At 34.6% G+C, this 144,179-nt stretch overlaps 1 protein-coding gene across 1 annotated transcript; it reads right to left on the minus strand.

Annotated features, from left to right (window-relative positions):
* Window positions 1-4,665: 4,665 nt before the first annotated feature.
* Window positions 4,666-109,103, minus strand: LOC149795602 (transcription factor COE1-like). The gene is made up of 16 exons (XM_089963828.1): window positions 108,892-109,103; window positions 83,477-83,630; window positions 74,977-75,040; window positions 66,405-66,460; window positions 65,036-65,109; window positions 64,365-64,433; window positions 34,062-34,143; window positions 33,841-33,961; window positions 28,978-29,040; window positions 26,043-26,173; window positions 19,580-19,706; window positions 18,916-19,004; window positions 18,082-18,271; window positions 16,259-16,396; window positions 10,072-10,307; window positions 4,666-8,954 (listed from the first exon to the last, which is right to left on the minus strand). The coding sequence occupies exons 1-16, from the start codon at window positions 109,101-109,103 to the stop codon at window positions 8,949-8,951; spliced, it is 1,812 nt and encodes a 603-aa protein (XP_089819954.1). The 3' UTR covers window positions 4,666-8,948.
* Window positions 109,104-144,179: the final 35,076 nt, after the last annotated feature.

The raw sequence follows: 144,179 nt of genomic DNA on the forward strand, positions 1-144,179 counted from the left end.
GTGGTATTGCTACCCGACACATGGCTAAATATGTACGGAGAATACTAAAAACAAGAATTGAAAGGTAGTCCGTGGTATTGCTACCCGACACATGGCTAAATATGTACGGAGAATACTAAAAACAAGAATTGTAAGGTAGTCCGTGGTATTGCTACCCTACACATGGCTAAATATGTATGGAGAATACTAAAAACGAAAAATAAAGAGCATGAAGATGCTCTCCTTCGTCTTGAATAAAAAATATTACTCCACATGGAAATACAGCATTATGAAGACCTTTTAACCTAAGGTCTTAGGGGCCGACCACCTAAACATATCTAAATTTTAAAGAGCTTTTCTGAAGGTGATCATCAGGAGATGCGTGTACTTCATGACAGCATATTGTCAGTCATCCTGTAGAATGTCAGCATGAAGATTATAGTGTTATGTCTTAATCCTGGAACGGACCACACTTTGCTTTGACGCATGCTTTCCAACGTCAACTACAAATGAGCATAAACAACATTCAGAAATGGGCAGAAGGAAATAAAAAACGAATGGTATGCCTTTCTGCCTTATTCCTGTTGTGGAGGTGATCATATTTGTTGGGGTTGTCTCGCCACTTTCTTTGTCGGATTTTGGTCAAAGCCACGGATTGGATGCGCAGGTATGCAACGCATTGGGCTTTTCTCTTTCGATCGTAAACTTTCTTAACTTCTGCATACAAGATTCATCAAGGACAAATGTAAAACAAAATCCTTGGATTTAACGAGAATCGGGCTAAACAAATAAAACCCTTTCGGAAGTTCTTATATAGATAAATAGTAATATCGATACTTGACTATGGATCGATTGTGTACAGATTATCTTGTAAATCTTACCTTCAGAAACTTCATCCGGTATACACAATCAGGGACTAAGACTCCGTTTGGGTACATTTTGAAGTTCCAAATTAGAAAACATTAACGTTCAGACAACTGTAAATTAACTTTATCTCAGACAAAAGAAACTGGATCTTCAGTATACTAACAAATTATCTTCTAATCCCTCTAATCCCACATATAATGTTGACTTGAGATCAAACCTTATTCTTTCAGAAACCATACTTATTCCATCTTTTGGCATTTGAATTCATATTCCGTTAGAAACAGTAAAATCAATGTTGCAAATAAGGAGAAATTCTGTATCCCAAATCACCACCGTGGTTATCAGATTCTGCCAAAATAGTATTTGACCTTTGCAAATTCAAAATGATTTCCACAAATCCTTTCCTTCTTTAGAATAAATTTAATGCAATCAAAACCTCCTGTCGTAGCCAGACGGTGACATTTACAAGTTTTTCTTTGTTTCTTTATTTTTTCTTTCTTTTTTTTTTTTTTTTTTTTTTTTGGCAATTCAATTTGATATGTTTCCAAACTTCTCTAAATAAAACCTTGACTGTCATGAGCTACAAAAAAGCTTTGGTACAAGAAGCCAACTTTAAAGATTTCAACTGCATTCTTGCCTACTGATTCGTGATGAGTATTTTGCAACCCACATCAGACTGGTTGAAGATCAAGCTATTTTCTGGTTTCATTTTCAGGAGAGTACTTCCACTTTCCAGTCTTGAAAGGTTCTATTGGTTATATGAAACTAATCTCTCGTATTCTTTGTTTTGTCTGATTTAGTCGAAAAGTGTTCATTGTTTTTCTATTCCAGCAAATCCATACATTTATGTCGTAAAACTATGCTTCCTCGACTAGCCCCATCTTTTCAAGGTATCGATCTCTGAAGAGTTCTATAAAAACATCGTGTCTGCTTGATGATGGTCATCAATAACATAAACACTTGTGAAGGGAACTTTTTGTCTTGCTTGCTTTTCTAACGTGGAAATATACTCTTCATCTAACCAATATTTCAATTCAGTGTAATTTACTTTCGTTTTGTCATTTGTTAATTTCCTCACAATTGATTTACATTTCAGGATCAGTGAAAGGTGCCTTAAATACAGTCATTTAAAACACTGCACAAAATCTAGACAACGCATAAGTAATGCTTAAAAAACTGCAATTAGGCGTTGTTTTTTTTTTCAAATATGTGCTTCTTTTAAAGACTTTTAACATGTTTTCGATGCTTTCAAACTTATGACTAATTTTCAATTTATGTCAAATCTGGCCAATCCTTTGGTTCAGTATAAAACAACTACTTCATATACGGAATCAATATGTGTGCTTTTAAACGAGACTTCGCTTTACATAAATTATATCTGTTTTATCCAATAGTTGTAAACTGACGTTGTAAACTTTATACGAGATCTTCAAATTGTATTGTAACTTCAATCGAATGGGAATTTGTGCATTCACCTGCTGAAATATGTGATTTTTTTATCCATCATATGGGACAGTCTCAAACGTCTTGATATCAGCAAGATAGCTTTTGTGTTTGAAATCAATACCTTTATTCTCCTTATGTTGTTTTACAGCGCAACTACATTTGACCAGAGTATTAATCTGTCCAAATTGGGTGAATAAGACACGTCATTTTTTAAATAGGTGTCACGTTTCCTAAACACAATCTATAAAGTCATGTATAAGCTATAATCTACCTGTTTTGGTAACATTATCGCGGCCTTGTGTTTGACGAACTAGAGACCGGAAAACTGAGTTGGCGAAGGCGACCGATCGGCTGACTTAACAATGGCTTGCCTTTATCACACCTCTATGTTAATAGTTTGTTCAAGGATCAAAAGAAAGTCCACTGGGTAAACTGGGCGTGTTCTTATCCGTCGCCACGTTTACAGACAGCGAGAGGGACATTGTCCGCTATATTTGATTTGATCGGTCCACAGCGGTATCCAATCAAAATTGAGATAGATGGCGTGATTACAATTCCGACCCGAATGATACCATCTAACTTTTTAAGAGAAAAATAGTATTCGCCTAGACGGATTGCTGATCAATAGGGTTTACTCCGAGAAAAGAAGCCACTCGTAATTTGGCGGCAAAACGTAGAGGTAGATTCTAAGGAAAGACAAAGTTTCGAAAAGGTCAGCAAGTTATTTGCTCGATTTTGCAGAATATTACGGTATCATAGTTGTAATTAATTATAGTATGTACACTTAATTACTAGGATCGTTTAGTATGTAGAAGTACCTTTGTAGTGTTTCATTTACATGCGTATTTGGGAAATGGTCTTGAACCTTACGTAGAGAATTATTATATGCGAGGCGGAATTATGTAGATAGTTAGCTTGTGGTCAGAAATAATTTTGTGATTCGCTATTAGGTTACTTCTTAGAAAACCAGTGCATTTATTAATGCGTTATGTTAAAATTTACACATGCTTGAATTGTGAATTTGGAAAATGGTTGAAGTATGTAAGATTAGTTACTCTGGACGTATGCATGTACCAGTTGTACGGTAAATAAAAGCATCTGATTATTGTGTGATATTGTTTAGTATAAAGGGATTAGGAATATGAACTGATGTGATGGGATTTATTGATGTATGTATAAGAAGTAATTGATACCGTGCTGTATTATGACATTTGTTTTACCATACTAGAACATACTATGGGCATCTTGATGTGAATGGATGCGTGACTGAAGAAGTTTAATAGTCGTATTCTTATGATAGGCTGAGTGTGGTGTGAGACGAGAGGGTTAAGGAAAAGGTTGTACCGTCCTTGTGTTTTCGCATGAAGCTTTTTAGGGGACACTTAACTTCTGGCTCCACTGAGTCCCGAGTCTTCAAGAATTGGAGACGGAAGTGAGACTAGCCTAACTAGTCTTAGTCAACAGAAGTGCAGTCATGGGGGAGAAAGTCGAGGAGGAGGAGAATGAGTCTAGAGAAAATCGAGGAGGAGAAGGCATTCGGAGAGAGAAATGATACAACAGAAGGACAGGTGGAAATTAATCTCACACTACTAATCAAGTGATGCAATAGGCTATTAAAGGGTCGAACGGAAGGAGTGTAATTGGAAATTTTAATCATTTGATTATTGTATTGTTATGAAATCGTTATTCATTGAATTTCAGCCTTTTGTATATTTAACCATCTAACCATCGGCATTGCTGACTGGGGGCTCATAGCTTTACATCTACCTTTCACTAAATTTAACTTCCAACCAAAATAGAGCCTGGGTGGGACTTCTATAATAGCTTAAATAAAATATTGGGAGCACCACATCCAAACCTCGTGCATCGTCACAATCCGGGCATTGTTACTGTCATGCATGTGTCCTTAAAAGCTGTTGAATTTATCCTGGTGCATGTTGGTAACATTATTTATGCTGTTTGCAAAAATTTATAAATAGTCGTGTTTATAGAAGGTTGTGATATTTGCTAATTTTCGTCATAGTATTCTGGTCCAGTAATTATTTTCTGTATGCAATCAAGAAATTAGTATGTGGTACACTTATTTTTAATATGTGGAATGCACAAGTCTGAGTGGTCTACATTTTGGGGTGGGGTGAAACACTGATCTAATAATTGCTGTAGTAGTAAAGAAATGGACATAACAATTTTCAGTGTAATTCTTTTTTTCGTACATTTTGCATGGGCAAGCTTCACGTAAAAAATATTCACTATTTAAAACTTTCAGTCTTTCTCAGCTGTCTCCATTTTTATAATAAGATTGTCTTTATCAATCAATATTTCTAACAGGGGGTTGGATCATGTTAAATCCACAAAGGACTCAAAGATATGAAGAAAATGAAGATTTCTTTAATATAGTTTATTTTGATGAATTACAACTTCCATCAATGTAAAAAAATCGTAAACATTTGTGTAATAATCCTCATTAAACAGCTTCAGAATTCAAGATTGACAATAAACATATTAGATTTAATAATCCGAAGACAAAGTGTACGTATGACTTAAAAATACAGAAATAACTCATGACTAGAGTAAAGAAAAATGTTTATAAAGAATAAAATAAGCTTTGGCACATAGAAAAAGGTGCGATAATGCAATGTTCAAAGTGTTATAAATGAAGAGTCAGAATGACAACCCATAAAGAAAAATAAACAACTTGTAATTTTAAAAGGAAAAACATCATTGGGCGTTACTTCTTGTTGCTTTCATGGAACACTAGCTGACAGTCATATCAAGAAATATTATTCAGATTACAGCAACAGTTTATATCTAAACAGAAACTTTGTTCACAAAAGAATGGCCGTACGTGTTATTGTCGTGGATTTTCATGTAAAATCATTTCAAAGGTGGTTTTCAGTGCAACGAGTGTAATTCATTCACGTTTCAATAAGGAAACGGGCGGGGGGGGAGTTGTTGTTGTTGTTGTTATGAGGTTTAACGCCATTTTGTTTAGAACGAGACAGGCTATACATGGCGGCCAGTTAATTGGCCGAGCCCGAATCTCGAACCTACGCAGAGGTGAGATGGCAGTGATCCGTAGCGGTGAGCGCTTAAGACCAATTGGCTACTCGGGGCCCCACGGGTGGTTGATGTACTTCAAAATTAATTCGAAGTATTTTTTTTAAAAAATATTTTGGTGTGATTTTGCTACACAAATTAGCATGAAATACTTCGAGATTTTACGGAGTAATGTTGTTACGTGCAATGAATCAAAAAACAAATTACGTTCAAGTAGCTAAATGTTAGTTTAATAGTAGCACAATGTCAGAGATTAAACAAAGAAATTGCATTTTTAAAGATTTGCTGCAATCTGCTCCATCAATTTGATAAATTACTGAATGATATTCAACGCTGATATCTGACTAGATTTGTGTTGGTTTTAATGGCACTTAATACCGAGGAATGGGAGGTGCCTTTCCCAGTGACACAGAGGCAACCGACTCGGGTTGACATATAAAAGGTCAGAACTGTATTACATACATACATACAAACAACAGCATGTTTCCTACATGGATATACAATTTGTCGAAATGTAAAAAGACACACCTAAGGAACATACAGTAAACATCTTTAGTTTAAAAATTTTAAATATAAAGTTTATAAAAGATGGAAATAGTCATATATGTCTGGTATCTCTATACAATGTTAAATTGTATAGACTAACGCATGAAAAAGCTTTTTTCACAAAGAAATTTTCATTTATATTGAATAGCCATGTCCGCATTTTAATAGATAATTCCGCCTTTTAGAAGTATAGTTTTAGTATGATAGGACTGTAGTGTTTGATTCACAGATTGCTTGCGACGGTGGTCGTCTTTTAAGGGCGTGAAAAGTATTTATGTAAGTTTTGTAAAATATTGTAATATACTCCAATGTTGACAAGATGTGAATTTGACTGTTCTAAACAAGGTTCATTAGTGTTTCTTGACCTGATTGCGATTCCCAAATGTATTTTGAGCTTCTGAAATGATTGTATTTATTTGTAATTGATGCATTCGAAACCTATGTCATATTTTGTTTAAAAGTAACAAAAGTGAAATATTTCGCACAATTCTTTGAGATTCTTTTCTTCACATTTTCACTATCATCCGCAGCCGCTGAACTCAGTTCTTTATTCAAATAATATTAATAGAAGATAAACCTTTAAGAAACATTGCTATACTAACTTTAAAGTATAAAAAAAACAATATATAATATACTACAGTATCGTTATCTACGGTTCATGAATGTGACTGTATCCATATTTCAGTATCAATTTTCATATGCCAGTCATGACTGGGTAATTTATTTGAACTTATTCTTTTTCCAGAGTCGCATCTAAGCAAATGAGATTCACAACACCTCAGACCTTTCTTCCAATCAAAGAACAGTTCAACAATAATATTGAAACTACTATAATCACAAGTTTGCAATATGGCTGCTTTCTGAGTAAGACGTGATATGATTTGGTTGGAACGTCATGAGATGTTAGAATTGTTGTTATGGGAGTGAATGGCTGAACTTTCGAGGAATGGTCAATATTTTAACATATTTATCCACTGTGCTATATTAAAAGGGTTTTATCTACTTTTGAAAACATCTAGATGTTGCAAATTTAACAAGTCATTATACATCCCTCTGTTTCTTTGTATTAAATGAAGTCCGAAATCGTGGTACATTTTCAGATGCACAACAAGCGAGAAATTTAAGGAAACTCAAATAAGACATGTTCGTTTTGGAAGGGCATCTTTCTCACTAAAAGTGATACAAGCAAAATGAGAATTTCGTAAGTCTATTCCATAGTGACCTTTGTTTTTTCAGTTGTGTGTCAGAATAGGTTCAGAATATATGTAACTTCACCAAAGCATCTTTTACATAATTTTATTAGTGCTTTATTTTCGTAAGGAAATGCATCGAGTAAATCACGCCGACCCCAAAAATGAAAAATGAGTAAGTACATCAAATGGCAGCCTTCTCACTTTCACTCAGAAGCTTTAATTGTATATAAATATTTCAAATACTTTTACTATAATAGATTATATATGTTTTGTGTTTTGTTTCTATAACTAATTTTCTTAGCTTTGCTGACACCTATTGCCTTCATAGCGCGGACTTCTACGACTCCGTTCGGGACTTCTACGATCCCTTTCGGGATTCGGCAGATGCCTAAGCCAGGAAAAAATAAAAGACAAATGGTCCCTAGTTTATTCTATTTTCAACATACGTATACATTTTTGCATGAAAATACAGCCTTTACATGCAGTGGAAGTGAGTTATTCCTTTATAATATTCACACGCTGTTCTCCACAAAATTACGTAGTAAGACGACACATATACTCCCGTACAGGCCAAGTCCAATGGCATACGATATAGATCCTGATCTTCCAGCACGAAATGCGCCAGCAGATCCTGATTTGTTCTACTGATTATTTCTAATGAACTGTATATGTCCAGACCTGCCGGTGCATTGTGCGAGGGCAGATCTGGATCTATGCAGTTTGCAGTTGGACTCGACTTTAAGTGGGTGCGTATGGTATATCACACTTTCCAAGTGGAACAGAACCATGCAGTCACATGATATTTCAGTCAAACAATTCTTAATAAAAATGAAGGAAAAAACAATATGTACAGAGTTCATTCTATGTATGTACATTATGAAGTAAACAGTGATAACATGGTTATCACTTGAGCGGAATTAACCAGCCAGTGATGGGGGAAATAGCAAACTCTTCCATTACAGTAAGAGTTAACTCCCCTCCTCTGTACTCTTCAGAAAATAACTAAAATTTCAACAACTTCACTGTTTTTGAAGATATACATTTTTTTCTATTCATGTTTACATATCTCAGTAGTGTTTTTTTTTTAAATCGCTTTCTTATTAATTCTGCTATAATTGTATGATACACAGATCTTGTCATTTTTGCACATTGCATCTGCTCATGTCATCGAATCTGTCAATTCAAATCTTTGTGGATAATAGGCCTACTTCTTGGTACTCACATCTGTTCAATATGTACCTATCCAGCTCAATACATTAACATTAGGTACACATGATATTAGGTACACATTAAATTAGATATAGATGACATTAGGCACAGCAGCCATTGGAAATTCCATTATGAATTGACAGAAAAAGAAGAAATTTGAATGTAGAGTACACGTGGACAGATCACTTTAAAGTTACCAATTGGTATTGTACCTAATCCTCACACAATCGTATCATCTTTCTGAGCATGTCTTCAACAACCCCAGGCTCGCTCTTCGTGTGACAATGGTATGTGGTCCTAAAACGTTAGTATAAGGACAGGCTCCTTTTTCATGATAGGTCGTTAAATGTTAGGAAAGTAGTGTCATTGTCAATTTAGTCACACAAGCATCACATTCTTCTCTTTTTGTGTGTTTTTTCCCCAAAACATCGCATTGAAATAAACCTACGTGTTTGAAACATATCACTGACTGTTCAAACGAAGTCGGGTTCATAATTTTTTACTGATTATGTCATGTATTAAGAATCTATTTTGTGTGTAATGGAATGTGCTACTTTGCAGGCGAAACTATTGAGCTTCCGTACGTCTGTCCGTTACACGTAGGAAGAGCGAACGGGTTCATCGCCGTGAAAGGGGAACCAACTAGGCTACTCATTCCTGAAATGACAAAAATGAGCATGTTTAATTAATTACTTAATTCCAAGAGAGCTGCGGTGGGTTTTTATGTTGAAGTTGATGTTGTTATTTGGGGGTGGATCTTTCTTTAATTTACATAAGTGATATGAAAAATCGACTTTAGAGTCAATCTTGGACAGGACATACAAACTGTATCCGTTGAAACGAAATGTGTGATAAAAGCAACCAAACGGCAAAGAAAGATTTGAAACGCTCGAGATAGAAAATGAAACCCATAACAATCTATTTGCTTAAAATAATGGATTCATTGTTGATTTGTACAAAGACAATATGAGAGCGTTCCTGTCTGAATCAACTCCCCAATATAGGCACTGAATCAACTCGCAGACTAAAAGAGTACTTTTTGAAGTTGTATTAGGTCAATATTAAATGCAACATAAGTGTCTGGAATGATGAGATGAATTTAAGTCATCCGAAGACGAAGGACGACATAGTCAAATAAAGTCTTCCAATTACTAAATACGATTAAATAAGATCATAACTATGCTAGGAACAGAACTTAAGTTTCCTTAACAACAGCAAATTAAACGCAGAATCGATGCATTCTGTGATAAATTCACACACACACACACACACACACACTTCGACATTACAGAAGCTACGTTCGTATCATTGGCAATGCCCCATTAATAAATGATATTTGACAGAAGTCAAATTGAGGAGACAAAGATTTAATTTTTTTAAATTACAAAATGGTAAACAAGCAAACAACATATTCAAACACATTGAGCTCAAAAAGGCAGTAGCAACTAAAAGCTGGAAAACGGAAAGGAGGAAAGCAAAATGTAACAAACTGATACACAACAAAATTATTTGTTTTCTCCAACCAATATATCTCAGCAAATTTTATTCAGTTCATCTTAAATTAAAGTTATGTCCATCGTTTTACCAATGCATGTTTACTCGGTTAATATAAAATCCCCAATGTTGTTCTTGTCTTAAACAATGCTTTTTTATTTTGAACTATTCCTATCATTTTTTTAAATTTTAACTTTGAGTTTCTAATTCAAAACATTCCCAGATTACTCATTGATCTGAAATTAAATGATGATTTTAAAAAACAAAATTATATACTAACACAATAAATTTGGTGGGCCCATCCACTTTGCATTCCGTGAACGGTTATCGCCCCTGATGGGGGTGGGCTACTACCATATCCTGAAGCCCCTAGCCCGGGACGGAGTACGGGGGCGAAGGCGCTTTTCTGTTTGACCGCGCTGATCATATTGACTGGAGAGAATGAGAAAATCCCTGGGGCACTTCCAGCATTGGGTACAGAAGGGGGGTGAGAGGGCGACTGAGAAGGAAGACCAACTGTTAAAGAAACAAGAAACTAAAATGAACAGAAAGAAACAAAACGCAAAGGGGCAAATATGTATAACTACAAGGATAACTATCATAAGTTAACGGCGTAATTTAATGTCTCAGACACTAAGCAACACGCATTTTGTTTACAAAGAGGCGAAAATTGTGTTTGTACCACACATCGCTGTGTTTTATTGGAAGAAACCGAAGAAACTATGAGTATGTATACCAGGCATGTGAATGCACTTTCTGATTGATGTAGCATCAACATTTTGAGGTTGTAAAATCCAGGCATTTATGTCTGGAACGTTCACGTCTTTTCCATCATTCTGACGCAGTGCAAAGAAGAATTGCATTTTTGACAGCCTTTTGGAAATATGTTCTCAAATTTATGATACCATTTGGATAATTATCCTGTATTTCAGGGTTTGGGGATGTAATGCCACCATTCATTAGATCCATTCACCCAGCTTTGCTGACACATCGCCGATAAAACTTAACATTAAACCCCTCCCTTACGACTTAAAACCCTCGCATACGACTACCATCGCATAAATTGCGCGTATCAATGAACGATGCAACGTTTGAAGTTTGGATGAAGTTTATCGGTTTTTCTACTCTTCAATATTTCATTTTATCAGCAACAGGTTTTCCCCATTTGCACATCCTTTCGAAAACAATGTCATCATTTTCTAAAGGCTGAGTATATAATAAAACCAGATATAGAAGCATATCTAAGGGTTCCTGTTGTTTCTTTTATAATAGCTCTTACACTTACAACAAAATTAGGATAAAACAGTAGAGTTGTAGGGTCTTTTGGGCATCGTTATATCCGAAGTAGACTGTACTCCCGTACGACTCAGAGAAGATTTCAGCTGGAACGCCCTTGGCCTTTATGTCGCAAGAAAGAAAAATACATATGTGTGTGTGTGTGTGTGTGTGTGTGTTGATTTTTAAAGGAGACTAGAAATCAAAATTTTCCTTTTACGTATGTAATTCTCTACAGATTTTAATTCGACTGCAATGTTTATAAATTAAATATCGTAAGCGGGTAGTGATTATATTGCGTGGAAGATACCACGATTCCGTAAATTGCCGAGTTTTTCCGAGTTTTGATGAGACGACAGATCACGTGGTACTGTGACGCTAAACTAGCCAGTCCTCAAATACAAACAAAAACATTGGCGAGCGAGGCAGACAGGAGACCACATTTGGGTTGCACATTCAAAAGTTGAATCTGCAATCTGATATAATAGTTTATGTACTGTACTGGTAATTGCTAAAAGAAATTTGTTAGGCACAGGCCCCGGGCTGGCGACTTAAATAAACTAAAGTCCTGAATGAAATTCCACATGCCCGGACAGTTCATACCTGTCAACTCTCAAGCCGGGAGAAAAACCTGCCGATTTTGGGGGTATTTCCTCTTCTACCACCCGATCTCGTAATATCTCTCAATTTTGCGCAGCGAAGTCCCAATTATTACATTATGTCTGTCAATTTTCATTTGTCAGAAGAAAAAAACCCAACCCCAAACCATTTATAAATATAACGTATGCAATCCACAGTCTAAACTGCCACACTGCAGACATCGTAGCGATATGACTGAAAAACTGTTAAAGCTACGTTAAAAATTCAAATCACACGCACACACGTCTAAACCGGCACTGGACGAAATAATTAATATCATACAACAGTTTTTTCTTCTTCTTTTTTTCTTCTTCAGTAAATAGAACGTGAAGATTAAACATTATTCAAGTAAATTTCAGACTTTTTAAACAACTACAACAGTACTATAGTATTACAAAAAAAATTAAAAGAATAAAATTGTCACCAATTAGCTTAAATGAATGATGACTTTGAAATTTTCTCTGCAAACAAAATCGCATCTCCATTTCCGCCAAAGAAACTTGGCCAGTTAACACCTGATATTCCTCTACCGTATACGAAAAGTTTAATTATCATGATTAAATTACAAGGAATAAAACAAAATATACCATGCAGTATATGTGGCCCTAAAGCACTAATTCTGAATGAATATTTTATTCAGCAAACAGTGTTACATGCATTAAGACTTAAACCTAAGGAAATAAGGTGGGGCTTAAAACGTGAGAAAAACAGTTGCCACAAGTACGGTAACTTGTGACTGCAGATTTGAACTGTTAAAATTAAGTCATTGGCATCGTAAGTAACAACAAAATAGGCATCGTTTATTTGGTAATCAATTGCTGGTGCTTACACATATACACACTGTCGAACATGGTTTCTTTGAAGTATGTCCGAAGGGCAGTCTTTTTTCACAAGATCAATACAAGGATAAGGATTATGTTCATTAGTCACACCGGCTTTATCGTTCGCGTACTTAAATCAAAACTTTAGCTATTTTGCAATTTAGCCAGAACTGACCAGAATATGCAAAAGAGGCTTGTCATGGGGGAATAATAAGGCGTATCACAGGGAGAAAAGGCACGTCAAATGGGCGGTCGCACATTGGGGCAAGGGGGGGCAATAGTTCTCCCCCCCCCCCCGTTCTATTGTCAGACAGTTAATGTGAAACTTTGACCTCTTTTTTTTAATCGCTGCTTTTTAAACTGCCCAAGGAATAGTTTTATATCAGTTCCAATTATTACAGATTACCGTTTATGCATACTACATGTATACAATGCATTTTTTTTTTAAAAATTTTATTTTTTATAAGATTACTGAAAATTGTGTTTTCTCGAAACACGACAGGTTTAGAATCTTATTTTTAGAAAAGTTTCCATTTGATTAAAATCAAATCTAAATTTCACCTAGGACAGTGGTGATTTGATTTAGACTGTGCCGTTTTAAGGCATGTATGTCAACATCTTGAAAATACATTTACTCATTTCACCAGCGCGATCAAAGTTTCTTCAGGCAAACAATTTTTGTTTCGACAAGCCTGACGGGCACCTCACTTTGAATACAGGATGGGCCGGAACTAAAACCAGAAGGGGCCCAGGGTGTCGGGCTATCAGATTTGTTTTTAGCACTGCTGTTTTTAGATAAAAGATGTGTGGATTGATTGTTGCATTTTGTAGTCACTTACTCGTCCTTCTGCTTGTTTTCGTAACTCACACATTTAACACTTTTCCCAGGTTTTAAAATGTCCAAAGGTATATTTGGAACAGCGCCAACTTTTAGTCTAGGCCTAGCATTTGCGTATCTTTGAGCTGCTATTTTTTCATGATCCCTCTCGTAACATTCCTTTGAGAAATGTAACGAGCACATAGTGCTGTACGGTGTTGCTTTGAAATCGACTCGTTTGTAATAATGTACCCATTCTTTCATTATGCCTTTATCTTTCGGAAAAGAATTTTTTTTTTTTTGTGTCAACAGGCTTTTCTTAATGTTCTATTACACCCGTAAGCAACGCAAAACGGTATTGTCTTTTACTCTGGCAACTCCCACTTGAGCTGCTGGAGTCGCTACTATGACGTCACATCCCGAAAGTAACCGAATAGGCGCGGAAATTCAGCTCCTAGAAGATAGGCCAATATTTAAATATTGGCATTACGGTCGCAGATGATACTTCAGAATAAGGTTTTCTGCTATAGTACTTTTATTATTATTCTATATTTCCATTGGTTTCTGGTCTCCTTTAAGGTAGCTTTAACAATTTTCAGTCATATCGGCAAAATGTCTGCAGTGTGGCAGTTTATAGTGATGACTAGCACTGGAGCATCATGTCGCAGACATGCAGCATGATTTCCCACCCAGTAACATTATTCTGACACCCGGCCGACCAGTCCTAACACTAACCTCTTAATGCTGAGCGCCAAGCGAGGCAGCTGCTAGTGCCATTTTTACAAATCTTTGGTATGACTCGGCAGGGGTTCGAACCCGCTACATCCCGCATTCGAGACGGACGCTCTACCCACTTAGGCCACCGGAGTGATTGACCTTGGATGTAATTGGTGGCCTAATAAATTTCCCTTATGCCTGCAGTGTTTTTGAATCATATTAGCGTAATTAACTTAGAGGCGATTGTAACTGAATTATTTCTTCATTTTTCCTATCACGTTTTACAAGACTAACGTCACAAATGAAAAAATGCTGGTATTTTATGGATTAGTGAACCGTCGTGAAAGTTATTTTCAAAATCTATCTTTCACTGGAAAGGTCGATGAATAGTTTTTTTTGTTTCTTCCGACGCATTCTTGTCTCTTTTCAATTAGAGTTAAATGTTCGAATGTCAGTAAGAGACTTTGGCTGGTACCCGGCTTCAGTTAACGGGCCAATATTACATCAACCATTAAGACAATTCACGTTGTTGTGACAAATGCAGTCACGAAGGCAGTTCACAAACCAGTTACATTAATTTTGTTTAACCAGACTCTCGAGTGACTTTGTGAGATCTTCGCTAAATGAGGGTCTCCACTGATATTTGTCCACTAAACGAGGGTCTCCACTGATATTTGTCCACTAAATGAGGGTCTCCACTGATATTTGTCTACTAAATGAGGGTCTCCACTGATATTTGTTCGCTAAATGAGCTAAATGAGGGTTTCCACTGATCTTTGTCCGCTAAATGAGGGTCTCCACTGATAGTTGTTCCTACAAAACTAGCTTAGGTCGAACTTCATAAAATAGAAACCACAAAGACATTTCTCGTCATCTCAGATTTTATTTAGACACACTTTCTGCAATCATTCAAGCTAAATTATATTACAAACGTAAATGGATATCAGTAAAGGTCATTTTAACACACACCGAGACAATGTGCATCTCTGAATAATACATATCTCGTTCTTGCAGGGAACGAGACTATTTCAGCAATCACACCACTCCTGTGGCTTAAATGGTTAGAGCGTCTGCCTCGGATGCGGGAGGTAGCGGATTCGAACACTGGCCGAGATCAAACTAAAGACTTATAAAATGGTCCTAGTAGCTGGCTCGCTTGGAGCTCAACGTTAAGAGGTTGGTGTTAAGACTACTCGGCCTTGTGTGCGAATAATATGACTGGAGGAACGTGTTGCTTCATGTATGCGGCATGATGCCCCAGTGCTAGACATCATTATAAATTGCCACACTGCAAACATCGAAGCGATTGACTAACAGTATTAAAGCTACGTTAAAATTATATATCACGCGCACTCTCTCTCTCTCTCTCTCTCTCTCTCTCATTTTTAAAGACGTACTGATAACTGTATTCCAATAAGATTTATCTCCCTTAAATTTTCTTGCAAAAGTGACACGGAGTTCTTTTTTTAAAATATATTAACTCTAATCGTTTCGTTTTACTGTTAAAACGTAACATTGAATTCGTTACTGTTTCATTTGGGAAATTTTCAATCTTTCATTTTCTTTGTTTAAAATAAAATCACATATTCTACTTTTAGTATGTTGTAGCCTGTTGCCATGCTTTTCCCGCACCGGTGTATAGCTAGATGGTTAATGTGCTGTGTCTGTGTACGCATATAAACATATACATACAGACAGACACACATACTATTTCGCCGACCATTGTACAAAATGGACGTGCTGATGGACCTGTATGGCTGCAGAGTAGGATTTTACCGCTGTGAAGTTTGACAATGGACCAATCAGAAAGCTCGTTACATTCTCAAATGATTGAGAATTCAACATTATGTCCAATATGTGCATATAATTCATTATGCTTTCCATGAGGTTGATTGTGAAACGACAAACATTGATGATTTCTAAATGAGGTCCTAGTTTATGATAAATTGTTAATTGTTACAGATATGACTTCTTTGGCGATAGTTGAAATATCATCGCTTCAGACATTTTCCCGGGGGGAGGGGTTGTTTTTGTTTCTGTTTTTATTGGGGTTTTTTAATTTATTTTTTTTGTTCTGTTTAAGGTTTGGCTTTTTAAGTATTGAATAGTAATCCTAAGAAAGGAAGAAAGGTTTATTAGGTTATTAACGAGCATGCCACAAAATATTCAGACTTTAACACGGTGTAAAGCTTTCTTACCCATATTCCCTAGGCTACCAGCGCTGCCGTGGTAACCGTTCATAGTTGAACTGTATGAGCTGCCGTTACTGTGTGGTGTGGACCCCGTAGATCCGTAACCTCTAGGCGAGGCACTTGAACTCTGACCCCTGTTGTAACCTACTTGAAGCATAAAAATAGTGTACATGTGAACTTCATTTCAAAATAGGTGTTTAGCATTTTTAAGATAGAAGTCTACCGACCAGTTAAAAAACGAAACTTTACGTTCATGTTTTAGTGGCAAGACACAATGATAGAACGTTTAATTTTATATTCTTTCGAACGCTGCAACCAATTATACGCATATTTTCATCAGGTGACCCATTGGTAAAGGTGACAGGTTAGTTGCAAATCTATACTATCTGGGTTCCTTGACATACATACATACATACATACATACATACATACATACATACATACATACACACACATATACATACATACATACACACACACATACATACATACATACATACATACATACATACATACATACATACATACATACATACATACATACATATCACTTCTAATTGTCTGAATAACTCCAGATAGCAGTAGCTATAAAACATTTGATCCACTGAAAAGTTCAGAAAGGATGAAGAACTATCACAACATTCGTGTACGGTGGGTCGTATTAAACATAGTCGAATATGGACAAAATATCGTACCCCACTTTACTCGACCTTGTACATTTGATCCACTGAAAAGTTCAGAAAGGACGAAGAACTATCACGACATATGGAAATTCGTTTACGAAGGGTCGTATTAAACATAGTCGAATATGGACAAAATTAATACTGTACCCCACTTTACTCGACCTTGTAAATTTCGTACAATTTTATAGCAAACTGATAGACGCTAATCTAGTGGAATTGTATTCATAATTGTAGCAAATATAGACCTTCACATTCACGTTTATTCAAAAAATTTCCTTTCGGGAAATGCATTTGCAGCCCGCTACTAAAGTGATCAGGCCTAAATACCATACAACTCTAGAGACTGTGTATTTGCTATCATTCAACAAGAACTTTCAAAGGTAACTTCATTTGCGATTGGGAGAAACAAAATATCAACTTCAGACTCAAAGCCTGATAGTTAATGACTTCCAGACTTGGTCCGGTTTCACTCAAATTATCAGTTCTTTCCCCTGGCTCAGAAAAATACATTAATGGGTCGTGCACTGAAAACATGCCCTGTTTTTTTTTTTTTTTCCTTTTTCGATATATTTTGAGATATACAGTATGAATGGAATTCAAAGCATATTCGGGTTTATGAGATTTTATTGGGAATTTTAATAGTTCGAATCAGTGCATTTAAAAATACAGAAACGCAGACTTCAGTGAAAGCAGCTAAATGTTTCCAGTCTGGATGTTCGATACGGAAAAACGGATTGAACATCATTATTGAGCCCCATATGAATAATATGTTATTAAATGTGTATATAGTAAAAGACAGAACCCATATAAATAATGTGTTATTTAAATGTATATATTGTACAAGACTGAACCCATACGAACAATGTTATTAAATGCGTATATAGTAAAAGACAGAACCCATATAAACAATGTGTTATTTAAATGTGTATATTGTAAAAGACTGAACCCATACGAGCAAATCCCATATGAATAATCTTTTATTAAATGTATATATTCTAAATTATCAATGTCCATACGAATACTGTGTTATTAAATGGGTATATACTAAATGACCAAACCCGTGTGAATAATGTGTTACTAAATCTGTGTATGCTAACAGCTGTTACTATAACGCAAAATGATGAATAGAAAACCGTTGGTGCAAACCTTCTTCCCATTGGCCATTCGCTTCTGGGACGCTAACCGCCAGCTGACCGCTATAGGTATTGAAGCTGGACATAGGGGACCCGTTATTAAGGGCGGGGGAGCGAGGTGCTGGAAGGGGGAGCTGGTTGGGGTTCCTGGGCATACTATACAGAGCTTCGGCCAGATCAGCCGCCCTCTTTAAAATAATCTCCTGAAAAATACATATGAAAATATCATGTAAGAAAAATTCTTAACTTGTATCAATCGTCTATCTATCGATCTATATATATATCTATCTATCTATCTATCTATCGATGTATCTATCTATCGATGTATCTATCAATCAATGTCTCTATCTATCTATGTATATATCTATCGATGTATCTATCGATCGATTGATGTATATATCGATGTATCTATCTATCGATCTATCGATGTATCTATCTATCGATGTATCGATGTATCTATCTATCGATATATCGATGTATCTATATATATATATATATATATATATATATATATATATATATATATATATATATATATATATATATATATATATATATATATCGATGTATCTATCTATATATCTATCGATGTATCTATCTATCTATTTATTTATATATTATTTTATTATAAAGCAGAAGTGGAGATTGCATGTGCATGTCTGTATATGTATTTAGGAAATTATACAGTTTGGTATGTGAATAGTTCGTTTCAAAAGTATGAAAAAATGTGTTGGAGAGAATCCATATATCGGAAATTAAAGTGTGAGTGTACATGCGAAGAAAAGTGTGAAATCGTCACCCTTGTTTTTTATTTCAACAAGAGCCCTCATACAGACAATTTACTCACTTTTGGTAATCTCTCTGGATCGCCTGGATGTCTTGGTATTAATTTCATCAGTCGTTGAAACCCGTAATCTATCGTAGGTTCTGTGATTGCTACAACATTAAGCGTATTTACCGTTTAATTATATGTGAAGATACAAGAAACTGTTCTTTCTCCTAACGAAATATGAACTATTTTTGTCTGTTGAGCTTAATTTACGAACAAATTATAGAATTTAATATTTTATCAACTCGGGTTAATGTTTTAAAGTTATCTCCCCTCTCTTTGCTGTTGAACAAAGTGAATTTTAATTTCTTTTGACATCAAAAGATTCATTAAATAATGCTTATGAACATAAACAAAATATTTAAAAGTAAAATTAATTAAAAAGTAAATATTTTGCCCTTAAAGAACATGGAATTGATAGTATACTATCTGACACGGTTTTTAAGAAAAAAAATTATTTCTTTTCTGGGCAAGATAAGGAAAAAGAGACCACAAATGTCATCCCATTGTTTGTGATAAAGCAATGAAATGTTATTTCAACTATTTAATTATAGTGTTTCCACTACTTTTATGAATGATGTGTTCTGTGTGTGTGTGTGTGTGTGTGTGTGTGTGTGAGAGAGAGAGAGAGAGAGAGAGAGAGAGAGTGGCAGAGGGAGAGATAGAAGAAGAGAGATATTACCTGAGTATACAAAACGACCGGGTGCTCCTTTACAAAACTGTTTTGATTTATAGGAAAGTGTGACTTCCACCACCCCCGGGATATGGCGAGGTGGAGTCTGAACTCTGATCGCATGCGAGGTGATCAGCTGAAATAAGAAAGGAGAAACAAACTACTTTATACATCGATAAACATAAAAGTTCACCATTCAGACTTTATCATCTATATATGTCAACTAGTCCTAATTTCGCCAATTTGATTTTCGGCTTATTTTTTAAAATCCAAATCCGAATTTCACAGCTGTAGGTATGATCCAGACCAGATAATGTAGAAAAGGTAGTAGTCTTTTCCCTGTGTTATTCTGATGATCGTAGAGCTTATTTCACTCACAGGTAAATCTGATTTAGATTTCATTCTGGCTCCTTTTGCTTCATATTTTAGGTTGTACTGACCCATCGAAAGAACGGCGTGGCGCTTCAGGATATCATTCAAAAGTGAAATATTTTTGCAAAGTGAGGCTATCACAATTAACCTGAAGGTTACACATGCAATGACAAGTTCGTGTACACTGGAAGATATGTTATGCCCGAATCTCTTACGTTAACTTTGCCAATGACGTCCTACCTTAACCGCAAGGTCAGAGCCCCCTCCCCACCCCTTCCTGTCTTGGTTTATTTAATAATGCAACAACTAACGGTTTGACTGAACAATGTAGGTAAGAAATTAAAATCCAAAAAGCCGATAAGCACATTAAAATGTTATATCAGCTGTGTTTTTGTAAATGTGACGCTTCGAATTTATTATTGCGTCAATGATATAGAGATTGCACGCTTTATATTATATGGTTAATGTTTTTTTTTGTTTTTGTTTTTTTTTTATTTTATTTTGTTTTGTTTTGTTTTGTCTTTCTTTTTTTATTCCATAATTTTAATCGGAGGAGGAAAACAGGGCAGAAAATGGGGATGGGTGGGAAGCTGATGAAAAAATTTTTTAAAAAACTATAAAGAATGGATGTGTTGTTGTACTCCAGATTTCTAGCTTCATTCTAACTTATAACAGATTTCTAGCTTCATTCTAACTTATAACAGATTTCTAGCTTCATTCTAACTTATAACAGATTTCTAGCTTCATTCTAACTTATAAGCTACATCACTAGAAAAATCCTATACCTTGTAATGCTGGGTAGACTCATACTCTGCAGCATTTGTCACAGATTCAGTATTCCAAATTTATCTCGCAAAATCTTGTTAACAACTGTTCTGTACTTGATGTTAAAAAACAAAAATGTTAAAGTTTTCACGTTAAATATCGAATAGCAACATTTTCAGGTGGTTTGGTTCTTACGATTCGAGTATATTAAGCGCATTGATCACATACAATTAATAGCTCATTATAAACCACGGACTGGGATTCAGCTTTCTTTAGCATTATCCATTATCTAACTCTATAAACCACGGACCGGGATTCATCTTTCTTTAGCATTATCTATTATCTAACTCTATATGAATAAAAATTATGATCGCATTGAATGTTTTCATTGTTTCTGTATCGACTATGCATGCACATCATGTCGCGATGTACGTATATTCGAGGATGACAAACGATATAATTCAATAATTAATCTTGCTGTAATGAAAGTCCTATACGCAATGTTGAACATTAAAGCATATCATATAGCTAAGAACCACATGATGATGTTGGACACTATTCAGGAGTGCCTATCCTATTTATCTGCAACAGTATTTCATGATATAAACTCCACGCGCTAAATTAACTCAGGGAAAAATGAAAAAGAAGCAATTCCATTTAGCTTCTAAGGTAACGCTGGCTGTTTCTATTCCATCGCTTTCGAAACCATTAACGTAAAATTAATTACTTTGGTATTCGAATAACGATCCCTTCATTCCGTGAAATCATTAATGATTAATCATGCCACCGTTAGGAACTCAAGATGTGCCACCTAATCAGGGGCTAATCCGCAAGCACTGAAGTGTCCTTACCGTAAAACACACTGCTTTGTCGCCATGTGGCGTAGTATCAGTAAAAATATACATAACAAACTCACGTTTTATACATCTGATAGGTTCAATGTACCAACATACGTTACACAATTTATGTTTTATGTAAAGAATGAACATTTTAAAATGACACATTTTTATGTACATGGCAAAACTAAAAGTCTCTTTCACACACACACTGTGTGTGTGTGTGTGTGTGTGTGTGTGTGTGTGTGTGTGTGTGTGTGTGTGTGTGTGTGTGCTATTTTGCTACTCTGGGAAGGAGACAAAATAGCGTGCAACACGTACAGCCTTAACATTACTAAGTCACTAAGTGCATCCATTTCATAATAATAATATGAAGTAATGTATCTAAGATTTTACCATAACAAAACATAAAGCTAAAACGTAACGAAACAAAAGAAGTATCGCATAAAACAAAACTTAAGGGTTTACGAAACCGCAACTCATTTTCTTTTGTAATAACATGAAAACCCGCATCAGAATAGAAGCGCATTCAGCCAATCTCAACAGAATCACAACACGATTGGTGTAGCACAAAACTGGTCCATAAACGACAAAAATTACAAAAAGTAAAAAAATCAATGACTGAAAGGTGATTTATTTATTAATGTGAAATACTAGGAACAATGTATAAGCTTACAACTTGTCCCAGTGGTACCGTTAACGAGAAAACTAATGAGTAACCCGCTAACATTGTGTTTTCAATTTAGCGTCATGGAAAGTTGAATTAACTGTTTGATAATATCCATATCGTTTTTCGCATAATCATTCGTATTTACAGTCGCCATGTTAGTTTCAGTGAGGTTAAATGTCTTGCCTATATACAGATGCTTGCTGACCTTCTTAAGAATCGGTATCTCCAAATTAAAATAAATTAAATACACGGACGCGTTTTTTATATATTGTAACTCAAGGCCAGTTGTACCAGTTCCAAGTCTTGTGGCCAGTGAAAAAGTTTTAGTTACCGGTGTTATAATTCATCTAAAGATGACAAATTCATGTTAATAAATACATATATGCTTGAGTACTACTTGTTTATTAGTGAGATCATCTGTGGACATAAAATATAATTATATCTCTAATCCCTAAAATTGTTATTAGTCTGTCTCTTACTATAAAATGTTTGCTGTCTATTTACCGTAAACGGATTAATTTAAGCTCCAATATGGAATCTTCAAAATGAAAAAGCCTCGTTTCAATTACCACTTAGTCGCATTTGCCAGGTGAGTGCCAGACGTTGAAGTTTTAGCATAAAAAAGAATTCGGTCTAAGAATTTTCATCTTAGGTACAATGTGTTCCGTTCTCATTGCCAACATGCGAAAGCAGATAATGGTGGCCAATGGATTATGTTCTCGGGGAAGGTCTGTTTAATATATCCCTTTTTCTTTCTTTTTTTTTTTTTTTCTTCTTTTTTTATCGGGGGGAAGTGGGGATCAAGCCATCTAGTGCACTTTTTGAGCGGGTGTTTCATTTTCATTTTGTCTTGGTCTTATTAAGAGTAATCCAAATGCGGGGGCAAGAGTACTCCAACTGGGGTGTCTACTAAGTCTCTCTTTCTCTCTCTCTCTCTCTCTCTCTCTCTCTCTCTCTCTCTCTCTCTCTCTCTCTCTATATATATATATATATATATATATATATATATGTGTGTGTGTGTGTGTGTGTGTGTGTGTGTGTGTGTGTGTTCGCCTCAAGATTCTCACAGGAAACTAAACTTTATTTTAGTTGTACTAAGTGTTGTGTAAGGTCATTATAACTTTGAGTTCTTGAGACTGACTAAAAAAATAATTTCAACAAATGACGTTTATCCCCACTGTCTGGTACGAAGGTGAACCATATATAATGTTTAACGGACAGTCATCGCAATCGAAATTGTATTAACAGAAGGGGGGAGGGGGGTTAAAAAAAGATATAATTGATTACTAACCACGTTAGAAAGAACTCATACGCATGTACATTTATATCCAAATGACTGCCATAAATAGGAAGATATTTCGTTTGAACTCTGTACACGATATATCTGGCCAGAGAAGAGGCTCTACTTTTACATAAAACATCCTCGGTGAAACTGGTCTTTCATAATTATCAAAAACGATAATCACATGGAACTTTGGCACCAAACGGACTTGTGAACCATTACTATCGATAAAGTCAAAAAGCTATATGAATATATCACCACTCAAGCACTCCTCAAATAAAGCGCAAAGAAGCGTGACGTGGACATCAGAATATACATGTTAAATATTTCCGCAAATCAATTACAGCTTCCTGATCCCTTTCAGCGGGATAATAGGATCTATCGATCACTTTGAATGCATGGCATCAGAGAATATGCTTTAAATGAAGAGATTGAATACTGGTAGTGCTCTTTGATGAACATGACGCGTCGCACCTGATGCTGGATTCAAACAAATTAATTCTCTCCTTGCCATGTTTAACATTGATTGGAGCCTAGTGGCGTTATTTTCTAACTCTTTATGATCTTGATGTTGAAGTTAAATGTATGTAGAAACCACTTGTACATCAGTGCAGTTTAAAAAATTATATTTATTTGTAAACTTTCATATTTGTACTGATTAATTCGTGTATTTAATATTTGGTTGTGGTAAAGTTGTGTTTGTTTTGTGTGTTTTACTGCACTGCAACACTTCGAAGGTTATATGGTGCTGAAACAAGGAGAGTAGGACACGGACACACTACGGTAGACGATCAAGACTTATCGGATGATGGGAATCGAACCAGCTCCCCTATCATCACAAGTCCAAATTCTTTACCCTAAGCAACTGCCGCTCCAGTAAAAACTCTGACATATATCAAAATGTATCTGTCTACACCTGTATTCAAGTTTTGCAAGCGAAACCATTTAGCTAGATTTAATAAGAAGCATTAATGTAAACAAACGATTCTAACAGAAAGCTTTTGTAGATGGGTCTTTATAAAATAAAACAGTCAGTTCCTATTCAAAAGTCAACTATGCAAAAGTACAAATCGGTCGTGGAAAATTTATGAAACCATAATAAATGCTTGCATAGATTGACTTTATGCACGGAGGGCACGTTAGAAAGCTGCCAGCGGCTTCTCGTGGGTCGGTAGTTCTTAACGGGGTTTTCCGTGGTTCTTCCTCCACCAGTTATACTGGCCGCCATTTACAACCTAACATTGCGTAATGGCGTTAAACCCCGAAGCAACAATAACAACTGTGCGCACGTATCTGTCTGAAAAATCATAACACTTATGATGCCTTCACAGCATTATTGTTTGATAGATTGCCAGTGTGAGATGTTCTGTTTATTTTACTTGTTATTTCTGCTTCTGTCTTAGAATCCACAACCACCCCCAATCAAACTTCCAGATAATGAATGATGATGGCTTTTAATTTCCAAAGGATCTTTACACATTTGAACTAAGCTGTGAGCTTTCTGGCACCCAAACGGTTCAGATCGCAAGGCCGTCCCGGAAACATCCACATATTTTCACAGGAAAATAAGATTTGTGCAGAAAGTTAAGTCAATAAATGTGTTGTTTAGCGGCTTTTTATATATAATGCATGAATTATCGGCGTGGTAATTGACGTATTAGAGCCACTGAATTTGAAGCCATGCAAACATACTCTTCTCTGTTAAATAATAATAAGGATGAATCGAAGTCAATAACTGGAAATCGTAGGCATACAACTAAAGAGTGAAATATTTTTAACATGAGTAACAGTAACTGATTGAAGATCTCGAACCCATGTTATCGAACCAAATATCGCAACCAAAAGTTCAGGATAGTTTTAGTTCTTTATTTATTCCTTAAATCTAATCAAATTCAGGTGTTTCGACTGGTCGGTTATACACGTGCAGGTCTGAGGCCAGGCATGGCTATTGGAAATAATAACGCAAGTAAATGATAATTAGATGATCAGAAAGACAATCACATAACTCGGTTTATCATCATTTTATATCTTAAACCTGTTTTTAATCAGAGGCCTTGATCCAAGGTCACGCTAAACATCGAATAAACTATATAAATTGGTGCGATATTATTCTCCAAACGAAGTTGAAAAGCTTTGGACAGAGAATTCTCGTATCTGTCTTGCCGTTCGGTCGTCAATCCGCCCGTCATTTTCATATTTCTTTTCACAATTTAATTCACGGCTGCTTGAGAAAAATGGATGAAACTTAGTAATATACATATATATATATATATATATATATATATATATATATATATATATATATATATATATATATATATATATATATATATATATATATATATATATATAGTCTGCCCTGTAATTCAATAGGGCTTTTTCAAATGTCACAGTTCATTTTCGTACAATCTGGTGATCTCACAACGTTAGACAAAAACTAAAAGTCACTGAATTCATTTGTTTAGAATTTAGCTTGGGGATTAGTAAAAACTATGTAACTATGAGTATCATATGAAGCAGTAAATGACTATACAACAAAGTTCTTACCTCACTCCACACGAGCATCGTCCCAAACACAACTTGCAGACCGTCGAAAAAGTTGTCCCCAATTATAATGACTGTGGTGCCCCCTGTTGTCCATCCTTCGCTAGGACAAATTGCTTTTATGCATGGAGTTGCTGTCAAAACAAAACCGACGTTAAAGCAATTATACTGTATTACAGTTACACACTCGTGCATGCTATACATTGACTTTTACATGCAGAAAGAATGCGTGAGTTAATTCATTAGCTGTCAAAATATGCAATTAATTACTTCTGTTGCTTTTGGAATTTAGCATGACACTCGATTACATAGCCTTTTCGAGCTCCACCCCTCTCCCATGCATAGCTATTCCTGTAAAAAAAAAAATTAAAAGAAAATACTAAAAGCTGCATGATGCAAATTATGTCCCGTAACTCTTGTACGTGATGGGTATCATACGTTGGCACATGATAATGTCTGACAATATTTGACAATCTTCTCATTTTTATTGCTGGCCGCCTTTCCAGCCAATACCTACCATTCAAGTCCTATACGCGCGATGCATTTTAATCAAGTGTGTATCCCATGCATCCATGCGCGAGAAAATCTTGTGCAAACAGCTAAATCAACAGCCGCAGTTGCAGTACAACAATAGTTTCAAAGAAAGAAATCAAACTTAAGTTACACAGAAGGGACACACACAAACACACACACACACACACATGCATATGCATATACACAGAGAGCTTAAAAACAGATGGTCTTTGTATGCAAGCTGAAATGTTATACGTTATCAATGAATTGGTAAAATTAAGCTGACCCTTACATTATGGTGGTTGCCACATTTAGGTGACCACTTTAGTGGGTTTTACAATACTAAGCAGGTAGATTATATGGTTTTACAGGTCAGGATATTCAACAGCTCTTCGGAATATGTTTATTGGGTGATTTACGGTGGCATAATTCATTATTAATCATCCTCCATGGCCAACATTGAAAATACCATCTGGCTATACTGTGAAGATCTTGGAAGAGTGTGAGAGAAAACATTTCCAACACTAACAACACTGAAAACACAACAATGGAACTGAGCAATTTCCAGGAAATTATCGCAGATTATTGTCATGCTTCATGAGGGCGATTTTTTCCCCTCAAACCAAGTCAATAATTCGCACCTGACTAATAGATAAAATGTCATTAATCTTTAATACTTTCATTAATTGCTTTTCTTAATTGGTAGCTTCAATTATTAAATCCCGCATAATTACAAATATTTTATTTCAAAAAGCAAAAATAAGAAAAATCACAATAATTCATATCATTAATAAAGATTTGCCGTTGAACACGTTTGCATTATTTTTAAGGACCAATCAATATTTTCTTCCGACATTAATTGTTTAAAGGCTCATAATAACAGTTTATTGGATTTTTAATCCAAATAGTTAATAAATCAGTTTTGTTCAGTAATTACAAGGTCCTCCACATCACATGGGACTTATTTCCAGTAATGGGAAGTATGTTGTTGTTGTTGTTGTTGTTGATGATGATGATGTATTGTTTAACGCCATTTCTCAGCACAACATAGGCTATTCATGGCGGCCAGTATAAATGGTGAGGAAGAACCCTGGAAAACCCCAAAAAGAACCACCGACCACGAGAAGCTACTTGAAAGCTTTCTCACGTACCCACATTGGCCGAGAACCCACGCAAACAGAGGTGAGACGGCAGTGATCCGTAACGGTGAGCGCTTTAGACCATTCGGCCACTCACGGCCCCCTCTACTGAGTAATTTTTTAACAGATTAGCATGACAGATAGTGTTACCTATGTCATAGGAGTAGTTATTATATCCCATCTGTAACTGAATTATCAACGGTTACTAACCGACCTTCTTCCTTCTAATCCAGTGATATATAGAAAGATACATGCATGCATAGATACCTAAAATGATAGGACGAGCCAGACAGTATGTCATTTAATGTGCTATAATTGACCATCATTATTCATGAGAATCAACCTTCGTCCCCTATCTACGTCGACATGAATTCGCCTACGTTATATATCCGTAGACCATATGTTGCGGCTGACTGTACATGCATACTGTGTGTGCTTTTACAAATACTGATATTTACTGAATGTGCTGTAATTAATTGTGTGTTTATTATTCAGGTACCTAAGTGAAAGTACTGTTGCAGATATATGTAAATATTAGGCAATAACTATCATCGTGTGACAAAATAATTTTTTACAAACATATTAACTCTTTTCTGTACACTTCACATATATAATCTACGGCACATCTAAAGGTATTGGTTAAAAATGTATTTAAATGTGGAACGAATAGAAGCCATGAATATAACGATAGCTAATTCACGAGCGCGTGCGTCTTCTAAGATATCACAAATCTGACTTGGTTTACTTGTTTGTTTACTTGTTTGTTTATTTGTTGTATTTTGTTTGTTCCGATCTGATTATGCTATTAAGTTCGTAACAAAATATTTAAATACAACATTTTTTTTTAATGAGGTCAAAATCTCACTTAAAACTTAACTAATATTAAGTCCAAGTATTGATTCTTTGTATTATTCTTTCTAATTTGTCCGCATGTATCGGAAATTTAATAAAACAGTCTTTCAAGAGTGCGGGTTCGAATTTTGTTGTAGGACAAGCACAGATCATATATATATATATATATATATATATATATATATATATATATATATATATATATATATATATATATATATATATATATATATATATGATTGAGCTATTCAGAAAATATCAACATGGGGCACATATGAATGCATTTATAGGTCTGAGATATATCAGATTACGGGAAGATTTGTTACTACAGATTTAGGCCTGCTAATTATGTTGCTGGGAATACTGTGTAATATTTCTTCTAATCTAAACCAAACATCATGCATTGAATAGGGTTATAAATCAAATTTACTTACAAAATAAAAATTGTCCCCTCGGGTACCGCCCTGTAACCCCCATGAGTGGATCTGCCAGGTAATCTGATAAAGATTGGGGAAAAAATTAAAGTCAAACATTTCAAATTTATCTGCATAATCTAAATAATCATTAGAATGACTTTCAGTTTTCTTTTTACACGAAATTTTGCCTATTTACAGCCACAATACCTACGTAGCATGTTTATGTGCGAATTGATTTTTCATTGAATTTCATGTTTTATTCAGTAATGGAAGTGCTTTCGTTTTTGTTTTCTATCTAGTCATATCACATTTCTTCATCATCAAAATAAGGCGGGCTTATTTAAATAAAGAAAAGGTTGTCACAAGAGATAAAAGTTAAAATACAATGTGAAATGCACAGTCCAGACTTAATGTAACAGGTGAATGCCGTCTAAAACAAGGGCAAGAAAGACTAGACAAGACACAAAGGGAATAAAAAGAATTGATGTGTTTGACCGACGTATTGTTTCAACAGTTTTATTTAAATTAATATTTTGATTGTGTTCTTACGTATTTCTGTAACGTACTTTTTATGAGAGAAGAACTTTTATAGAAATATCGCTTTAATTGTTATTCGTCATACCGTTCTAAAGAGGAAGATGTGTTAGGGTCAACGTTATGTACAGTATAACTTGGTGAAATGCTCGCTGCTATGTCAATACTAGTCTATATGTTTGACAGCATATTTAGTCAGTATGCTGTATCAGTACTGCTCTATATGTATGACAACATATAAAGTCTATGCTATGTCAGTACTACTCTATGACAACATATAATGTATATGCTGTGTCAGTACTACTCTATATGTATGGCATCAGACAAAGTCTGTGCTATGTCAGTACTACTCTACATGTATGACATCATACAAAGTCTATGTTATGTCAGTACTATTCTATATGTATGGCATCATATAAAGTCTATGCTATGTCAGTACTACTCTATGACAACATATAATGTATATGCTGTGTCTGTACTACTCTATATGTATGGCATCAGACAAAGTCTATGCTATGTCAGTACTACTCTATATGAATGGCATCATATAAAGTTTATGCTATGTCACTACTACTCTACATGTATGACATCATATAAAGTCTATGCTATGTCAGTACTACTCTACATGTATGACATCATACAAAGTCTATGTTATGTCTGTACTACTCTACATGTATGGCATCAGACAAAGTCTATGCTATGTCAGTACTACTCTATATGAATGGCATCATATAAAGTCTATACTATGTCACTACTACTCTACATGTATGACAACATATAAAGTCTACACTATGTCAGTACTACTCTATATGTATGACATCATACAAAGTCTATGCTATGTCAGTACTACTCTATATGTATGGCATAATATAAAGTCTGTGCTATGTCAGTACTAATCTATATGTATGGCATCATATAAAGTCTATGTTACGTCAGTACTACTCTATATGTATGACAATATATAATGTCTACGCTATGTCAGTACTACTCTACATGTATGACATCATACAAAGTCTATGTTATGTCAGTACTATTCTATATGTATGGCATCATATAAAGTCTATGCTATGTCAGTACTACTCTATATGTATGGCATAATATAAAGTCTGTGCTATGTCAGTACTAATCTATATGTATGGCATCATATAAAGTCTATGTTACGTCAGTACTACTCTATATGTATGACAATATATAAAATCTACGCTATGTCAGTATTACTCTATATGTATGACAATATAAAAGTCTATGCTATGTCATTACTGCTCTATATGTATGACATCATACAAAGTCTATGCTATGTCTGTACTACTCTATATGTATGGCATCATATAAAGTCTATGCTACGTCAGTACTACTCTATATGTATGACAACATATAAAGTCTATACTATGTCAGAACTACTCCACATGTATGACAACATATAAAGTCTATGCTGTGTTAGTACTATTCTATATGTATGACAATATATAAAGTCTATGCTATGTCACTACTACTCTATATGTATGACAACATACAAAGTCTATGCTGTGTTAGTACTACTCTATATGTGTGACATCATATAAAGTCTATGCTGTATCAGTACTACTCTATATGTATGAAGGCGTACAGCAGTCTCTAAATTTATTCTTGGCATTGATGATATAACCATTTTTAAACGCGAAATACGTGAGGTAAAATGAAATTAGCTTCTAAAAATAGTACGTCCTTTAATAATGAAGAAAACATTACCTCTTCTTATTTGAAGTTTTGATTGCATTTATTTCATATCTTGGCAATAATTTTAACTGCTTCGTTCGGTGGATGAATATTTGTGAAAGCTTGCTAATGGATTTTGGCAAGAAATGTAATTGTTCAGAACACCATTTTTAAATCAAAGTATCTGTAAATAAAGTTTCGGTTTTGCGTTCATTTTGAGTTAGATTTAAAATTCAATCGTTTGCTTTCTAATTTATCTAGTAACAAACCCTTGTATGAAGATATTTAGGAAAAATATAGTATGAGATAGATTGATTTCACATTTGCAATGTGAAACGTTTAATCCATTTAACTTTACATAATATAATACATGTGAAAGAATGTGTGCCACTGCTTAAGTATTTTTCTCTATAAAATTGTACACAATCTGGTTAACGTTGTAATCAATCATATATGCCTCAGTCTAAAGAGATTTCTTTATCGACGAAAATGAAGACCTTTATGTCTGTGTGAAGGACATATATGATTTGTAACATAGCATCTCCCTCCCTCCCCCCCCCCCCTCTCTGTCTCTCTCAAACACATTTGTAAATTAATGTATCAGGCCATTCTTTACAGGAATTTGTTGACTGTAAAGCCCAAACTAGTACCATTGTCAGGACAGCTGTGACTCGTTTATAGTGCCTGGGTTTTCTACTGCTTCGAATATTCACTATTAGGCTGTCTATGAGACGATTCAACTGTTAATAGCAAAACACTCGGCAAAATTCTTTTTAGTGAAACTCCTTCTAAACCTTTCTAACATGCATATAATAGGTATGACCGACACATCAGTCATGAGATCTGGAGTTTTTCACTAATCTAGAAATACCATTCAAAGACTTTTCATATTGTACATTATACGACCCTTGTATGTGCATAGAACTTTAGTAGTTATGAAATTAAAATAATTCAGTCTGTTTTATCCAGGAACCGTTGACAACCACGTACCCAAGCATCATACAGAAACAAGACGAGGAAAAAGATGAGCAAATGTTTTCTATCAAGAGCAAATGTTTTCTATGACGCCAAGTGTTTTTCTATTTACACAAATCATATATGTCCTTCACACAGACATAAAGTCTTCATTTTCGTCGATAAAGAGATCTCTTTAGATAATATGAACAGTGCTTTAAACTCACAGGAGATCCCCAAAATGACGCAGAAAAATGAACAACAGCGCACACATCATATGTGTATACCAAGTGAAAAGAGATAAATATGAAAACGCTGCGAAAAGGATCGTGGCGAGCGTCCAGATGGAAAACTAACACAGCAGATGGTAAGATGAAATCAACTCTCGGGCCAGATTGTCCCGGAGTGAATATGCCCCCAATAAAGGCTTTGTCATTCAAATTCATCTCCATTCTATAGACGGTGTAATTGTCTCTGTTCGAAATGAATAAGACGAGATGAAAATGAGTCTGTTCTGTTGAATGGAAACGGATATTTTTTCAAAGGGAAAATTTAGCACGGAAAGTCAAACGTAAAGGATCACTTGCTGAAAATTGTTTTAATCATGCAATATTGACTCCGGGTAGATTAAGCAAACACAAAACGAGGTAACATGTGCCCTAACATGTGTATTCTACCTCTGTTTTTACATCTTTGAATCATTTATAGTTGGCTATAATTACGGTTATTTTCTCAATTATTAAACAAAGACCGATGCAGGTCGCCAAACCGTTACCAGGCAACATTATCAGCGCAACAGATATGAAAATGTGATCTTGTTATTTCATGTTTTGGCTAGGGGTGGGGGTCGAACGTTTTTAATTTTATTTTGAATAAAAACTGGGCTTTTATTAACCTAAAACATTGAACGATAACAAGACATTCAAACTCTTACAATATTACAATAAAGGGACCCAAAAAATTATGATATTTTAAAATTGTTTCAAAACCAATTTGATTTCCCCTTTTTTTTGAACAGTGTTTAATAGCTCCTTTTGAGCATTCATTGCATAGCACACACGTGTCCTACAATTGCATGATAGATCTTGACATCTGATGTAGAGTTTTATTATCTTCTACGTTAATGTACATTAATCGTCTAAATATTTGCACAAAGGGTGGCAGAGTGGTCTAAAGTCTCACCGTTACCGATCACTGCCATCTCCCCTCTATCTGCGTGGGTCTGAGTCTCGTGTGGGTATGTGAGAAAGCTTGTCAATTGCTTCCAGTGGGTTGGTGGTTCTTACAGGGGTTTTCCGTGGGTATGTGAGAAAGCTTGTCAATTGCTTCCAGTGGGTTGGTGGTTCTTACAGGGGTTTTCCGGATAGTCTTATGCTCTGAGGTCATTGTCTTTAATTAATGTAGTTTATTTTTCCATCATTGAAGCTACTCCTATTCTTTGTTATACATATATAGACAATTTATATATTATAACTGTTTCTACAGGGAGGGGATAGGGCGGACACAATTCGGAAACTTCGTCCCCTGTCTATTTAAAACCTTTGATCAAATAAACGTTACACAAGTGCGAGTCTATCAGTGTACGTGGCGTGCAAAACTTATTGTAAGCTGATGAACGAAACTTTTAAAAAGAGAAAATATAAAAAAAATACATCAGCACACAAATGTAAACGAATAGACATTCGAACAAATTCTCACCTCCCTCTGTCGGATCTAGACGTCGGGCTCGCCTGCCATGTTTTGAATTGTTATGTACGAACATATTATCCGAAACGGCCAACAACGCACCGTCTACATGGACCGTCGTAGTTATTGCAACCTGCAATAATAATAATAATAATAATAATAATAATAATAATAATGATAATTTGGTAATAGTGATGGTATTATTAGTAATAATAAAGACAGGATGTATCTACCTGGAACCGACGCATATCCCGTGGATTTCCTGCATTCTTAAGACAGTTTTGATTGCACTTCATGAAGAATTTCAGGAAAAATCTGCAAAGAGTAAATAACAATTTTTAAACTTAATGTCTTCTCTTATTTTGTTTACCTTTTCAGTTTTCTCGTTCAATCAATTTTTCGAGCTTTTTAACAGTCCATCAAATTAATTACATATGTTGATGGACATGTATGAAAAATTAAAGGTGAGCTCATTTATGAGTAAGTTTGCGCATATGTATAATAGACTAAAGAATCCCATCGATTTCTCAAAATAGCTATATAACTAGTTTCCTTTTCTTCAAAAGAAAATTTTTTTAGAAAGCGGCGATTCGTGTCATAATTTCACCCAGTTGTCAACCCTTTGTTTTTTTTTTTTTTTGGTCTTGTATGCATTGAGAAAAAACAATAAAATTCGGGAACTTTGGTAAGTATAAGAAAACATGGAAAGTCTAATTCTGATTCTGTTTGCACACAGTTTGTTTATTTCTGATTTTGCTTTGGTATAATTCTTCTATTTACATTTTACTTTTCTTTTCATTCTTTGTGGATACACCATTTTATTAATCAGGCAGCTTTAGTGCATTGATTGTACCACATATAAACACACACACACACACACACACACACACATATATATATATATATATATATATATATATATATATATATATATATATATATATATATATATATATATATATATATATATATATATATATATATATATATATATATATAAGTTGACACAGAATGACACCAATATAATCAATTTAACGTGTTTTTTTTTATTCCATGCAGACTTTGAACCTCCATATATATATATATATATATATATATATATATATATATATATATATATATATATATATATAATCAATTACTTCTTTAATTACTTCTTTTCGGTTTTGTTAATTTTCGACTTTAAATATACGTCACTTGCCGATATCAGTCTTCATTTTTTTTTCTAAACCAGTGTAGTAGGTGTTAGATTGTTGATTGGCTGCTATTTAATAAGTTGAAAAGCACATTAGAAACAACAATAACAAAATAAGATTAATAGCTTTGTCACTCTGTAACTCCTAGTCTCTACTCCATTCGCGTAGACAGTTCCAGTGGGAAAGGAAATTTATACAAATTAATATCATTTCCGAAGCTTCTCAAGGGCCTTAAGGGTGGAATTCTCGAGATCAATTGTCGTGCTCAATTGCTCACAAAGATAGGATGCACTTGACGATGTCATTGGAATAATTGAAATCAAGATTAACTCTGACCGACAATAGCTACCTCGGCCACAGCGATCACGGTCGCGGATTCGGAAACAAATTAAGACAGGAACTGTTTGATAATCGCCTATCTATCGTCAGTGGCCATCCATTTTAATTGCTCTTCAAGATTGGCAATGATAATATTCTCGCCTACTGGGTGGAAGCCGTATGCAGGTTTTCTTCTCCACAAAAAGCTCTCTGTTCCTTGACGATCCCCAAGGAGAACGTGTAAATAAGTGATAAAATAAACCTTAAATTCTCGCCAACCCCCTGGGTTTTGTTATGAAATCCCTTATTGGAGCTTGAGTAACTCTTTCTGAGAGTACCATTGCTCCTTTCAACCTGTTTTATTATCTCGATAATTTGAAAAGCCAAACAAGCCAATACAAAGGTCCCTCGTGACCCGGGTTTGTTTAATTTCCACGGTCTTGCGTACAATTTGTAACCAAAATCAACAAAATAATGATAAAGTATTTGATTCGAACGTTCGTACTGTTTACACTTCAGCCATAATCCCTCCTGTGGGACCTTTATTAGTGTTGTGTCATTAGCAATCACAGCAAATATACCAAACTAAGTCGCTCCGATAAACAGGTCCCATGTGAGGTTTCAACTCTCTCTTAACAATGTGACCTTATCTGATAACAAACAAATAAAATGAATTTTTCATCCAATATGGTAAATACACACGGGAAAGAACCGGCAACTTTCGTAGCATGCACAATGTCAGTTGATCAGGAGTATTAACACATTGGAGACCTTTTTTCGTAAAACCGTTGACAATAACAAGAAACAAATTAGGCGCCAAACCTTTTCAATATTGCATAAGTTCTGTCTCGTAGGGCCTACTACAGTTGTAATCGTAGGCTTCACAAATGGATACAGTCGGATAATATCTTATTTCAAAATCAAAGATATGATTTAGAACCCTATTGCAAAGTCACACCCTTTCTTTTGATTCTTTGGGGAGTATTTAATAATCCTGCAAATTACATACTTAGTGTTGCATAATACAGACTTGTTAGGATAAAATTGTGCTCGATTAAATTCGACGTGTGACCGATCCTAGCTTATGCAAGTTGTAGAATCGATACAATTGATTCTACAATGTATTGAGTTTTTTGTGTCTTATTTCTATTATTACAGTCTATATTTCATCCTTATTTATGTCCATCATGTACCGAATGGCTAAACTATTATGTGTACAAGTCAATTATTCGGCATACAAATATAGACATTCACTATCGTACATACTTTATTTATTTATTTTTATATTTTTTCATATAGCGACAACTTCAAATTATATATGATCATATGTTGAGTTTCTGGCGATGAAAAAGTACATTATTGAGCACTGCATTGTAAGAATCTGGATAACATTGACAGCAACAATAACAACAATAACAACAATAACAACAACAACAACAACAACAACATCGCTGTCAAGAAAAGGTGTAAAATCCATTTGTGTTTCGAAATCTCATATTTTATTTAAGCAAAAACGGCCCCGCTCGCCATTAGCCGACAGAAACTGAAAAACTCGGCAAGTCTGCGATCAAGAGAAAATGCTGTCATCTGCATCAATCGATCCATTCATTGGCCTATCGATCGGTTTTACCCATTACATAAAAGAAAAATGACTGCATTTTCATCAAGTAAAACCATAATAATACACAAAGAAAAATTTATACTGTTCGAGTTTACCACTTTTCAGGCGCTTTAATTTCTGTTTAAACGCAGCAAATGCATGAAAATGCACAGACCTTTAACTTTGCACAATTCGGTCATTATGTCACGATGGTCTTTATTTAACTGAATATTTGCACAAGTTACTTTCCACGTCTTTCTTATTTTGGACCATAATACTATGTTTCCTGAGATAGTCCAAGCCTCCCTCTACTATCAGTAGATTGCATTTATTTATTTATTTATTTATTTATTTATTTATTTATTTATTTATTTATTCTTTCAAATTATCCAACGATATATCAATTGTTTCAGTTGTTTGTATTATATGTTTAAGTAGAATCATAACAACGATATTAGAATCGTCAAAGTGTTATTCATCGAATATTAATAGGTTGGACGTTAGAATTTCAAGATAACATGGTTGCAACAATTGATAAAATCTAAAGTTTAAGAAAATAATCAACAGAAGACCTTGATTTTCGGCTGGAGCGTGGGTAGAGAAAGTATAATACAGTAAAACCTGTCTTAAAAAAATACTTTTATAATATGCTACTTGCTTTGAGAGAACAGATTCTCAGGGCAACGATTTGTGAATTACATAGTGTTATGACCTGTCAGGAGTGACCATGGGCATGGTGGACCATGATTATTTGGCGGAATGTTTAGGTTCTATCAAGACGGTTCTACTGTAGCACTTTGAAAAAATAATTACACTTTACAGCATCCACAAATCAAATGCAAAAATAAACGCATCACCCGAAAAAGAGGAGCGAATGACTATCAATATTAATGATATGAGAGCCTGACCATGTTTATTGAGAACTGGCTACTCTGCATTAATGCCAACAACAAAAATCTGCTGAAAATCTATACAGAAATTTAATCCGAGCTGAGTGTATGGGCAATGCACTTCATTTTTTCTGAGCACAATTTAACCTTCCAACTAATGTGTCGTAAACATGACGTGCACTGCAAGTCTGGGTCTATACATGGTCCAGAATAGATCCGTTATATTTTGATTACGTGCATTAGTTTCGATATTAATTTTTCCCTACTATATCAATTCAAATTATTCGATTAAAAGTCAAGACCGATACATAATCATGTGTAGAAGTCGAGGATTTAATAAATTACTTCTAAGTCTACGAAGCGTTAATGATTCACGTTGCTACTAAATGGCCTTCAATAAGACAGCAATATTTCATTAGAATAGCAACATCAGGTTGTGCTTTAGCGAAAGGTCCCTGGTGGATATAACATGAATTGCTGAAACACCGACACCGTCCCTACGGACTCGGCAATTAGTGGACTATTTGTTAGCTTCCTTTACGGCCCTAAGTTCTGCCTTGCCGAGAACTGGTTTGCTTGACGAATGACTGTAAAACATAAAGACCGTAAAACTAGAAGTAAATAAAACTCCTAGTGCTTGCATTATTGTATGGGACGGGGCGTTTTCAGAATAACGATGATTCCTTTTGAAGCAAATTTGATTATCAGATGAATGTTCTTGCAAGGGAAAGCGGGAGAAACCGGAACTTGGAGTGCCAAAATCATAGCTACCTCGGACAAAATGATACTCGGAATATTCCCAAATATTTTACATTTTATATGCTAAAAGTGTGTTTGAGATAAATATTCGAAAAACATTTTTTTCTCAGTTGTTAGGAAGGAATAATTCCCTTCAGAATTGTACAAAACATATACACGATAAATGGACATAAAACCGAAGCAACATGTCACACATCAAGATCACATAAAAAGTCATGTTTTCATTGTTATATAGCGTATAATACCATTGTTTCATTTTTTTTATATATTCGTTCTAGGCCGCTGAAACCATATTGGCATCGTAGGGATCGCAAGAGAGAGAGAAAAATTGTGGCACGGTCAATGACTAACGTTTCTGCAGATTGAGCCGCTCCTTCCGGTATCGGCATCAAATCTCGAATCCGGTTCCCAAGATCGAAGCGAATTGGTTCAAAATAGAAGGGGAAATGCTTAAATTAAAGCAGTGAAACTTAGATACCCAATTTATCAAATTAACAGAAATACTCTAATAATTTGAATACTTGTGCAAATACATGCAAAAGATATTTACAATAAAAGTGTAAGAACACGTTTTCTCTAATATCGAGCGCTGACCAACAATGAGTTACGTAATGCCGAAATGTCACGTGATACGAATATGGCCGCGACCTTTGAAAAGCATGATGGACAGGTCTGTAAGTAGGTCCGAAAAGAATATCCATTATCAGCTTAAAATGTTGCTTAGCGCTTTTTTACACTGGGAAAAAAAAATCAAATCCTTCAGCAAGGAAATTTTCAATCCTGTCTAAGAATCAGAGACCATATTTGTGCTGAGAGAAAACTTGAAAATTATCATAGGGTAAATTAGTCGTAAAATTAATTTCTTTGTCATGACTAACAACAAATCCTTTTGAACGTGTACTATTTATACTAGGCATTATGTAAACAACATATTGTTATGTGATACCTAGTGCTGCCATTTCTAATGTTGCAGTGACGGAGACTGTTCAAACTCAATTGCGAACTGCTTTTTTATTATAAATATATATATATATATATATATATATATATATATATATATATATATATATATATATATATATATATATATATATATATATATATATATATTCTAGTGACGACATTTACAACATCCAGTATTGGGTAATTTAGGGTATTTTATGAAAATAATGAAGTCATACTATATGGTGTATAAATGTTTAAATGGCTTGGAAGCACTGAAATATGTTGGCAACTATATTTTGTATTCATCCTTGTATGTATAAAGACTGGGTTTTCATTATCTGGAGTGATGTATCGCCTAACATTAGCAATGCAATTGTCATTTGCATCGGGAGGAACATTAACATATACATGTATCATCATCTTTAATATTGTAATCATCTACAGCAGCAGCAGTAACCGTAGTGTAGAGGCGACGATGCCACAGCGCAAATGAGTAGGGAAGTGTGATTTATAACTAGAGAAAGGGAAGCCATTAATGGCATTACGGAAGCAACTCACGCTTTCCAGTCCCAATCACCACCTTATCGGGTCTTCCGTCCCTCGAGTTAATTCATTACGTATTCAGATTAAAACGCTCGGTCTCGGGCACTATTACTATATGAGCTACCTATTTATAACAAAAAGAATGTTGTGGTGATACAAATGCAATTCGGAGAGAGATATAGATTTGTAAAAATAAACAAGCTGTTATCAGTTTCAACGGGCAAAACTTTGTAAATCCTGAATTCAAAAATTAAAAAAATTAGTATGTGATAAGAGTATTCAATCACATGTCAAATATAATAGCGGTACAAAGTCAGCTAAGGAAAAAATATTGTTTAACTTGAAAAGCCTCTTTATCTTTTCCACATTGAGAATAATAAAAAATTTAAATTATGAAAATATTTGGTCAGCATAGGCAATAGCAAAATGATCTAACTGGTATTTCATTATATGTTTTACACTGACCAATGTGTCACGTCGTTTCATTGACAGTGACCATCGCAACGCAGATGTCTGAGATAGTCGCATTTTCGATAAATGATTTTTAAAATAAAATAAAAACATTTTATTTTTCTGACCAAATAATATATTCTCGTTTCCTTCGATAATAGTTCCTTAAAACAAAAAATAAAATCATAGTTACATCTTTTTTTTGTTTTCATTTATTGCACGTTTTTTATTTGAAGTTAAAATGCAGTTTATTTTCTGATTCCCTCAAAACATAACTCTATCAGTGAAGAGCCGAACTTAATAAAACGGGCTTGTCTATTCGAGCTGTCAGAGGCAACAATGATGCACAAATTTGCAAGTCACTTATCATTTGAAAGTGGCTTTTAGGTAAATGAAATCCCCTTAAATATTGGTCATGTGACCCCGGGATTAATAGAATGGTAAACATTTCGATCGAGAACGACAAACGAAGCACCATCCTTCAATATGCTCTACGCTGATGAAGCTAAGAGGGAGGGGTCGATACTGAGAACCGTCATTAAACGAGAATGGCAAAAATAACACTACATTCACCGAGCTCAGTTCGCCAGACGCTATGGAAGGAGACTTTAATAAAGAAAATATCACTGTAGAATTGGAATGTCGGGAATTATAACAGGCAACGTCTGTCAGTTTCCAAACCAAAAATGCATACATGACATGTACCAATAAATCCTACCGACATCTTAACCTGCAACTTTCCAATATAATTCCATATAAAAGAGATAACGGAAAAACATTTTGGACACAATACATAAAAAACATCAAAAAGGTTTAGCTGGTCACAGGGAAACCATAAAGTCCACCCACAAAAAGAATCATGTTAAAACAGGAACTAAATTAAGGTTTGAAAGACGTCAAATATGCTTGTCAAACAACCCAACTAGTAATTTATATCTAGATTGCCACCGAATCAGCTATAAATAAAATATATTATATCAGCTGCATAAATAACAGTATCACATCATGCGAACTTGTTCAAAAAAATGATGTGCCGTCTATAAACATTTATATCAAAGGTTCTCTTCGTGCAAAAACCAACACAAACAATTTAGACGCAGTTGTTTTAGAAGAGTCTTAACATTTTCAATATCAGCGCATACATTTACCGAATTTACAAATATACTCCGTACACATTTAAAGAACTCTTCAGAAGTACGACCACATAGGTACAAATTTAGTGCATACTTAAAAGTATTAAATTAGTACTATACGCAGGTAAAATACCGATCAAGTGGATTATATGTAGTCATGGGAATAAAACGACTGGATGTTGCTGTATTGTTTTGACCTCCAAGATCAGAAAAACGTCACTGATTAACATTCACAGCCTTATTGATGTCTTTCATCATCCATGAGAGTCTTTACATTAAAATCTGTTGTCACGACAGCCAATTGTTCAAAATTCTCTTTGTTCAGTCTGTTTACTGCTGCTTCAGGCTGTACTTTCCGTGGACCTGTCCATTCTCAATATTAATCCAATACACGAGTGAACCTGTCTACAGTATATGCTACAATTGCCTGTCTCATACCTTTCACGCAGTTTACCTTGAACAGGAATTGACACGTTACGATCAATTCTCGCGCAAATCACGTAATCGAAATCTCATTAATCCAGGGGTATAATTTTCCAAACAAAAGCTTAATTGTTCGTTCGGTAACAGCGACTCTGCCTTCATCATGTATCACATTTAGCACGTATTAGAACGAAATTGCCTGGTTTGAAACTAAAAATACGCATGGGAATAGTTTTCCGAAGAAGAACCAAAATGCCTACTTAGGAAAGAAAAATACCAGGGGAATTCGGGTTAACAGATGAAGACAGATTTCAAATAGAATTCTTCTACTGAAAAACAAATAAGCCCGTTGGGACGAGGCGGCTATACTGGTAATCAATAGTAGCTGAGAAGAAGTGCCAAGAAGACGCAGTCGGTAGAAGAACGAGACGATACAAAGAATGAGAAGCAAAACCCAGATAGGCTCAGATATCGTGACAGGGTAGTATACTAATTAAATCATCAAATGTTTTATTTTCTGATCAATGCATGAAATGTGTATGTAAAATAAAAAAAGTCGTTTCAACGTTAATAAATTAATAAAGGAACAGCAAGAAGAATGGATCACAAGAATGATAAAATGAACTTTTATACATATTGCGAGTTTCTGGGGTTTTTTTTATTACAGTGAACTGGGCTTAAATTAAATAAATCTCGTCCATATTATACTAATCAGCTGATTAAGTGTTGAAATTAAACTAAGCCGTGAAATCCACAGTAACAGGAAATAATGAACGTTCAAAAATGTATAGACACTGCTTTTTATGCAAATCTATCCATCAAGATCATGTGTTTGGGTACAAATTAACGTTCTGTCAGAATATTAGCGTCTAGTCGTGCATTTGAAATTGAATTAAAGGTTTTCTTTCCCGTACTTGCTGTCATCGAGTTTAATGTCAAAGATAAACGTTAGCTGGGTACTAATATTAATCGATAAAACTTAACATGCACTTCACAAATATAGGTTTTAAAGGAATATAAGATCCAATACCATGAGGCAAAACTGAAAAGTAACAATTTTTGTACGAACTAATAAAATAAAGAAAATTGAAGAGTAATTAAAGATTTTAAATGGGGGTGGGGTGTTCGCAGCTGATAATTTAGCTCGACAACTAATCGTAAATTGACGTATGGATTCAACCAGTCGCAAAAATACTGTCTTAAGGCAAATATGAGCTGCTCTGAAAGATCCGTCCGCTTGATTTTTCAATAAAATATAAGTAGGGGCCTAAAATGCTTATAGTCTACATATTGACGTATACGAGTCTTGTTTCTATGGTATTGACGTGCATGAGTCTTGTTTCTATGATACTGACGTGCATGGGTATTGTTTCTATGGTATTGACATTCATGAGTCTTGTTTCTATGGTATTGACATTCATGAGTCTTGTTTCTATGGTACTGACGTGCACGAGTCTTGTTTCTAAGATATAGACGTGCATGGGTATTGTTTCTATGGTATTGACGTGCACGAGTCTTCTTTTTATAGTATTAACGTGCATGAGTTTTGCTTGTAAGGTATGGACGTGCACGAGTCTTGTTTCTATGGCATTGACGTGCATGAGTCTTGTTTCTAAGACACTGACGTGCATGGGTATTGTTTATATCGTATTGACGTGCACGAGTCTTCTTTATATGGTGTTGACGTGCATGAGTCTTACTTCTAAGGTATGGACGTGCATCAGTCTTGTTTCTATGGTATTGACGTGCATGAGTCTTGTTTCTATGGTACTGACGTGCGTGAGTCTTGTTTCTAAGGTATGGACGTGCATGAGTCTTGTTTCTATGGTATTGACGTGTACGAGTCTTGTTTCTATGGTATTGACATGCATGAGTCTTGTTTCTATGATATTGACATGCATGAGTCTTGTTTCTATGGTATTGACGTGCACGAGTCTTGTTTCTATGGTACTGACGTGCATGAGTCTTGTTTCTATGGCATTGACGTGTACCAGTCTTGTTTCTATGATATTGACATGCATGAGTTTTGTTTCTATGGTATTGACGTTCATGAGTCTTGTTTCTATGGCATTGACGTGCACGAGTCTTGTTTCTATGGTCTTTACAAATGATCTCGTGCTAATCGCATGTGCACAGTGCATAATGCCACCAAACCTTTTTCTCTCAGAGACTTGATCGCACCACTCTATATACTCACTTTTAAGCAGAGTCAAACGGCAAACAACAAAGATCTAGATATGCCGTAGCATAATGCGCCTTCAGATTATGGTCTTGTGTTGTTTGCTCTGATATTTACTCCTAATCAACTTCAAAGACCCAAATATGCCGGTGCATCATGCGCCGACAGATCTGAGTCTGTAAAGTTTGCAGTTGGACTTTACTTATAAGCGAGTATATACGGTATATAATTAAAGATCAAAACAAAAAGTTCATGTTGTCTAGACGTGCCTTATAGTAGAAGTAGATTGGTGATATTTTAAAGTAAAGATACTGAAATGCATAAATTGTCTTATTTTGTGTGTATTCGGAATAGTTTGACTAACAACTGATAATTTGAATTTTCATATAAATTTAACGTTGTTCTCCTGGTTGGGTTGACGCACCATGTGATATTGTGAAAGATCTAAGGGAAAATGTAAAATGAAAAGCATTTGAAGATAACAATTTATTTCCAAGGACTCATACATTTTTCAGGATGCAATATCAAAAAGCAAAACAGCCTTCTTTGCGAATTCTAAAGGCAATGTTTGTGCAGTCCGGCAAGTTAATGGATTGTAAATAACTTAGAGCATTTTCAGTGTCGAAGAGTGCGGTCACGTGCGCGAAATAGGCAACAATATATGCCAGAACGTCGCCAAAACGCGATAACAGAATGACGTTTCCTTTTACGACTACCTATTGATTTTGGCTGATAAATAAATTATCATCTACAGCATGAATAATTTGTACCGTACGATTTAAAAGCAAACCATTCGGTACGAAATTCCCCCGAGACTAGTCATTAGGGAAAAGTGCTGGTGTCTCTTGAGTCAAGTATTATAAGATATGACAGTCCTTTTTCAAAATGAAATTATAAACGATATTCTTTCTGCTTTTCCCGTAAGTAGAAATGATTTTGGTTCTTTAAAAATAATGAAAATATGAAGGAAGTCTGGGAATCCAACCAGAGGCGTAGCTATGATATTTTGCGCCCGGGGACGAACTATAAAATTGGCGCCCCAGCCCCCTTCCCGTTTAATCACATTTTTGTAAGCCTCATTTTGGCGCCCCTGTACCTTGGCGCCGGGGACATATGTACCCACCTGCCCCCCCCCCCCCAGCAACGCCTCTGAATCCAACCCCTCTGGAGTTGCAAGTGGCGACGCCTCTAATCAGGGAATCCAAGGGTCTGAAGGTAACAAGCAAAACCAAATGCATTTTAGACTCTGAGAGCATACAAAACTGTTTTTGGTTACCCTTAAGATCATAATAGTTTGCAAAGTTGTTACTTCTTTTCCATATATAAAAAAATTCATTTAAAAACTACAGCTTACCCAGCTTAAAACAACAATTGAAGAATTGCACAATGTTCATCGTCATAACACTAATCTTCAATAATAGTAGTGCTGAAGTTGTTAAATGTGCATGTGTTCACACAATAATTCAGTCACAATAATGTTAATTTTTGCAGCACATATTACATGTATATCAGACATATCTCTTTTCATAACAAATCACATTCTTGTTTTGCTTTCACGTCAAGTTTTAATTAAATACAACTATATAAAAAATATTCAAATAAAATTTACTAGTCATTTCCCCCATTTTACACCACCTGTTGTGTTGCTTTTTGCAGACCTGGCAAAGATTTCTTTTTCTCACCAGTGCGACAGAGAAATATAGCTGTTTTGCTAACATTACTTTTCTTATATCAGTCTAGTCATCTCAGACCAGTCGTCTCAGTCAAGCTGTCCACGTGTTCAGAACTACTTTTAAAAAAAGGAAAGAAACCTTTGTTGTCTTCTGCTGTGCCTGACGTAGTTGTTCTAAAATCAAACAACAACAACAACAACAAATATATAACAAAAACATAGTAACTTAAGGTAAATCCATCTTTGAGAACACACCATACAAAAACATTTCCAGAGAGTGAGAAAGACACTCACGGATACGATGTCGAACATTTTGGTATTATGCTAGTTCGTTCCACACAACATGGTCAATTTTATCCTATAGGCAGGCCTAGCTCAATAAATTTCAGGTCATGGTCATTAAATGTAGCTAAAGCTACGTAACTAGTTTTAAACACTTCGTGTGAAACAAATTATATACTGTTAGCTACATTTAATGACGCTGACCTGAAAAATGACCGCTACATGTAGGATAAAATTCTCAATGCTGTGTGAAATGAACTATGACAGAAAACACTGATCCATGCACATAGACTATAGACCTATACACTTCATAGCCTCCCAACTCTCTTAACAACTACAGAAAACTTAGTAACAGCCAGAAAATGTGTTATGTCAAACATGCTTTTTTCTAATTTTGTTCAGCATCTCCATTGTGCCCCAGTTGAATAAAAAAATATACCTATAATATTTAATGACAAATAATGCACTTACCAGCAAGAAGGAATCATTTATCCGTCAACACATTAATCCATAAGCAAATTTCACGGTAGCACTTGCCATATTTCCAAGACAGAAAAATAAATTTTCAAAGAATCCGTGAACTTGAAAGTTTAACACACGGTTATCCGCAATTGTCCGTATTTGGAGGGGCTTTTATACACGGGGGTAGTTTTACAATCAATATTATGGACAACGCAAGTATGTCACAAACAGTTTCACCTCCTCCAAAGAATAGGAGTTATAAACGATAGTGACACAGATCACTAATTACCCGTGAATAACCCAAGCACGGACAATCATGCTAGATGTAACTTTTCGTTATTATAATAGCCTCTATACAACAACGTAGGGGTGGGCCCAGTATCATTTCATTAGTTACAATATAATTTTTTTTAAAGTAGAACTGATGAAAATTAAACATTTTCTTGTAATAAATATGAACTACTTATTGTTAATTTCATATAACATCTATATATTAAATTTGATAATACCTCAATACTGTGCAACGTTTTATGTTGTTATTTTGTTTGGCTCGCGCATAAAAACTGTGTACTTCGGATGACACGGTCACGCCACAGTCCTCATTAACTTATTTGTATTAATGAACCACATGTAAACATTGGCGCTTGAACTATATTGCACAAGTGAGAAGTTCTTTTTTACTTTAAAGGAAATTATTGGGTGAGCGAAAAAATATACGTTGAGGTTTGGACCGAGATAAGGAAATCCCAAATCCCAGTCGCGGGGTTAATTATATGTCCTCCCTCCCCCTAGGCAAACCTCGTGGGGAGACAAATAATGTAGCCCCGCGACTGGGATTTCCTCGTCTCGGTCCAAACCCCAACATAGATTCTATATTACTTTCCTTTAAGTAATCATTGATTTCGTGGGCTAAGTGTTCAATTTTGTTTCTACTCATGCTCAACAATAGCTTTTCACCTTTTTAAGTTCCTTCTTGTATTGTCATTCATTCAGCTTGAATATTACGACACAGGATTGCATACGCACACACATGTAAGGAATCTTGCATAAAGTACGGTATCACACTTTTATGATGCCTTCAGATCAAATTTGATGTTCTGTATCGAGTTGATAGGTTTCAGGGTTTATTCTCCCTGATTTGGAATCAATATCATTCATGACACTCAAGGATGACTCTACCTGTGAGCCATGAAAACAACTTCGCAAAGATATGGCCATCTAGCAACAATACCATCGCTTCCACACCAGCAAAAAAAAAATCTTCTTCCTCCTTAAATTCTGAAAGTGAATCAGTTTGGAATCATCTAACTTCCAAATCATATTAGTCCAACTCCTTCTCGTTTAACGTGTTAGTCCCTCATATAGAGTTTGCAACTGATAATTTCTACATCCGGACTACAACAGGTTTGACACCCGGTTCCGGTAGGTGAAAACATTTGGTTTAGTCAGGTTTATTTCCTTCATGTTGCCTTACAAGTGTCCAATTTCGTCACACAATATTTCTCAAAACGAATCTTGTAGAATCTTGGGAATATATTTAAACATGTGAATGGTTATACATATTTAGTTTTAAAACAAAATTTGCATTGCAGAGGGATTTTCTTCGCTATCAAAGACAAAGAATGGGTCAGATAGCGGTGTTTGATTGGTTGAATGTCAGCGATGACGTCAGCGTGAAATTATCAATAGCAGTTAAAACGTTTCTGGCAAAAGTTGTAAGATGCTTGTCGTCTGGTATTCTTACAAATTGACCAACTACTCTCCCATCGACTTTGCGCTCAAGCCATTCCCATTCCCATACATTTTAAAACCTATTTGTGTCAGTGTCACTATCGATAATTTGAGACGCGCAAATATACTTATTTTCACCACTTTCTATCACCTGATGATTCATTGGAGGAACAGAAATTTTGGACCAAACATAATGCACGTTACAACGATCGCCTAGTAGATAATACAAGAAACGAACACTATTACTAGACTTGTCCTTTTACAGTTCAATTTTTGCGGAGTTGCGTTGGATAGACCATTATTAAAAATCCGATTGGAGACATATCGAGGAAAGTCGGTTTGAGGCCAGGCAAACAGCAACATCACTATGTAAGATGCAACATAACTTATTGAAATCGTCTGATTCACCCAAATATGGTAGTAAATACCATATTGCAACCATTTCCGGAGAAAAATCTATCGATCCACAGTACAAAAAATAAAATAATTTTAAAAAATGGTCCAAATCACACGTAGAATTCCGACTATGTACATTCAACGATTTTTAGTATCCTTTTTTTTCGTGCTCTAAGCCCGTGAACGATTTAACGCTCTTAAAACATTTATTAATATAAATCTAGTTTTTGTCAATAAATACACGGTTGCCAAATTGTAAACGTCTTCCTTAATGTCATTGCCCATTGCGTGATTCAACCACAAGAGCCACATGATACGGAAACGGAAACACTGTCGGTCTGAAAAGTCAGCCCGGGAAAGGGTGTTCTTACCATTGTAAGGATAGCAGCTCAGTGTATTACACTGCAGATTAAATACCAATATAACAACCACAATGTGCCGCAACGCCGGTAAATGTCAAAAGGTAGTTTTTACCGACATTTGTCACATTGAATTGGACATAGTTTCCGGTTTATCGTTATAATGCTGAGTTATGCGGCGATGCGCACACTACGATATTAAGTGATACCATTGCAACTGGAAACAAAAATATTGATTTGACAGTACGTCATATTATTTCACAGAATAATCTTGGCCTAAAGATAAAATAAATACAACCCTCGCCTATTTTCGCTTCTGAAGCAGTTAGAGATGCCATGGATTCAAGCGAGCGAAGCAACGCGTCCTTCTGATGTAATTGTTTTGTAAGTGTAGAAAGGAAAGAAATCGTCATTTCACATTAAGTAGTTCTTGACAAATGGATTTGGTACACACAAACATACACAAATAATATCAACCAAATAAAAGAATATATAGGCCACAATAACCTCGCAAAAGCAGAGTTTTTAATATGCTTACTTTTTGTTTGAAATACAATTGTGAAAAAGCGTTTCCAAAAGAGAGCATGTTGCCACTAGAACTAACTAGTGTCACCGCCTGCAAGAGGCTGCTGTCTAACTTTGGGTGTACTATACAAATGAAGTGTCAGTACATACATTGTTCCAATCACACTTGGAAGAAGGGAGATGGATTTCAGATTTAAACTAAACGAGAAGAAAACAAATGAATCATACTAATGATATAGACGATAGGAATGCAAACTCTAAAAGTCAGTAAAATGTCATAAAACCTCAAGATAATGGGTCAAAGTCTGTCCTTCTTTGTTATCATCCATCCAGGATCGTTCCCGGATTAAGTTAGTCAGCGACTTTGGTTAAAATTCAAATATACTATTTGAAACAAGTAATTTATTTTCAAAAACAAAACATGTAAGGATGTAGGGTATATCAAAGATAAAAACTAAACGCACTGAAAACAAATTCTACTCACGATCCGTACCATTTGATGTATGTATTCCTTGCTCCTTTTGCATAAATGTAACATTTACACAAAGTCCTCTAAGCAACAGCACGAACTAATTTGACTAAATTCGGCGTAAAGGATTCGTGTTTAATGAGTTTTCGGCTTTGTACAAATATGGCCGCCGTTACTAAAAGTTGTTTCGAAAAAATGTGATTGAAATTAAATCTTCTCAAAACTACTAAAACGAATTTGAACAAATTTCACAAAATGCAGTCTGGCATGAATGACTTACAGATTTGTACAAATGATACCAATTTATTATTAAATATAATTTTGATACAGCCTCCCTTACTACAAATAGAAAACATTTAAATGACTTATTTCGAACAACAGCAGAAGAATTTTACCAATTTTATCAGAAAGTGTCTAGGGTCAACGCCATTTCCAATTGATATAAGTTATCCCGATTTGCCATTAAATATGACCGTCGTGACTAAAGGTACAAAAACCTTTCTGCAAAACCGTCATATACACAGAGTTAAAAGAATCTAACCAAACTTACCAGAAAGCACTACGGTTAAATGTCACTCTAAGTTTGTTGAAATTAGGTCGATTCGCCCTAACATATGGCTGTGTTGCTACAATAATTGTAACAATCTTTCCAAACAATATATTCTTAAATATATGCTAATCAGAACTGGACAAAATCTGGTGCAACGGATTTAAAGATTTGTGCCAAGAATGGCCACCCTTGCTAAAAATAGAAACCACAAAACAGAATTAAACCAAAAGTTGACAGAACGTATCATGAAAAGGCTGACGTTCAAATTTATTTTTTTTTAAAGAGAAAATAGCACCAATGTGCCAACAAATACGACCACTGCCACTAAACACGCTCACGTATACTTCTCCACAAGGCGCTGAATAGAATTTGGCTAAACTTGACATAAGCGGCTAAGGATTGGACACTTTGAAATGCGTAGAAATGAAGCTGATCTGACATCAACGCTGCCCGTACAAAAATATACAATTATCTAAAGAACTTAAAGTCAAATATTACAAATCAGTATTTGATTAAATGGATAGAAACATCCTGCTACACTAACAATCAGTATTGGACGTATGATGTAAATGTGTCATCAAACATAGATGAAGATACCCAAAGAAACATTGGAGTAATTGTTTTAATAACACATGACATCAAGAACAATGAAATAAGTTTCCACAGACAGAATCCTACAGACAGAATTCTTGGTAAACCGTTCTTGCAGTGAGGTATTAGGAGAGATGTCAAGATACCAGACAGGATAGTACTCCCATAAACATTTGCTCTTCTTCCGTTTATTTGTAGTCACAAATGGTAGTCTAGCTCTTCGTCTTTCATTCAACCAAATAAAAATATCAAGTGATACCTAATTATCACTTTCACGTGCATTTAACTCAGGATCTATCGCAAGCGATCTTTGGAAACGCGGTTTAAAAACAGGGACAAATTCAACTTCTCGAGGCTGGAAGATTTCCTGAGTGAGTTGTGTTAATGAAGTCAAATATTTTTTTTCTATTCACTTTCAATATCCCATCTGACTGTTCTTTAATTTCCAGACCAATAGGTGACGAAACATCCTATTCCTGGTTTTTATCTGTATCGTTGCTTGCGACCTCGACAGCGGAAAATTTGAAAAACCAAGCGAGACATTTGGTTAATTTGACAACAAATGGCTATTTGCTGCCCCGTCTTCTGTGATGGAATTTCATTCGCAAGTTGTCTTGAGTCGATGGCTCCATTATCATTGTTGATGAATTATCTCTCCAAGTCAATATTTTCCTATCAAGTGTTCAAACGCTGTTTGATCATACTTGACATTCTATCTACACTGACGAAATGTTGATTTTATATGAGGCCCTTTTTCACTAATGTAAGTTTTCAAGTTACGTCTGAGCAGACGTTTTTTAGCACAACGGACATAAAACAAAATTTAAAAAGTATCGTCTCAGAACATTTGACTGTTCAGTTTTAAACTAGACTTGAATTTCACCAGATTAGATTGCTAAGACTTGTTTCAGCCTAGACTGGTGAAATCCAGACTACTTTTTTTTGTGTGTTCCATTTAAGGTTTTTAGCCTTCAATGTAAAAGATTTTGTCTTTAGTTTTTTATAATTGTTTCTTGGATAAAGGAGTAAAAGCTTTATAAAATATCTTATCAGCGTCATAACCATATCTTAACAACGTCATGACCATATCATATCAACGTCATAACCATATCATATCAATATATCATAATATCGTGTCAGTGTCATAATTGTATCTTATCAGTGTCATAACCATATAATATCAATGTCATAACCATATCATATCAAAATGTCATAATATCGTGTCAGTGTCATAACCATATCTTATCAATGTCATAACCATATCTTATCAATGTCATAACCTTACCTTATCAGTGTCATAACCATATCATATCAAACTATCATAATATCGTATCAGTGTCATAACCATATTTTATCAGTGTCATAACCATATCTTATTAGTGTCATAACCGTATCATATCAGCGTTTTATCCCTATTATATCAGCGGCATAATCATATCAAATCAGTTTCATAACCATATCATATCAGAGTCTTGACAATATCATCGATGTGAAAGGTTCTGCCCTTTGTTTGCAATTGTTTATGGGATAAAGGAGTACAGATATGAGTTTCCATAAATATATATTATCAGTGTCATAACCATATCATATCAACGTCATAACCATATCATATACAAATGTCATAATATCGTGTCAGTGTCATAACTATATCTTATCAGTGTCATAACCATATCATATTAAACTAGCATAATATCATATCAGTGTCATAACCATATCTTATCAGTGTCATAACCATATCTTATCGTGTCATAACCGCATCTTGTCAAGTGTCATAACCGTATTATATTAGCATTTTATCTCTATTATATCAGCGTCATAGTCATATCAAATCAGTGTCATAACCATATCTTATTATATGCTCATTTTTTCCCCGTTAACTTTACATTGTCAGAATCGTTCAATATTCCCCGACCCTGAACGCGCGCGACGAATAAAACAAATTTTTAAAAAATTGTTTATATCTAAAAGACAAAGTCCCATCATGACCTTGGAAACAACCAATCATTTTAAAATAAAATAGAACTTGTTAACAAAGGTTGCTACAAATTCTGAAACAAGGTCAGGAATTAGATCAACGCCTGGTGTTTATAAACTAACAGTCAAGGTCAAACTATTTTCTAACAAAATGTAGCATCTCTAGTGAATCAATTTACATTACAATATCATGTAATGAAAAATTAAAAAAATATTAAAACTGAAAAACAATTAAATTGAAATAAATATATTTTAAATCAGATATAATTTAATCAAATATAAATAATACTATTATAGGTATAGCAATCGATTTAATATCGTGAAAGCGTTAGAGAAACATAGAAATTTTGTTACGTTAGAATTTATTCAAAACCACAATGCCAAAGGCAGTTGCATCGTCCCTGATCCATTGTTTGGTGTGTGTGTGTGTGTGTGTTTTAGTACTGTCTTTTATTATATATTTCATAGTGAGATTATGAAATATATCAGTGCGAGACAAATTATACTGCCATAGTAGTGATACCATTTTTATCGCCAAAAATATGTCCGATAGATATTACAGGACTCAACAGAAGACGGTGTCTCAGTTCATAGAAACTCAAACCAAATGACCAAATAATTCCTTGTACAATACATATACTTAAAGTGAAATATTTCCCAGCATGTGCATTGCTAATATTGTAATTAATTTATCTAAAATTTTGATAACTCTCATTTTAGAAATAATTTATAGGGGTTCATAAGTAATGTATTCACTATTCTGTATTGCATTAAATTTCTTTAATCAATATTAAAATCTTCAGAAAATGATGTAATACAAAAATATCTCTCTCTCTCTCTCTCTCTCTCTCTCTCTCTCTCTCTCTCTCTCTCTCTCTCTCAACATTAGGATGTGCAGATCTGGTGTACATTTATGTAATCAAGGTGGTGCCATCAAGAAGTGCCTAAAAACGAACTGCATGAATCATGGAATCTGTCAGTAACCAGCAACTTATTACCTGTTGATATGTGTCAGCCGTACAGTATGTTGATATGTGTCAGCCGTACAGTATGTTGATATGTGTCAGCCGTACAGTAATGTACATGTGTCATACTCTAAGAAAACAGTACCGATTCTTTGGGGGAAAAAGAGAACTCGTGATTAAATCGAGAATTACCAGATGTTAAGTATCCGTTTTAACTCATATTACAATCGTGTTTGGAAATGTTTGGTAAATCAGGCGTTTATTAGTGTTGATTGCAAACGAAATTAAGTAGCAATTGAAAATTGGATAGCCATTGCTACCGAGCTAGACTGCCTGCTTGTCGATGCCACAAACAAAGTTTTGTTTGACTGTAAAATAAAAATAAAATAAAGAACGAATCCTTGACAAGTAAACTCAAAGTCATTAAAAGCGTTGGTTTAAAGAAGTTCGCTATGAAGTTTGTCAGATACATCCTCTCTGTAATGTTTCGAGTTATTCCACCCCAACAGTATCAATTCAAGCATGAAATGTGTTCATAAAATTACAAAATGTCTTCAATTTCGTTCCAGTACTGTCATTATTTTGACAAAATACACAACTTGTGTGTGGGTGGGTGTCATTTGGATCTTTAACGTAGCTTTAACAATTTTTCAGTCATCTCGCTACGATGTCTGCAGTGTGGCAGTTTATAGTGATGTCTTGCAATGAGGCATCATGTCACAGATATGTAGCATGATGTCCCACACAGTCACATTATCCTGACACCAGGCCAACTAGTCCTAACACTAACCTCTTAATGCTGAGCGCCAAGCTAGGCAGCTGTTAGTACCATTTTTGTTAGTCTTTGGTATGACTCGGCCGGGGATCGAACCCACGATCTTCTGCACCCGAGGCGGACGCTCAAACCACTAGGTCACCGGAGCGGTTACACAACTTAAAATATGATGTGTATAAGCTAAATTTGTAAAACGTCGATCTCCCAAAATTGTTGTAAAACTTGGGAAATTCTTTTTATCGATGAAGAAATGCAACTCTTGACCGCATTGTCAAATAATGGATAAAATCTGTGCAAATCAACAGCTTTTACCTTTAAAAGCATATAATATAAAAAAATGAAGTGGAAATATTTTGCTACTCGTGACAATGCAGTATTTTCACCTCACTCGGGAAAGACTTCCGTATATCTGCTCATGAAACATAGATAACCTCCATATCTCAGCAACATGTTTATCTCAATCCAAAAAATTGGAAAATTTTATATGAAATGCCAGGTCTACCTGTATTTTTACGACATTTTATATTACAATTTTAGTAACAGACCCTCTAATTATAACTTAGATTGTCTTGTAAACCCTGGGAACCTTCCAGAATGAAATTTTCCATAAGGTAATACATTTATTTTGCAGAAAATGTTAATTGTGACCTGAGGTAAAGTAGAGGATAATATAATCTTGTTTATCTAGAAATGAAATTCGTGATGTAAAATATGAGCAGAATCAGTTATATTATTGTTGTGTCCAGTATTTCATTTAGGCCGGAAATTATTAAATCAAATTATTTAATTCGAGTTGTTCTTCTCTGGAAGTACAAAGTGCTTCCAAATAGCATTCTTGGAAATAGAGACTTTGATATTTCGTGAAATCCAAATTATTCTTTAAATGTATTATTGTGATTCAACGAAAGACTGTTGGCACATCACTACAACACAAGTCATCACAGGCATATCAACACTTTCAGTGTTGGATTTATTTCGGAATATCCCTGAAGTGTATATTCATAACTTTAATTATTAGTGCGTGTGTTAGTACTTCTAGGATTAAATGGAATTTAATTCGCAATTACCGTAAGTTCTTTTTATATTTTTCACTTTTGCTGAATTTTACAAAACTTGTTGGTTTACGCTCTTTTCTGTTAATTAGTTTAAGACAATAGAGTCTTAATACTATAGAAAATGTATATAGGGGACAACATTTTAATATGAGTACATACTTGAGCAGAAACGTTTTATGAAAGCGAAGTCAGACTGATCCAATGGTCACACGGTGTGTTGAACTTGTGGAGTTGAATAAACACGTTATCTAGAAGTAGTTTTGAGAAAAGGCATGATGTTCAAGGCATATAAATATCCTTCTAAATCGCTTCACTGTACTTTTTTGCGGTTTTGTTCAATAAAATCATTTTCGCGGAATGTGATACATGAATTATAACATGTGTACTCGTTTCAAACAAAATTTATGAAACTCGTTGAATGAGTTACATTCTTTACTTGCCAAGTATCGGAAAAATAGAAGTTATTGAAATTGTTTCGCAAATTTCATTTGAAAGTGGCACTAATGGAAGGTCCTGTGTTTCCTTGTTTAACTAAAATTGCATTTTAAGAGTGACAGCCAGAGAGGAAGGGACGGACGCAGAGAAACTCTAAGTTGTGTCTTTGAATGTAGTTTTCTCCATACTGAAACAATTTTCGGACAATTTCATTGATAATTATAAGGTAAGAAACGTAAAAATATAAATTGAAAGATCATCGATTTGAAAATATTCTTTCTGCAATGTATTGCTAACCATGGGTCAAATTTTCATTTCATTCAAACGTCCATTGGAATTAATGCAAACCAAGACACGATTGTGTCTTATACTATGATACAAACTGAATACAAAAGAGAAACGGAATGAGATGAAGTCTTTTCTTCGTTAGACAGAGTAAGCTGATCTAAGCCGTCCTTCAATGTTTCGATATCAGACCTGTGTATGGTAGTTCATATTATTATCGGTTTATTAATGGAAAATGGGAATGGCGTTTTTAAACAAGCTTAGCTAATGCACTGTCTTAAATAACAGCATAAGTACGTTAATGCTCCGATCAAAGAGAATTTTGTCAGCACAATTAATAAAGCAGCTTATTGAAATTTTCTAATGAATGAAATTAGTTGAAGATGGTCTAATAGGTGAGATAACGAAATTTCAGGGAAACGCACTTGAATCGGGTTGAGTGCCTGGTATATAACGACATAGACACCAAGGCAGAGAAACATAACAACACAGTGGATACCACGTGAAATTTTTGAAATTTATTAAATTTGCGACACCAGCTGGACGAAAGCTTTTTAGGAAACTATTTTTTTTAAAATAGGTTTTAAAAAATGAGTGTCCTGGAAGGGCAAAGAACCCATCGTCATTTTAAACTAAACTGAAGAAAATAAATTGCAAGGGCTTAGTAAGTGACCAATAGTTAAACCAATTCGAGCACTGTCTACCTCCCTTGCATGGTAAATGTAGCCCCACTTTTGAACAGCCTTGGTACATTTGTATGATTTATTTGATTCATATGTTGTGTTGATTTTCCGTGCATCACTAGGTTAATCGAGCATCGCTTATAGCATTGCAACTTTATGTGAGAAGATAACACGTGACTATTACGTCCTTATTCGTTGGGAACTTTAATATTTCATGATATACATTCTACAGTCTACACAGATAAATAGCCTTCAATAAAAAAGCATACATGATCTAGTCAAATATAAGGCATACGACATCGAGCACGAGCTTCATACAAGCTTCACGGAGGACCGACGTCATCATGTTTGCCTGCGGTACACCGTCTAAAACTAGAACAAGGAAAGATATATAACCTTTGAGAAGCGGTAAATCAACGAAAGTGTCGACACTTATCGGTGGAAAAACATAATTGAAGATGGTTTTGGCCTGATAGCAAGTGATCTATCATATTAACAGCAGATTGCACTGTACGTGACTTGTTTAGGCTTTCTCAGGGGTGAAATGGTTGCTGATTCCTTCTCGTAAATTATCCACTAAAATAGAAGTTTTTATTTCTGACCATCAGTTGATGTTGTCCAATCAGATTTTATCATCCAGAAACTAGAAAGCTAGCTATGATAGACTGTAACATAGAAAATGTAAGATTCCATTTTTATATTCTTCTGCTTTTCTTATTAGGTGTATAGGGATACGCAGATATTAACGTGACAATTGTCATTCTGTACAAGATGGCGGCTTTTGATGAAAACAACGGAGTGATTTTTCATTTACAAAATGGTAATGCCATGATTAGTAGTCTAATGGACAGGTATGTGTATCAAGTTAGAAAACAATACATTTCACGTCTCTATGAAGCTGTTTGAATGACGAAGACGCTTTCTGTGCTCGAAATGAATCACTACATTCCTCTCATAGACTTCTAAATTTTAAAAGCCACTGGGTCAATCGGTGCATATTTCGTGATGTGCTTTGATAAGTATTACGTCGTGCATAGGAACACTTACAAAACGAACAGGCCCCATGAGGCTTGCAAATGTTTACATCAATAGTGGGCATAAACCTTCACGATATCGTTAATTATTTATTTATCTCAGGAAAGATGATACATGTATTCATTTCCTGGCTCTAGAAAAGGAGAATGATGTGTCAGTACTGTTTCAAACAAAGCCTCGGTAGATATGCAATCAAACTCTCAGCTTAAAACACGCAGTGCTAAAATATCGTGCCATCTGTGCCCCTGTGGATATACGTTTTCTACTCTAATCGGAATGCAGATTAATTGAATGATTCAAACTGTTTAGAAAACTCTTCAATCAACTAATGTAGCACAAACCCATACATATAACACATTCTAACGATGGTGCGATCAGTTCAAGGTTATACAGTAGAAACGTCTCTATCAATTGATTTCATTTTGAAAAATATATTAATAATACAGCAGGGTAAATCTACCTGCACAGTGTCACTATAAAAAAAAAAAATGTTTCCGTCTTGTCATGCTAGAGACTAGTGCATCTTTCATATAGTCATTTGCTTACAGAGATAATGTTTAAAACCTGCAAGTAACACAGATGGTTTTAAAAAGTAATATTGGGCATTTAATCGTTCAGACTCCATACTACGTACAGGTTGTGAACAATTAAAACGTCCCTGACACCTAGTAATGTGACTTATTTTATTGTCTTTAATCGATAGAAATGATTTTTTACATTGGCCGATGAACTACTTTTCCAAAACCATGATCTTCTTTTTTTCCTTCTTTTATTCTCCATTTATTTCTGTTTAATGAGTCGTATACTATATTTCTAAATAGTCGTCGTGCATTATCAATGTTCAAGCTATCAAATCCATCATTCAGAGTAGTCCCAAGCAGACCCATTCTACTCTTCGAATGTCTTTTCAATCAACAAATGTTTCTTTAGCATCCCTGTGTATTTTATTTATTTATATATTTATATATTTACTTATTTATTATTCTGTTGTTTTTATGCTCAAACGATTGCTGACATATTTTACTTAGAAATAATGTTTTTTGTTAGTTTATTAACAAAATGTATATAACGAAACCTATATTTAATAGGTCCTGCTAATAAACATCTACTTCCTTCCTACGACTTACTGGAATACAAGTACGTATCAGAAGAGTTAATTTCAATCTTTTTTCCATGACCAGGACTATTATTATGGTTGTCCCTTAAAACCCACTTGGAATTAAGTAATAAGGCAATAGAACCATTCTACAGACGCGTATAGATCTGGAAGCCTAATAAATCCAAGTTCTGTCGATGGCATGCAATCGGAATAGGTCACATTCAATCAGGACATTTGTTATTCTGAATTCACAATTGCAATATGGCGACGTGTTAATGAGGTATTTGATTTGACTGGCTCTATGATTTCTCGCCTGGTGTGAAAATGAATGGATGGAGACAATTTAGATCAATTTCCTCATGCAATATTGAATGAAATCGAACTAGAGTAGCACACAAAAAGGATCCCGTGTGTAGAATATGGAGTTAAACTTTTCAGCATTGTGACCCAAACCATAACTATTCTTCCATCACGTGACACAATATGACCATGCGCATTAACAATTACTTTGAATAGTAGACAGATGGTTCTTTAGGGAAATAGTAACTTGTAATAGAATAAATTTAGTTGCTTCTAAAACATGTGTTTATAAAGGCGCTTTGTTCCCAGATAGCGAGACAAAAAGAGAAGACGTATTAAGCTGATACAAAATAAATGCCTTTTCAATCTGATTTTTATGTATTGCTTATTGATTAGTCCAAAACATCTTCGGAAACTGAAATGTTCTGCTCTCTATCCGAGTGTAAACAGGAAATTTGACATGTTACTGTATATAGTTGCTTATAGGCCGAGTCCAACTGCAAGCAACATAGACCGTGATCTGCCGTCGCATAACGCGCTGGATGATCAGAGTCTGTCATGTTTGTTCTGCTGATTAATCCCAACAAAACAGCAGAGATCCAGATCTGACGGCGCACTATGCAACGGCATATACGGGTTTATGCAGTTTAAAGTTGGGATCGACTTGCAAGCGCGTAGAAGATGGTAGGTCTTATATTTCTGTGAATAAGTTCAACAACGACCGCTCCGGTGCCCTAGTGGTTGGAGCGTCCGCCTTGGATGCGGGAGGTCGCGGGTTTGAACCCGGGCCGAGTCATACCAAAGATTTATAAAAATGGTACTAGCAGCTGCCTCGCTTGGCGCTCAGCATTAAGAGGTTACTGTTAGGACTTGTCGGACTGGTGTCAGAATAATGTGACTGGATGGGACATGATGCTGCATGTCTGCGGCATGATGCTCCAGTGCAAGGCATCACTATAAACTGCCACACTGCAGACATCGTAGCGATATGACTGAAAAATTTTTAAACGCTACGTTTAAACTCCAAATCACACACACACCGCAAATTGTAAGTGAACAATCGGCACTGATATTAGAAGAGGAAGAAAATAATCACAAACTTCTGCTATATTCACGTTTGCTCTCATCACATGTTTGACAGGCGTCAAGAAGGTAAGATTTTGTATGTTCAGGACTCACGGTACTAATTCAATTCCCATTGTAAACCTATGCAAACACCATGATATTAAAAATGCAATAACTTAAAGTTTCTGAACGCTCGTGATCAAACCTATATTTATCAGTATAGATGAAACCTGGATGTCAGCTTCTGTGTAGAGGAAAGGATATGAACCGCGACATTTTCTGCACCTGCGTGTGTTTGAAACATGTGGTCAATTCCGCACCAAAGAGTCAGGTGCTAGTTTTAGTAATGAGTGTTCCAAACTCAAGACTGTTAAAGGACTGAAATTCCATCAATAAAACAATGTGTCTATTTTTTGTTCACTTACAACTAGGATAAGCTCTCAAAAGATTCTTTGTCCTAAAACATAACTTACATTATTAACCAATCCTGGTCAGCCAAACCCACATACACTCTATTTTAGGTTCACCCATTTCCATGCTGGTTCCCATTTTTCCAAATCATTAGTACCATGTGTCCTGGCAACTTTGATTTTTTGGAGGGGGGGGGGGGCATCTGGTGCCCTCCCCCCCCCTTTTTTTAATTTTTTTTTATATCAAAGTTGATGAAAGATCATAGACTGTTGGCATAACGTATGCAACTTTTTCGAAATGGTGTTCAAGTCGCCTGGGGTCTAGATATATTTTACTTCTTTTTAGTTCTGAAATTTAATTTTGCAACCCATTTTCAACCTCTATGCGACAATACATCTCCTGTAGAACTAACTCGACGAGTGTTTGTTTAAAAATACGAAAAGCTTTGCGTGTGCTAATAAGTTGTCGCTGGCACTGAAAATAAGACGAGCCCACTTAAACGTCTTGTGCTATATACCTTATTCAAAATTTACATGAATATCTCTTTTTACCGGGCAATTTGTTTTTCTCGATATGTTGCACGTTGTAATGTACTTAACATTTTATTTTATTTTTTATATTACTTTTTTTTTGGGGGGGGGGATGTGATGCTAAGATTGTTATAAAAATAAATATCTAACTTGAAAGAGTGCTTCTGATTTTTAGAAGACTTATTACATTGAGTATATGATTTGAAAACAAAAAATTATCTTGAGAAAAACAAAAGGAAAATAGCCCGGCCTGAAATAAGATAACATTATGCGCCCCTCCCCCCTCCTCTTACCGAACCATCTCCTCCCCGAATAAAGAACTGATCAGTCCCTAACCATCGCACGTTGTCCCATTATCTTCAGCAGCTTTACCTTTCTGTTTCATTTATAATTTACAAGATACTATATTTCAACTTGTCAACTGAGCTTAACTTGTGGTAGCGTTCTTGTTCGACTAATGTGATCTACCTTTTCCCAAACGTGCTTGTAATCATGCAAAGACGTGTCTCTTTGTGTGTATATGTGTGTGTATGCGTGCGTGTGTGTGTGTGTGTGTATGCGTGTGTGTGTGTGTGTGTGTGTGTGTGTGTGTGTGTGTGAGAGAGAGAGAGAGAGAGAGAGAGAGAGAGAGAGAGAGAGATGAAACTGTACAGCTGCATGCACTTGATCTACAGTTTAAAATCGTGGAAATAATATTATAATATTACAAACTTTTCTAGTATGTGTAAGCCTATTACTAAAAGGCCCAAACACAAAAAGGGGAGGGGAGCAAGGAGGTCAGGGTCTCAACCCTTCAGGGGATTCAAAAAGAATTTATTAAATAAACGATTCTGAAAATGATAAATATACTTAGTTATCTTTTTAATCGTTATATAATAAATTATATGAGGTTGTTTTTACATTCCTCTCATTTCAAATTTCAATATAGCCAGGGCCTAGGGGAAGCAACTCTCGAAGTGGCCCGCAACTCTCTCAGTCTCTGAAGGGCCCGCAACTCTCTCAGTCTCTGAAGGGGCCTCATTATCAACTGATAATATTACTATATTGTATGAAAATAGAAAAAAGAAGGCTGCTCCCGTTGCCTAGTGGTTAGAGCTTCCGCCTCGGATGCAGGAGGTCGTGGGTTCGATCCCCGGCCGAGTCATACCAAAGACTTATAAAAAGGTATTAACAGCTGCCTCGCTTGACGCTCAGCATTAAGAGGTTAGTGTTAGGACTGGTTGACCTGGTGTCAGGATTATGTGACTGGGTGGGACATCATGCTACATGTCTGCAGCATGATGCTCCAGTGCTAGACATCACTATAAACTTCCACACTGCAGACATCGTAGCGATATGACTGAAAAATTGTTAAGGCTACGTTAAAAATCCAACACACACACACACACACACACAGACAGAAGAGTGACACTCTAAGATGCAGTGGTTGTAGCATGTTGCTGCAATGCTGCAATGCACAATTCTTCAGTGTTTGCCACTGGCGAGTTTTGCTGTTCCACGTGTGTAATATCTTACACTGAACTCAAACTAAATTTAGGTAATTGTATATCTAACCAAATGTGCAGAAAATACACTAACTGTTAGGTGTTTGCATTTGCCTGGTTTGTTGTTCAATAATAAATAGAGGCTATGAGTGGCCGAGTGGTCTGAAGTGCTCGCATTAACCGATCACTGCCATCGCACGATTGTCCGCGTGGGTTTGAGTGTCGGACTTGGCTAGTGTGGGTATGTTAGAAAGCTTGCCAGTAGCTTCCCGTGGGTCGCTGATCTTTACCGGGGTTTTCGAGGGATCTTCCTCCGCCAGTTACACAGGCCGTCATGCATAACTTAACATGCGCTGAAAAACGGCGTTTACCCGAAACAACAAAAACATTAATAAATGAATGTCGAATGCCCAGATGTATTGCTGTACTAAAAGTGAAGCATTACGTAAGCTCAGTCAAAATGTCAATAACTTAACTTAGAGCCAATCAATGCTGTAGCATTAGGTATTTAACAATATCGATCCGCGCTCGGGACAAGCTTTCCATGACGAATTTATCTCCCACAATCAATCCCACAGTAAAATCATTGAAATGTGAATGTCCCGACGTCTTTTTCAGTTCCTCTCTTTTATCTCATCAATCCCCACCCCGCACCAAGTATAGAAAATCAGTCGTCTTCGTTAGGCATGGATACAACAGAAATTGAAAGAAAAGATGAGTATAATCTTGCACAGGTCCCGGTGGAAAACATTACATGTTTTTTTTAAATAAACTTTATGTCTAAATACCTATCCTAAAATAGCTATAATAATGATACACATATAAAGGCCAGAAAGGACTGTTTTCAGAGTATATCTGTAGATCTCTAAGGGACCCTATCTTAACTGCCTAGGACCCCCCCCCCCCCAAGCCTTTATCCTGCCCATGCCCTGCACTTAAAATGTTAAAAATATATCACAGTACCTACCTGTCAATGATGACAGGATCAGATGGGGTTTCATTGCGATTCCCGCAGCTCTTTTTATCACAGCACCGACTGAAAAAAAAAAAAAAAAAAAAAAAATAATAATAATAATAATAATAATAATAATAATAATAATATTTTTTCCACATGAACAACACGGTAAGTTGTAAATATTATGTTGGCTACATTCCTGCAGAATTAGGTTATTGATTCTGTGGATTTTAACTCTCCTAAGAATGCTTTTTAAAATATGTTAAACAAAAGTAATAAGTATGTGTTGTGTGTGTTTTTGATTTTTAACGAAGCTTTAACAATTTTTCAGTCAGATCGCTACGATGTCTGCAGTGGCCTATGCTACTTGAGCTCTGTGTGTGTGTGTGTGTGTGTGTGTGTGTGTGTGTTTGTGTGTGTGTGTGTGTGTGTTCTGTGCTGAAAAAGCTGTCCCAACATATGCTGAATCATCGAATTTAACACGCATTGGTGTCGCTCATAATCAAACTCTCATTTTAGTTTCTTGTGACGTAAGCATATAGAAGTGTGCTCACAAGTATATGTGGAAGGAAATGTCAAAAGTGTAGTCAACATTTACAGAATTGTACAAAAGATACAATGCAATATCGTACATTTACGTAGATGAGCCAAGCAAGAAGAAAAAACATAAAATATTTTTTTACCTGCACATGATTTCGTGTGTAAGTAGAACCCGACACATTTCTGGGTTTTTATCTTGACCTTCGTAAACGATGGCCTGAAAGAGACAAATCAGTCTTTTAGGATTATTTGCTTGAATAAATTATATAAACAAAGCGGCACCTTATTATATTTAATAATAAGTTTCTGATTGGTCTGTTTGGCCCCTGCATTTTAGGATCATTTAAGTGTAAGGACCTATTTCCATTAATCCCACTTTTGATACACAAACGAATTTTCCCTGAATATAAAGACGAATTGCTCTCAAGGACCACTTTCATTATGGTCCCCTGAGCAACCGACACTTATAAGCTTGACTGCATATAAAACTCTCTCTCTCTCTCTCTCTCTCTCTCTCTCTCTCTCTCTCTCTCTGGATAGACATAAATATTAATTTAGCATGGAGTACTAAATTTTCATTCAAACTGCGACTCTGGGACTGTTGATGAACGGTGGGAAGAAGACTTATAACCTCTGTGTCGCGCAACAATTGATTTTCAATGATTGGAATTATCTTCTGCGAGAATCGGGTCAGTTACTCTCAATAAAATGGCCAAATATTAAATCATATTGGCCTTCAAATGGTCCAAAATAGATTAATATAGACTGATATTCACTGATAAAATTTCGACAAGAAAATTTCTCAACCAAATTGCGTGCAACGCTGGTTATTGTTGGGATTCCGTTCTGGTGCACGCTGCGCTTTGGCTATTTGCATTTTTAACGATCCAGTTTTCCAGTACGCCATATGCCAACGAATACAGACAAAATTCGTTAGACTGCTCAAAGAGTTTTCGTCTTTCAATTAACGGTTAATGAATGCGGAACTAAAGCGTGTTTGGCACAGAATATGGCTCATCATCTGTCGCAGAATTTCCGCTGTCTCAATCTTCGACGTCCGACACTGCTTTCTGATTATTCCGGATAAAAATAAAAAGTTGTTAATTAAAAGGTATGATCCTAAAAGTGAGAGGTTCACATAAGCGCGTATGTTATTTACTGTTCAGTCGCGGATAATAGAGGTCTTGAGGCTAATTCCCAAGAGATTACATATACTCAAACATTGTGAACATCATCTTGAGTGACGAGAGGGGGAATCAAAGAACGGCTTACGTTAAGCCAATAATCAAATATTTTAGGAAACTAACTGAACCTCTCTCTCTTTAACAGACACACACATGCAAGCAGACACACGAACGAAGATACCCAAACACGCACGGAGATCAAATGCTCCAGTAATGATATAGATTCAGATTTTATCCTTCACTGTTAGTATAGTTCATACTGGACCGGCAAGACAATTAAAATGTATCATTCACAATAAATAAAAATAAATAAAAATATTTCTCTTACCTGTTTTGTGACGGAGTCTATGAGGCGAACATACAAGTCTTGTTCTTGCCGAACACCTGGAGAACAAAGACAAACTATTATATTTTCAAATTTCAAATCTCCTCAAAAAGAACAAGAAGGAAAGTTACATACTAGTAAACGTTTTATCTAACACCTCTCTTAATGGAATTTCATATGCAAAGTATCTTTTCTTGTTTGTTTTGCGGTTTTAAAGGCACGTCAACACATTATATTGCAATCTACTCTCCTGGCAACTGACAAACAACGTTCTGTACAGTTATCTGTCCTAAAAGTCATCACACATTTTATCAGGTTATTGCTACCTAAAGTTATCATTCATTTTATCCAGTTATCTGTACCTCAAGTAATCACATATTTTATCTGGGTATTTGTACCTAAAGTAATCACTTCTTTTATCCGATTATATGTACCTAAAGTAATCACTTCTTTTATCCGATTGTATGTACCTAAAGTAATCACTTCTTTTATCCAATTGTATGTACCTAAAGTAATCACTTCTTTTATCCGATTGTATGTACCTAAAGTAATCACTTCTTTTATCCGATTGTATGTATCTAAAGTAATCACTTCTTTTATCCGATTGTATGTACCTAAAAGATTTACAATTTGCTGATTAAATTTCCGACGAACTCCACAAAAAATAATCTTGTATAAAAACCAATATTTGGACAAAGCCTCTCTGACGATATTGAACTTTTATGAAACTATTTCAGTTTTAAGTCATTAAATGTGTGTGGGTGGGAGTGTGTGTGTGTGTGTGTGTGTGTGTGATCTACTAGTTAGCCAGTACGCTTTATTTTCTCTATGTTGTAATTTATACAATTCACGTGTCATTTTCCCCAAGATCTCGTAATATCATAACATTTTGAGTCATTCCTCTTAACAGATTTTAAATTGAAACTTATCAGTAATAACCTTAAAAAATTAATCGGTCTCAAGTTTTATAGTGTTAGCGGAATTAACACTGACCAAGATGACAAGTTATTGAGAGTGACAAATACAAAACTGAAGGAAGATCAATGCATATTTAAAATATAAGTTTTGTGAAGAATTGCCTCCGTTAGACTAAAGTGAAGGTGAAATACCATGACATTTTCTGCTGCCCTCCCCCCCCCCAAAAAAAAATTCCGATGACGCTTCCTGTTTTCTGGCGCTCAGATGTAATTGCCCCCCTCTCATGCCCCACCCCCATTGCGCCGCCACTGATTCTATCTGCATTTCTACAAAGAAAGACCGTAGAAAGAAAGACTAAAGAAGAAAAAAGAAAGAAAGAATGTTTTCGTGATAATCCTACAGCTCATATTAAAAAGTAAAATAAATATATAGAGACTATTACGTATTGTTTCTAGAGATCGGCATGCCCATCTTCATAGTTTGTCCATGCCCTAATATTTATTATATCTGTTCGATCGCTGTCAGTTCACCAATTACCCGTGTCTTTCATCGCCTTGGCTGTATGAATTACGCAATGTGATAGTGTTTGTTTTAGGTCTATCGTTCTACACGGTGGCTAAACAAGTAATCAAAGTGAAACTGATGCTGATTTTCGCTGCTGCCAGCTATGAATTACAAATTAGCCACCTGTCCGACCAAGTCAGGGGTTAGAGTTAAAGAGACGGCTGAAACAGCTGTCCGACCAGTTTCTCGGCGGTATCTATATCTAGATCTTTGATGCTTGACCACAATGACCGACCTTTAAAGGAAATGCTGTGAAAATTGATATGAAATTAATCGTGAAATCTATTAAACTATGTTTCCAGTGTTTAGGTGTCAGTTTTATTGTAGACGTGTTGGGAAAGTTCACAGTTTGTTGGTTTGTGATGCGGTAGTAGAGACGTGACGGGCAAGTGGGTGGGATGGGGATAAAGAAGCTCATAACAATATACAAAAAGAAACTGTGGCAAAAGAGTATGTATGAAAATATTCTTTTTACACATAAGTGTGTGTGTGTGTGTGTGTGTGTGTGTGTGTCTGTCTGTGTGTGTGTGTGTGACTTGGATTTTTAACGTAACTTGAACAATTTTTCAGTCAAATCGCTACGATGTCTGCAGTGTGGCAGTTTAAAATGATGTCTAGCACTTGGGCATCATGCCGCAGACACGTAGCATGATGTACCGACTCCATGACATTATCCTAACACCAGGCCGACAAGTCCTAACAAACACTAACATCTTAATGATGAGCGCCTAGCGAGGCTGCTGTTAGTATCATTTTTTAAAAGTCTACGGTATTAGCCAGCCGGAGTTCGAACCCGCGATCTCCCGCATCACCGCTGCGGTGACCTAGTGGTTAGAGCGTCCGCCTTGGATGCGGTAGGTCGAGGTTCGATCCCCGGCCGAGTCATACCAAAGACTTACAAAAATGGTATCTACAGCTGCCTCGCTTGGCGCTCAGCATTAAGAGGTTAGAGTTAGGATTGGTCGGCCTGGTGTCAGGATAATGTGACTGGGTGGGACATCGTGCTACATGTCTACAGCATAATGCCCCAATGATATACATCACTATAAACTGCCACACTGCAGACATCGTAGCGATATGACTGAAAAATTGTTAAACGCTATGTTAAAACTCCAAATCACAAACACACACACACACATACAGATCTCCCGCATCAGAGGCGGACGCTCTAAACGCTTGGCTACAGGTGCGGTCTTTTACATATAAGTAACAAATTATAAGGTACAACTCTAGGATAATGTATCACAAGAAATTTTTCATCCTTTCAATTTCTAAGTTAGAGCGCTGTCAAGTGTAAAAGTTCATTAAGGAAAACTGCACACAAATAAACGTAATGCGGAATCGGATTTTTTTTCTTCTTTGAAATTAGCTAAAATATACATGAGCCTATTTTTAGTTGTGCCTTGCATTTCACGTAACCGCAGAGAATATTATTTCAAGGTTTCTGACGTTTTTATGACTCGATATATGGGACAGATATCTTATATGATATAGCTGTATTTACCTGAGACTGACATATCGGATATTTCTGTTTTTACCAGGAAATAATATCTTATCCAATACTGCTTTATTTACATGGGACTGATATCTTATCCAACATTGCTGTATTTACATGGGACCGATATCTTATCCAATATTGCTGTATTTACATGGGACCGATATCTTATCCAATATTGCTGTATTTACATGGGACTGATATCTTATCCAACATTGCTGTATTTACATGGGACCGATATCTTATCCAATATTGCTGTATTTACATGGGACTGATATCTTATACAACATTGCTGTATTTACATGGGACCGATATCTTATCCAATATTGCTGTATTTACATGGGACTGATATCTTATACAACATTGCTGTATTTACATGGGTCTGGTGTCTTATACAACATTTCTGTATTTACATGGGACTGGTGTCTTATCCAATATTGCTGTATTTGCATGGGTCTGGTGTCTTATCCAATATTCCTGTATTTACATGAGACTGATATCTTATCCAACATTGCTGTGTTTACATGGGACTGATATCTTATACAACATTTCTGTATTTACATGGGACTGGTGTCTTATCCAATACTGCTGTATTTACATGAGACTGATATCTTATCCAATAGTGCAGTATTTACATGAGACTGATATCTTATCCAACATTGCTGTATTTACATGGGACTGATATCTTATACAACATTGCTGTATTTACATGGGTCTGGTGTCTTATACAACATTTCTGTATTTACATGGGTCTGGTGTCTTATCCAATAGTGCCGTATTTACATGAGACTGGTATATTATCCAATAGTGTTGTATTTACATGGGACTGTATTATATCCAATATTGCTGTATTTACATGAGACATATCTTATCCAACATTGCTATATTTACATGGGACTGATATCTTATCCATTAGTGCAGTATTTACGTGACTGATATCTTATCCAATATTGCCGTATATACATGAGACTGATATCTTATCCAACATTGCTGTATTTACATGAGACTGATATCTTATGCAATATTGTTGTATTTACATGGGACTGATATCTTATCCAGTATTGCTGTATTTACATGGGACTGGGGTCTTATCCAATAGTGCCGTATTTACATGAGACTGATATCTTATCCAATAGTGCAGTATTTACGTGGGACTGATATCTTATCCAATATTGCCGTATATACATGGATCTGATATCTTATCCAATATTGCCGTATATACATGAATCTGATATCTTATCCAATATTGCCGTATATACATGAGACTGATATCTTATCCAATATTGCTGTATTTACATATGTCTGATATCTTATACAACATTGCTGTATTTACATGGGACTGAAATCTTATACAACATTGCTGTATTTACATGCGACTGACATCTTATCCAATATTGCTGTATTTACATGCGACTGATATCTTATACAACATTGCTGTATATACACGAGACTGATATCTTATACAACATTGCTGTATTTACATGGGTCTGATGTCATATACAACATTGCTGTATTTACATGCGACTGACATCTTATCCAATATTGCTGTATTTACATGCGACTGATATCTTATACAACATTGCTGTATATACACGAGACTGATATCTTATACAACATTGCTGTATTTACATGGGTCTGATGTCATATATAACATTGCTGTATTTACGTGCGACTGATATCTTATACATCATTTCAGTATTTACACGAGACTTATATCTTATCCAACATTGCTCTCTCCATCACTCTCCCTTTCTCTCTCTCTCTCTCTCTCGATATATATATATATATATATATATATATATATATAGAGAGAGAGAGAGAGAGAGAGAGAGAGAGAGAGAGAGAGATTAAGCATCTAGCAAATTAGTTCCAAACACTTGCCCCAGTTATATCATTTGTTGTGAAGACTTGCTAAAATCAATCTAATATGGCTTGAGTATGATTTCGAACTGAGTAAATTTCTTCGTAAAAATGTATTAACATGTGTTTTTGCAAACATACAATTGCCCATGTCACTTGGAGGACTTCCATTGTCAAGTCTTCATTTTCGGACGTGCTTACTTTTTGCATGCTGTAAAACTGACCAGTTTCGGAGATCAGTGAGTCTGTCAAATAGTCCGCGATTCCTTTATGCCATATTAGGCCTGTTTAATTTTGGACAAAAACCTGAACTTTTGTTGTTTGATGGTTTAAGTGTCGTATTAGGATTGAGCGTTCATGACATAATTTGCAAAAATTTGCCTAAAATCTCGCGAGATTTAAACCGATCTGAAAACTAGGAAGAAGGCATCGGCAGCTGACAAAAAAGATAAAAAGCCGATTTGGTAAACAATTCACTATGGACCGGAATTTGAATTGTCTTTGGGAGGAAATATGGGTGATTTCACTTACTGATCAATTTCCGTGCGTATGTAAAATTTGGCTTCCTAAATGGACTCAAGCCCTTGAACATTCTGACATAAAAACTTGATGGTAAAGTTTTTTCTTCGCTCATTCTGTCTTGGAAATTGATAGCAATAGTCAAATAGCATATGGACTTCTAAGATGGATGAAAATTGTTCTATCAAAACAACTTGCGACAGATAGAAAAATTATTAATTTTAATGAAATAAGAGAATAATCACTCATCCACGTTTATATAAAACGGCACTTATTTTACCAGCATAGCAAGATGGTTCGTCGTTGACACGTCAGCAATAATGCCAAACTAAATTCATAAAATACACAATTGCATACCGCGTCTCCCTTTTAGTGTTGTTCTGTTTCTAAATATAGCTGATATGTTGAACTGGCTTAGACGAAATAGGGTCTCGGATCATTACAATGGCCTCCATCTGTTTAGCTTTTCAAAATTTAATGAATCATCTAACTCACAAAAGAACCTTTAAATCGATTGTATTTGCGATGAAATCAATAGATTACGGGGCTAATATTTATTAGCACAAGTCCTTGTTGATTCTAATAGTAATTTCACTTTCGATCTCTTGATGTATTTCATAAGTAAAATAATGTCATCATTTAACGAGCCATTTATCCCCTTATAAGCAGTTACATTTTCCAAACATTAAGCTCGACTCCTGTCAATTAAACTAATAGGTGTTTGAATACTGAGGTCGAATCCGCAAGCTGTTTTTTTTTTCTTTTTCATTATGGGGACAAAAGCTAAAAGGACGTCATGCATTACGACAACGGCTGAGTCCCAAGCTTAATTCAAAACAGATAATTTAGTAATGCGATAGCTGATTCCCAAATGTTTACCCACCAGTTATTAAGTCGTCGCCGCGGTTAATTTCTACAGCAATTTAAAATATTTAAAGATGGGGCAATGAGCTGAAATGAACGAATGACTATCGTAATCGTGTATTAGCACACGATTTGCCATGGCGGGTATAATTACGGAGGTAAACATGACTACACGTGTAGAATAGAAAAGCATGGCAAGTGCCATCAAACGCGCGCACTAAGCAAACAAATTAGCATTATTTACATTCCATGAATAGAAACATTGACACGGATAATTTGAAACGTCACCGGTTATCTTGTCATTATCAACTATCTGAATTTGCTAGTTGATTTACATGGGAACCTGTGCGTCTAACACAGCTAACACATTTCACGTGCACCGACAGCAGGTGTTTAGATATTTTGGAACATTTTAACAACTATATTATTATTATTATTATTATTATTATTATTATTATTATTATTATTTGTGTACTTCAGATAAATCATTTACTTTTAGAGGCACTTGGGCCGTCACCCCCATTCCTTTTCTTCCAAATCAAAACATGTTTTGGCCTACTAGCGTAAAACTTGATAGCTGATCACTACACGTCGGAATTATGTCATGTATAGATCGCAAGAAAACACGTATCATTTGCAATTTATACGCATAAAATTACGATTGTCGATATCAACATCTACAACCTCAGATTTTTTTCATAATAATTCGTCACAACAGTTACTTTTGACGTAAAACTGCGTGTAGTGCCACGTAAATGTTTAATTGCATATATCAAATAAGACCTTTCATTTGAATGATAATTTTTATAATTTTATAATCCAAAAACACATCACAAATATGAATTTTTAATTTTCCGTGTGCAAGAAATATTTTTGCGAGGTGGTTGAGGGGCAACGTCATTTTTTGGGAGGGGAGGGACAAAATAAAAGGTGACATACACATGCTAGTGTACTATCTACTCATTTGTTATGCCAACATTATATAATCTTCTGATCTGCATGCAGCTCTATGGTTTGTAAAGAAAATTAATAAATGCCAGACTATACATTTGATAACATATCTCAGAGGAAGGTTCTCACTGGTTGTCTACGTCTATGTCCCCATCAACCTAAGGTCACCAAGTAACCAAACCTATGTCCCCATCTACTTAGGTACCCTAATGTCTCCATCTACTTAGGTACCCTAATGTCCCCATCTGCTTAGGTACCCTAAATGCACTAGTAATAGAGCAAGTCTTTTTTTTAATAAGAAAATTAATAATTGAGATGAACTGTATTCCATATATACAGACACTGATGTTCCTTTACTATCCAACTACTCCAAGAGATAAAAAAACAAAGAGAGGGGAAAGAAAGCAAATTAAGCACACTAACACAAACCAATCCAACCATTAAATAGGTAAACGACCTTGTACCCCACCCCCACTTCCCCCATGGGGTACATTTAGATAAAAATATAGCAAATTGGCTTGACAGTTACGAGGCACTGTTTTACATTCACGTTTTATGAATATTGGTCTCCGATGTAAATTTACGGTAGACATTCAATCGATGCCTTAGTAAGGGGACAGATGTCGCTAGTTGACGGATTGGCTACCAAATTGTCATTGACTCTCATGTTCAATATCTACTTCATTATTTATGAGCAGTATACTAAACCTAAATTCATCATCCTAGTCAAATTTCAGCTCGTCACTTCTATCACCCTCCAATGAAAGTAATTTTCTGCTTGAATTTTTAACAGATATGGTGCGAAACAAATTTAAATCCGACTTTTTTATGTCTCGGTTCTTCTTACATTTGCTCATTTATACTTTTCCATATACTCAGGGATATTTTACGTGAAAACCACCGATTTATCCGTTCATTTCTTTATCTAAGAATCTAATAATCCAGCTATCCGTCAAATACATCCATCTTTTTATATATTTATCTATGTCTAAAATCCCGTACGACTGTCTGTCTCGATGCAAAATGTATGTTCGTAAAATATCAACATTTTCAAAATATTCCGTATTTGACACCTTACATGTGTTTGAAAAATGGACTAACGAAAAGCCTTCAAAAGTTTGTGATTACAGTTAATTTTTCACTCAAAAAAATTTAAACCATTAAATCACAAGTACTCACTACTGTTGTTGTTATTATTATTATTATTAGTAGTAGTAGTAGTAGTAGTAGTAGTAGTAGTAGTAGTAGGATATTATTGCTTATGACCAAAATAATGGCTTATTGTTGTTATTATTATTATTATTACTTAGTTGATATAAAATTGGAAAGGCTGTGTCGAAGGGTGAGCCATCTTTGTTTCAGTGTGCAAAATGGTTAATTTGTAACAATCAAAGGAAAACCTACCATTTGCGTACAGTAACTGGATTCTGTAATGGATCCCATTGTTTGTCTTCGCCGTTTCGCCTTCCTGTGGAATAGAAACATACAGGTGTTACCAACAAATCCAACTAAGGTTTCAAGCAACTCTTCGCAAGACGTCATAAATATTTAATGATTTTTAATCCAGCAAAATAAATTACTGTGCACCTTTCTTCACAAATGTGTTGATTTCGTACCATAGCGAGAGCAAATGGAATTTATGATTGCGGATTTCTGAATATGCTACGGAAAGAAAATTAGCATATGCTACATTTTCAATGAGCGTCTAATTGGAACTTTGAATTACAAATGAAACTCTATCCACTATTTAGCATATGTCTAAGTTTACATTTCTTTCTACCATAACCTAAAACAATACTGACCGAAACCACGCTTTAACTAATCTTGCAACTAACGTTTTCTGTGATAACAATTCATGTTACATTCTGGTGCCAACTTAATCTTTGGAACGTAGCTTAATTTAACAGATCTTGTTCGAACGACATGTCGTTAGGCGAGTGAAATAAAATAATGAATACAGGGTATAGTCCCATCTGATATTGGTCAAATTAATTTCCTCTGCAGGTTTCACACGCCGAAATCTTTTGTCTTAACGACTGGATTTAGCGATTTCACTGCAGATGCGAAGGAGTAGGTGTTCCATTTCTTACCGTAAAAGTGGACATATTTTTCTTACGTTAATTTTCCTAATAAAATCCAACTTAGCTAACCACAGCTATAATGATCACACTGATGCTTTACAGACAAAAACAGCCCTCTATACAAAATCACGAAAATTAAACCTTCAAAATGCCCCAAGTATGTACTTTTGGCAGCGTAGAAATGTCCCCATCTTGGGTACGTGGCAGATGGGGGAGGGGGTAAATATTCACTTTACAGGATTAAATGTCTTAGTATCTTCAATGATGCTAACACCTCATAGTCTCCTATTAATCTACTTATTACCAAAGGAACTAGGATCAATGTATATGGCCGAAGTATTGATATATTGTACGCAAAATACAGCCCCCTGCCTGTTGTCATAGTTGTCCACTCTTTTTAATCTTTCTTAACAAAACAATATCGAAAAATAAATGCCAGCGAAGCATTAAATCAAACAAATTGGTCTAAATCCACACCCTGTCCTACCCAACCAGTATCCCTATCATGAATACTTTGCCAAAAAAATGGTCATCAAGAATACTTTTGTTATTTTTCTGTTATGTGTTCTGTTATGTCTCCCGTGTGTCCCAATCATGAACAACACGTTATGTAAATCCCAATATAAAAGGAAAGATAACGACCGAGTGTGACTATTTTACCCACTTTTTCACCTATATGTGACGCAGGGCACCCTAAAGATGCATATCTTAAAATATTCACCGTCACATGTTTTACCAAACATATAAAAACTGGAGATTTATACTGGTTATATTCAAGGCGACATCTATGTGATAATTCATATACATGGGTGAGCATTAAAAGAAAATGAAACGACGGTGATCATATATATATATATATATATATATATATATATATATATATATATATATATATATATATATATATACAGCATTTAACGTACTTTAGTGAGTTGTCTTGTGATACTACATGTCGAATTATACGTATATCAGTGAGTTATTTTTTCATACTATATTGCAAATTAGACGTATTCTGGTGAGCTATCTTGTAATACTATATCGCGATTAGACGTATTTCAGTGAGGTATCTTTTCATATTATATAGCGAATTATACGTATTTCAGTGAATTATCTTTTCATACCATATTGCGAATTATACGTATATCAGTGAGTTATCTTTTCATACCATATTGCGAATTAGACGTATTTTGGTGAGCTATCTTGTGATACTATATCGCGAATAATACGTATTTCACTGAGTTATGTTTTCATACCTTATTGCGAATTTTAAGTATATCAGTGAGTTATCTTTTCATACCATATTGCGAATTATACATATTTCAGTGAGTTATCTTTTCATACCATATTGCGAATTATACATATTTTAGTGAGTTATCTTTTCATACCATATTGCGAATTATACATATTTCAGTGAGTTATCTTTTCATACCATATTGCGAATTTATTACTCCTCTTGCTTTCATAGGCTTTGCACGAATCACATTTTATATCATACAAAATGCAGAGGCACAAACTTCTGGCAATATATTTTATTCACATTTTAACCACACAAAAATAAAACAGAAAGAAAGGAAAATCGATTTTAATTAATAAAATCATTTCAACAGAAAGTGGTATGTAGGAGCAGAAAGTTTGACACTCCACGCAATAATCACACTTAATTACAACAATAATCACACTTCATTACAACATCGAGATTTGCCTGATTACTGCTTATATCTTCACTTTAAGCTGTTTTATCCCCAGTGCGGTTGTGTTTATTATAAATGTATACCCCCTAGAGAGTATTACAAGTCATTAAGTCCTTTAAAGTCCTTTATCTGACCCCTTCTCCAGTCCATTAGTCCCAGCGTATTTGTACTTCATTCTTGTTTTTTCTTCTTTCACATCTGTTGATGTGTACAGTAAAATGTTTCTGACGTAAATACTTATTAGAGGCTGTCGGATATTATGACAATATTGTATGTATTATTTTCTTTTAACATCTCAATATCGTGTTTCAATATGGGCAATATTATGCCTTCAGTAATTACATCAGTGACATTATATAAATAAATATTACTGTTGACTAAGAGAGGGTTTGAAAGAAGCCGATATTTAGTCATCTATATATCTTTATGGATTTTATGCCGATTTTAGCGATGACTTTTGTAGATAAATGACGTTTAAAGCATTACTCACTCTCACAGAAACATTTAAGAGTCAAATTTACCTAAAACCAAAAAGGCCTTCGCAAAAACATAAGGTTTCCTAAAACGACCATTGACTAATTTGATATATAAATCTCTACAGCTTTTCCAGCGTAGATAAAAGTAACGCTAATTTTAAAGATTATTTTCTTTTAGAAAACTATTTTGGGTTTAATAAGGAATTAATCGTTTGCTGAACCAGCAGTAAGTTTATGTTTCTCTGTCTGTCTGTCTGTCTGTTATCTGTTTCTGGACGCTAATTAATTGGTTGTTATTGTTTTATGTACCTATGTGGTGTTCCCCTCTCTCTCAATTCGGGTGACCCAGGTGGTTGAGTGATTTAAGTCGCCTTTACAAATCACTTGGGTTCTTCGTCCACCAAATATATTGGCCGTCATCTATATCCTATCATGTGCTCAAAATGGCATTAAATCCAACCATCTCTCTCTCTCTCTCTCTCTCTCTCTCTCTCTCTCTCTCTCTCTCTCTCTCTCTCTCTCTCTCTCTCTGCCTGTATGTCTCTTTTTCCTATAATTTTAGAAGTTTAGTTAGATATCGCTTGTTGCTGATTTTAGCAATTGCCTGGATGTTTTGTATGCATTTCATTCGCAGTACATATGCTGCAGTAAATTTAAATTCTTTTAAAATTGTATATATAAGGAGGATACTTTTCTTTTTAAAAATCTATCAGAAGTTATGAACGCGTTTCAAAGGACTATTTTAGTTTCATTTTAAATACTAGGTCGGTGTCAATTTAACCATTTGTATAACTCACCTTAATCAAATTCTAACGAGGTGTTAGTAATTTACTTGAGTTAAATGTATACTGGCCTTTGTCGTGTAATTTAAAGAGTCAATGTTATGGTCTAACTCGTTTCTACTTTGAAATGCAACAGATCGGCAAGAGTACGTAGTAAAACCATGGACGAGTCATTGTAGTAGTCGCACAAAATGTTAATGTATAACCATTACATACGCACATTAAGGAAACTCTCTTATGAAATGATTGAGTACTTAATTTTCTACAATCTTCTAGTTTTACATAGCTAAGGGTCCAAGCAATCCAAAATCAAAAGAGATTAATCAGCAGCTATGCTTTTTATTACGTTTCTCATAGTTGAATACATAGACAATTCATTGTTGAATATATATATATATATATATATATATATATATATATATATATATATATATATATATATCTCAGCTACCTGTCTTTACAAAGAAACTCATAGTTGAATATATATTCCAGATAAATATCTTTACATAAAAAGTTATAGTTGAATATATATATATATATATATATATATATATATATATATATACCAGATACCTGTCTTTACAAAGAAATTCATAGTTGGATATATATATATATATATATATATATATATATATATATATATATATATATATATATATATATATATATATATATATATATATATATATATATATATATATATATAGTTTGTGTTAATTATATCTCACAGTTCAACTCACTGGAAAACAATTAGGCAAAAGTGACGTCATCTCGATGACATCATAATGTAATAAACATGTCATTTCGAGCTGACCATTAAGTGTTGATTTTACAAAAGCATTCTACCTTAACTATGACTTAAATCACCACCCTACCCCTAACGCTTATGTCTTCCTCAAATATATACATTAAATATTAGTTTGGTAAAATGTTATTCGGTTTATCCACAAAATACGGGAAGAGATAACAAGTACGAAAGTATAAAACTTTTTGTTGCACCCGTACCTCTACACTTTGAAGAACGTAAAGTTGTCAGTTTTATATGCTTGGTATTACATACATAGTTAATTTATCAATAAATATTCTTTGGGACATAAAACAAAGAACCCATAAAAGGAAAATCCGATCATATTTTCATAATACTCTGCAATTTGAGTTGCCATTTCATCGTAACTTCTGATATTTCCAGAACATTTTAATAAGGTAGAACTAACACACAAATGTTCACTGTTGACAATAAAACTAGTAGTGTTGCCCACCACAGATGAGTTCAATGCGATGTCTTTCTAGTTCCTTGAAAATGGAAAACAAAAATGAACCCATATGCTGAGTATGTTCGTACGTACATGTATTACAAACTGGGCCTGGCCAATCCATGAACTTTGTTTATATGCGGAAGTGATTGCTGTGTTATCTTATCATGTGTCGAAATTAATGGTTATTTATCGTCACGTGGCTTTGAAGTAACGACAGATGTGTTGTTCATTTCAATTAAGTCGTCTTCTTTATATTCAATTAATTGTGTAGTAGCCTTAATAGATTTTCACAGAGACTGTTTGGTCTAGCCCAATTTTGATGGGGATCGGATATCACGCAATCTGAAACGGGTCCACAGTAATTTAAAGTCACAGTTACATCATGAAATTTTAAATAAAATAGTCTCACTTGACATGACAAATATATACATGCCATGTATTGTTTAAAATTTAAAACTATTTAATTTTTATAGTAACATGCATAAGATCATAAATAAATCGTTCGTCTCAAACAATTATGATTGTGAAATTAGATTTACAATCAATTTTATTGACGTTATCTTGTTGTAATATATTTGTGACTGGTTATCGTGTTTTCTATATACTTTTACTGTTCTTCAAAAGGAAAAAAAAAAAGAGACGAAGCCAGTGCTTAATACCATTAGATGAAGTGGAAGGGAATATAAGAAAATATGTAGCCCCATTACAGAAATAATCTGCACGTATCAAAAGCCCGTATATACGTGTGGTTCTACACTAAAGTCTTTCTTTCCTTTATCTATGCTTAACTGTAATATTCATCAAATTAGTCATATTTATGTTACGAAGGAAATAATTTTGTTTTATATTCCCATATATTTTTGTTCATCTTCTTTATTAATACGAATAAAGTATTAGATTGTATTTTGACTAAAGATGGATGTTACCTTTATTTGATTAACGATAGTATACAGTACCAGATGACGATCTTCAATGCAACTCAAAGTAATTCCGCTCACTCGAGCGATTATCTTTCTAAATTATGCATTGTACAAAATTAAAATGATTAATGGCTTCGTTTTGCTACTAAATATTTAATTCCCTGGTGTTATGAAATAACGGGAAAAAATGTCGCACACTAATACGGACACCTCTGCGTTGCGATGAGATATCCTTTAACTAAAACATTTTTTCTTCCTCAGCATTTCTAATGTGAAGCTTAAAGAATGTTTTCCCCAACTACTTCAACGCTGGTTGCTAACTGTCCTGCCAATAAATTATTTATACGTTTTGTGAAAGCGTAAAACATGTTTTTGCGTTTTACTGAGGTCTTATTACCGAATGCACTCGCTTATAAAAACATGTCCAACTGCAAGCTGGACAGACCCATATCTCTGCCGTCCCACAATGCGCCTGAAAATCTGGGTCTGTGCAGTTTATTTGTAGTAATCAGTGGAACAAACAACACAGACTCTACGTGTGCATTATGCTACGGCTGATCAGGATTTATGTTACTTGTAGTTGGACTCCACTATTAACGAATAAAGATGGTATGTGCCTTAAAGTGAATAAGAATGGATCATTAGCGTCATCAAGTGAGTCTTTCAGGATATGGAAAAAATAAAGGGGCACAGTAAGTGGAAGATACAGAAGACATTTCATCGATTCCGATTTTTCATTGACAGTTTCCGATTACAATTGACGCTATGTGCAATCTTATTTTTTGTTAGGATCATTTATATGACAGCGCTTTCTAAGGTTATGGTCATTCACACAGTTTACTTAACTAAAATATTCCTGATATATTTTCTTTTTTTTTTTTGTTATTTATTTTTTATTTCTAAGACTATGCGCTAAATATTGCTAATACAAGTTTCTGTTCCGGGTAGAGTTTCTGATAAAATATCGGTAACTATGTTTTCTAAACACCCCAAAGAAAACTAAATAATATCCACATATGGAAGATATGAATAATTCAGACGGGTATACAATTTAATTATGTTCCTACCTAGGGGTATAAAATATATTACTATCGCACCACTATGGATGGTTGCACTCGTGTTAGAATATCAGAATACGACCCTTGTCTCCGGTGCGAATTGGTGAACCAGCCCATCTGTTGTCTTGAATAACTAATTAGGCAACAGAAACGGGTTAAACCAAAAGTGGTGATTTCTGATGTGACAATATGAAACTACAATTTTATTTACAGAGAGAGAAAAAGAGAGAGAGAGAGAGAGATGGAGAGAAGAGAGAGGAGAGAGAAAGAGAGAGGAGAGAGAAAGACAGATGGCATGTCAGTCTCGGAAAACACAAAAAGTAAAATAACTGGCACAGAAAAGCAGAGTATGATTGATTTCTCTCAATATTATAACTACAGAATGCTAACAGACACGTTATTTGAGATTTTATTTTGTTGTAGACAAATGAATGCTTTTGATCATCTGAGTGGATGATAGACATTTAGAATAGGATAAGCAAATGGTGTATATATACATCTGGGTTGAGTCCCACATGGCGTGTCCAGTAGCATTATATATATATATATATATATATATATATATATATATATATATATATATATATATATATATATATATATATATATATATATATATATATATATATATATATATATATATATATATATATATATATATATATATATATATATATATGTGTGTGTGTGTGTGTGTGTGTGTGTGTGTGTGTGTGTTACAAAATAACACCAAATTATGTATTGCATATGAATTATAGTGTTTTTACGTTACGTCAGAATTTTCATGATAAACATGTAGGTTGTTCGAATCTCAAACCTGAGACTTACTTGGGAAATCTTACCATGGAAATATTAGATTTCAGGACAGAAATATAAAGAATGCACAGAAGAACTAATATTTCTAATGAGATATGTTAACAACCGCAATTTGCAATAGCTCAACAGTTTCTAATTTATAAACTGTTATTTGTCAATTTGAGGTTCCTATTTATAAACAGTTATAATGATTTTGTGGTTTTAATTTATAAACTGATATAATGAATTTGAGGTTCTAGTCTATAAACTGTTATAATGAATTTGAGGTTCCTATTTATAAACTGTTATAATGAATTTGAGGTTCCTATTTATAAACTGTTATAATGAATTTGAGGTTCCTATTTATAAACTGTTATAATGAATTTGTAGTCTTAATTTATAAACTGTTATAATGAATTTGAGGTTCTAGTTTATAAACTGTTATAATGAATTTGAGGTTCTAGTTTATAAACTGTTATAATGAATTTGAGGTTCCTATTTATAAACTGTTATAATGAATTTGTAGTCTTAATTTATAAACTGTTATAATGAATTTGAGGTTCTAGTCTATAAACTGTTATAATGAATTTGAGGTTCTAGTTTATAAACTGTTATAATAAATTTGAGGTTCCTATCTATAAACTGTTATAATGAATTAGTGGTCTTAATTTATAAACTGTTATTATGAATTTGAGGTTCTAGTTTATAAACTGTTATAATGAATTTGAGGGTAATAACAATTATGCATATGTTCATATGTAATAGAATAAAATCTAAAATTAAAAATTCTGTTTCTATTTGATTACTTTAAGAAATGAAAAGTGATCAATAAAAAAAATATTTACCTCTTCTTTCTCCACGAAGCCGATGAAAGCTGTTCTCTCAATCTCAATGGGTTGACCTTGTCTGTCATACAGAGCAAGAACAAAGTGAAAAAAATTACTTTTCCTCAAGTTAGTAGGGGGCTGTTTCTCGAAGTGAGCCCTGCCCACCCCGACACTGAAAAACATTAAACAAATTTATATACAACTTATGTACGAGTATATGTTTAGAGTCACAGTTGATAATATTTGTTGCGTCAATTAGATGTACGAAAAGATTGCAAAGTAATAACTGATAAACCTAATTAATTATCAAATATACATTATTTGAATGCGAGTTCCTGCTTTAATTTACGAATAATCGGTTATACATTTTTTGCATGACTTCCAAAAGAAAAACTAAAAGTATAAAAACTACAAAAATAATGGTATCATTCAATTTGAAAATATGGTAATGAAAATGTAGACTCAGTATGTTTTAATATTACTTATACAACATCTGTTTCTATCTATATCAAATTCAGTAGAATTTGAACAGTTCACAAAAGAGACATTTACCTTATATGTCTCATGCTTGGTCGAATTAAAGATTATTATTAATAAACCAATTTATTCAATTTGACAAAATTAAAATGTTTTGGGAAGGCACGGGTAAATTCGATGCTTTTATTTCTCTTTCAGAGTTTGCTGGCGACGTTATACATGCTAAAAATAAATTTTGCACATTCCCCTTTTGAGATTACAGAAACTGTACAATAGAAATTTCATCACCAAACTTATTTTTGTTATGATAGTCCGAACAGAAACAATGGCAACTGAGATGAAAATAAAAATATAAAGACCAAACAATGCATGTGGAAAGATTTATCAGATGAAAGTAAAAATGACTTGAGTAAAAACTAATATTGATGCATAAAACAAAAACCATCCATTTATTTACTGATAAATAGAACTGGTAGTATCTCTAACAGAAACAAAAACGTTGATACGGAAGAAATAAAATATGATTAAAAAAAATATTAAAGAATTTTTCAGGGGATAATTTAGATGAATAGAGACGTCAATAAAATATTTCCAATCAGGGCATGTTTTCTTGTATATGCCTTCAAAACCAACTAAAAATCCCATTATCTTTAAAGAGTCCATTTTCTTCTGGCTGTTGTCTCTTGAAAAGCATTGAGAAAAATAAATACACTCTGTAAATTATCAATACAATCAAACTAATTTTGCAGAGCTATGGGAGTACTTTTTTGCATTCGAATTAACCTTTCTCAAGAACTTATCCCAAAAGATATGACGTTTTATGCTACCGATGTCAAGTAAATTCTTTCGGACAAACCATGTGGGACTACAGCTCAGGGTTCTAGCCCGGATAAAGTTAAGAAATGTTGATTGTATGATGAAACACGTCCGCCGCAGTTGTTAGTTTATTAGAATGCACTACCCTTTACATTGACTATGATATACGGGCCTTTAGAGATCTCTAGAACACAATATGCTACTGGGAGTTGGTTCTTTCCCCATCATCATTCAGAGGCATTCATTTTGCAAGAGAACAATTTACCCCGATTTTTTTGTTTTGGTTTTATTCTCTGTACCGATTATTAAAATGCATTGGCTTTAAAGAAGAGTACATTTTAGGGTCATTAAGAGAGATTAATTTGTTTTGCGACAGAACAATAATAAATATCAATATTCGGAGGATACTCGCCTCTGATCGACCGCTGTGGGCTGCATCCAATTTCTCACTGAACCAACCTGGGCAGAAACCGGCTCTGCTTTCATGGGCGTTAGTTCCAAGCACTTCCCTTGGTCTGACGTTAAACCAAACATCAACGTAACTCCTTCTGTATCATCTACGTATTTATGTCATCAAAATCACAACTTAGAATTTTGACTGTCGGAAGTGTTTTCAAAATTATTTTTAAGACAGGGTTTCTAAACATTGAATTTCCCTGTTTCCTAGCTCGTGCCGTTGTGTAAATTCCCCAAACCTTTATGAATCCAACACACTTTTAGCTAGAAGATGCGGTTTTCGAATTTTCCTGGAGACAAGTTTGAAGCCACGTAAGGTCACACAGAAAGACTATGTATTGATAGCATATTACTCTCACCGCGATCTCACCCGGGTTCTGAACTTTGGTCCCGGCGGAACGCCTTTTGTTGCAATTCCGATCAACTCGTAAGTAAGATGTCCCATTAGACTTCCGCCATCCGCCGGGATATCCAGCCTCCGAGAGGCGTAACTTCAGTCCACCAATCAAATTCTAACAATTTAGGAAGATGTTAAAATTCTCCGCCCATTGGCCATCACAGCCAACCTTCCGAATCAACTTATCCAATTATAAAGCACTTGCGTTTTCTGTTGGTATAAGCACGCACATGTTATTTTCATAGCATTTAGAATTTCGCACCATCTGGACATTTTGTTGGTATCGCAATAACACACAAAATGACGATAGGGCGCTGGTATATAATGCTGTTGCAGAATATCATAAAATGATGGCAGACACGATAGTATGCCGATGTGGATGGAATTTCACCGTTTTAAAGCCTAAACAAATGTTCAAACACTTACTGCAGTGGTTCGTTTGCAAGAGATTAAATATTTATTTTAAATACACATGAAACGGTTTATTGAAGGATACGTTTTAAGTATTATACTATGTAAAATCAATGATTCATACAATTCAAAAGGTATGTTTCAATGTTCTTTTAAGTCTACATTTGTATGTGGGTCAGTTCCTACCCAATGTATTTCATCTTTGGGCAATATAATTCAGTGAAGATAACAATATAAAAGAAAATCTGTGTTTTTACACATAAGTCTATTTTCTTATCTATTTTGCGCTGTAATTTGTCTATATGTTCACTTTTATTTTCTTTCCACTACATTAACTGCAACAACAAAAATCAGAAAAACCCAAAATGATTGGACATGTGTGTAATTGCTTGTGTATTTATCTGTTCACGCTTTCTAAAAATGTCGGAAAGATAAGCAGGTAGAGTACCGTTTTAACGTAATTTTTATGTACATTTTTTTTAGCCGGTGATTTTTCTTATTGTTATTATTATAGCTATGACGATATATATATATATATATATATATATATATATATATATATATATATATATATATATATATATATATATATATATATATATATATATATATATACATACATACATACATACATACATACATGAATATATGTCTTACACACGTACAAAAGAGGGAGAAGATTTAATGTCTCATAGTTATATTTTATTTTATTTCTCATTTCTCTTTTCTGTTTCTTGGGTAATTTTATAGTTCTCGTTGTACACTTACATATGGATAGAAAAATGGTCTACATACATTTTGTACAAAGTTTCGTTTATTTTAACATTCATCCATATATGTGGCTGATAGATACGTTTGCCTGCAATCGGATTTTCTGTCTGTCTGTTTCAAGCACAAAATCGCCAAAATTATTTCCACTCAAAACTATTCTTATATTTAAAAGAAAATGCACGTATTGTTGATTGTAAATGTCTTCTATGAAGTAAACAATACAAACAGTGATTCGTTATCTATACATGGAGATCTAATTCAGTTTTACATTCATCAGTATGATTGTTAATCTACCTTTAATCAATTTTTAAAAAAATCAATTCCCCAAATGAATTCAATAAATAAGTCATGTTTACTTTTGTAAAGATAAATACGAAAAAGTCAAATTATGAATAATTATATCATAAATGCAAGCATCTGCATTAACTACGAAAGCAACAAATATTGTACTAACATTATTTTCGGCGGTCCAAAATAACAGTTTTCTACTCTCTTTAATGCAAAATCATCATATTTTTTGGGAAAATATGTTTATGCCCTTAGATATCCAACACAAGCGCCTCTAACCAAGAAGGTACCACGCTGTCCAGTCAAATATAAAGTCATATATTCAACTTTTTCTCACCGATACCGATGCGGAAGAGGAAGAAAACGCAGTCCATAAGTTATTTGCAAACTGTTTCGGTATTGTTGCTTTCTTTGTAACACGGTATAGTTTTTGACTTTATATAAACTGCTTAAATGATCCTTTTTATGTGCTTCAGGAAAATTAAACGTATTATATTCAGATATTTCAGGGAATAAAATTCGTTACTGCCAGGAATTCATGATTTAGAAAAACAAGTAATGCTAGTTAAATTCAAATATCGTAAAAGGATATGAAAAGGAATTGGCAATATAAAAATAAAACTTTTTAAAAGGTTCATAAATAGAAAAATAATGCTTAATTAAGGGATAAAGGAATATTTTGAGGTTGACAATTTTCCAGCTTTTTGTCGATTCTCTGTTACATTTATCAGGTACTTAAATTTTGACATTCTGGTTCACCATTATGTTAGTTGTATGAAATTGTTGTGGTCCTAACAATTAAAACATTAAAAACATTATTAAAGCTAGATAAAAGGCCTATTATGCAGTAAGATTTTATAATCAATATTTTAATCCTCTTGTGTATGCTTTTTGGAAGGGTGTATCTTTCTAAAGTTTTACACAATGTTTCCTTTGTATTTTTAGAACATAGCTTATTTTAAAGCCTGAATTGCGCTGACGTGCCGTTAAGCAACATCCATCCATCCATCCTTACCTTCATGCATACCTACCTATGTGTGTGCGTGCGTGCGTGTGTACGTTCATACATACATGCATGTATGCATACACACATACATACATACATACATACATACATACATACATGCATGTATGCATACACACATACATACATACATACATACATACATACATACATACATACATACATACTTCAATCATCAATGGAAAATGTTCAAAGTTTTCATTATTCTTTTTTCTTCCTAACAAAGTATATCTGACAATTCTTTCCACATTTGTATACAACAAAAAAATAGATGTCAAACGTTGAAACAAACCAAACAAGAAACTGTCTTTCTAATGTTTCGTTTTTATGACAGTACAACTCCAAAGAGGGGAAGAGAAGTTAAAGAACATGGACAAAATGCAATCAGTCAATCAGAATGTTTCAATTCATAGTATATTTATAGTCCTTCTTACTGAATATAGTCAACAATAAAGGCTCTAAAAAAACAAAAAACAACAACAACGAACACTCCCCCCCCCCTCAGAAACAGCTAAGATTTCTGTAACTTGCCTATCGGGTCATGTGATATTTGTTTTTTCTGATTTATATAACTTGCTTATTGGGTCATGTGGTATTTCATCAGATTTTTAAAACTTGCCTATCGGATCACCTGATTTTTTCATCGGATGAAAAATCAGCTTTTGTTTTAAGATATATCGAACTCGACTATTTTGAATCTTATATCGAAATTAACTATATTGATCTTATATCGAAATCTACTACACTGATCTTATATCGAAATCTATTATATTGATCTTATATCGAACTGGACAAAATTGACTGTTATGAGTGTTTGATTCAACTTTGATCTTATATCGAAAATCAACTATATTTAATCTTATATCGAAATATAGTATATTGATCTTATATCGAAATATACTATATTGATCTTATATCAAAATCTACTATATTGATCTTATATCCAACTGGACAAAATTGACTGTTATGAGTGTTTGATTCTTTCATGATATTGTACTCCTTGAAATTCCAAAATGTCTTTTCTTCGGTTTGCAAAGTTTGGTCAAATATTTATATCTCAGATGAGGTGGAGAGTTAATTCACCATTAGACCGCTTTCAACGTTTAATGTCGTATGTTGGTATACTGCTATATAAAATTTACCAATTTAAACATGAAATTGGAACTCCACGTCAACTGATTGAAATATAAATATTTTGAGTGTGTAGTTATGATTTTACCTCATGTTTGAAGAGACCTCAAAATGCAGTAGACGGACGCCGGTACGTACGCACACAAAACACGCACGTGTTTGTGTGATTGAGTACGCTTACTTTGACATTGTTTTTACTCGTGCAAATCGATTATAAAAAAAACAAACTGATTTTGTAAATATTGTCCTCGTTTGCCTCGATAAACATTGAACTGGCGCTGGCAGAAGTGTCTAAGACGTCTTCATCAAAGCACGATATAACAAATGAGTCAACTATTGTCTGTATTAACTTACGATTAAAAAATTGACATGTAATAAACGATCAGTCAAGAATGTGTTCCAAAATAAGTCATTGAATAAGTTTTTTCGTGAGCAATATATATATATATATATATATATATATATATATATATATATATATATATATATATATATATATATATATATATATATATATATATATATATATATATATATATATATATATATATGCGCATGCAGTTGCATGATATCATAAATAGGTAGGCAGGTGGTCCGATATCGACTGAAAGATATCAGACTGACTGGTAGGTAGTCAGCTGCATAGATAGAAAAAGATACAGAATTATAATTATTTTTCGAATTGGGCAGAAAAGGTATGTACGCTTGTCACGTGCAAATCGCCTTTCACCTTTGCAAAAAAAAATGTAACGACTTATTTCCATACATCAAAATTGGAGTTCAGTTTTCAAATTAGTATTTATTTTTGGTTATATGTTATGGCAACGTTTATTTTCACTTACAAATTTATATTCTGGTGTCTTTTTGAATTGCATATAACTAAAGGTCACATATAGCAAGCATGTGCATCCAACGTCCCACGACCTGGTTTTATCCGCTTATTTACATCATAGGGTGTGGTTTTAAAATTCGTTTCTCCAGCCCTGGATGAAGTTGTACTTTCCTGACTTGTAGTATATTGCTTGTGTACAAATAAATGAAAGTACGAAAAAGAAGGTTGAATTATCGAAGAGTTGAGACAAGTAATATAATCTGCTCTTTTTTTCTTTTCTTTTCGAATGACAGAGTGATAATAATAACAATAATAATAATAATAATAATAATAATAATAATAATAATAATGATAATTCCGTTATTTATCTATAAGCAGAGTTAATGTATTCCGATTTTATGACAATAAAATGATTCAACAGGTAAAATGCCCATCCTCTGCCAAAAAAATAAAAACTATTGAATGTTGTTTAGAGTGTCATTAATACGAGTGATGGGGATCGTGTCTATTGTCATAATTATGCTTACCATCGTTGTTGACGGAGAACCAATCAATTTAAACAGACAAGATGCAATTAGTGATATTTTGATTTGGTCAAATAACTATTTATCGGGCGCATGCTGACATATCGAATGCAGAGATGATTGCCGGAAGGCAAACATTCAATATTGGTTGTGCCCTTACTTACACGTGCCTCTGAATGGTATCACGCGCAATTTCAAATTAACCCCATTTGGATCATGCCATTTTAAATATCGAAAATAATGTTCAGTAAAGGCAATATGTTCTGTGTCCAAGAAGCGGGTTGAATCGAAAAACTGCCAATTACACAGAAGTGAAATTTTATGTGTTAAACAATTCCAAATCATTTTAGTTTGAGACCTAATTTCAAAAACGATAATCGAAGAGCTTTAAGTTTTAGAATCGTGCTGTGTATGATCATGTGTGTAGTTTATATCGACACTTGTAGTGACAAATTTTTTAGCTCAGATTCACCCCTTTTCAAAGAGCTATAAACTTGCTTTGGTATTCAACGATATCTTATCAAATATAAGCTTGCTTTGTTATTCAACGATATCTTATGAAATTTTAAAATTACTTTGTTATTCCACGCTATCTCTTTAAAGCTTATCTCTTCCAACTTACTGGAGCTACTGTATTTAAACAGATGAAGTCAGATATGTGTAGGGAGATGGTCCATGATTAAATATTTGTCAGTTTCTTAGGAATACACGTTGATACAGGAGATTTGGAAATTTATCTGTAAAAACAAATCTTTATGAACGAGTATTATGTAATGTAGACAGAGATAGCAGTTTGGGGCTTTTTTGTACGGGACAGAAAAATCAAGCTGGAATCATATATAATTTGTTATGATCCGTTCCACGCTATAATCGTATATAATTCGTTATGATCCGTTCCACGCTGGAATCGTATCTAATTCGTTATGATCCGTTCCACGCTGGAATCGTATCTAATTCGCTATGATCCGTACCACGCTGGAATGGTATATACTTTGTTATGATCCGTTCCACGCTGGAATCGTATATAGTTTGTTATGATCCGTTCCACGCTGGAATCGTATATAGTTTGTTATGATCCGTTCCACGCTGGAATGGTATATACTTTGTTATGATCCGTTCCACGCTGAAATCGTATATAGTTTGTTATGATCCGTTCCACGCTGGAATCGTATATAGTTTGTTATGATCCGTTCCACGCTGAAATCGTATATAGTTTGTTATGATCCGTTCCACGCTGGAATCGTATATAGTTTGTTATGATCCGTTCCACGCTGAAATCGTATATAGTTTGTTATGATCCGTTCCACGCTGGAATCGTATATAGTTTGTTATGATCCGTTCCACGCTGAAATCGGACTTAATTCATTTCAAGCTGGAAATGTATATAATTCGTTTTGACTCGTTCCAAGCTGGATTCAGTCATAAGTACACATTCACACCCCTCCAATTATCTTTTTATCTTTGGGTGTACAAAACTGAACGTCGAAAGTGAGAGAAACTAAGAAGAAAAAAGATATGGGATGGATTGGTAAATAAGTACATAAACATATATATATATATATATATATATATATATATATATATATATATATATATATATATATATATATATATATATATATATATATATATATTTATTTATTTATTTATAAGGTAGATATATCAATGAATGAATATATACATTAATAACGATGAAGAATTTTCATGTCGTTCTTTTATATTAGCAGTGCTAGATTAATAAGTTTTCATCAAGCTGAGTAATTGGCGTAAAATGTTATCGTGAGAGTATTTTATATGACAGATTGCAAATAAAAGATAATTTCGTAAAACTTATTTTGTACAAATCGCATAAATCTTTTATGTGATGTATCCACGTCTTTTCATATTCTTTTGTTTATATTTCACATCTCTGTCTCGTTCTGTATTAGGTCGACTTAGGTGGACCACCATATTGGATTTTTCTTCATTTTTTAAAATAAAAAGTTACACAGTTATTTTAGCTTTTGGTGTAATACACCTCTTACAAACAGACGTCGTTCTAAGAATGTTTTACTTCTATTCTGGACTGAATTCGTGCTTCAACAATTGTATGAATGCCACTTATCCAACATGGGCCCACGATTCGAGTGATCTGACAAACCGTGACAAGCTGCTCCTTTGTTCTTATAGTGGGTAAATGATTTGTGTGTTTGACACCAAATGTTAAGGTTTGTCTCGTGCCGGTCGCTACCAACAACCTGAACATATCACTTTGCCGCGTGCAGCCAGCGTATTAAAGATCAACAACCGTGCTAATTATTTCAACTCGAGTCATTAATTTCTAGCCTCAAGCCCAAAGCAACCCGCTTTTAGGACAACGGGACGCTCATCTGTTAACCAGACTATATATATATATATATATATATATATATATATATATATATATATATATATATATATATATATATATATATATATATATATATATATATATATATATATATATATATATATATAATATACTGTAGAAGATGAATAAGTAATCATAATACCAGAAACTATGCGTTAAATTCAATCGTAGCCGTTCAGTTGGCACGACATTGTGTTGTAATACATCATATGTTCAACAGTTATTGACAATAGACGAGAAAAGCTGTCGTAATTATATATATATATATATATATATATATATATATATATATATATATATATATATATATATATATATATATATATATATATATATATATATATATATATATATATCATCAATGCCATCTCACCTCTGTTTGCGTGGGTTCGAGTCTTGGGTTCGGCCAATGTGGGCACGTGAGAAAGCTTGCCAGTAGCTTCTCGTGAGTCCGTGGTTCTTTCCGCGGTTTTACAGGGTTCTTCCTCTACCATTAATACTGGCCGCCATGTATAGCCTATCGTGTGTTGAAAAATGGCGTTAAACCCTACTCTCTCTCTCTCTCTTTCTCTCTCAGAATGTACAGCGAAGTTATCTCTACAACAATGTGCACCTGAACATCAATAGTTAAACGTTTTCAACAAACTCGATCATACGGTGAGGAAGTAAGTCACAGTCTTTACAAAATATTGAGTCCCCTGTATGGCGATGTTGGCAGCAGCACAATGTGCAAACTGTACAATTCCCTGACAGTAATAGATGGGTTTCACAATCACCGAGAATTAGATCGAAAGCGAGTTTTAGGATGCTTGCGTCTTGTATGGACTCAGGTCACAATTGTTTTTCTTATATTGTCCCTACATTTGTTAATCAATACTGAACTTTCCATTGTGTCCAAATCCTAATAAATCATATCTTAATCTAAAATACATTCAAAGACGAATTCATGGTGACGTACTTATCACCGGTTATGCGGCATATTTTCAGAGGTTGCACTGCAACCAAAACAATGTGAGGTAGGTCACAGATTTCACTTCCGGAACAGCAAGAATGCCTCATTACTCTTTGTGCATTGTTGCCAAAATACATACGGAAAATCACACAGAAAGGCTAATGCTCCTAAGAATTAACAATTTCCTTTCAGTTAATACCAAGAATGCTTATATCTAACTCATGCATCCAGGCCCGGTCCTAGGGCAAGGCGAACGAGGCAATCGCATTGGGCCCCGTGCTTTCAGGAAATCAACTCCGCAATGCAGTTTGTTTGCTTGGGGCCCTACGCTCATTGCTTGCTGCCTTGGGCCCCGCATGTTGCCTTGGGACCCGCACATCATAGGGCCGGGCCTGCATGCATCAACACCAGGGTCAGAGGAATTCATGCTCTAAATTATATCGGGGCTACATCTGCGGGTACTGAAAAAGATGTAATAATTCTGGCCTGAATCCGAAAGTTTACTAGGAACTACAGTGGAGTATTGTTGCTTAACAACACTATTATTGGGGCGTTAAAGGTCCACGTTTAAAATCAACTGAAAAATAATTTTTATAAAAGGGTATAAGGATACTTATTCCGATAGCTAGATAATATACCCTTTATCTGAGGCCAACTTCCCAAGTGAGTGTGAAATGCACGACCAAAACAAACACGCAAATTTGTTGGATTTTACAAACTTAAATTAACTATTTTTAACTTTTCAGGATTGAATATTACACTGGATAATGTCCGTAATGATTTCCTCAATGTAAATTTCATTAGCCGGTTGACGTTATAGTAGTAAGGGCACGGGAAAATGGTTCAAGAAAATCAAATAAAATTGTTTGTAAGATAAAATGACTGTCTTAAGAAAACGTTATATGCACAGAGGGGCCAGCGTTTTTACGACGGACAATAATGGTCCATTGACTGACAGTTGTACAAATATAAATATATATACCAATTGTACAAATGAAACGTTGACCCAGTGAAATAAAGGGACTATCATTTTAAGTTTAATAAACTCAGATATATGATGTCATGTACTGGCGTGGTCTTTGCTTCGGATTCTTCTCCCACAGTGGCTTTTCTCTCTTTGCCTCGGTCTCGATAAGCTCCTAGCACCGAAGAGAAAGCAAAGGATGCTCCGATTGGAGATCGTGAAAAGGGGTTAATGATGTAACGATTCTTAAGATGACATGAATGTCCATTACAGAGTACAATCTACTGGCATAAAATCACAAGAATGTCTATTACAGAGTACAATCTACTGGCATAAAATAGCACGAATGTCCATTACAAATTACAATCTACTGGCCTAAAATCACACGAATGTCCATTACAGAGTACAATCTACTGGCATAAAGTCTCACGTATGTCCATTACAGAGTACAATCTACTGGCATAAAAGCAAATTAATGTCTGTTACAGAGTACAATCTACTGGCATAATATCACAGCATTGTCCATTACTGAGCACAATCTACTGGCCTAAAATCACATGAATGTCCATTACAGAGTACAATCTACTGGCATAAAATTACAGGATTGTCCATTACAGAGTACCATCCTCTGGCCTAAACTCACAGAAATGTTCATTACAGAAAACCATCCATTGGCCTAAAATCACAGGAATGTCCATTACAGAGTACCATCTACTGGCCTAAAATCACAGGAATGTCCATTACAGAGTACCATCTACTGGCCTAACACCACAGGAGTGTCCATTACAGTGTGCAATCTACTGGCATACCATCACAGGAATGTCCATTACAGAGTACAATCTAATGGTATAAAATCACAGAAAAATCCAATACAGAGTACAGTCTACTGGCATAAAATCGCATGAATGCATATTACAGAGTGCAATCTACTGGCATAACATCACATGAATGTCCATTACAGAGTACTATCTATTGGCCTAAAATCACAGGAATGTCCATTTCAGAGTGCGATCTACTGGCATAAAGTCATACGAATCTCCATTACAGAGTACAATCTAATGGCACAAAAGCAAATTAATATCTATTACAGAGTACAATCTGTTGGCCTAAAGTCTCACGAATGTCCATTACAGAGTACAATCTACTGGCACAAAAGCAAATTAATGTCTATTACAGAGTACAATCTACTGGCATAATATCACAGGACTGTCCATTACTGAGCACAATCTACTGGCCTAAAATCACACGAATGTTCATTGTCTGGCCTAAAATTGTAGACTATTTGTAAGTGTTTTTTTCTTGGATTATTTCAGCATGGTACACCTGCAACATATCATTTAAATTTTGCACCCATTTCTATTGTTACAAAAGAAAAACGAGATTGTAGTGATAGCTGTAAATTACAATGGTCACTTGAAAAACTATGTCATCTACAACCCGGTATAATAATTATGAGAATGGACTTGGAAACAGGTACAAGTATAAAATCGGACGGTTTTTTAGTCAGGGACTGAAAATGAACCTTTTCACAGTCTGCTGAAAGAAGCAAGACAAACGAAATAAAAGCGAAGTATAGGTTATAATTTATATATGGGACAGTAATAAAAATTGCCAATTTCCTCTGCAACTTTGAACAGTGTGTAAGAAAAACGTAAACTGCAACGTACGTAAATTATAATTAAAAATGACAGTTTTTGCTTCCATGACAAATTCAGACTTAATATATTATGAATAGATATGTGTTTGTGACAAAAACAGTAGGATATGATATAAAGCATAGTCGTTGACAACATAAGCTTCGTAACCAAGGGAACTGGAGCGAAGAATGAAAACATAATTGTGCTGATATCCAGTTGAAGCCAGGGGCGACTTTTAAAATCATCATCATCGTCGTTTTCATCATCATTATCATCATCATCATCTAAAACAGAGTTTAAAATTTTAATTCGGAAGACATGTAGTAATTGACACAGAATACCAGCACTTCATATTTATTTCAGACAGAAATCGCGCTACGGTTATTCCAAAAAGAGTACCTCTTAAATACAGCCCTCTTTGGAAACATTTGCAATGTTATCCATCCGCGGCATACACGTGCATCACTCAAATGTCGCCATTTTGATAAAATGATTAACGTTATTCTCATTGTTAACATTCTGATTGCATACAAATAAGAAACTTTGTAAACTTGATGCTCAGACAGACCTTTGTTAATGAATTTTAATATCCGTTGTTATTTCACATTTTCATAACACCAGTAATGAACCGATCAGAAGATAATTTGCAGTCATTATTAAGAGGGATGACTCTTAGGCTTGCTAACACAAAATAACACAAAGCAACCTTTGAGACTGTGTGCATTTAAAACAAAACAGCAACGAAACTTTCATTCAAAAATGATCATTGAACTTGTCACTTGATCAACAATAAAAAGATACAATCCAGTGTGACAGGTGATGTTATTTCCTTACGCTCAAGAGTCATAGTTACAAACGGCGAATTACCTTGACTCAAGATTAGAATATTATATATTCATCAGGGTCCTACTTGTATGTTATATATTATTTGCTGTACATTCACATAATAGAACAATTTTATATTTAAGAAAAGGAACATTCTCACAGTGTGTATCGATAATCTCTCGCATCGTTCTTAAACGACATTACTCAGTATACAATTATATTGTCCCATCAGTTCCGTCATTTGTTTTTCAGTTTTAAGCTGTACAGTATGTCCAAATCCTAATAAATCATATTGTTATGTATATTTGATTTCATTATATCTGATTTAATATATATTTACTTCAATTTAATTGTTTGTCAGTTTAAAAAAATATTATTTTATTTTTTATTTCATGCAATTGTTTTTTTTTCATCAGAAAGTAATTTGACCTTGACTGTTAGATTACAAACACCAGTTGTTGATCTAGATCCTGACCTTGATTGAAAATTAGTAGCAACCACGTAAACAAGTTCCATTTTTATTTTAAAATGATTGGTTGTTGTCGATGTCATGATGGGACTACGAGTTTAAGATGTAAACAATTTTTTATTTTATTTCTTAGAGTAAAATGATTGGTTTTCGTCAGGGCCACACTGGGTGTACGTGTATCTTAACAAGTACCTAATTTCTGCGAGCTTCCAGAATATGATCATGTGACTCCCTGTTTACGTTTTAGAAGACAATAAAACCTTTGTTTTGGAGAATTATTCTCAGTTGCAGCCGGGCTTTTTCTTACACTAGAAGTTGTATGTTGTGTTGTTTGGAGTTATTTCAAATTACTAGGATTGGAGTTATTTTAAATTACTTGGATTAAAAAAGGAATAATTCTTTATCCTGGAAAATACGTGTGCTCATTTGAGATTCTTAATCAAAGACAGTTCTTATAAGAAATTTATTTGGATTTCCAAAAACCGGAGTGATAATTCTTGTTTCTACAAGGAACTGTAGACTTATACCCCACAGGTTACAACATACGTCATCGTCTTCCATCTTGGATTCTTCGTCGGGACTGGAACTTGAAATCATTAGAACATTATGTTATTAGGACTTCAAAATTTGTATTCGTGGATTATTCTTGGATTAATTTTGGATTTGATTCTTAAAACCGTAAGTTTATATTTTTTAAAATTTATACATAATTTTTCCCGGAAATAAATTATTACTGTATTTTTCAAAGCTTGTTATTCTTACTCTTTTTTATCTTACTGTTTATTCGAGCATAAACACGTGACATAAGAAATTGGGGAGCTCGTCCTAAGGATAATTTTGAAATTTTGGATAGAATATTTCAGAAAACTTTGGGTTTTTTTTGAAATTTTAATTCCCCTAGTTTTTGAAATCTTAGTGAAATCGGCAAGCTTTTTCTAAAATATCAATTTGAGAAAGAGGAGAGTGAAAGACAGGAAAGAGAAAAGAAACACAAATGCAATTGGAAGAAAGAGGGAAAGAAAGACAAATGCAATTATAAAAAGAACAAATACAGTTACAGAAAGAGATGGAAGTTACGCAAATGCAAAAGGAAAAGGATGAAAGGGAATTCCAAATTCGGTTAAAAGAATTAGAGCTCAAAACAGAAAAACACTCCTCATCTTTTGATGTTTTAAAATATATCAAGTTAGTGCCTCCTTTCCTGTAAGAAGAAGTAGGCATATTTTTTCGTTTTGAAAGAATTTCTGAGAGTTTTAAGTGGCCGAGAGAGTACTGGAGTCTATTATTGCAATGTGTACTCACTGGTAGAGCTCGTGATATTTCCATTTCACTATCACTAGAGCAGAGCTGACAATGATATAGTTAAGAACTATATATTGATGGGTTATGGGTTAGTTAGGCTTATCGACAAAAATTTAGAAACTATAAAAACAAAAGAAGCTGACCAGACCTATGTCGAATTCGCACGAGAAAAAGCACGACAATTTGAAAGGTGGTTCTCTTCCAGAAAGGTTAATAAAGATTACAAAAGTCTCAGACAACTCATATTGGTCGAAGAGTTTAAGAACTGTGTCCTGAGTGACATTAGGGTTTATCTTGACGAGCATAAGATCGAAACCTTGGAAGACGCTGCTCGTGCCGCTGAAAATTATGCTTTAGCTCATAACGTTTCTTTTGTAAAAAAGACTTCTACTCAACAGTCTTTTGGCAGAAAAGTATTTCAGCCTAATACAAGCCCTTTTAAAACTCAAACTAGCACAACTTCTAAAAATCAAACTTCAGAGAAACTTGATTCAAGATCCTTGTATCTTCCTACGTGTACCTATTGCAAGAAAAAAGGACACGTTATTTCTGATTGCTACAAACTGAAACATAGGCATCAGAATCAAGACAGACCTATTCTTATTTCTAAGAGATCAAGGTCACGGTCATGTATTGAAAGTAATACATTTGATGGGTATAATAGACCACAGTCTGATTTGATTATGGAGAATTATGAACCATTCATATCGAAGGGTTCTATATCACTCTTGGGTGATTCGGCCAATCCTATCCCTATTAAAATTTTAAGGGACACAGGAGCTTCTCAGAGTCTTTTATTGTCAGGTACTTTGCCTTTTCTGAGAAGAATTCTTCTGATGAGAGCGTTTTTATTCAGAGAGTAGAGTGCGGCTTTGTTAATGTTCCTCTCCATCGTGTACATTTGTCATCAGACTTAGTCTCAGGACCCGTGACAGTCGGAACAGTCTCTGTTTTACCCGTTGAGGGCATTCATTTATTACTAGGCAACGACCTAGCTGGAGACAACGTTGTGGTTAATAAACTTGTAACTGAAAAGCCTTGCCTGGATTAGAAAGTCAATCCGATTGAAAAAGAATTCCCTGGTTTATTTCCAGCTTGTGCAGTTACCAGAGCTATGGCAAAGAAAGCTCTTGAGAATGATGTTGATAAGGAAAATATTCCTTTAGTTCACACATGTATTGGTCAGGCTTTTGACGAGGCCACTTTCACTCCTTGTTTGGATCAATCAGAAGGTATTGATCACAGTGATCCTCTTTTAACGACTCATTCTCTTTATTCTAATCAGGGTGATAAACGACAATCACTTGTCATTGAACAGGAAAAAGATCATGAGATCTACTGTTTGTTTCAAAAGGGCATTAGTGAAACTGGAGCTAATGAAGCTCCTGTCTGTTATTTCATTAGAAAATGAAATTCTTTATTAGAAAATGGAGACCTCACGAGGTACCTGCTGATGACGAATGGTCAGTGAATTATCAAATTGTAGTTCCGAAACCTTACAGACAGAAAATACTTAGTCGGCCCATAAAATTCCATTGGCTGGTCATTTAGGGATCAATGAAACTTATCTTAAGAACTTAGCTCACTTCTATTGGCAAAAATCAAAAGTGATGTTGGTAAATACTGTAGATCTTATTATACCTGTCAAATGATAGGAAACCAAATCAGACAATTCACAAGGCTCATCTACAACCTATTGCTGCCTTTGATTAACCATTTAGTAGAATTATGGTAGATTGTGTTGGTCCCTTACCTAAGACCAAGTCAGGTAACCAATATATGTTGATCATTATGTGTGCGTCAAAAAGATTTCCAGAGGCAATTCCCTTGAGGAATATAAAATCTAAAGTAATAGTAAAAGCTTTGATAAAGTCTTTTACTCAGTTTGGCCATTCTACCTCTATCCAATCGGGTAAAGGGTTAAAATTTAGGTCCGGAACTTTCCCGCCTATATTGCTTGAACTTGGCATTCAGCAATTAAAGTCAGAAGTGAAGTTATGGTTTGACAGAACTATAGTGGAGAGAACTTTTGTGTTTGATAATAATGGAGTTCGTCAGATTAGATATTACAGCCCTTACAACGTTAAGAAGAAAATGAATGAGTAAAATTATAATATTAGTGTTCCTAGGATCTAAATAAATTACAAGAGTACCAGTATATTTAAAGAGATAGCCAGGCTAAACATGTAATTAATTTAGTTGTACCTGTCTCACTCTGTGAAGATTTAAGTGAAGGCATATCATCGGATTCTACTGACATTGGAGGGACAAATCGTCGGAATTCAGAAATTATGAAAGATCTGGACCAGAAACTTTCACATTTGCAAGAGCAAGAAAGAAATGTACTTAAACAGTTATTCTTTGAATATGAGCACTTATTTCCAGATGTTCCTACAAGGACAAACAAAATTTTCTATGACGTTGAAATTGTAAATTCCAAACCTGTCAAACAACACCCGTACAGGATGAACCCTCTCAAACAGGAATACTTGAAAAAAGAAATTCACTATTTGCTGGAGAATGATTTTATATAGCCCAGTAAAACTGACTGGAGTTCACCATGCATACTTGTTCCAAAACCATATTGCTGATTATAGGAAGGTGAATTGTATGATAAAAACGGATTCATTCTCATTACCAAGAATCGATGACTTTATTGATAAGATTGGGAATGCCAAGTATGTCACCAAATTTGATCTTCTGAAAGGACTTTTGCAGATTCCACAAACTTAAAGAGCAAAGGAAATTTCGGCATTCGTGACTCCAGATCGACTTTACCAATATAAAGGAATGCCGTTTGGGATGAAAGGTTTGCCAAGTTCATTCAACGCCTCATGAATATGATTACCTCTGGTCTAGACAATTGTGATGCTTACATCGATGATGTCATCATCTACAACGACACATGGAAAGAACATTTAGCAACAATTCGGAAATTCTTTGACAGATTCACAGATGCATTTTCGACAATTAATTTATTTAAAAGTGAGTTCCGCCGTGCTAGTGTAACTTTCCTAGGACACATCGTTCGACATGGATAAGTTAAACCTATAGATGCTAAGGTTGAGACTATCTCTGCGTTTCCCAAGCCTGTACATATTAAGCAACTGACGGTATGGCTGGATACTATTGAAAATTTTGCTCCAATTTTTCTAACATTGCTGAACCCCTTACACATTTATTGAGTAAGAAAAATAAGTTCCTTTGGACTGAAAAACGTCAGGAAGCTTTTAACAAGTTGAAAGCCATACCTAAAAGCGCGCCAGTTCTTACAGCTCCAAATTTCAGCCAATCTTTTAAACCGTCTGTTGATGCAAGTGATGTTGGGGTTGGAGCAGTTTTGATTCAAGAAGATGAAAGTGGTATTGATCATCCAGTGTGATATTTTTCCAACAAAATGATTAAGCACCAAAGGAATTATTCAACAATCGAGAAGGAATGTTTCGCTTTGATATTGGCATTACAACATTTTGAAGTTTACCTTAGTTCAGCTCCTTCTTCGATTACTGTATTTAGTGACCACAACCCCCTTACTTTCATCGCCAAGTTGAAAAACAAAAATCAAAGACTGCTAAGGTCAAGTTTGTTTTTACAGGAATATAATCTTGACATCAGGCACATCAAGGGAAAAGATAATTTAATAGCAGACGCACTTTCCCATGTATAACAATATATTATTTCATGTATACTGTAATTTATATGAGTTCTTTTAAACCTCATTTATAATTAGTCTGTGGTGAAAAGAAAGCTTTATGTATAAAAAATTCTTTATGGGAGAAGTGTTATGTATATTTGATTTAATTATATCTGATTTAATATATATCTATTTCAATTTAATTGTTTGTCAGTTTTATTGTTTTATATTTTTCATTACATGATATTGCAATGTAAATTTATTCACTAGAGATGATACTTTTTTTGGAAAATAGTTTTATTTTATCTTAAAATGATTGGTTGTTTCCAAGGTCATGATGGGACTTTGTCTTTAAGATATAAACAATTTTTTAATCTTTTATTTCTTACAGTAAAAATGATTGGTTTTCGTCAGGGTCACACTGGGTAAACGTGATCTGTAACAAGTACTTCCTTCTATAACTTCCAGAAGATGATCACGTGACGCTTGTTTACATTTTAGAAAGCCCGTCTAACCCATGTTTTGGAGAATTAATTTGAGTAGAAGCTGGGCTGTTAAACTATTGTATGTTGTTCTGTTTGGAGTTATTTCAAATTACTTGGTTTGGAGTTGTTTCAAATTACTTGGATTCAAAAAGGATTAATTCTGTTATTTTTCCGGAAAATGTGTGTGCTCATGTAATACTGTGGAACAAGAACAGTTTTTTTTTTTATAAAAAGGTATTCAGCTATCAGAAACCGGAGTGATTAGTCTTGTTTCTACAAAGAACTGTAGACTTGAACACTACAGATTGCAGCATACGTCATCGTCCTCCATTTTGGAGTCTTCGTAGGAATTCGAACGTGAAAATAGTAGAACATTTTGTTATTAGGACTACTAAAATTTTATTCTTGGATTATTCTTGATTATTTTTGGATTTGATTCTATAAAACCGTAAGTTCATATTTTTTCATTTTTACAGAATTTTTCCAGGGAAATAAATTTTTGTATTTTTCAAAGCTTGTTGTTTTTACTGTTTCTTGTGTTACTGTTTATTGGAGCCTAAACAAGTGACATAAGACTTATTATTGACAGGATGAGCAGAAATAATCTAGAAAGTAAATATCTCAAATTTCAAGATAGCAAGGAGAAACTTGCCAACATTCCCATTCCTCTGCAAATTGGCGTACTCAGCAGATCTCGTCATCCCTTCTATATTTGTTTCTAATTAATTCCATCAAATGTGCTATTCACAGGTATGTCTCGTTAATTAAAATTCCATCAAATGTGCCATTGTAGAAAAATCTCGTCAACCCGTCTATAATTTTCTCAAAGTAATTCCATAATTGTGATATTCTAGGCTTTAAAGCACCACAATTATGTCCGTAACATTGACATAAAGAATAGCATTGTATTTCAGGTAGGTGAAAACACTGGCATAATCTAACCTCATTTCGAATCCAACGCCAAAACTCCTAACCCAAGCAATTTATATTTCATTTTGAAAACATGTTTTGAAAAATGTTGAAGATGGAATATTATTTGCTATCACGTAACATACATGTTTTTTTATAAAGAAAAAACAGCACGGTTTTTAAATCGTGCATAGTATCGAAGCTATAGGTGCTATTATGACCAATGCTGAGTCAGTCCGCCTGCTGAATGAATGAATATTAAATTTTGTCTGGTTTATGCCCGGTATGACATCGATGAGAATGTTATTGATATTGCAAGAATGTTATATGACAATTTATTCTATACTGTTTAATATGTTATAAGATGGTCTGGTTTGGTTTGGTTGGTCTGGTCTGGTCTGGTCTGGTCTGGTCTGGTATGGTATGGTATGGTATGGTATGATATGGTCTGGTCTGGTCTGGTTCGGTCTGGTCTGATATGGATTGGTTTGGTCTGGTCTGGTTGGGTGTTTTATGACACTGCAACATAGTTACGTTATTTAGTACCGAGTCAATTGAAGTAAAGTGCCTTGCCTGAGGATACACCAAGGTAGCGAACCGGGATGATCCGATAAAAGGACTCGAACCTGTACCATGGGATAGCGACTGTCTCCGGAACGTCAATCACCGAGTCACTCCGGTTCATGCAATGGATTAAAAATCAAATGCCAACTATAATTTAGACAAAAATGGATCAAGTAAAAGTTTCCCTTCACGTTAGAAAGGTGTTAAGGTGTCCGATTTATGTTCCGTTCCTACACTTAAATTTTGTTTGTAAATTTGTAAAGAAGCTAATCTCCCAATGGGATCTTCATAACCACCTAACTTCAACTATCCTACTACCAAATTTCAGTAAAAGAAAGCGTTGAAAATGTTTAAAAGTGAAGACGATCTCTCTCTCTTCCTCTCTTTTTCTCTCTGTCTCTCTTCCTCTCTTTCTCTCTGTCTCTCTTCCTCTCTCTTTCTCTCTGTCTCTCTCTCCCTCTCTCTTTCTCTCTCTCTCTCCCTCTCTCTTTCTCTCTCTCTCTCTATCCCTATATATATATATATATATATATATATATATATATATATATATATATATATATATATATATATATATATATATATATATATACAGGAAATACTTAGTCTGGCCCATTAAACTCCTTTGGCTGATCATTTAGGGTTTAATACGAATTATCACAAGATCTTGACTCACTTCTATTGGCCTAAAATCAAAAGTGATGTTCGTAAATACTGTAGATCTTGTCATACCTGTTAAATGGTAGGAAAATCCAATCAGAAGATACCTGAGACTCATCCACAACCTACTTCTGCCTTTGACGAACCATTTAGTAGAATTATGGTAGATTGTGTTGGTCCCTTACCAAATCAGGTAACCAATACTAGTTGACCATTATGTGTACGTCAACAAGGTTTCCAGAGGCAATTCCTTAAGGAATATTAAGTCTAAAACAATAGTAAAAGCTTTGATAAAGTTTTCTTTACTCAATTTGACCTTCCCAAATTTGTCCAATCTGGTCAAGGCTCAAATTTCATGTTTGGAATTTTCCAGCAAATTATGTACAAATTAGGCATTCAACAATTAAAATCCTCTGCCTATCACTCTGAGAGTCAAGGGGCATTATAAAGATTTCATCAGACTTTGAAAAATATGACTTGATAATATTGTTTGGATACGGGTAAAGAATGGGATGAAGGCATTCATTCACTATTGTTTGCTGTTAGGGAATCAATTCAAGAATCTCTAGGCTTCAGTCCATTTGAACTGGTGTTTGGACACACTGTGCGTGGACCATTGAAGTAGTTGAAAGAGAAACTTCTTTCTAATGAAGATTCTTTAATTAATCTTCTTGATTATGTTTCCAATTTTAAGTATAAGTTGTTAAAGGCTTGTGAGGTTGCAAGAGCAAATCTGCACTCTTGTTGTTGGCATCCGTTAGTCTCGAGAGACGATGGAAGTGCGCCCATGAGAGATGTCCCGGTTGGTGGTTGTGCAGCGTCTGTTATGGCTATGTAGCCCAACATGGGAGTGACAGTCCTTGTTGCACTTGAATGTTGGCTCTGGTGTGTGTTGGAGCTGCTTCGTCTTCCTCCGATATCGCTTTTCGTCAGCTAGCAAGCGTAGCTTGTCCTCGCCGGCTTTCAAACCAGTGATCAGAGCGTGTCGCCAGCTGGGCCTGTCTAGAGCAAGCTCTTCCAAGGTGTTGACGTCGATGTCGAGGGCTTTCATGTCGCGCTTGCAGACATCCTTGAAGAGGAGATGTGGCCGTCCGACCGAACTTTTGCCAGAGGCAAGTTCTGAATAAAGAAGGTCTTTGGGGATCCGTCCATCACCCATCCGACGTACATGGCCCAGCCATCTGATGCGACGTTGGTGAAGGAGTGTGGCCATGCTGGGAATCTTGGCACCTCATTGCTTGTTACTCGATCACTCCAGGTGATCTCAGGTATGCGTCGGAGACATCGCACGTGAAAGGCGCTCAGTCTGTTCTATCGTGAGGCATACAGAGTCCCGGTTTTACTGGCATACAGGAGAGTGCTTAACACGCAGGCACGATACACGGAGATTTTAGTGTTGAGGGTCAGCATGCTGTCGTTCCACACTCTCTGTGACAACCTGGAGAGAGTTGATGCTGCCTTTCCAGTCCGCTTGTTGAGCTCAACATCGAGCGATAGGTTGTTGGTGATGGTAGAGCCGAGATACGTGAACTGACTGACTACCTCAAGTTCGCAGTTGTTGATGATTCTGAGCCATCATATTTGTTTTCTTTAGGCTGATGGTCAACCCAAACTCATTGCATTAGCAAAGCGGTGCATCAGGTGCTGTAGCTCAGCTTCTGTGTGAGTGGCTAGGGCAGCACCGTCTGCGAAGAGCATGTCCCTGACGGTTGCTTCACGCACTTTGCTCTTTGCTTTTAGTCGTGCCAGGTTGAACAGTCTGCCGTCTGATCACGTGTGGAGGTAGATCCCTTATGTGGATGTCCCAAAGGCGTGCTTGATCAGAACAGCGAATAAGATGCCGAAGAGCGTGGGGGCTAGGACGCAACCCTGTTTCACTCCGCTGCGGTTGTTGAAGGGGTCGGACGTTGAGCCATCGTACTGCACTGTGCCTTTCACGCCATCCTGGAAGGACTGGATTATGCTTAGCAGCTTTGGAGGGCATCCAATCTTCCCCAGGACTGTTAAGAGTCCGTCTCTGCTGACCAGATCGAACGTCTTGGTAAGGTTTATAAAGGCCAGGAAGAGGGGTCTGTGTTGTTCTCTGCATTTCTCCTGCAGTTGCCTGACAGAGAAGATCATGTCGATTGGTGACCTCTCTGCGCGGAACCCGCACTGCGACTCTGGATACACTCTGTCAGCAAGCGTCTGCAGTCTGTTCAGGATGACGCGTGCGAAGACTTTATCCACGATGCTGAGAAGGGATATGTCCCTGTAGTTGCATTCACTTCTATCGCCTTTGTTCTTGTACAGGGTTACGATGTTTGCATCTCTCATGTTCTGAGACACTGCACCCTCATCCCAGCACTGGCACAGGTGGTCGTGCAGGTGTTTGAGCAGCACGCTGAAACCGCACTTGATGACTTCTGCTGGGATGCCATCCTTCCCTGGGGTTTTACCTAAGGACAGTTTCTCTAAGGCCTTCTTTAGTTCTGCCACAGTAGGTTTCTAGTCCAGTTCGGCCATGAGCGGAAGGTTTTCAGTGGAGTTGAGGGTATAGTTGGTCACGTGGTTTTCTCTGGAGTACAGTTCAGAGTAGTACTCCACCCATCGCTCCATCTGCTTGGCCTTGACGTGGATGGTATCGCCTGAGGCAGACTTCAGTGGTGCTGCCACTTTCTTCGTGGGACCCATTGCTTTCTTTATACCATCGTACATGCCTCTGATGTTTTTGATATCTGCTAATGAATGGATGCTCTGACTGAGCTGAAGCCAGTATTCATTGGCGTACTGCATGCCTGTAGAGTCCTCTTGCAGGGAGATCGCCTGTATTCCAGGTGAGCACTGGGACGCTCTTATATGGCTGGCATGAGTGTGGCGGAGTTAGCCTCAAAGGTTCTGAATCAAACGTCTTGGAAAGGGCATAAGTGAATTCCTCAGCCTTGTCTGGATATGACGTCTTGCTCACGTCGATGCGTGGTCTACCCTCTTGCCTAGAGCGGTATATCTTCTTTGGCTGAAGCTTCATTCTTCAGCACACCAGCGAGTGGTCAGTGTCTCAGTCAGCGCTGTGGAAGGTACGGGTAAGAAGCACACCCTTCATTGCAGACCGTCTTGTAATGATCAAGTCCAGTTGATGCCAGTGTTCGGACCGGGGATGCCTCCAAGACACTTTATGCTCTGGCTTTGTCTGAAAGAATGAATTGGTGATGCTGAGGACGTGGTACAAGCACATTTCTAGGAGTTCTCATTCATCTTCCAAATGCTAAACTTGCCAAGACAGGAATGCCAAGCGTCATGGTTGGCACCCACCCTACCGTTGAAGTCGGTCAGTAATATCAAATTCTCCTCCTTGGGAATTTTGTCGATGAGCGAGTTTAACTCGTCGTAGAACTCATCCTTGGTATCCGTGGTGGCGCTTAGTGCGGGAGCGTAAACGTTGATCAGGTTGGCAGGCCCGATTGTGGTGTAGAGGCAGAGGGATAGCAGTCTTCCGTTATGGCAGGGTTCCATCATCCCCAGCAGAGAGTTCCTGACGGTGAATCCAACACCAAACTCTCTGGCTTCATCAGCGCCCTTTCCTTGCCACAAGAATGTGTAGTTCTTGCCTCTGAGGGTCCCGGAATCTGGTAGCCTGTTTCCTGTTGTGCGGCGATGTCAACCTGGGGTCTTGCAAGTTTGTCGTTGATGACTGAAGTCTTTCGAACTTCGCTGATTGTCTGAAGATCATCTGAGAGTCCAATCAGCATGGTCCGGACATTCCAGGTACCTAGCTTAATAACAATGTTTATTCGAGTTATATTTTGGTAATCTATGGGGTATATTTGTTTATAAATATTGCATGATTTATGTGGTTATGTAGGTATATCATTGCACCTGCGAAACTGTGCAATTGATTCATGTACTTTGTTTAGATAACCAAAACTAGAGAATTCAAAATCACCATGACGATAAAATATTCCATTGGCAGAATGTCATGCATTGATAGCCATCAGCTTTTAGTACATGTATTAAGCAATGGTTCCATAAAGACAAGGTATATATTTTAACAACATGGACTATCCAAGCTAATGAACTGAGTGCTTGACACTATTGCATGTCTTTGAAATTTCACAGAGCTGCATGAGTGGTATTGTGATATACTCTTCAATCATCATAATGTAAGCAGCAGTTCTAACAGACAACTATAAAATTCATGTGTATTTGACCCGTTATACATATGAAGCTGTAAGTAAACTGAACATTAAATCTGTTAATATTGCTTTACATCTAGTAATATTTATCCTGAAGTCAAAATATCCTCAATGCTTGATTAAATTATAAAGGAAAATATTATTATGTTGCAAGATGATTGCTATATTTTAAAAGAAACTCTCTTCAGATCAAGAGTGTTTTACTACCTTATGGAAGAGCACATTTTAATACTGCTCTCTTAAGATCACGAGTGTTTCACTACCTTATGGAAGCGCACATTTGAATACTGCTCTCTTAAGATCATAAGTGTTTCACTTCCTTATGGAAGCGCACATTTGAATACTGCTCTCTTAAGATCATGAGTGTTTCACTTCCTTATGGAAGCGCACATTTTAATACTGCTCTCTTAAGATCATGAGCGTTTCACTACCTTATGGAAGAACACATTTTAATACTGCTCTCTTAAGATCATGAGCATTTCACTACCTTTTGGAAGCACACATTTTATTACTGCTCTCTTAAGATCATGAGCATTTTACTACCTTATGGAAGAGCACATTTTAATACTGCTCTCTTAAGATCATGAGCGTTTTACTACCTTATGGAAGAGCACATTTGAATACTGCTCTCTTAAGATCATGAGCATTTTACTACCTTATGGAAGAGCACATTTTAATATTGCTCTCTTGAGATCATGAGCATTTCACTACCTTATGTAATAGCACATTTGAATACTGCTCTCTTAAGATCACGAGTGTTTCACTACCTTATGGAAGAGCACATTTTAATACTGCTCTCTTAAGATCATGAGTGTTTCACTACCTGATGGAAGAGCACATCTTAATACTGCTCTCTTCAGATCAAGAGTGTTTCACTACCTTATGGAAGAGCACATTTTAACATTGCTCTCTTCAGATCATGAGTGTTTTACTACCTTATGGAAGAGCACGTTTTAATACTGCTCTCGTAAGATCATGAGTGTTTCACTACCTGATGAAGAGCACATTTTAATACTGCTCTCTTCCGATCATGAGTGTTTTACTACCTTATGGAAGAGCACATTTTAATACTGCTCTCTTAAGATCATGAGTGTTTCACTACCTTGTGGAAGAGCACATTTTAATATTGCTCTCTTCCGATCATGAGTGTTTCACTACCTTATGGAAGAGCACGTTTTAATACTGCTCTCTTAAGATCATTAGTGTTTAACGACCTTATTGAAGAGCACTTTTTAATACTGCTCTCTTAAGATCATTAGTGTTTCACTATCTTATGGAAGAGCACATTTTAATACTACTCTCTTAAGATCATGAGTGTTTTACTACCTTGTGGAAGAGCACATTTTAATATTGCTGTCTTCCGATCATGAGTGTTTTACTACCTTATGGAAGAGCACATTTTAATACTGATCTCTTAAGATCAAGAGTGTTTCACTACCTTATGGAAGAGCACATTTTAATACTGCTCTCTTAAGATCAAGAGTGTTTCACTACCTTATAGAAGAGCACGTTTTAATACTGCTCTCTTAAGATCATGAGTGTTTCACTACCTTAAGGAAGAGAACATTTTAATACTGCTCTCTTAAGATCATGAGTGTTTCACTACCTTAAGGAAGAGCACATTTTAATACTGCTCTCTTCAGATCATGAGTGTTTTACTACCTTATGGAAGAGCACATTTTAATATTGCTCTCTTCCGATCATGAGTGTTTTACTACCTTATGGAAGAGCACATTTAAATACTGCTCTCTTAAGATCATGAGTGTTTCATTACCTTATGGAAGAGCACATTTTAATACTCTCTCTTCAGATCAAGAGTGTTTCACTACCTTATGGAAGAGCACGTTTTAATACTGCTCTCTTAAGATCATGAGTGTTTAACGACCTTATTGAAGAGCACTTTTTAATACTGCTCTCTTCAGATCAAAAGCGTTTCACTACCTTATAGAAGAGCACGTTTTAATACTGCTCTCTTAAGATCATGAGTGTTTCACTACCTTAAGGAAGAGCACATTTTATTACTGCTCTCTTAAGATCATGAGTGTTTCACTACCTTATGGAAGAGCACGTTTTAATACTGCTCTCTTAAGATCATGAGTGTTTCACTACCTTGTGGAAGAGCACATTTTAATACTGCTCTCTTAAGATCATGAGTGTTTCACTACCTTAAGGAAGAGCACATTTTAATACTGCTCTCTTAAGATCATGAGTGTTTCACTACCTTATGGAAGAGCACATTTTAATACTGTTCACTTAATAGCTAAATAAATCTTAAATTTCTTTATGAGAACAAATTAGTTATTAAACATAAAGATCTATTCTCCAAGTATGTATTTTCTAAAGAACTAATATTAATACTTGACCTTTACAGATTTACTATCATGGTTATTACATTGTAACTAGCGAACTATTAGTTTTCTAAACAAGATAGACTGAAATGACAAAACCGTAAAACTCCATAAACTGCATTACACAAGCAGGTATCTGTTGCAGGATCAACCTAATCCCGTCAACCCCAACTACACCATTTGTTCCATTATTCTGTTCTAAACCAAAAGTATTCTGCAGGACAACGCAGTCAGTATATTTGAAAATGTTGAAAATTAATGTAAAATAACAGTAAAAACAACTGACAAAACTTTCATTTCAATAGAATAGCATCTCTGACACAATTAAAGCACAGCTATACAATTATGCAATCTCTCAACCACCCCAAAGCTTATATAATGGTTGAAAACAACAGTACTGCATGGTGATCTTTTAACCAAACACTCAGTACTTCTTTAACAGACATAATATGACTAATACAATGAAAGAGTTGGTGGCAACACCACCGAAAATATCTGATTTATTGCAATTTTTTGCCAACACATTTTTGTAATACTTCCACTATCGATAATTTCTCCACCACTATATGCCATTCGATGTGAATGCCTGGCCTCGAGTGTTGAGAATCAATGGAGGCCAGGGTAACAGGCTTTAAAATCCCTAGCCAACTCAAAATTATTGTTAAACGAATTCCAGGATATATATTTTTCTAGGCTTTTCTTACACCCTGCTTCCAGTGTAGTATAGTTCCTGCAAAGACTTCCTGTGATCATGTGACTGTGGATGACACTTAAATTGCTAATCCTACAGACAACAACCTAAAATTAATCATTTGGATTACTTGATATGAGATCACTAGTAATTTATAAAAGATTAAAGACATTAATAAAACATGGTTGGATTATACATTAATAAATAGTTTGGGTGACATAAAACAGGTGAGTTTGGTATCAGTATTTGTTGATACGTAAGCATGCATGATCTCGCAATCCTAATATGCCATAATATAAACAAAATGCAATAATGAATGGAAACAAGTGGTTGGAATCAAGTTAAAAGGAACATGAATATGTATTCTGCCTTTCTGTCATTCCTATAAGGTCAATTTTAAGAGGAACTTCTTAAATTCTCCCAAGATAAAACTAATATTGTGAAGTTCGGGCTAGAAACCTGTTTCAACCCATGGTCAGGAAACAGACAAAACTTCTTGGTGGTCTCTGTATAACTTAATAATGTATTTAACACTTCTTGATGGACTATGTACAGTTTAATAATGTGTGTGATTAGGATTTTTACTGTAGATTTTAACAGTTTTTCAGTCATATCGCTACGATGTCTGCAGTGTGGGAGTTTATATTGATGTCTAGCACTGGGGCATCATGCTGCAGACACGTAGCTTGATGTCCCACCCAGTCACATTATCCTGACACCAGGCCGACCAGTCCTAACACAGATCTCTAAATGCTGAGTGCCAAGTGAGGCAGCTGTTTAGTACCATTTGTGTAAGCCTTTGGTATGCCTCGGCCGGGGTTTAAACCTTCGACCTACCGCTTCAGAGGTGTACGCTCTAACCACTATGACACCGGAGCGGTCAGTTTGATAATGTATTGAACACTCCTTGGTGGACTATGTATAGTATAATAATGTATTTAACAATCCTTGGTGGACTATGTAAAATTTAATAATGTATTTAATAATAATAATAATAATAATAATAATAATAATAATAATAATAATAATAATAATTATCAACTTCAATACAATTCCAGAGAAAAGTTTCAGAGCATTGGAAACTTTCTTTAAAATAATTCCTTATTTGGTTTGGAAATTTTATACTGTTTGGTAGATATGGATCGCAGGTGGGGAGTATTGCCAGGTAGACTATTCTGGAATAACGATTGTAAATATGCAGGAGCACTATTATTGGATATCCTGTACATTAATTTGGCTTTTCGCAAATGGATTCGGTCTGCAATAGGTAATATTTTTAACTTACCAGCTAAATTTTCCTTGCTTTCTTTCTGTACTGATATTAGCCCAAATGCTCTTTTTTGAAGATGTACCAGCTTTGCAATGTTTTTATCATTTGAATTACTCCATACTGTATTACAGTATTCTAAATAGGGTTGTATGTAGCTGTTATAAAATAGTTTTCTGTGCCTTTCAGGGAGAAAATGTCTACTGAGAAGCCATCAACTTGAATTGACCTTTTTACTGATATGTTTGATATATTCAGTCCGTGATAGGTTATTATCTACCAAAACACCAAGTAGTCAATCATGAGAGACCATTTGCAAATTGTTATCCTTCCATGTCAGACATAGTTCATCAATATCAAGATTTGTCCTTTTTTGCCATGTTGAGATAAGTAATATTTTAGTTTTACCAGTCTTTACCACCATGCCATTGCACGTGCACCAGTTGTTCAGTTTGCTCAGGGCATTCTGTAAAGAAATTTCAAGTTCATGCTTTGTGTTTTGGATGTCTGACAAATTTGTGTCATCTGCATAGAGATCTGTAGATGATATTGAGTCTCTTAGTAAAAGTGGTAGGTCATTATAAATAAAATAAATAGTAATGGACTTAGAATTGAGCCTTGTGGTACTCCATGTCTAATTGTTCCAGGTTGAGACAGAACATTATTTATACAAACGTGTTGTGTTCTCTCATTTAAGTATGAAGTAAACCATCTAACTGTGCTTTCATCACATTGTTAGATTTTCGGTTTCTTCAAAAGGATTTCATGATCCACCATGTCAAAAGTTTTCCTGAAATCCACAAATACTGATCCTATTATTCTACCTTGATCGAGTGCTTGAAGCCATTTACCAATTAGGGAGATCAAGGCAGTCTCACAGGAAAGTTTCTGTCGAAAGCCTCATTGATTAGGGTGTAACAGCAAGTGTTTGGTTAAATATGACATGAATGAGTTATGGATATGTTTTTCCATCCATTTTGACAAGTTTGGTAGCATTAAGATTGGCTGGTAGTTATCAGCATCATCCTTAGAACCAGATTTGTGAATAGGAGTCACTTCTGCAGTTTTCCATATTTTGGGGACAGATGAGGTTGCAATACTTAATGAGTCGTGGACCAATCTGAACAAGTGCTGTAGCTTTCTTGGTATCAAGTTCACCGTGACATTTCTTAACAATGTGTTTCGATACTGGTGGGATAGATAAACATACCTCCTTAGAGATTTTGCTGCTGCATAACTTTTTCAGTTCATTAAAGTTGTTTTCTATCACTGGTTCTTTTAACTTTGTAGTAATGTTGGTGAAACAATCATTGAAAAAATTTTCAATGTCAGTGTTATCGGTGACTATGGTGTCATTTACCAGAAGTGTGTGAATTTTATTTGTCTGATCTTTGTGTGTTCCTCTAGTGAGTTAACTGAAGACTTTCCAAATGAAGATTGTGTTGCTCTTTTTGATTTCAATCAATGATTGATAACAAGTTTTTTATAGCTTTTTTAAACATACTTGCTATTGTATTTCTCCATACTTTACATTGTGCATGGTTTTCCATAGCTTTGAATTGGTCTCGTGTTTACATAGCATCTAGGATTTCAGAAGTTAGCCAATTCGGATGGGTTTCATTCTTTACTTGATATACTTTCAGTGGTGCATGTTTAGAGACTACATCCAAAACACTTCTTGGTGGACTCTGTATGGTATAAATATGTATTTAATACTTCTTGGTGCACTGTGTAGAGTTTAATAATGTATTTGACACTTCTTGGTGGACTCTGTATAGGTTAATATCGTATTTAACACTTCTTGGGGACTGTGTAGAGTTTAATAAAGTATTTGACACTTCTTGGTGGACTCTGTGGTATAATAATGTATTTAACACTTCTTGGTAAAATGTGGTGAGTTTAATAATGTATTTGACACTTCTTGGTGGACTCTGTATAGGATAATATCGTATTTAACACTTCTTGGTGGAGTGTAGAGTATAATAATGTATTTAACACTTCTTGGTGGACTCTGTATAGTTTATTCATGTATTTAACACTTCTTGGTGGATCCTGTGTAGTTTATTAATGTATTTAACACCCGTTGGTGGACTCTGTAGAGTATAATAATGTATTTAAGACTTCTTGGTGGGCTCTGTATAGTATAATAATGTATTTAACACTTATTGGTGGACTGTGTATAGTTTGATAATGTACTTAACACTTCTTGGTGGACTCTGTAGAGTTTAATAATGAACTTAACACTCCTTGGTGGACTCTGTAGAGTATAATAATGTATTTAAGACTTCTTGGTGGACTCTGTATAGTATAATAATGAATTTAACACTTCTTGGTGGACTGTGTGGAGTTTGATAATGTATTTAACACTTCTTTGTGGACTCTGTATCGTATAATAAAGTATTTAACACTCCTTGGTGGACTGTGTATAGTTTGATAATGTACTTAACACTTCCTGGTGGACTCTGTAGAGTATAATAATGCATTTAACACTTCTTGGTGGACTGTGTATAGTTTAATAATGTATTTAACACTTCTTGGTGGACTGTGTATAGTATAATAATGTATTTAACACTCCTTGGTGGACTCTTTATAGTTTAATACTGTATTTAACACTCCTTGGTGGACTCTGTTTGGTATAATATTGTATTTAACACTTCTTGGTGGACTCTGTGTAGTTTAATAATGTATTCAACACTTCTTGGTGGACTCTGTGTAGTTTAATGCTGTAACTTTAACACTTCATTGCCAGATACTCGCCTGACATCCCTTCTCCTGACAGTTTAAAGAGGTTCCGCTGGGCTTAGTTAAGCCACTCGTGAAGGCCTGGAGCTGGATTTGGTTGTCAGAGACTCTATCAGACTCAAGCCATTTGAGTTTTTTTCAAGGGAAGTGGGTGCTTATCTCTTACATTCGCCCCCGGTAATAACATCCCTTGGAACCCAAATCTACACTCTATGCTATCAAAAATTAAGTCAAGATATGCTAAAACCTCAAAGGAAAGGAGTTTTCAACCTGGTGATAGAGTCCTCGCTCCCTTGCCCATACCATAAAATCCTCTTAAGGCCAAGTATTGTGGTCCCTATACAGTTGACAGGAAAGTAAATGATTTAAATTACACCATAAATACTCCTGAAAGGCGAAAATAAAAACAACTTTGTTACATAAACATGCTAAAGGAGAATATTGAAAGAGATAGCCAGGTTAAATATACAATTAATTTAGTTGTACCTGTCCCACTATTTGAAGATTTAAGTGAAGGAATATCATCGGATTCTACTGATATTGAAATGACAAATCTTCGGAATTGAGAAATTATGAAAGATTGGACCAGAAACTTTCACATTTGCAAGAGCAAGAAAGAAATGAATTTAAACAGTTATTAGTTGAATATGAGCACTTATTTAAAGATTTTCATACAAGAACGAACTAAATTTTCCATGACGTTGAAATTATAACTTCCAAACCTGTGAAACAATACCCGTACATGATAAACCCTGTCAAACAGGAATACTTGAAAAAAGAAATTCAGTATTTGCTGGAGAATGATTTTATAGAGTCCAGTACAAGTGATTGGAGTTCACCATGCATACTTGTTCCAAAACCAGATAAAACTTTCTGTATGTGCATTAATTATAGAAGGTGAATAGTATGTCAAAAACAGATCGATGACTGTATTGATAAGATCGGAAATGCCAAGTATGTCACCAAATTGACCTTCTCAAATGATTTTGGCAACTTCCACAAACGGAAAGAGCAAAGGAAATTTCGGCATTCGTGACTCCGGGTAGTCTTTACCAATATAATGTGATTACGTTTGGGATGAAAAGGTCGCCAAGTACTTTTCACCGTCTCATGAATATGATCACCTCTGGTCTAGGTAAGTGTGATGCTTACATCGATGATGTCATCATCTACAACGACATCTGGAAAGAACTTTTAGCAACAATTCGGAAATTCTTTGACAGCCTCAAAGATGCAAGTTTGACAATTAATTTATCCAAAAGTAAGTTCTGCCGTGCTAGTGTAACTTTTCTATGATATATCGTGGGACAAGGACAAGTTAAACCTATAGATGCTAAGGTCAAGGCTATCTCTGAATTCCCTGTGCCTGTCAGTAAAAAGCAACTGCTGCGATTTTTAGGTATGGCCGGATACTATCTGAAATTTGGTTACAATTTTTCTATAATTGCTGAACCTCTTTAAAACAAAATTTGAGTAAGAAAAACAAGTTCCATTGGACTTAAAAATGTCAAAAGTCTTTTGACAAGTTAAAAACCATACTTAAAAGGGCGCCAGTTCTTACGGCTCCAAATTTCAGCCAATCATTGAAACTGTCTGTTGTTGCAAGTGATGCTGGGATAGTAGCAGTATTGAAAACGAAAATGGTGTTGATCATCCAGTGTGCAATGTTTCTAAGAAATTAAATAAGTACTAAAGAAATTATCCAAAAATCGAAAAGGAATGTTTGGCTTTGATAATGGCATTACAACATTTTGAAGTTTACATTAGTTCAGCTCCTTCTTCGATTATTGTGTTTAGTGACCACAACCCCCTTACTTTCATCGGCAAGACGGGAAAAAAAGCAAAGACTACTAAGGTGGCGTTTATTGTTTCAGGAATATGATTCTGACATCAGGCACATCAAAGAAAAAGATCATTTAATAGGAGATGCACTTTCCCGTGCATAACATTGTATTATTTCATGTACACTGTATGTAATTGATAAGAGTTCTTTTTAACCTTCGGTATAATGAATCCATGGTGAAACAAAAGCTTTATCATATAAATCTTTCTTTTTCTTATGGGGAGAAGTGTTACGTATATTTGATTTAATTTAATTGTCTGTTTCTAAGTTTTAATTTTGTTTAATTTTATTACATGTCAAAGTAATATAATCGTGTTTACTTGATTTGGCAATTTTTCAGAGAATTCAGTTTGACCTGACTCTTTTCGTAAACACGTACTAATAGAAAAACTGTTTCTATTTTTGACTTAGTTTCCGACCTTGATTCAGAAATCACAGAGACAAGTAAACAAATTTCTCTTTTTATTTTATTCTCGGAGTAAAATGATTTGTTTTTATTAGGGTCATACTGGGATTACGTAATTTTAGATGTAAACAGACTCTATTTCGCAATTATAGGTTTTCCGAAATTGCGCAGTATTTAGATTTAATAGTGATGTTTGTATATATATTTTTTAGTATGGGCTTTTACCTTTGACACTGGAAAAGTGTTTGTTTGTGACCAGTTTGGAGTTATATTTTAATTTTTATTCAGATTATCTGGATTCCAAAAGAATAATTCTTTTTCCTGGAAATATTTGAGTGCTCATACAGAATTCTTGGACAAAGACATTTATTTAAATTTTATTCGGAAATTCAAAGACCGGAATATTTTTGTTTGTGAATCAGCAAAGAACAGTAGACACATCTGTACTATAAAGGATTTTTCTTTGGGACTCGAGCTTGAATTCATTAGAACTTTTCATTAATAGTACTTCTAAAATATAGTTCCTGGATAATTTTTGCATTATTTTTGCATTTAATTCTTAAAACAGTAAGTATTTATTTTTTCATTTCTTAAAACAGGAAGTACTTTTTTTCCAGGAAAATAAATTATTTGTTAAATTTTTCACAGCTTATTATTTTCTCTCATTCTTTTGCTACTGTTTATTAGAGCCTACACACGTAACATAAGAATAAATATATTCATTTTTTTTTAAGAAAATAAAAACAGAATGATAACATTGAAATATTTCAGACAAAATATATCAAGCGTGTTGTCGACGTTCGTTACTACCTGAAGAGGAATGTGTTTTAACATTCCTTGTAAAATAGATAAAGTAGAATTGTGAGGGGAGATCAGAAATTTCCATACACATGTTGAAATACTTATGGTACACAGTTTCCCAGATGCTTTAATGTCTTCATCACTCAAACGCTCATGTAAACCCTGTTGATCCGATAGCCGACATGACTGACATTATTTCTAGAGTTCCTGCTGTGCGGAACATGCTTTTATTAACTCGTGGCTCTCTTGAGGTGTGTCATTTTGATTACAGTTTTCCTCATGGGGGCTTGTCAGTACGATTCTTGACAGATGCAAGTTACCAAAAATAAAGTTTTCATTCCTTTGTGCGCCAACGATGCAATTTGTTTTCCTAGGACTAAAATTTATAAATGAAGAATTAAAACGTTTCCTGAAAGCTGCTATTCGTTGGTCCCCAATGTGTCATCCCACGGTGAAGACGAATTGCTTCGAATTTGTTACATGTATTTCACACTATTATTCCCGCATCCAGCTGATGTCTGATTTCTTCGTCACTAGGATATATTTCCAAGCGGGACTTAAAACCTTATCCTCAAGTGCTTCAATGGGAGACTTTATAAATTATTAATATTATAAATGTCCACTATTACTCGTCGTGCCAAAAGTAAGCACCGAAATAACTTCTAAAGTACTCAAAATTTATTAGTAACACAAACAAAATTTTTGCTTCGAAAAGGAAATTATAAAATAAACATCAAATATTGTTCTATCCACAGAGTTCCAAATGACTCATTCAATAGCACCTACTGTAAAAATAAAAAAAAAAATACAAAAATAAAAGAATAAAAAATGTTTCACTGATTTATATCATATGATTTGGCAATGCAAGCCCTGTTTTCAAAGTTACCCTGATATTCGCTGAAGAGGATCTGGACTGATTTCGATTTTCAAATAACACGTACAATTTACACTCGAAGACACCGGTGTATGTGGTGCGGTATGTGTCTAATTGTTCGAATGTCAGACTTTGATATAAACTGTCGGAAATGTTAACGCCGCTGTGACGACATTACTCTTCCTAAGATATAATACAACTGAAAATAATACGCTTGCTATTTTTAGACAATTTGTTTAAAGCGTTAAAATGTGGATCAGTAACGTAAGTATCAAAATTTTTTGACCATAGTGATGTTTAATATCACTGCATATCTATCTTCGTGTGGGCGAAATAAATAAATAAATAAATAAATAAATAAATAAAAAGGTAAATTTAAACTCCTGCACTCAGTGTATGTAAGATAAAATAATATAAAACAGACAGACTCTAGGAAATTTGAATTTTACTGGTACAAAAATTGTGTACTATAGAATTGTGGTATGGAAAACCGCCAAATGAAATAGAACAAAGGAACACCGGATTCCAATCTCAAATCCACCTCACCCCGAATGTTTCTTCTCAGTCTATGCTCAAGTAGCTAGACAGGCTGAAACCATATATAAGCAAAAATAGGCAAACCAGTCTAAATTCTAATTCATTGGAATAATTTTGAATTCATATTGTACCAGACATGTATAATACTATCATCAGTCAAATTATAAATGACTTTTAAGGACTACAGATATTAGATTTAAATGCAATTGGGAACATACGTTGCTAGTATTTATCGTAGTTTTCAACAGTTTGATACAGTTTAATCGATGTCTTTTGTAATACCCTTCACAGCTATTTTAGATCAACAATTATTTTTTAAAATTACTTTGTGTCTTAGAGCTCTGTATTTTTTATATTTTATTTTGTTTTCATCTTGTTGAATGTCTTGATGACCAATACAAATTTCTCTTGGTTGATTTCAGTGTAACTTATTGATGTGATGATCATGTTGACACAATATTTAAGTTATTGTTGGCATAAATCTATTTGTCGTCATGTTTCAATAGCCAAAGAAAAAAAATACACGCTTAGCTATTCCCGAAACATGCAACCCAGCTGAAATTTTACCAGTACCGTCTGAGGCTGTGTCCTTTATTATACATTTGTCAATTATGTGCCAAAAAAATCAGCCAGAATTTTACCGTAAAATCCCAAAAGTAGGTAAATTATATTATCGTTTTCTGGTCTCGTATTACCATACACTCAAACGAGACTGGAACTACTTTTTCCTCGAGATCTCCTTGTTACAACTGAACAAGTGTGAAAACCTATGCCGTGACCTCACTTACCATAGAAATGGAAATGAGTAGCATTCTCTTTAACAAATCTGTATCATCAAGTTGGACCAATTTGTCCAATCACACTCATGGGAACCCGCACATGGGGGCATGGGGGCTCTTGCCACCTTACTCCTTCCTTCGGATTTCACCTCTAATCATGTCTTGGCCTACATCTGTAAAACTTATAGCTGATCACTACATGTTGCCCCCTTCCCCCAAAAAATTCTGCGGGCGCCGTTAATCCCGCTATAAAAAAAAGTCAAAACAATGATGTCGAACCGATGCCAATCACCCCTCGAAGCCTCTCAAAATGTCCCGGTAGAAACAGTTCAAGGGCTATCAGTCAGGCCTTGGATATAAACATTCCTAGTTAAACAGCTGGTGAAATCTTTCATGATGCAAATTTGTAACAGTGCACAATACCTGTAAATCATTTACATGGGTCTACTCCTACCCTTGGGTCGTTATTAACGGTGATGGTGGTGAAAATGAGTGGATGTTGGTACAAACGCTTCATTTATAAAACTAATATTCATCGGCATATCAAATGTTCATAACATTATAATTTGGTTTTCTACTTTAGATGAAGTTATTTTTAGAAAGGCTGAAATATGAAGCAGATTCTTGATTCGATTACATTTTAAGATTTAGTACTGATGCTAGAGATACTTATGTTGTATTGAAGCTATATATGATTATATTGTATTAACGCTAAGTGTGCGTATATTGTATTGACACTATATATGCTTATATTGTATTGACGCTGTATATACCTGTATTGTATTGACGCTATGCATGCTTATATTGTATTGACGCTATACAAGTTTATGTTGTATTGACGCTATATATGCTTATATTGTATTGACGCTATATATGCTTATAATGTATTGACACTATACAAGTTTATGTTGTATTGACGCTATTTATGCTTATATTGTATTGACGCTATATATGCTTATAATGTATTAACGTTATATATGCATATATTGTATTGACGCTATATATGCTTATGTTGTATTGACGCTATATATGCTTATATTTTATTAACGGTATATATGGTTATGTTGTATTGACGCTATATATGCTTATATTGTATTGACGCTATATATGCTTATATTGTACTGACGCTGTATTTACCGGTATTGTATTGACGCTATGCATGCTTATATTGTATTGACGCTATACAAGTTTATGTTGTATTGACGCTATATATGCTTATATTGTATTGACGCTATATATGCTTATAATGTATTGACGTTATATATGCATATATTGTATTGACAATATATATGATTATGTTGTATTGACTCTACAATACTTATATTGCACCGACTCTGTATATGCGTATGTTGTATTGACGCTATGAATGCGTATATAGTATTGATACTATATATGGTTATATTGTATTGACACTATATAGTCTTATGTTGTATTGGCACTATATATGCTTATACTGCATTGACGCTATATATTCGTATACTGTATTGACGCTATATATGCTTATATTGCATTGACGCTATATATGGTTATCTTGTATTGACGCTATATAAGATTATGTTGTATTGACTCTTTATATGCTTATATTGTATTGACGTTATATATGTTTATATTGTATTGACGCTATATATGCATATATTGTATTGACGTTATATATGCATATATTGTATTGACGCTATATATGCTTATGTTGTATTGACGCTATATATGCTTATGTTGTATTGACGCTATATATGCTTATATTGTATTGACGCTATATATGCATATATTGTATTGACGTTATATATGCATATATTGTATTGACGCTATAGATGCCTTTATTGTATTGACACTATATATGCTTATATTGTATTGACGCTATATATACCTGTATTGTATTTACGCTATGCATGCTTATATTGTATTGACGCTATACAAGTTTATGTTGTATTGACGCTGTATATGCTTTTATTATATGCTCATTTTTTCCCCGATAACTTTACATTGTCAGAATCGTTCAATATTCCCCGATACTGAACGCGCGTGACAATACACATATAGCATTCACGTGAATAAAGGAACTACTTTCTTTTGTAAACAAACAATGGACTCAGACGCCAGCTCTTTTGATTTGTAAACAAATCATGTACACTCGCGTAAGAGGCTCTTTACGTTGTGATAGTTTAAATTTGTTTCTGAATGAACTAAAACATGTTTCGTGGACTGCAAAAAAAAAACAAAACTAGCTGTTTTTGGCACATTCCGCGTTGACACAATGTTTCGGATTTAGGCTAGCTACATTATATAAATGACGGAAGATTAGGTCCTTACAAATAACATACAAGTGACATGGCATACACTGTTTTCTTTTGCTGGTGATAAGAATGGCAAAATAAAATATACTTACAGTTTTACATCCTGAATTTCCTCAAAATGTATTTTCTTAATTCTACAAATCCGAATTACATGAGCCTTGTCATCGGTTTTCAATCTGGATTACACATTTCGAAATTGTGCTGTAATTTCGATGATAAGTGCAATTGCATCCTCCTTATTGCACTAAAAATGAAATAAGCATTAAATTCCATAGCGTCTTTTTGATAATTGCAAATAAAAGGCTTCATATTTTTCCCAAATTATGATTTCAAACATTCAATGACAGAAACAGACACATTTGCAGACGTAAACACACTTCTCCCGCGCCACTTCAATCAGATGTATTTCATGTATAATTTGCACAGATGAATCCAGTCCAAAATCACAAACTTTCGTCGAATCGAAACAAAATACCAAAATCTATTCATTCCAGATCAAATGGAACAGTTGTTGCAATGAGCATTCATTCACAATATGACTGCAAATTTCAATTTTAACTAGACACGCCATTTTCTTTCGAAAGTTATGTCGAGCGCGCGACTAAGTTCAAATTTATCTGGGCTGAGTTATGTGCGCATTAATAATGATGTCATTGTGTAATGACAAATCTGCGCTTGTGTATTTAGTTTGGAATACGGCATTCATTCATTTACGTTGTTTCTTGTAGTGTATTTTGTTTATATAATTAAACCTTAGGTAGAATAGCAAAATGAGCATAAAATAAAAAGGTTACTGCATTTGTATGGGAAAATATGAACTCGTTTTGTCGGAAGGATATACTGCACTCACAAGTTTGTGCAGTGTTCCATCCAAAAAACTCGTTCATATTTTCCCATACAAATGCAGTAACCTATAAATATTGTATTGACGCTATATATGCTTTTGTTGTATTGACGTTATATATGCTTATATTGTATTGACGCTGTAGATACTTATATAGATGCTATGTATTCTTATATTGCATTGACGCTATATATGCTTATATTGTATTCACGCTATATGTATAGGTTACTGCATTTGTATGGGAAAATATGAATGAGTTTTTGGGATGGAATACTGCACGACCTAGGGAGTGCAGTATATCCTTCCGACAAAACGAATTCATATTTTCCCATGTAAATGCAGTAAACTTTTTATTATATGCTCATTTTTTTAGTCTACTTAAGGTTTAATTATATAAACACAATACACTACAAAAAACAACGTAAATGAATGTATGCCGCATTCCAAACTAAATACAGAAGCGCATATTCATCACTACACAAATCAACATTATTACTGCGCACATAACTCCGCCAAAAATAAATTTGAACTTAGTCGCGCGCTCGACATAACTTTCAGAAGAAAATGGCGTGTCTACTTAAAATTGAAATTTTTAGTCATATTGTGAATGAATGTGCATTGCAGCAACTTTTCCATTTGATCTGGAATGAATAGATTTTGGTATTTTTCTCGATTCTAGGAAATTTCGTGATTATTGACTGGATTTGTATGTGACGATTCCACATGAAATACATGAGATTTAATAAGCTAGGGAGAAGCGTGTTGACATCTGCAAATGTGTTTCTGTTTCTGTCATTGAATGTTTGAAATCATAATTTGGGAAAAATATGAAGTCTTTCAATTGCAATTATCAAAAAGACGCTAGGGAATTTAATGCTTATTTCATTTTGAGTGCAATAAGGAGGATGCGATTGCACTTATCATCGAAATTAGAGCACAATTTCGAAATGTGTAATCCAGATTGAAAACCTATGACATGGCTCATGTAATTCGGATTTGTAGAATTAAGAAAATACATTTTGAGGAAATTCAGGATGTAAAACTGTAAGTATATATTATTTTCCCATTCTTATCACCAGCTAAACAAGAGAATATATGACTTGTCACTTGTATGTTATTTGTAAGGACCTTATCTTGCGTCTGTTACATAATGTAGCTAGCCTAAATCTGTAACATTGTATCAACGTGGAATGTGCCAAAGCAGCTGGCATGTGGCAGTCCACGAAGCATCTGTTTTAGTTCATTCAGAAACAAATTTAAACAATCACAACGTAAAGAGCCTCTTACGCGAGTGTACATGATTTGTGTACAAATCAAAAGTGATGGCGTCTGCGTCCATTGTTTGTTTGCAACAGAAAGTAGTTTCTTTATGCACGTGAATACTATATGTGTATTGTCGCGCGAGTTCAGTATCGGGTAATACTGAACGATTCTGACAATGTAAAGTGAACGGGGGGAAAATGAGCATATAATAAATGCTTATATTGTATTGGCGCTATATATGGTTATGATGTATTGACGCTATATGTGCTTATGTGTATATTGTATTAACGCTGTAGATATTTATATTGTATTGACGCTATCTATGCTTTTATTGTATTGACGCTACATATGCTAATATTGTATTGACGCTATATATGCTTATGTTGCATTGTTCAGTTTGATTATACCTTTATTTGTTCAGTGTTAAATATTTGTCGGGTAAAAGTTAGCGTGTTAGTTAATTATGAGCTGACCGAGGGAGAAAGGAATAATGTTTGTGATTTCATCAGTAGCCATGTTCAATGGTGAAAATATTGAGATGTTAAATAAATTTTTGAAATATGTGCTGCAACAGCTGAGCTTAGTTCTGCAGTGCGAAGAGAGCTAATAATATTGTTGTTCAAATACAATTTTGAAAATTCATTCTGTTCCGTCGATCGACTTGTACAGAAGATAAATACAATTTACAAAGCCTGTGTATGTTAGTAATCATGATATAGACATTAACAACCTTAGTCCATGTTTATCATTTGATCTATTCCGATCAAGAAAAAATTGTTTCCAGTGGTCAAACACTATGCTTATGATTCCCTCTTATCAAGCAATTATGGCCTTACCGGAAGAGATTGAGAACAAGAAGAAAACGGTTGAATCACTGAGAATGGAACACATTATCAATGATAAGATTTGTATTATCTCGTATATTTTTATTATTACATTCATTGTAAAGATAACTATTCCGACAATTTTTGCCAAAAGCAGAAATTCATCAACAATAAAGCAACCAACAAACATTTATTTATGAAGCATTTTCCTCTGTGTTTTTGTTATAGCACTTGCTTTCTACTCACAGAATAGACAATACAAGTCCAGTATTTGTAATTTAAAAAATTGGATTTTATTGTGCACGAGGTTGGTAAATGAAGTTAAATAAATTCTCCTGCTTTCTTACACCCTGCAAATACAATAAAAATACATTTACTACAACTATAAATAATACCATCATCAGTGCATTATTATTCTGCATGTATACATTGATTCAGTTTACAGTACATTCCATACGAATGACTTACTACCCAATATATTTATTAATTATCCATCTAGAGAGATAGTGGACCAAATAAACATAAACACAACAATCAGTGTGTAGAGCAAAAGGAGAGAGCAGACAGACAGACATACAAGCGTATGGACAGAATGATAGGCTCAGAAAAGAATATGCAGGTTGATAACCTATTAACGGTACTAAATACAACAAACATTTCGGAGAAATATACAGAGTATATATAAAATAAACTGTTACATTAATCATATTATAAATCTATTTACCCTATAATATGGAACAAAAGTCAAATCAGATTTTCCTTGAAACAAAAGAATCAGCACGCGCTTTTCTTACTGCAATCCCATGACCAGCACCCCTCAGAAGCTCCAATGGACTGACCACCACTAATATGCTGTTCATGCTATGTTGTTTATACAGACAAGTAGCTAACTAACCAATTAGAAAGTTACTTACCACATGTCATACAATATAACAACCCAGCATGAACAGTAATCAGGGCAGCATCATTGCTCAGAGTGAACAAAACTCGAACATGTAATCCTGGTTCAAGGTTGCCTAAATGGCTAAATATGTATAAAATGAGAATAACACAATAATTGCAAATGATGACTTTATTTCACTCATCAATGGACATTAATTACATAAAATAATAAAATACCTACTTCTGCCCAATTAAAATATGAATATTTAAAATTATAAAATATAAGCTTTTGCTACATTTTCTTTTTTCAACTTAGAATGATAAAAATCCAGTGAAGTATCTAATTCCATTTGAGTTCTGTAATAATATTTAAATTCATTCTGCAAACTAAGTTGTCAATCTGAATACATATGTTAATGACGTCACTATGTTGTTTACAATATATAAAATGATTTGGAAATGTTTGGAGTTCTATCATAAGCACATATTTCATATGTATTCTTGCATCATTTCTTTTTAATTTATTATATTCCTTTCACTTAAAGTTTTGCAAGTTCCATTTGCAATAGCTATATTCAAATCCTGTGTGTACTCGTGAGAGTCTGGATAAATGGGGTTATTGCCATTTTTGTCATCGCTAAATCGATTTTATTCTCCAGCTGTGCTTTTTCCATTTATCTATTGATAACAGCGTGCTTTGCATGTGCACCAGTGTCTTTTCTGGAAACCTTGTGACGATGGCACAATCTTCGTTAAATAAATAACATAAAAATGGCTAACGGTGGGGGACGTTCTTTAAATAAAGGAATTTGATAAGCCTGTGTATGCTGATGACGATTCTGATTGTACTGAATATGTAAATCTTTGCAAATGGTTTTGTTGATGTTTCTCTAGGTGCGGGTGCTGTGTTTGACAACAAGTGTTTCTGACTAGTTCAAGTATAACACAATGAAGGCATTGGCATGATTGAATTACAATACAATTTGGAGAAACAAATGTAATGTAGAATAAAAACAAAACGCTCTATGATATGAAATCAGATGGTGAACAGTTAAATCGCGTATCTTGTGCAAAGAACAAACATACACATACACACACGCACACACATGCTAGCACCCATTACTATAGAAGGTAGAACTGATATGACATGGTTAGTTATTTCTAGTCCAGTAAAACAAGGCAACAAGAACTATCTACCATCCTTGCAGAACCACATACTGTAACTAACAAACTAGTAAGATACGTGAATCGTTAACTCCCTCCGTCACTACCCAGTTTCCTGTGGTAAATCTTAAACTCCATGTTAACAATAGCATGTTTGTTCGTAGTATAAATAAAATGTATTTGTGTAAAACTGAGGGAAAAAATAACGGTTGTAACCCTATGTAATGTTGATCGTGTGAAGTATTTGGAGCATACAAGATTGACATTTTTATACATTCCTTATTAAGCTGCAATAATCTGATAGATGTGGATACATCGAAGATTGAACTACGGTTAATTGCCTAATTACATCGATGCCTTATCTGTATATAATTTATCGTTGATAATAAGATTATATAAATTTAGTAATTCATGGGACTCGCCACATTGCTTATACCGTCACTCCAGTAGAAAATGTGGCACTCTACATCTTCGAATTTTTCATAGGGTTATCTTTAAAAAAGAATTTTCCTGAATTTCCTCATTGGTTATATTGGCTAAAGACCATTGCTAATCTTAGGTATTATTAAAGGAACTTTTAATTGCCTTATTATATGATTGATGAGTGTAATTTTGCATACAACTTGGCCTCTCTTCAGATGTGCACCAAGTAAAACAACTGCTAGCTGGCATGGTCATCTCACTTCCTCGACTTCTGCTAGCAATCTAATCTCAGTCCAAAATGTTCTTATTTATACAATCATAAATAACAAAGTTTAGATTGTACACGTGTTTATAAACATATTTTTTTTAAAGTATAATCATTTGGGGAGATGCGGATTTGCTTTTATTCTTGTAAAGATTTTTTTAAACAAATGAAACTTTTATTGTACACAAAGCACATGTATGTATACAATCACTCTGTGAAAAGAAAGAGTGGAGAGGCAATACAACTGCGAAATGCGGAGCACACATGGAAACATTGGTAAAAGAGTGGAGAGGCAATACAACTGCGAAATGCGGAGCACACATGGAAACATTGGTAAAAGAGTGGAGAGGCAATACAACTGCGAAATGCGGAGCATACATGGAAACATTGGTAAAAGAGTGGAGAGGCAATACAACTACGAAATGCGGAGCACACATGGAAACATTGGTAAAAGAGTGGAGAGGCAATACAACTGCGAAATGCGGAGCACATATGGAAACATTGGTGAAAGAGAACGTTCGGTCTCTTTAGTGGCCTAATGCCATTCTAGATTTATTTGTTTCTTTTTAAGTAACGAATCATGACTTTGCAGAGCAACGTTTAGATTTCCATGTTATGTTGTTGGATATTGGATTCTTTAAATGCTAACACGCCATCCTAAATCTTTAGGATTTTGTAATAATGTAAAGTCACTTCATATTTCCAATGTGTCAGAATAAGAAATTCCGTTTTAGCCTAGACTATATAATTTTATTATTTAAAGCCAGTTATTCAATAGTATAAGTTTCGTCTGTTAATCCTTGATTCATAGCGACATAACTCATCCAATAGATGTTTTGTTTCCTGTCCATTTCCTGTCAGTTGGGTAACAAATGATGTAATACCTTTACCCGAGAAAGATGCAATTATAAATAATACAGTTCATGAGCACTGGGAGTTTTCATATAATATCATTTTCATGCATTTTTTGTTATTAGTCACAAATCGGAAGTCATTTGGTATTATTTTGCATCTAATACGGAGAAACATGCTAGAAGGTTTTAAAATATACGTTTTGCACATGTGATGCAGTAAATTCATTCCAGCTATCTAAATTTCTGGTTAATGACGAGTAGAATAATAGCGAAATGCTATATGCATTCATCGACCTATCAAATTCCAAAATTTGATGTCGTAGTGTCTCGGCATAAATCCATTTCTTCTTAATTGTTTTGCGTATTTTGAAGGACGCGAAATAGAGTAACGTTAACCTTTTTCCTTAACATTTTTTCTTCATAAATAATTGCCCAGAGACGTGTTAGTATTTGAAAATGAAAAAATTCGATTTTGCGATGTAAATTGTAATCAGTCGTTTCTCCACATGTGTACGTAACCGAGTTTGAACTGACAGTTATTGCAACTAATTGTATACCTTGAGAATAATAAATTATAGTTTCGTCAGTTATTGCGTGTCTTCAAGCATTTTCTGAACATCCTATGCTATTTTGATAGAGTAACTAAAGTATACCAATAGCGATATTTTTCAAAGTAATATTTTCTGTCCAGTTACTAGCATGGTTGACTAATGAGCAGTTAACAAGTAGAAAATATATAAAAGTATTCTGATTTCGCGTATTCATTTTCACAGCTGTAAAATGGCCCTTACAAAACAACGCCTCGGTACAACGCGGTCCGTTATGTAACATGAATATAGTTATGGATCTAATTTTTATGGATCCGCTGGGCTGCGTTACAGTGAGGTACATGCACACTTTTGCCTTCGTCATTCAACAACATACAAAGCTGCTAATTTATTTGCATCTTCTTAACATTCGCGTAATTTCCTGTTCAAATGTTTTAGTATGCAGATCATAAGAAGGACAATGATACAGGGTTTGCAAAATAAAACTTATTTAATCATCTTAAGAAACCGAATTTTACAGATTATATTGCGGTCATGATAAAGTCTAGTATCCACCTATATATCTGCGACTTGGACAAATGGAAAGGAAAGCAAATGGTCTCCCCGCCACCCCGCCAACAAAAGCAGCAACAGAGAAATCTGAAAATGTGGTCAGATGGTACATTATCAAGATATCATGTTTTCTTCTGGGTCAGTTCAATAGTTTCTTCTCCAAAATTAGAGAATTTATTTGTCGATATTTTCCATTGTCAAATATACTTGAAATTAGATTGATATTTATTTATAATGGAATAGTTATTGAAGAATCGTGCTTTAGTTGTGTTATGTATATTTTATTTAATTATATCTGATTTAATTGTTTGTAAGTTTTAAAATCTTTTTTTAAAAAATTTCATTATGTGTCAAAATAATGTAGTTCTGTTTGCTAAGAACTCACGCTTTTTTTTCTCTTACAAACATTTATTCGGATTTCCGAAATTGGAGTGATATTTCTTGCTTCTACAAAGAATTGTAGACTTGAACAAACTACAGGTTACAGCATACGTCATCGTCTTCCATCTTGACTCTTCGTCGGGACTTGAACTTGAAAGGATTAGGATTTCTAAAATTGTATTCGTGAATTATTCTTGGATTATTTTTGGATTTGATTCTTAAAACCTAAGTTAATACTTTTTCAGTTTTACAGTATTTTTCCAGGAAAATAATTTATTATACTTTTCAAAGCTTGTCGTTTTCACTCTTTCTTGTGTTACTGTTTATTCGAGCCTAAACACGTAACATATGTGTTAGCTATTGATTTCGTCATGGTTGCAGCGTAAGTGCGCATGCAAATTCAGGCTTTTATATTGTCACAACCCATGTATTGATTGACACTAAAACATAATCTGTAACCACGGTAGATGTTGAGACTCTGCTCGATAGTTGCTGTCAAGTCTTGGTGTCTGATATGGTCTTTTACGACCCCGTCACTCAGTGGAACTGTATCGCAGTTTGCCATTTTTCTGGAGTTTAGCTTGGAGAAATTTAGGTATATATAATAGATTGGAAACTTAATGGTGTTTGAATCTATCCTCTAAAGAATGAAGTCAGTGTAAAAGAAAGCAGCCATGAACATCTTGTTACTATTTTTTAAAGTGGATAAAATCAATTATATGGAAATGCAAATTACCCCATTGTTTTTCACCACCCCTGGTATAAGGTCGGAATTGAAATGAGCGAGGCTCGCGTGAGAGAACGGGGAAAATTACTAGCTCGCTCCTTTGAAGCGCTACATGTCGTGTGTTCAAAAACTCATTTCAGAAACAATAATGATATTGCTTTTGAATTATGCTTTCAGTGTTTTGTGATCTGGAAACGTATTTATCAGATAAACATCCTTAAATGCTTTAGGGAGAGTCATAGTCGTGAAAAGTTATTTCCGCTTTCCCATTTCAGTTTGCGCCTCAGATGAACATTTAAAATTTGTAAAATAACACACTGGTAAAGGCTGTTGGTCAATAAAGGTTTCTTCCTCTGTCGAAGCCAGTTATGACATATGGCAACAGAGATGGAGATGGGTTGGCATATGGGCGAAAATTGACATTGGCAATAAAGACTAAATTCTAATACAGTATCCATTTCAGACATTGAAATGTTTCTTATTTTGTTCTTGCGCAACGCTAACTGACATATCGCACTCAATACTAAGCGGGGACCTGACAACTGCGGGCAAAATCACACAATAACGGTTATTTAAAACCAACTTCGTTTGAGAGCGAAATGCAAAAACATAGATTCTATAATGGGGGGAGGTTCGTGTCATGGGCAAGAGTAGTTTTGAAATAATTAATCGCCGTTCTCTTGTATAATTTAGGCAATAATGAAAGATGTCATATTATTAAAGGTTTGTGCACATCAGGTTTTCAGTCCCGATGATTTTAATTTACTTACATTTATTACTTAGGATTAGATGTTCAATTAAAACATGATGGAAAAATGAAATATATTATTAAGTGTTAAAGGTGCCGTTTACCCGCGGACCTGGGTTCGAACCTGTCTCATAATATTATTTGTATTAAAATATTAATTCTGCCTACTATTATCAAGCATTATTCTATAGAATTCAGGGATAGCACTTTCCGTTCTGTCTGGTGTATATTTATAATTCTCTCCCTCTTTATATATATATATATATATATATATATATATATATATATATATATATATATATATATAGAGAGAGAGAGAGAGAGAGAGAGAGAGAGAGAGAGAGAGAGAGAGAGAGATTATATCCAATTCGTAAAAATCTTGGGAGCAACAATATCACAATTAACCCAACAGTCTGGCTTTTTTATATACTTTAAATAATTTCTGAATTAAAATAATCTAATAATTAATGAGATATTAATTCATAGATACGAAAACAGTTTACAGGATCCATTTGATTTGTGTTATTGTTATTATTTCCATTATCGAAGATCATGAATGTGTGTCACTGAACTCGGCAATACAACTACTGCTTTTTATAACTTGAGAAGAATAAGTATATTTCTATCACCATAATTATAACAAAGAATCTTACAACATTGTAAACTTCATAAGCAATGTGCGGTCCTTTTTAGTTCACGTAGAATCTTTTTTTATATTAACACGTTTATTTGAATCAATCGTTAGGCGAAGTCATCTTAATATATCTAGTCATCTTTACACTTTTACCAGCATAAAAAGAACAAAAATTAAATTGGACACATCTTGAAAGTTTTCGAAAACAGAGGAACGATTTTTTTTTATAAAAAAAAGACTCTCCAATATGTAAATGTGTACATCTGCCGCTGTGGAATGTATTGCGACTGATTTATCATATATGTTGCTCTTGCATTCTTAACCAATTCAGAAATACTTGTTTTCCTTGCTCTTACTGCATTTCGTGTTTTTGTTTTTCTTCAGTTGAGAGATATCTGTCCACTTGTCCACTTTTGTTCGTTTTTGCAGTCCTGAAAACCCGTCGAACATGTAAACAATAATGTTTACTTTTCTTCCAACCACTCTCTGATCATGCTGCGAGTCTGTAATTATTTTTCACAACAGTTAACTCCAGTGAGTGTTTGATGGACACGCCACTTGTATGAGATGTCATTATTCACTTTCGCTTTTCCTTCTAAAGACCAGAGTAACACTATTATTTCCTCCTCATTAGCTACGCCTTCCTTTGATCTCGCCGTCAACTGCCCGCTGGTCGTCTAATAGCTGGAAAGACATGTGTCCGCAAATTAATACCCATATTTTGATAGTATCATATTCGAGCCATGAAAATTACCGGAACTATACCATATGGCAATTTTGTAGATACATGCATAATTTCCAGAAGTGAAACTTCTAACCGATTTACAATATACCAACCATGTATGCTCACTTATAAGTCGAGTCCAACTACACACTGGACAGACTAATACCTACCGTGCATAATGCGCCGGCAGATCGATCTGAATATGTGCAGTTCGTTAGGAGTAATCAACAGAACGAAGAACATAGGCCCTGTCTGCCGGCCATGATGCATGGTCTATGTTTGCAATTGGACGCTACTTATAAGCGAGTACAGTATGGTATTATAAGAATTTGCCTGACAGTTGATCTCTTGAATAGGTTATATAAAAGTCAAAGAGCACAAACTACTTGATGTAATATTTTTGATAGTACACCCATTCCATGTAAAGTTTATTTTTGCAAGACTTAGATACGTAATCAAAATGACTAGTTTGCATATAGATAAAAAATAAACAACATCTATAGTGTTCCTGTCTATGTACATCTTACCATCATTTTCTAAACATTTCAGTTCAAGCTGTTTTCTTTACTCTGCCAAGGAATATACGTATGTTGAGAATCAGTATACGTTGTAATAATACTTCACGGTTTTCATTGCTTGGGTACAATATGGTTATTTGTTTTAGTATTTACATTTGAAAATATTCTCAGGAATAAGGCAACATTGATTAATAGTCAATTTCTCGGGTGAAGTTCGCAGCCCCAAAGATAATCTAAATGTGCCCGGTTTCATATCAAACTCCATTTCGACATTTAGTAAAAAGAAAATATTCATGTTGAATCCATCAGAGTTTTCAAATACCCACAAAGAACAGGGGCATTAACGTTTCTTTCGTCTCGTTGCAAATAATAGTACAAAATTCAGTTGTTATACCGTATGTACTCGCTTCTAAGTCCGATCTCTGTAATCAGCACAGACCCATGTCTGCCATCGCTTGGTCTGATACGTTGTACTCTGTTTGGAATAATCAGTAGAACACACAACATAGACCATGAACTACCAGCTCATTAATCGACGACAGATCGGGGTCTATGTTGTTTGCATGTGGACAATGCTTACAAACGAGTACATATGGTCTCTTATTTTGTGGAACATGTAAAACGGCAAAGTGTGAAGGTACTGATCTATGTTTTCTGAACAGCAATTATGTAGATATCTTTCCAATATTCAAATGCCGGGATTATGTTTGTTTTTTGACATTTTTGACGGGTTTTTCTCTTCACTTTTATGTAAGAACAAATGAAAACATTTTTTTTTTGTTGAAACTTTATCACTGTTCTATTGTTCTAGGATGCACTCTAATTGTTATAAACTTTCCCATTCCTTCGTTATTGCATTTAGTAGAACGGAATGAAAATCAACATCGTCGTAGAGATCATGTTATGGTTTTCATCACAACTAATTGGACTGAATAATTCTATTAGTATTAATAACGGGGGGGGGGGGGGCTATAAGCAGGCGATAAACCATGGCACGTTTTGCATCTATGGTTTAGTTGATGAAAACTATTCGTTGTCCTGACATTATGTAAGGATTAAAAATTATAGAAAATGTAAGGTAAAAGTACAACGTAATCATATTATGCAATGAACTTGCAGTAAAATATAGATACATGAATAACTCATATCTATCTATATATCTGTCTATCTGTCTGTCTGTCTGTCTGTATGTATGTATGTATGTATGTATGTATGTATGTATGTATGTATGTAAATATGTATGTATGTATATGTATGTATGTATGTATGTATGTATGTATGTATGTATGTATGTATGTATGTATGACTTTACAACAAATAATTGAGAAATATTAGTAAACGCAACAGGTTTTGATACAATAACACAAATGCTACTTCAATAAGAAACCGCATTTCCCAGATAGATCATCAAAAATTCAAAATAGATGCTAAGACAATTTGAGGATTAATTTATTTCATTCTGTTTTATATTTTCTCCATTCTGAGATTCCCAATTCAAAGAGAAGCATACAGTACACGTATGGCCGCTATTTAGTACGTACATAATGTTGTAGGCAATATGATTCATGGATCAAGAAAGGAACAATCAATATACAATTTGAATACAGAAAGATTCCGTGTCAGAGTTGTCTCTAAATAATTAGCATTGTGCTTCATTTCATCAAGGTTACATTTTTATTTGAGGAAATAAATGTCAACTTTTCTTATTTGCACTGTTTTTAATATATACTTTACATCATTCGTGACACATTTAAATTTCAGAAATGAACAAATTTTGCTGCAGAGACAACCAATATTGTAGAGAGCAGTAAACACCCATCAGTCATTAAAATTGTAAACACCTATTGGAGTCATTTAAATTATAAACACCTATTGGAATCATTAAAATCGTAAACACCCATCATAGTCATTAAAATTATAAACACCTACTGGAGTCAATAAAATTATAAATACCTATTGGAGTCATTAAAATTGTAAACACCCATTATATTCATTTAAATTGTAAACATCTATTGGAGTCATTAAAATTGTAAACACCCATTATAGTCATTAAAATTGTAAACACCTATTCGAGTCATTAAATTTATAAACACCTATTGGAGTCATTACAATTCTAAACACCCATTATATTCATTTAAGTTGTAAACATCTATTGGAGACATTAAAATTATAAACACCTATTGGAATCATTAAAATTATAAACACCAATTATAGTCATTTAAATTGTAAACACCTATTGGAGTCATTAAAATTATAAACACCTACTGGAATCATTAAAATTGTAAACACCCATTATAGTCATTTAAATTATAAACACCTATTGGAATCATTAAAATTATAAACACCTATTGGAATCATTAAAATTGTAAAAACCTATTAGAGTCATTAAAATTATAAACACCTATTGGAGTCATTAAAACTGTAAACACCCATTATAGTCATTAAAATTGTAAACACCTATTGGAGTCAATTAAATTGTAAACACCTATTGAAGACATTAAAATTGTAAACACCCATTATATTGATTTAAATTGTAAACACCTATTGGTGTCATTAAATTTATAGACTCCTATTCTAGTCATTACAATTGTAAACAACCATTATATTCATTTAAGTTGTAAACATCTATTGGAGTCATTAAAATTATAAACACCAGTTATAGCCATTAAAATTGTAAACACCCATTATAGTCATTAAAATTGTAAACACCTATTGGAGTCATTTAAATTATAAACACCTACTGGAATCATTAAAATTGTAAGTACCCATTATATTCATTTAAATTGTAAACACCTATTGCAGTCATTAAAATTGTAAACATCCATTATATTCATTTAAATTGTAAACACCTATGGGAATCATTAAAATTGTAAACACCCATTATAGTCATTAAAATTATAAACACATATTCGAGTCATGAAAATTGTAAACACCCATTATATTCATTTAAATTGTAAACATCTATTGGAATCATTAAAATTATAAACACCCATTATAGTTATTAAAATTGCAAACACCTATTCGAGTCATTAAATTTATAAACACCTATTGGAGTCATTACAATTCTAAACACCCATTATATTCATTTAAGTTGTAAACATCTATTGGAGTCATTAAAATTATAAACACCTATTGGAATCATTAAAATTATAAACACCAATTATAGTCATTTAAATTGTAAACACCTATTGGTGTCATTACATTTATAAACACGTATTGGACTCATTAAAATTGTAAACACCCACTATAGTCATTTAAATTATAAACACCTATTGGAATCATTAAAATTGTAAACACCTATTAGAGTCATTAAAATTATAAACACCTATTGGAGTCATTAAAACTGTAAACACCCATTATAGTCATTAAAATTGTAAACGCCTATTGGAGTCAATTAAACTGTAAACACCTATTGGAATCATTAAAATTGTAAACACCCATTACAGTCATTTAAATTGCCAGAGATATACAATAAGAGATGATCGGCCAATTTTCTCTTTTTTATATTCGCTACATTCATATATAAACGAAATTATATTTTTATATCAAAGTGTAATCTTATATGTGCATAGCGCAGACGACTTACAGAATTATAAGCATTTTCTGTAATACATCAATTTTAGACAGAACATTATGTAATTTAAGCGGCAGATGATGTCTTTATTTTTATTTTATTTTTACTGCCGGTCATATAGAACATTTAGACAGATTTTTGTGTTAATTTTTTCGGATTTCATAGAAAAACAAAATTTAAAAATGTAAATATATCTCTACAACAATTTACTCAAGTAAACATCGCCTCTAATTTTTTTTATACGCTATCACCTTACATCCAAAACTAACCTTACAGTGCGAAGTGTAACATTGTACACTGAACAAATAAACACATACCAATATCTGATTGCTTCGAAAGGTTATTTTGATTTTTCCTGAATTTTTCTAAACACCTTAATGCGTGTAGATAGATTTGAACACTTGCAGCTTTACGACCACTTCTTCAATTGCAATGTTTTAAGTAATTTGTGTCATACGTTTCTTATCAAATTAGCGATCACTTATTAGTTTTTTCTGTCCTTAAATGGCTAAATTCGAGACCAGTCAGTTGCTGTAAAGGGGTAGGTAAAATAAACTACATAAATGGCTAAATTCGAGACCAGCCCGTTGCTGTAAAGGGGTAGGTAAAATAAACTACATAAATTGCTATATTCGAGACCAGTCCGTTGCTGTAAAGAGGTAGGTAAAAGAAACCACATCTGTATTATGACTGGTCGAGTAGGTGTAACTTATCCGCATCCGAAAAAGTAAAGAAAAAGATATTAGTCAATTGCATGGAGTATACAGCTAGTTAGCATCCTTTTACAACCAATCAGAAACTGTTCCGTTGTGTTTTTATTAAAATTATAATCAATATAATTATAATTAATTTTATTTATTAAAGAACATGAATTTGGTTGACTTTATACTTTTAAAATTCAGCATTCATCGAATGTAGAATAATTTCGTTTTGTTTTCATATGTATATGACTTTGTAAAATTATACCTTAATATCATGTATATAATCGCTATTAACAAGGAAAGAAAATTTCGCCACAAGTTTTTGATATGCAAACAAGACATGCATTAAATATATATTGGAGCTTCTGTTAGAGGCTGGTTTACTTTTGACAAGTAATCTTTGTGGGAGTTGGATGGCTGTATTTCTTCAAGGTAGGCTTATTTTCGAGGTCTGTTTCATTACGAATTTGCAGGACACATATCAGTATGCTTATGCAGACAGGAATGCTAGCGTTTGTACAGACACGAATCCTTAGGTTGTTACTTATTTTCACTTTATTGGGTGTATTATAAATAAATTTTATTATTGCAACCGGGTGTTCCTAAAGATGATAGACAATTTTATCTTTGCCAACAGATGTTATAAATGCATTGGTTCATAGCAATTAAACGTCCTGAAACAGAACCACAATTTTTTAAATTTGTTATCATATCCTGTCATATACGATATCAGTCATAAAATAAATTCATTATCTCTTATAAATTTATCATATCATATCGTATTATCTTGTATCGTATAATATCGTATCAACTCAGTTATGGCATTAGTTCTGAAAAAAGAGATTTTCAAGAGTCGGCTTCGCTTAGAGTAAGGGCATTCGTTTGTTGTAGTGATCTATTTCAAACCCGGGCTGTTTCTTCTCTTGTTTGCATTATTATACAAGTCACAACGACCCAGGAAGTTTTTTTAATTTTTCTTTCTTCTATATAATTACAATATAAAATCATTGATTTAAGAGCTAGCATGAACATTATCATTGTATATAAAATAAATATTGTTTATGTTTGTTTTGTTTATGCCGTCAGCAAACATTGGGAATACTCACGTATCTAATCCTAAAGAGTTGATTTTTGCAAAAACAATTCCCGGGAGAGTGTATTGTAAACATATTGTATAAGTATTTTTATACATGGATAATTGTATATATTAACATTCGCATATTATTTAGTTTAATAATAATAATAATAATAATAATAATAATAATAATAATAATAATAATAATAATAATAATCGAAATCATTTATTATTATTTACATTTCTTTTTCGAGAATTTATCAATTTATTCATTGATTCATTATTCCCTTCAATTATTTATTTAATTTTTTGTATATAAAAAACATTTGCTCTCTGTAAAAATCAACTGGTACATGTCTTTTATGGTTTCTATTATTTAAGGGACAAGTTTAGCCTATTCTGTGACTGATCATGATTCCTTATTTCAAAGTAAGTATTCTGAATTTTTTTTATCGTCACAAGAAATGCAGTTGGAAGTAACGAAATTAAGGAGTGACTAAAATCGTATCGTTCGATATTCAAAACCTAACATTATGCCAGCTTATCCTTTTTGTATGTTGCCTCTTGTGAAATAACGGAACAGATGATGTCGTTTTGCGGGCGCAGCGGGAAATACCATTACAGGTCGCGGTGTCTGCCCGAATAACGGTCTGTCACGGCCATTACAGGTCGCGGGGTCCGCCCAAATAACGGTCTGTCACGGCGACATAAAGAATCTTGTCAGCAGTTCGGGGACTCTTTTTATAAACAGCAGCAAAAGTAATTAAATCTAACAGCAGGTTCCAAAGAAATGGTAAGCGAGAACTCACAGTAAAATCTCTCTAGCTCAGTGAGTTTTGAAAGACTCATTTAACAGACTGTATCTTTCCGAGTGTTAATGTCATTGTCAAATTGTTGAATATTTCATACGTCTAGTACAAGTTTTAATTTTGTTTGGGTGGGGGTTTATTGTTCTAATTAATTAACTCAATAATTAAGAGAATGTCTCATATAATGTACATTATTATTATGCAAAAGTAAACACGTCCCATACACAGTACATTAAATTTACTAAATGTTATCCTTATCTATTTTTAAAACGAGAAAAGTCGATATTTATCCTCAACTATCAAATATGTTCTGAAAACATGGTAGGATACGTGTAATATCTCGATCCCAGTATTAAAGAGATAAGTATATTTAATATGGAATGATCTTTATCCAAAGAACGAGCCTTGTTCCATGGCACTTTATATTCTCACATATACATAAAGTTTTGCACCAAATGACTGCATTTTAAGTACTGCGTTTACTGAGTTTGTTTCATCACAAATTATCAATCATCTAATGGACGCTTTAAAAGCAGCGACTTATCTTTCAGACCGTGGTAAAGTGATACGTGATGATGACGCTTAAATCGCCCAATGAATCAAAAATTGCTTGTTGGAAATGAAAAGAAAAATAGGCACAATTGCATTCTTTTTTTTATTATCATAACAATGGAGGCGGATTTGAAAATGACTGTAACATAATAAAATAAATTTTCATTCCATGGATATTTGAAAGTTTCGAATGAATGTCAATGTAAGCCATGCAAATCTGTGATAATCATTCTCTGTCACAAACCTTTTCACGTATTTAGAGCAAAAACACTTCCGAATGAAAGAATGATTCAAGGTTGATTAATTCCCTTCAATAACTTTTCGTGTTTGTTTGCAAGAAGCATTAAGTAGACTTTCCTCTTTTTTATATTTGGTCACGCATATATAATACTTACTGAATATATGAGAAATGATGAAACGTATATGCTGTGACAAAATAGTACGTTTTGGTAAAAACAATGGATCTACTTAATATAAACTCCCTAATATAACATCCTTCTTTGAGTATGCTTTTCGGTTAGGTTCTTTATGACATTAAACCCGGATCAAAGTAAGCTAAAATTTACTATGCTCTATGTTTGGTTTTGATACGAAAATAGCTTGTATAAATAAACTTATACATACTGCAAACAATCTCTGTGAACTGAAAAGTTCCAATATCAAATAAACTAATTAAAAGTTAAAATGAATTTGTTTCGAGGTTTGATTTGATACATCGTTTTCTATACCAGGAGATAAAATGCCCAGTCTTGACACAGGAAAAGAAATGTGTCTCATTTTAATATATAAATTTTGTTCATGAATGAAGATTAGACTCAACCTTGAACCCGTAACCATCTATACGATTACTTAACCTGGAATCGTATTAACGGGCATATAATGCAAAGAAAAGAGGAAAAGTTTAAGGAGAACATCAGGGTTGGTATAACCTAATTTCTTGCAACAAGTTACATTTTGTGATAGATTATAAACAACTTGCCGTATCTGATTAAGTAGGCATGACACATCTTATTGACACATCTTATTGACACATCTTATTGACATTGTTGACAAGGTAGATTGAGAAGGACGATGAAAACTATTCATTGTCCTGACATTATGTAAGGATTGAACGTTAGAAAAAATATAAGGTAAAAGTACAACGTAATCATATTATGCAATGATCTCGCAGTAAAATACAGATACTTGAATAAATCATATCTATTTATCTATCTATCCATCTATCTATCTATCTATCTATCTATCTATCTATCTATCTGTCTGTCTGTCTGTATGTCTGTCTGTCTATATATCTATCTATCGTTCTATCTATATATCATTATATCTATCTATCGTTGTATCTATATATCGTTCTATCTATCTATCTATCTATTCGTGTATTTATTTTATCGATTTCAACAGTCGGGTAGCTGGCAGTTTTGTATTCATTGTAAATTAGCATATTGTGAAAGGTCAAGGTCAAACATCGTCGGCAAACAGCACATAATTCCATGCCAAAAAGATAATGCACTTTTGGTTCGTTTCTGTCATTATATAAAAGCCTTGCATGACATGATGACAACTATTGTAATTTCACATGCTGTAACATATTGATACATTTTTAACATGCGAATAATATAAAAATGAATAAAATTTGTCATATTATCTGGCTTACACTGGTCAACAGTGAAATCATTACTGACTTGAAAAGGCCCTAATCTGTAGTATTTTGGTGTGCCGAACACGAATATAACCGTGAAAAATTTGTATTGGCTCTCGTTTTGAAGATATTCATATACCTCATTTTCTATGTTTCACTGTGTAAATTTCTCCAGTAGGACTGCAGCAACATCCGGAATAATGATGTAACATTGCATAATACCATCATGCTCACATCATCCACAGTTGATTGCATCATTTTCTGATGCAATGCAATACTAATGCCATGCGGCTGCTGAAGTAAGTTGACGTCAGCAGTGTACTATACATGTGTAGGCCTATTATACTAATGC

This window comes from Sinohyriopsis cumingii, chromosome 7 (assembly GCF_028554795.1).
Source record: "Sinohyriopsis cumingii isolate HCF-2022 chromosome 7, ASM2855479v2, whole genome shotgun sequence".
NCBI lineage: Eukaryota > Metazoa > Mollusca > Bivalvia > Unionida > Unionidae > Sinohyriopsis > Sinohyriopsis cumingii.

Excerpts from the sequence above, each read along its gene's own strand:
- LOC149795602 (XM_089963828.1), bottom strand. The coding sequence starts at position 109,103 with ATGCTGATTGGACTCTCAGATGATCTTCAGACAATCAGCGAAGTTCGA. Across the intron at positions 66,461-74,976 it reads CCAGTTACTGTACGCAAATG|GTGTTCGGCAAGAACAAGAC; the intron begins GTAGGTTTTCCT and ends TTTGTTCTCCAG. Across the intron at positions 18,272-18,915 it reads ATCCAGAGAGATTACCAAAA|GAGATTATTTTAAAGAGGGC; the intron begins GTGAGTAAATTG and ends TGTATTTTTCAG.